Here is a 120,852-nt window from a genome sequence, read left to right as displayed (position 1 = left end):
GCCTGACACGGTGCGATCCACAGGACAAGTAGCAGGGCTGAGGGGGTGGTTTGGGTTCGAGGACGGGATCGAGGGGTCAGGTCGACAGAGTGGGTTGAAGAGAGGGACGCGAGGCCGTGGCTTGTGAGAGGAAGAGTCCTGGCCTGGAGAAGTTGGTGGTGATGGGTACGAAGAGGGCAGAGCAGAGACTCAGACAGTGGCGGGGTGGTGGTAATCGGACCAGGATTGCTGGGGGTCCGGGAGGATCTGAGGCGTGATATGACTGAAGAAGCAGGGAGGGCACCGTAAGAGTGGGTGGTACGGGATAAGGACGAGGGTGACCTGTGCCGTAAACCGTCTGGTTGTGTTTGCGAAGCTGGACGAGTGGGAAACCGAGTGCGTGGTCTGTGGTTTTGTGAGACGGGAAATGCAACGGGAGACGCGCAGGGACTGTTGAGGTCGTGGGAAACGTGGTAGTGGATGAGGGACGAGCGGCCTGGTTTCCTGTGGATTTCGGTTGATTCGGTGGTTCCTCGCTAGAGACGGAGACGTTGTTGCGAGTTCGAGTTCGCTTGTTGACGGTGACGGTGAGCAGCAGAGTTGTAGTGAACGATGCCAAGTTCAAGTCGAGAGGCGCCGAGGGCAGGGCGATGAGGGAGAAAAGGGCGGCTTGGCTGGTGGAGGGACGGGAAGCAATGGAGAGACTCTGCGAGGTAAGTCGAGGTAAGGTTAGCCGGGGAAGGCGAGGCTAGAGCCGTTTGGGGATAGCGTACCGTGTGTGAGGGAAGGAATAAGCATGGAAGGGGCGTTGTAACTTGTGGTGCCTGCCTTGCCCCTTTGGATCCCCCTTCCCCCTTCCTGGCATAGGGAAGTCGGCACACTTTCCCTACCTATCTTACAGGAACACATTGCTGGATACATAATACTGCGTACACCTATGCAATACGGCAATACACTACAGAGTATCCGCAATACTGATGGTTTATGAATGGCCACTGCAACTCTGCAGACCCAGACCACAAAAAGAGTACCTTACCTGATGGACTGGCCGCCAGATGGACACCACTGTCCCCCCTCCGTCCCCATCGACCAGTCAAAACAGTGCCACGGCCACCCTCCGCCGCAGAAAGGTTTGCCTGGCGTGCGCTGTGCCTGAGCCTCGTGAGCCTATCCCTTCAACCAGCCCATGGCATTGTCGGATCGACTGGCGATGGAACAAGCGTCGTTCGAGGAAGGGGCAGGGTCGGGCGCTGAAGCAGTTTCTGGCCGATGCCACCCTTTCATTGGATGGCCTCAGCCATCGAGTGGAGCCGCTGGGGTCTCATGTGTGGGGCATCCGATCAGGGGTGCCGGTACTTGTGCTTGTGCATAAACACTCACCAAAACACAAGTACCTGTGATGGTGCGCACACTCGCCGCAGCAGTCGCCCAGCACGCAAGAAACTGCCAACGGTCAGCCAAGGGATTGCTTCTCCAGAAATCCAACCACCCAGAAAAATCCATGAAAAAGAAAGCAGACAGTGACCCAGATCACCAAGTGGCCTCTCGACGAGATTCACCACGCTAAGGTAGTGTACCGCAAGGGAGGGGCTGCTCCTCGGCGCCAACAGCCACCGGTTTTAGGTTTCCAAGCCGCACTGCATATCCGATCCGCCAATGACGACGCACACAGGCGGATAGAGGCCTCAGCGGTGTGGCGACGGCGCCTACGAGTGTCTTTTTCTGTTCTCCTAGGAACAACTGCAATGGCGATGACTGAATCAGTGGTCATATCCGAACCTGACTTGCTGACCTCAGAAGCTAGAAAGGCAGCTCGAGAGATCAACCCACAACAGTCCGAGATGGCCGCATCATCGTCCCTTTCCTCCAGCCGTCAAAACTGACAAACCACCGGTAATCAATCACTCATCCTGATCCAGTGCCTCTCGCCGACGAGCCCTGCACTGCAGAGCTGAGAGAGGCTCACAGAATCAAACCTCTTGCTGCCGCGCGCGGCGCCTGCAGGCAGCGGCCCTTGTCTCAGGTGAAACGGAGGACCAGGGCGAACCAGGCAAGCCAGGCCTGCTGCTCCTCGTGTGAACGGGCCCATCTGCTGCTTAAGATGCCTGCTTGGGATGCCCGGACATCACTGCTGCAGATTGAGGACCCACTATAAACGCCCCGGCGCGCTGTGAGTGGACCATGACCAAAGAACAGCGTCTGGACTCGCGCCTCTTCCGAGGACCAAGGAGAAAGAGAAACGGTCGCACCAGCCACAGACGCCTCGGATTACCTCATCAGCACCATCTCACCAGCCACATTCCCTCCCGTTGGGTGCTTCCTCATCGACCCTCGTTCGGTTCTTCACGTTTCGCATCCTGACCGCCATCCCCTGCTTTTCCATTTTAACCTCCTGTCACCAAAAGCTTGGCCTCTTCTCGTCTGAACCCTGGCTTGCCCGGCTCGTCAATTTCGATTGTCCACGTCGCTGCGCCCATTGGGCCATTGGCGCATGCCCATGATGATATGGACCCCTGACCAGCAAGATGCAGCCAGCCCTGCCTGCGCAGCCTCAATAATGGGTTCGTGACATTGGGGTCCCAAAGTCGGGTCCCGAACGTCTGTGAATTTGAATCGGTCGATCGCACTTAATCAAAAACATTCATACCCCCCACGATCCGTCGACATCTGCCGGACGAACAGGCAAACACACAAACACTTTGCTCGACTTCAACGCCCACGAGAGACAGCGAGAGCGAAAACACCATCGCCAACACAAACACTGGGCCACCGCCAATGTCTGGCCCGCCCGCGAAACATCGTCACACAGCTGGGTCCGTTGGTGCGACCTGTTTCGGGATCCCGGCGCCGCCTCGCGAACTGCTCTCATCGCGGCTCCTGCTCCCACCTTCCGGCCTTCTCAGCGCTACAGCAACCCTGGCGATAGCGATAGTCGTCGCATTAAGGTGGCAGTACCGTCACCTGCCGGCGGTCCTCTGCACAGTTGCAACCGTCGCATCCTCGGTGCCTCACGGATCTACAATGACGCGGCCAGCAAGGGAACTGGCTGTCACGGCAAGCGCCGGTGACATTGTCACTTGTCACTTGCACGAGAACGGAGTTTGTTGAAGCTTCGTTAATCCATTCTGACTGATTGACCGCCAGGGGCTTATTCGCTAAAAAATGCAGACGCTGTCAAACATTCGCCAAACACCGGCACCAAGCCACAATCCTGCGATATGCTCAATCGCCCTATCTCACCGGAATGAACGCCACACCCTTTGCAACCCTTGAGTGTCCTCTATCATCATCTCCAATCATGACGTTGATTGCGCCGAGACTTGCGGCAGTTTGCTCTTGAACCACAGCATCGCCTCGGTGAAGGCAAGGTAGATGCCCGTGAGGCACCAGCAAATCATGACGACGGAGAAGCCGCCGGCCAGCTTGGCGTCCACTATCCTTCCCACGAGGACGTCTCGGAGGGCGCTGTTCATGAGCAGCCAGCTGTACATCGGAATCAGCTGGCTGATGGCGTTGGACGCCGAACGCTGGTGGACAAGTTGAGCCCGCTCCCGCTCCCGCTCCTGGATCGTGTCCGCCATCCGCCAGGCCACCTGGTTGTTGATCTTGGCCCAGGACGCCTGGCAGGCCATCTCCCGCGCCTCTGCCGCCATGGCCTGACGGCAGTCCCTGTCCTTGGCGAGGTGCATGACCTTCTCGACGAAGCCGTCGAGGTCGTCGGGAGGCACGAGGTATCCGCAGCGGCCGTGTTGGATGATGTCACTCGGACCGCCCTCATCTCTGGCCACCACGGGCACGCCCGATGCCATGGACTCAAGGACGACGAGGCCAAAGGTCTCGGTGACGGAGCAGTGGAGGAAGATGTCTCCGGAGGCATATGCGGTGGCGAGGTCGTCGCCGGTCTTGAACCCGGCGAAGATGACCTTGCCCTGCTCCCGCAGCGGGTCGAACATCTTGTGGACCTCGCGCTCGACGTCGGGGTTGCGGTTGCCGCCAACAACATACAGCTTGAACGCCAGACCGCGGGCGTCCAGCTCCTTGACGGTCTTGGCCAGGAAGCCGAACCCCTTTTCGCCGGCCACTCTGGATACGCAGATGAGAATGATCTCCCCATTGGGCGCAATCTCCCTGCGCAGGGCCTCGCTCCGCATCTCCGGCCGGAAGAGCTCCGTGTTGACGCCGCGCTGCAGGAGCTCCATCTTGGAGGCCTGCACCCCCTGCGCCTCGAGATACCTCTGCACGAAGCGCGAAGGGTAGAAGACGGTCTTGATGGACTCGTGCCTGAACAGGAAGGACTGCACCATAGAGAAGGCGAAGACGGCAAACGTGCTGAAGGGGTGAGGGAAGAGAATGGCGCAGTAGCCGGCCAGGTCGGTCTGAAAGTTGCAGATGACGGGCACGCGCTTCTCCCTCGGCTGTTGCTGGAGCTGTAGCATCACCTGGAAGCCCAGCGATGCGGGCGAGGCCAGGTATATCAGGTCGGGCGGGGTGTCTGAGCCGAAGGTCCGCGAGAAGAGGGCGGAGACGCGGACGGGGTAGACGACGGAGAGCTCGGGGTTGAAGGGCAGCGGGTAGCCCTGGAGGCGGACCTCAAGCTGAGTGTCTGCTGTTGTTGCTGTTGGTGAGAATGTGTTGTGCTTGGTGTGGTTGTGCGGCGCGACAACGGCGACGAGTGCGCCCTGGGAGCGCAGGTGCTCAACGAGCATCAGGGTTGTCCTGCTGACGCCGTTGACGGGGCCGAAGGACTCTGTGCAGAGCAAGATGCGCTTTCCGCGCAATGACGGCGGGAAGACGGCGTTATCGTGAGGCGGGTATCGTGGCATGATGCCGTGAGCTCGGGGGAGAAGGGGTTGTCGTTCCATGACGGCTGGTGAGAGCCTATACACTGTTGCAAAAGTCAGTCTTGGGTTGTGAGCTGCAATCCATTCTGAATGCTTACCAAAAGTTGTCTCAAGCCTTTCCCGCTGAAGATTCCTAGCCGTAAAGCGCCTGAAGGGTTCTCGTGAGAATCCGAAAGAGTTCACACAGTTTGGAGGCAGAACATGGATCGAGTGCTCCCAAGCGCGACGGCCACACGCCTTGGGCGCTTGGCTCCATGATATCTTCGCAACGAGACATGACAAACAGCAAAGGCTAGACTGCAATTGCAATGGAGGACTTGGGAAGAGTCCCCGTGATGTGCGGTGTCGGAGGGGCGCCACGAGGTTCGCAGATTTGCATTCCGCATTCCTCGACGGCGCACTTCAGCCTGTAAATGCAGCTTCTCAGGCCACATGGGGAGCTTCGATGGCCTGCAGTGACGCTGCTGCGGTGGTTGGGGCGGGGCACTCGCTGCGAGCGGCGTTGTCTTAGCGTGTCCAAGGTTGTGTCTGCAGGGTCCAGAAGCCAATTCCGGGCTGCAAGGTACCTGAGTGTGGATGAAAGCGGCCATCGATCATGACGAGCAACCAACCAAGCAATCTTTGTACACACTTCACGATGCCATGGACTACTTGATTCGCCTTTACGATGATCGATACATGGCGTTTCTGTTTGTGTTGATTGCCGCCTTTATTCACATGGAGCTGGCTCTTCACTCTGCCCACTCGTTGACAGAAACTGTACATACATCCATGTCTACGTCTCCCATCAGCATCATCATTATGTCGGGATATGCCGTGTCGCCTTCTCACAATCCCAGGCGCACCAAAAGAGTCATGCAGTCGATGAAGCACGGTAAATTCCCGCATCACGTTCCCTTCCATGCCCCAGGTTTCCTTCTGCATCAAAGTCACGAAAAGAGAAAAGAGAGGCCGGGACCACCCACGATGCCCAGGTCAGCAGCCAATGAGAGCGGCAGAAGCCGGCACATTGCGACTCCGCTGGACGAGAGCCAATCGATAAGACGACGGCCGCACAGGAACTTCCCAATGGCAAACAAAAAAAACTGCGTTTCGTGCCGCATGACCAGGTGGTTCTCGATTACCTACAGAGTGATGGGGGAAGCACGAATGGCGGCCCGCATCTGGATGCCCGTGGTCTCGCCGGTTGGGTACCGTTCGTTGAGGTGGCCCCGGCTGTCCACAAGATCGAGAGCGGACATTGGGTTTTTGAGTTGAATCCTCGACTGCGAATCATCACGAGCATGGGTGCTTATGTCGATACCCATGTGTTGGAGGGGTAGCGCAACGAGGGGCAATGTGACGGCAAAAGATACCGATTCTGACCGAAGACTGCGCACAGGGTGTGGTAGAGTATGCTCTTATTGAGTGTCGTCGCGAAGGGCGGCAGTACGACGATGCTGTCTGCATCATGGCTCTTGGTGACGCACCTAGTTTAGCATCCATCTGAGAGGTGATGACATCTACACAGGCGTCACATTGGCATCAAATATCGACCTGAACTGCCGCCTCTTGTTGTGAAGCACCGCGCTGAGCAGCCTCACCTCGCTCCAAGAACGCTCAGACAAGCATCGCCAACCAGTCTAACGCGTCCTCACCGCGACGCTCAAGAGCAACGTCATCGTCACGATACAGCAATTTAACAGCTTCTCCAACAATTCTGCAATCCTACTTCTTCTTCACCTCCCTGACTCGACCCTTCAAAAGTCGCTGCCATAAATACTGACCCTCCGCCCTCTCCCCCTTTCCTCGCCGCGATATCCGAAGCTTCAACGTCGGAACACGGCAAACACCCCCAATACCAAGAGAGTCCAATAGTGCTTGTTCATGCGCTTGCTTGGTGGTTTACGCGCGTCAAGCTACCCATAATCACACTTGTCCCACGTTTATCATCATCGGACGGACCAAAAGCCACGTCAGATCGCTCACCTACGAGAACCAGTTCGTTGCCGCACGGCCGTTGTCCAACGTCGACCTTTCCCGAAGCGGTTGGTGAAACGAACACCCTCATATCGGACGGTTTGATTGAAGCTCATCATCGTCGAGACCGTTTGCTCTACGTTCGGGCATTTCTTCAGTCCGCTTGGGTAGAAAAGGGATTGGCTTTCCTTGAACCTTTTGGTTTCTCGATTTTGGGTTTAGTTGTTACTGGACGGCAGCACCAACAACTTTCACGATGATGGCGGAAGGTTATGTCACGTTTGCCTCGGTGGATGAAGCAGCGGACGAGAGCGCTGGGTTCCGCGAACCTTCGACGGTGCCCACAACTCCGGATGGGAGCTGCACGTTTAGCCCCGTGCTCAGGTACGCACACGAGGCGGACTGCGATGAAAGCGTCGACGGGGAGAGGTTTACCGCGTTGGAGAACAAAGGGCTCGAAGGACGGCCGGGTCTAAGCAGCACCACACAGAACCCCGTCCGCAACATCTGCTGCGTGGGAGCGGGATACGTCGGTGAGAATATTTCAAACCCTTCACGATACAGAGTCATCACTAACAGCATGTCCCAGGCGGACCAACAGCCGCAGTCATCGCGTTCCAAAACCCGCACATCCGCGTCACCGTCGTCGACCGCGACGAACGGCGCATCCGCCGGTGGAACTCCAAACACCCGCCCATCTACGAGCCCGGGCTGCGCGACATTGTGAGAGTCGCCAGGGACGGCGCGAGGGAATGCGCCTTTGCCAGCGAGCCCACCGCCAAGAACACCACCACCGCCGCCTCGTCAGCGACGTCCGAGTGCGGGAGCCAGTGCGGCGGCGACGATGGCCCCCTCACCGTCGTCCCTGCGCGCGCGCCGAACCTCTTCTTCACGACGCGCGTCTCAGAGAGCATAGCGCAGGCGGACATCATCCTCGTGGCCGTGAACACGCCCACCAAGACCCGCGGCCACGGCGCGGGCAGCGCGACGGACATGACGGCGTTCGAGGCCGTCACCGCCGAGGTCGCGCGCCACGCGAGACCCGGCGCGATCGTGGTTGAGAAGTCGACCGTGCCGTGCCGCACCGCGCACCTCGTCCGCGAGACGCTCGCCGTCCACCGCCCCGGGGTGCACTTTGAGATCCTCTCCAACCCGGAGTTCCTCGCGGCCGGGACAGCCGTGAATGACCTCCTCCGGCCGGACCGCGTGCTCATCGGCTCCGAGACGACGCCCTCGGGCAAGCGCGCCGCGGCGGCGTTGGCGGGCGTCTACGCTGCCTGGGTGCCGCGCGCGCGCATCCTGACGACGAACGTGTGGTCATCCGAGCTGGCCAAGCTCGTGGCGAACTCGATGCTCGCGCAGCGCATTAGCAGCATCAACTCCATCAGCGCCATCTGCGAGCGCACCGGCGCGGACGTGGACGAAGTCGCGCGCTCGGTGGGCTGCGACCCGCGCATCGGCGACCGCTTCCTCAAGGCGGGCATCGGCTTCGGGGGCAGCTGCTTCAAGAAGGACATCCTGAGCCTGGTGTACCTCGCCGAGAGTTTGGATTTAGACGAGGTCGCGGAGTACTGGCTGCAGGTGGTCAAGATGAACGAGTACGCGCGGGAGCGGTTCACGCGGCGGGTGGTCAAGTGTCTGAACAACACGCTGGCGGGGAAGAAGATCACGGTGCTGGGGTACGCGTTCAAGAAGAACACGAGCGACACGCGGGAGGCGCCGGCGCTGGAGATCATACGCGCGCTGCTGGAGGAGGCACCGCGGGAGATTGCGGTGTTTGACCCGTGCTGCAACCCGCTGGTGATCAAGGAGGAGATCAGGCAGTTGTGCGGGGAGCTGAAGCCGCTCAGGGAGGATGGCGGGCCGTTGGCTATCTACGGGGACGCGTATGAGGCGTGTGAGGGGAGTATGGCGGTGCTCATCACGACGGAGTTTGACGAGTTCCGGAACAAGGCGCCGGCTCCGAGCACCGCGCCCCCGACAACCAACGTCCAGCAGCGGGTTGATGTTGACCCGCGGCCGTTCCAGAGCCTCGAGGTCGCGCAGTCCGACGTGCTGGCGCTGCACAGGTTCCTCAGCCGGCGGCAGTCTTCAGACGACCCGCTGGAGCGTTACGAAGCTGAGCCCGAGTGTGCGTCCGACTGCCCGGACTGCGAGGCGGAGGCGGCCAGCGAGGTGTCGGGGTTTGCCACGGGGATGGGCACGACGGAGGAGTACAGGACCAAGGAGAAGGTGGACTGGGCCAGGGTGGCGAGGGACATGCAGATCCCGAGGTGGGTGTTTGACGGGCGGGGGGTGATTGATGCTGGGGAGATGGCGAAGCTGGGCGTGAGGGTGGAGAGTGTTGGGCGACAGGGACGATCGTGAAGCTGATCGTGCTCTGTGACCGTGACTCTGGGACATTGTGATTTTCTCTTCTCGTCATTTTCTCATCATATACCATCGTCGTGCGGGATAATGGGCCACTCTGGGCCTGGTGGCGGAGGAGACGGGACGGACTTAGCATCGTAGAGTTTAGAGACAACTTCACAAACAAGAACTTGAGTCAAGACACAAAAGCCACGCCTGCCAGCGAGCAACAGGAAAGTGTGAGAGAAGAAAGAGAGAGTGCCGGGGGCGGATGTCGCCGCCGGCACATGGCGACTTGCATCCGCAGTCTGATGCATGCGATGCATCCATCCACTGCACACATTTTCATCCCGTCCCCCGGTACCTGTTTCACGCTACCACGACAGACTTCTCCGACCAAACGAAGGAACCAGTCATATCCGGGCCCCAGGTTCGTCTGAGGATGTGACCAGTTGGAATTGAGACCTCGGGGGGAGGGAAGAGGGAGGGGGGGTTAATATGTGTAGGGCTAGGCGGATCGGCGGCGGCGGTGATGATCAGTCTTTGAAGATCCAAGATATGTGTTCGGGATCATCACCGGCGTTGGGCGAGGTTGAAGTAGGAACCGGAGAATTAATACACCACACATATGATCTTGTCGTGGATTTTCTCCCCAGAATAAGATCGTTTCGCCCCATAGGAACAACCCAAAATCCTCCGCATATTTCGTCATCGCGGCAGGGACCCCGGAACGCCGCATGCTGCAGCAAGCAATGCATCAACCAACATCTCCACCTCCTATCAGCCGTTGAGACAGAACAGCGACCGTTGTTCTCGCGTAAGCCCAGTGCCGATACCAATCATGGGGATCCCCTCCGTCTACAGAGACTGTAGGCCAACGGCCGCGATGCAATGCGATTGGGGAGAGTCGGGGATCAGCGTTTGGTCTGTTCGCGCCGTTTCACGTTGCAATCAGCCAGCTGGCCGGCGACGCTAAGCCTCAGATTGTTTAAAGTGTGTGTGGGATCATGGTCTCTATGTATGTAATGTCGTGTGGTATGAGTAGTAAGGTAGGCAGTGAGTGGCAGACTTTACCGTCCCGCCGGCCAGGAACCCAGAACCGACTGATGGTGGTTTAAGTGCTGTTGGCCCCCCGTTCCGAGACGTGTAAGACGAATCGTTCGAACCGAATGTGGTATCTGGCTGTAAGGATGGGCTGGCTTAGCCGTGCTTCCGAGCTGGGAGGGTTTGGTCAGAAGTGACAGGCAGTGTGTGTGTTTCTGGCGCCCCCAATGGCGACCTGCCTCACACCTCCTTCACGCATTTGTCAGTTTGGGAGGCGACAGGAGGTTTGGCTTTCCGTCCAACCTTTTTAGCGTTCAAGGGGAGACTTCGTTTCATCTGCTCTGCCGTGCGGCGGGAGGACATGCAGCCCTGGGGCATGAGGACATGAGAGAGAGCATGAAGGAGGGGAGAGGACGAAAGCCTGCAGAGCTGTCTGATATAGGTCTCGTCTTGGTGTACGTCGTCCTTTCGTCGGGCATAGCGACCTTTCTCCCCTTTGGACCAGACGATGAGCGGATGATAATTCTGTTTTCCACGACGACGGTTTGTTGACGTTGGGCGATCGATACACTCTAGACCGAGTCCCTGGGGCGACTTGGACACCACATCACCGACCGAGTAATCTCACTAATACCGCCTTGCCGGCCTGTTGGATTTTGTGCCTTTGGGAAGAGCAGAAAGAATGAGGGGAACGGACGCCTCGATGCTGGTCCTCACGGGCCTGGCGGCCCTGGCCGGGGCGAAGGAGCTCCAGATCGACGACGTGCCGGTGGAATGCGCGACGATATGCGGGCCCATCGTCGAGCTGACCTTCAAGTGCGACGTCGACAACTCCTTCGACGAGCTGCGGCGGCTGAAGCGGCGCAAGGTCGACGGCCCCGAGGCGCAGAGGATACCGCCGCACGCGAAAGGGGGCGTCGCGCGACGACACCACCACCGCAACAGGCCGCCCGCGCAGAACGAGGCCGATGTCGCGGTAGCCACGCCGACGCAGCCGCAGGACGCGGTTCCGTCGGTTGGGGATGCGCAGGGTGTGCAGCAGCCGGCGCAAGACGCCCAGCCGCCTGCGCAGGAAGCGTCGCCGGTCTTCATCGCGACGCTGCCGTTTGCTGCGCCGGCGCCAGATCCGCAGTTCTCAACGTCTAATCCGCCACCGGAGCCCGCGCAGACGACGCCGTCGGTGGAGGCTACGCCACAGGCGACGCCTACGCCGTCTTCAGATCCGCCGCAGGCCTCGTCGACGTCTTCGTCAACCCCGGCGGCGCCTCCGCCTCCTCCTCCGCCGCCGCCGGTGATACCACCTCCGGCACCAGCACCGCCGCCGCCGCCTCCGAGAGTGACACAGCCGTTGATAGTGCCCGTATTTGTCCAGCCGACATCGACCGTCTTCCTGACGGTACCGGCCCCGTCACTACCCCCTATCCCTCAAGTGACCGTACCGGCACCCCTCATCCCCTCGCTACCCCCGATTCAGGTATCTATTCCGCCCCTCGTGGTGGCTCCTCCTCCCCAGCAACCGAGGCCACAGCAGCCTCCTCCAGCGCAACAGCCACCTCCGGCCCAGGCACCGCAGATCCCGTCGTCGCAGCAGTCGACACCCTCGGCGTCGATGAGCATGCCGTCCGCGATGCCCGCGACTGGCGAACCGGGCAAGAAGGAGCCCCGGCCGAACCCTGAGACGGACAAGGACACGGCCGAGAAGAACTGCATCTGCGGGAACAAGAGCTTCGACGTGAACTTGTTGGCGGGGATGTGTCAGAGCTGCATAAAGTGGTCGGGAAACCGGGCGAATGGTGAGCTACCTGCTTCCCTCATGATGAGGGTAGTAATACTAACGAGCTGTAGACATGGACTTCATCATGAACCAGTGCAACTTCACGCAGGCGACGTACACGCCCGACAAGGACAACTTGGCGTACAGCATTCGTGTTGTCGCGCAGAAGCCACTGTTGTCCCACAGTGCCAACGCCATGGGCGACGCTCCCAGGATCGGAGCTGCCTCCGCGTTGGCGGCGATCGGTGTTAGTTTTGTGGCAGGGATGGCGCTGTTGCTGTAAGCTTACAACGAAGGTTTGGCGGAGGTAATGAACTGGTGAAACGCGGGACGTAATGGGAGGAAGTAATAATAGCCGGTGGACACGTTGAGGTAATAATGAGGAGGAAGAGAATTTGGAGGCGAGCGATGAACTGGATAATTTAGCGGCTAGGCGGCGAATTGGAGTAGAAAAACCTAGATGATGGTTCTAGATGTTTGTTTTTAGTCTCAGATGGACTCGTTTAGCCCATCAGGCAAAGAACTACCCATTATTCATCCAACTGTCCCTTTGCTTCATCTTCAATCTGACATGTTCATGCCATCATCTTTATCTACGCTCTTGTCGTTGCTGTCACTTGCAGTCGCTCATGATGTGTAACAGACCTTCGAAGTGCATGATTTAGTTAGTTCAGGCGCCGGAAAGTAGAGCATAGGAGTGTTCATAAGACATCTTGTTTTATTACTGGGAATCTATCGCCGCATTCTAGCTGGCCCTTTATGATTCTATCCCCCTAACATGGTATAATATGCACGAAACTCTGAAATCATTAACTCGTCATTCTCTCGACCGTTTCTCAGTTTAGATGCGCTCAACCCAGGCATCAGTGTTCTTCTTCTCCTCCACGACAACGGTGCCGTCGACGTCTCTCTCAACAGGGGGATAGTCGGCCTCCTTAATGCGCATGACGTGGCGGCCGTGGCGGAGCCAGTGCATGGTGACATATCCCAGGACGTAGACGAAGCCGACGAGGGGCACGACGTAAGAGATGCGCGTGCTGGAGTGGTCGGCGATGGCGGCCTGGATGGGCGGGAAGACTGCACCTCCAGCAACACCCTGGACCATGATACCGGCGGCGCGGCGGGTGTGGCGGCCGAGGTTGGCCGTGCCGAGGGTGAAGAGGGTCGGGTACATGGGGGCCTCGAAGAAGAAGATGACGATGAGGACGGCGACGGCGGAGGTGCCGCGGCCGACGCAGCAGTACGCGGTCAGGGCGATGGCGCAGACGGTGTAGATGATCATGAGGAAGTCGGACTGGAAGACGGTGGCGAGGGCGGTGGCGATGAAGCGGCCGACGGTGAAGGTGATGAGGGCGTAGGACAGCATGTTGGCGGCCTGGGAGTCGGTGAAGCCGCCGTTCTCGTGGGCGTAGTTGATGAAGAGGGTGGCGATGGAGACCTGGCAGCCGACGTAGCAGAACTGCGCGAGGAAGGCGAAGATGAGGTTGTACTGCTTGTAGATGGGGCCCTGGCCGACGTCCTGGCCGGGCATGGCGTCGGCGGACGGGCCGGAGTCCTCGATGGTCTGCTCCGAGACCTCGGGCAGGCGGGCGAAGAAGAAGAGCACGGCGACGGCGGCGCCGGCGCAGGAGACGGCGAGGTAGACGTACTGGACGTTGGTCAGGGAGTTGGCGTTGGCGCCGGAGAAGAAGAACTTGGAGGCGATGAGCGGGCCGATGAAGGAGGCGACGCCGTTCCAGGACTGGCAGAACTGCAGGCGGGCGGAGGCGGACTCGGGCTTGCCGATGACGACGGCGTACGAGTTGGCGGCGGTCTCGAGGGTCGCGAGGCCGCAGGCGATGACGAGGGTGCAGGCGCAGAAGCCGCCGAAGACGGCGCGGGTGTTTGTGGTCTGCGTGGAGGCGTGGGCGACGGGCCAGAAGAGGATGGCGCCGAGGGAGTAGAGGCCGAGGCCCATGAGGATGGTCTGCTTGTAGCCGCGGCGCTTGAGGCACTCGGCCGCGATGGGGGAGAAGAGGAGGTAGCCGCCGCCAAAGTACATGACCTGCAGGCCCGTGGACTCGAGCTTGGAGATGCCGAGGACGGTCTGGAAGTGCTTGTTGAGGACATCGAGGAGGCCGTAGGAGAAGCCCCAGAGGAAGAAGAGGGAGATGATGAGGGAGAGAGGGAAGACGAGGGCGCGGCCGGTGAGGTAGCCGCCGGCCAGCTGGGGAGCGGCTGATGGGATGCCGCCGCCTGCCATTGTGATGATGGTCTTGGTGGTGGTGTTTGAAGGAAGCGAAGATTGAGATAGTAGGGTGTAAGTGCTTCCTGAGCTGAGATGGACCACCGAGATATGTCTGGAGATGCTTCCTGAGCTGCGGATGATGACGAGAAGCATAAACCCTAGATGTCCGGGGAAGAGACCCCCTTTTATCCAAAGTGCTCCATGGTGAACCGTGATGTTCATCCCCATGGAGAAGATGGACCGCCCCCGTTGAGCCCCAACCATCCACCCCCAGGTTCCCTCCCCATGGTCTGTGGCCGGTGGGCTTGGATCACCTCTAGATCCGGCGTCGCCCTTGGCGCGTCGATGTTTGACGTGGGAGGCCAGGACCAGGGCCGGGGCCGAGACATGGCACTAGATGAAAGCACCTGAACCGATGCCACGGAACGTGTTAATGGCGCTAGTCCTGCCCAGCCTGTCGAGCTCGCATGCCGTGAAGAGAGAAATAGCGCGGCAGGGGTGGTGAGGTTGACTGATGGGTTTAGCGAGAAAAGGAGACAAGTGCGCCGTCGGGTGTGAGTGCCACGCAGACGGGAAGAACGCCGTCTTAGACAGCCCGCCCACAATACGGCCGGGCGCGCATTTCCTCGCTGATTCTCGCGGCGACACCAACCCAAAACCCCATGGGCAACGAGAATGGAGAAGTGGTGCGGGGGAGCGAAAGGGGACAAGCGCTGAGCTTGGCCGTCGCTCTTTAGGACGGCTACGGGACCGCCAAGGGTGTCTTGATCCAATCATGCGAGTGGAAGAGATGTGCTGCCGGTGAAGCTATACTGATCAAAGTAAGCCGCTAGAAGCTTGTTGGAACGTGGCTGGAAAACTGCCCGTAGCAAGCCATCTCGGTGCGATCCCTGCTTGGCGCGCCGGTAGTTTGACCGAGTTGATCTCCTAGTCGTCTGTCGAGAATGCTTGGCTTCGCGATAGCGTCAGATGCGCGAGATATTGATCGATCGTTTGAGCGCGGCAGTCGTGCTGGGCAGCGGCCAAGACAGGACAGACGAGAGACCACGGCCGCGTCCTCTTTCTCTCGGATCGTGATTCTAGGTATGTTCCCCAGAGACTTGAGCGCCGTCGACAGTAGCCGCACTGGCGCGGCCCCTAGCATGATGCTTGTCCCGCCTCCCTGTTGACAGGTTTGGTTGAGCGTGCTCATCAGGAGCGCGCCTCCACAACTTCATCTCACCGACCCCATCGCACGGCTGGGGGAGCCCCATGGGCAGGACTTGGTCATGGTGGACAACCGACGCGAGGATGTTCAGATATCCCTCAAACCCTGGTCAGAGTCGGGCGTTCAAGCCAAGTGTTGTTGGTGCCACTCATTTCGTGCCATGCGTGAAGTGGCTTGATTAATCTAGCTACGAGCGCCGGGCGCGCCTGGCTACAAAGTGGTGTGGCCGATCCCTTACGTAAAGGCGGGATTCGGGCCGGGGTTCGGGTCTCGGGCCCGGGCCCGGCCGACTACCGTCTCGCATGCCAAGCTGATGAGCGTTGGATTACCAGAGGAGCCTGCTGGGGAGCCAAGACATTCGCCATTTGATAGACGCAAAACCCTATCAGACTGTCTAGGTTGATTATTTGATGCTCACATGACCGCCAGAGCTGAAGTCGCCGTCCGCGACCCTCAATGAAAAAGTCACGATCCACTGCAGAACCATCCGCAGCGACCCCGTATTCTGCTCCCCAGATTCAGTCTGGAGCCGTCTGGATCTCTTCTCCGCAACATTCAGCGTTTGGGGGCTCTCTTCCCCAGCCCGCCCCAGCTTCGTCGTTTAAAGTCGCCCCGCCAGAACGGGCCTGGCCATGGATGATGGAGGCGTCCAGACCAGCAGTCGCCGTTAGCGTTACAGAGGCGATCCACTTGATCGGGCCGTTACCAGGAGCCAAACCTCGCCAAGTTGGCGCTGGTTCAGTGTTTATTGGCCTGACTCGCGCTGGGATGCGGCCGCGTACGCGCCGCAGGCAGCTTCTGCTTGCTCACAGTGATCATGGTAATGGTGTTGTGAAGACTTCATGTTGGCAGATTGCTGTGCATCGTTGTTTGCCGTGTACGTCGGCTCAACACTTCTCGCCGTTCACAGCCGATGCAAGGGCCATCCCGTTCTCAGTACACAGAGTTGGGTTGAACTGGGCCGCCACGAATAGTGCGAGCTTCTCGCATCAGAGTTTTGGCCACGACGGCGGCTAGCTTGACCCGTTCTCCAAACAAGAGAGCGGCTTGCACCTGCTCAAATTGGCCTCCATCTTTCATGCCCGAGGCCACGTGAGCGCGTGCGGTGATTGTCCATGTCGGAGGTCGATGGTTGTCCCTTGCGCGTGACATGCCGGCGAGCCGTCCCCTGCATCGGAGAATGCAGCGTGCTACGTGAGCCGCAGAGCACACGTTGACGGCGCGCGAGGAGACGGCCCTTTCCTTGTTCTCTCGTCTGCGATGGTTCCAATAGTTTAATGATCCGAGGACTCGAGGACTCGGGACAAACCATGCGACGCACGTGTCTCAACTTGAGCAAGACGCCGCGCTAGCGAGGAACTCGCGAAAGCTAATTGAAGACATCGAGCAGTGTAAAACCGGCTTCGGTGGTGAGGCGACGTTGTTCTGGCGCTCCCCGCTGCTCTGAGTGTCATCCATCATCTGTGATGCTCACGATGGCGACACCGGTGTGGCTGGGCCGGATGCTGGCTTGGGCGTCCTTGATGGGACGTGTCATCAGAGCTGCCAAATCGGTCTGATTTGTAACTGCAGTTCTGAGCCTCACTGCCCGATTATAAGTTGCTCGTTGCCTACGCGTCGGCTCAATATGCATGTGACGAGATGGTCGAGAAGAATGTTGGATTGGGGGCCGACAGCGTACCTGAGCGACGCTTATGTGAGTCATCGGGGGCTGTCCCCTCCATCACTTGTCTCTGAGAAGAACTTCCTCTGATCGCTATTCAGCACATTCGGAACATCGCAGACTACAAGATTGTTCTCATCCCGAATTGCTGTCTGTGACGTCAACTTGGTCCTGCTGTGTACTTGAGGCAGTCAGTCAGTGAGCATGCTTCAGTTGCGACGTCAATAGTCAGCCAGTATTGCCCAGGGGCTTGCTGCGTGGCCCAAGCAGTGGTTCTCGTCGTCAGATTCGTGAAAGACAATCCATCGAATGATTGACCTCTATCGAACATCACCACCGAGAGGAAACATAAACACCTGTAACAGATGAGAATCTGAACATCAAATACGTCGGCAAAGTCAGTCTGACCGTCGGAAGAATTTGAGTCCGATCTATTGCTGTAGAAGAAGACGAAAAATCTGTTTTGAACATGCATGCTGCAGAGGGTCAGCAAATTCCGGTGTTAATCGGTGTTTACGGGAGGCTGCAAAGACGCGAAAGCATTCGGAAGCCTAGTGCGCTGAAAGAACGGCTTCGGGAGGCCTTTTGCCTGTCAGATTCCCGCTGAAGCGGGCGGCGCGGCCGCTGTGGCAGACATGGTGCTGACGCTCCTCTCTTCAGCCATGGGAATGAGAGCACAAGAGTGATGGGAATTCATCAGACATGTGAGTAAAAACACGTGAACTTGATCTGTGCCGGAGCCTGAGCCCGTTGATTGGAACAACAACCCGGAAGAGTCCTGCACAATGTATTGGCCCGGCTCCGGTGAGCAGCACCGCGTGAGAGCGGGCAAAGCCGGGGCTCTCAGTGGTGATACTGCTAACTCCGGCGCCGTTACGTCTACTGACGCCTGCGGCGGCTTACGGGTCGGCAGTGGGGACGAAATGCCCGCTCGTTGGTGAGCATTCTCCGCTGCGAGCGGACAATGCGGCCGCTCTTCGTTGCTGACGCCGGGTTTAAAAGACGTTCATTGACCCAGCTGTTTCGCGATTTCGGTCAATATTCGTGATTCAAGATCTCAAGAAACTCACACAGTAATACCGCCACCTCATCCTCCTCACAATGCATCTCATCCTCACCGGCGCAACTGGCCTGGTCGGCTCCTCCGTCCTGGACGCCATGATCAAGATGAAGGACGTCACCAAGATCTCCATCCTCAGCAGGAGGCCGATCCCGATGGCAGACGACGCCAAAGACCCCCGGATCAATGTCATCATTCACAGAGACTTTGACAAGTACGAGCCCGACGTGCTCGACAAGTTGAAGGGCGCGAACGGCGTCGTCTGGGCGCTGGGCATCAGCCAGAACAAGGTCACCAAGGAGTAAGCTGGCTCCTCCCCTGCATGTCAGAAAATCCTAGTTCTAAGACAGCATCCCTAGGGAATACGTCAAAATCACCAAGGACTACACACTAGCAGCGGCAAAGGCCTTCGCAACACTGCCGCCCAACAACGAGCCTTTTCGCTTCGTCTACGTCTCCGGCGAGGGTGCCACCCAGAAGCCCGGCATGTTCAGCGCCATCTTCGCCCGCGTCAAGGGCGAGACCGAGACCCTCCTCTCCGAGATGCGCGCCGCGAACCCCCGGCTGCAGGCCGAGGCCATCCGCCCGGCCTTCGTGGACGCCCAGAAGCACACGGCCATCAAGCAGTACATCCCGGACCCCGGCATGGTGTACAACGCCGCCAACGTGATGATTGGCCCGCTGACGAGGGCGCTGGTGCCGTCCTTTGTGAGCCCGACCGAGTACTTGGGCAAGTTCATGACGGAGATGGCGATGGGGAAGCATGATGCGAGTCTGGCGGCTGGAGGGCAGGGGATCATCACGCTGAACGGGGGGTTGAGGATTGTTGAGAACATCGGCTTCAGGAGGTTGGCGGGGCTGTCGCCTAAAGATACCCAGGGCGTCAAGGTGCCCGCTGCATAGACGCTCATCTGTGTTGTACGATTGTGTAAGGATAGATGGAATCATTTCAGCGAAATTTCAGCGGTTTACGATGCATGGTCTTCTTCGCCTTGAAAAGTCACAGGCTTTTGAGGTTCGTCATTTGAAGCTAGGCACCAGCATCCAGCGGGCAAAAGTGCGAGTGCTCAGCGCTAAGCTACATAATGATCAAAATTGGCCACCCTGCCAATCACGACGCATTCGGTCCCCTAGGGACTGCTCAGCCGACGTCGGCTCAATGGTCTAGTGGTATGATTCGCCCTTCGGGTCTCACAACCCTTGCGCATAGCGTGAAAATGGGCGAGGTCTCGGGTTCGATCCCCGATTGAGCCCCATCAGTCTCTTTTTGTCTCTGTATATCATATGCAAGAAAAATTCTTTTTACGCTGTTACTGCGAAAGATCATTCTCAGCTGCTTTAATATGATGCCTAGGCTGATAAGGAACGTCTCACTTTACTTAGATAAATAATTAGTTATTATATATAGATAAATTGCTCTAATGCACACCTCTTTCTAGATAAGAGCCTCTATAACCTCTCACTATGAAATCACATTATATAAATAGGTGATGCTGCTCTTCTCATACGTTAGTGTCTTCTCGCCTAAAGCCCTATAGTACTTCTCTCATTTAAATGCTTACCGCTTGCTGAAAATTCCACCGCCCACGTCCTGTCCACCGCAATGATTCACTCTAAGCTGATTATACTCCACTGGCCGGGCGTCTCCGTCGTGTCCCGAGAATCATCTCTTGCCTCGTTCTGTGTGTGGAGATCGTCCTGTCGAAGGAAGGTATGATACTCCGGCGGAGGACCGCCAAGCAACGGCGCCGCCTCGGGATCCAGGAGCGAGTACGCAGGCAGCGGCTCGAGAGACGAAAGCGACGAGAGCGACGATCTCGATGAGGCGACGGGGCGTAGCCCGTGGTATCTATGTCTGGCCTCCCATGAGTGCACGAGCATGGCGATGAAGATTTGCGTGACCACGAGAAATATGACTAACGCACAAACCACCACCAAGACCACCAGGAAGTCGTTCACGACCAGTTCTGGATTTTCGCTCTCGTTATGGCGGTGCTGTGGTGGGACTGGGATATACATGGTGTCTGTCGTTGTTGCTGTTGTTTTGTTGCCGTCGCCGTCCGTCGTCGTAGTTGCTATTGTTGTCCACAGTCCGTCTTCGTCGTAGTGTTTGCTATTGTACGTTGTGGTTGGCTCGTTTCTTGTAATACTTCGCTTGTTACGCGTTGTTGGGTTGACGGATAATGGCAGATGATGGTGAGCCGCTTTGGAAGCTGAAGATCCGTTCAATTGTATGTGTGTGCGAGGTTTCGGAGTTGTGTGGTGAGTAAATAGGTGCAGCAAGGTTGCACAGTCTTGCCAACGCGAAATCTTCTTCGCATGTCTAATTTGTACCTATCAAGTCTCTATTATTGAGTTTTATTGTTTCCTGGCCAGTCCCAGACATCACGGTCTATATATGAGTGCGGATGAACCTCTTTGGCAACCAGCGATGGCACTCGATTAGATTGCCAATCAATGTACGTTTATGAGACGTTCTCCAGCTACCTTCATCTTTATTGATCCTCGAGACTTTCCAAACCGGAAGGGTTACGTGAATTATCTTATCACTCACCCTCGCACCCGAAATTCTGCTGGCATCATGACTGACACGTTAGTCCAGTGGAAGTCTAGCAGGCAATTCTCTTTCAAGGTTCCTCAACTGTTAGGGTATCATGTCTGGAATCGAAACTCAGACCGATATTGATGATATGTTTGACGCGTACTTAATGTCCAGAAATACCACTTCATTCCAAACGAACCCAGTAGATAGAAAGAATACCCTGTTGTCTCTTTTGTGAACCCGAAGTTCTCACTCATTATGACTGTTCAAACAAATTGTTTTGTGGATAAATAGTTCCGTGAAGGTTGCAAAGTTCTTGTCTATGGTAACCTTTCCAGATCGAGCACAGCCGGCGGACTACTACATTGGCAAATGTGCTAAGGCATAACTTCGTTTAACTAAAGCTTTGTTCAGTCTACAACAATCAAGAAAATTGATGCACTGCTCTATCCGATATCAAATCTTGAGCTGTTCAGCTCTCAAAGACATGTCCGGTAGCGTGGTCCACCCGCAGCCTGCCGGTGGGATAGCCGTGCCGCTATGGTTGGTGACTACCGGCACTCGGCAGTCGGCAATCGAGGCACCACGATGAAAGTCCATCGCAAACTTCTCACCAACCAACCTTGTAATAATTTCACATGTGAAAGCTTGAGGACTTCTTTTTTTTATGACGGACGCATCGCAGTCGTATTAAAATCCGCAAATCTTCTTCTTGGCCTACTTTCACGTATAGCCCGTCTTACTGTACAGCATTGAAGACGCCCTGTGCTTGCTACTCCAGCATCGACTCTGGAAAACTCCACCAAACTCCAAGATGGGTAGCAAGTTGATCGAATTCATATCCACAGGCAAAGTGAGGATGCGAGAGCCGATGAGCGGCCAGCCCATCACCAACAAAAGCACCACTCTTCGCCTACTGCGTTGTTTCACGGGCGAGTGGACCCCCTGGCTCCCCATCGGCGTGTTCCTCGTCAGACATGCCGACGGCCCTATTCTCATCGACACGGGTGCCTCGCCCCAGTGCATGCAGGCGGGATATTTCCCTATGTTGAGCTACCTCACCACTGTGCTCAGCGAGCTCCAGTTGGTGCCAGAAGACGGCATCGTCAGCCAGCTTGCCAAGCTCGGCGTGAAGCCGACGGACCTGCAAGCCGTCGTTCTGACGCACCTGCACCACGACCACGCAGGCGGCCTGGAGGAAATCGTCGAAGCTGCCCCGGACGTGCCGGTGTACATCAGCGCGAGCCACTGGGATGCCTTCGGAAAGCACCCGACGTACGCAGCCGTCCAAGGCTGTGCGTCCAACCACTGGCCGAAGGATTTCAATCTGCGGCTGCTGAACTTTGATGGAAAGCCTCTCGGTCCTTGGACAAAGTCAGATTCCATCACAAAGGATGGGCAGGTCATGGCCGTGGAGACACCTGGACATGTCCCGGGACACATTTCTGTCATTATCAAAGATGGGAGCGGAGGCCCAGATACTCCCGACACGTACTTCATCACGGGCGACGCAACTTACAGTCTGGAACTTCTGGAAAGGGGAGAGCCCGATGGGATCAACCAGGATCCGATGACTGCGTTCGAGAGCCTACAGCTTATCAAGAGGTTCTCTGAGCAACAAAAGGTCGTTGTTCTGCCCAGCCATGACGTAAATACGTCGATGATTTTGGAAGAGAGGAGGCAATATCGGGCAAAGCAGTGATATCAAAATTGGTAGAGAGACGAGAAAAGTGTCTAATTGATCCGATGTAACTTTCAAATCTTGTCTGGTTCATCGAGATACCATGTCGGGTCTTCGTCTCCAAGCTCTTTGGTCGAGAAACCGTTCCCCAAGAACTGAAAACGATTTTGCTTATTGACCCGGATGTATTCCCAGTCTTCACCCCTGAAGCTCTCCAGCATGTGGAAGAAATGAATTCGGCTGCCAGGATGTAGTGCCGTCACCGGTCCGTCTATCGTCCCCCCTTTGAACCAAGAAATACAGCTTCCAGACCAGGCAGTACGAGGCATGAACCTCTGTGTGTGTTCAAAGAGTTCGTTGACAGCAGATTGCTGCGGTGCTATAGCATTGATGCCCTCAGTCTGACACTTCTTAATGATGCGTACGAGATACTTGGCTATGTGTTCGGTGATTGTGAAGACACTGCCATGCCCGATAGGCGCGTTGGGACCAAGGAACACTATGTACCATTAGTCCAATGCAAAGAAGCGGAGGTCGACTAAGTTGCGTGACGCACTGAAGTAATTGGGGAAGTCGGGGACTGCACACGACATGTACGATTTGGGAACTCCCTCAGTCCAAAGGTCCTGCAGATTGCCTCGTCTCCCAAGGATCGGGAATCGAGGGCGAAACGAGACATCGAACCCCGTGGCGCAAATAATGGCGTCCACTTCAATCAGTTCACCAGTCTCGGTTCGGAGACCCTTGGCCTCAATCCTAGAAATCGGATCTGTGACAACCCTCACGTTGGGCTTCCGGAGAGCCCAGAGGTAGTCCACCGCGGGCGTAAGCCGCCGGCATCCGAGAGGAAACTTGGGTATGATGGCATTGCACAGTCGCTCGTCCCCACCCAGCGCCTCCTTCATGTACTCGGCTGCCTTCTCCTGTACGCTGGCTGCGAAATCGGTGTCTTTGAGGGTCTTTTTGCGAGTTAATTCGGCGCCCTTGCTGGAGTGGAAATGGCCTGACTTACAATAGGAAAGTTTCCATTCACGACTTCTTCGACCGCCTTAACAAACTTCCTGTAAAAGATTGGATCTGTCTTGAAACGCTCGATTTGAGCCTCGGTGAAGTCTGCATTTTCTCTCATGCCAACCTCCCCGAGGATCCCACCAGCAGCGCCCTGAGCCAGGAGCTGAAGACGACCGGGGACAACCCAGGTGGGCTCTCTTACAAAGTGTACCAGTTTCTTCACGTCTGCGACCGGTGTCAGTCAAGTGTCGCTTCATATTTAAGTATAGTGATTTACCTGGTTGTATTTCTGGCAAGATTTGGACTCCGGAAGAGCCGTTGCCAATGACAGCGACTGTCAGACCGCTGTGGTCAAAGCCGGACGGCCAGTCGGCACTATGAATAAGGTGACCTTTGAACTTCTGCAGTCCCGGAATTTTGGGCCACTTCCAATGGCTATAGTGACCCTTGTCAGCAGTAGAAACATTCAATGACAAGTGGCTTACTTGAGAATCCCCGAAGAGTCCAACAGGAAGTGACAAGTGTCATCGAATTCGGAGTTGTCTTCCAGATTAAGAATCCTCAGCTTCCAAACACAGTTGCTTTCATCCCATTCAGCTCGGTTGACCTGGTGTCTCAATTTTATCACCTCTCGCATCCCCTCTTCCTCGCAGACTTGGCATAGATAGGATTGGATCTCTGTTGCTGTCGAGAAGAAGCCGGTCCATTCTGGATTCGGACGCCAGGAGAACTGGTAGTTGTGCGACGGAACGTCACACTTGCAGCCCGGGTACCGGTTTTCGAACCAGGTACCTCCTATCTCTGGGTTCTTTTCATAGACGACATGTTCAAAGTCGGTCAAGTGGAGACGCAAAGTCCGAATCATGTTGAGCCCACTCATACCGGCCCCGATGGTGACAATCCGGACATGTCTCATGACCCCCAGTGGCCGTTCTGAGACCTGGTAGGGTGCCGTTTTGGCGCCATTTGGAGTGTCTGAAAAATGGCCCGCAATCTGTCGTACTCTGTCAGACATGGTGGCGATGGATGATTGGATTTGGGCGTTGACTCATTTCACGCCTTTGACCGAAGGATATATATAAACTACTCCAGTAACATGCGACTGTTCAAAAGAACTCCCGTGCGATCATTTGTGAACTGCTGCCCCGTGTTTGTCCCTACACTCGCCCCTGAAACACAGGTATGCACTTTACCGATAGCCGGTGTCAACACGCGGGTATCAGGCTATTCAACGACCAGTAATGGACATAATGATGAATTCTTGAGTGACCAGCATTGTCAAGTCTCTTCGGAACCGCCGGAGTTCACCAAGTCGGCCGAGTCCGTCATGTCAGAGTTGACGCCAGTGCCGAATGCCGAGTGCCGACCGCCTCTTCCACGGGGGCGGGAAGGCCCGTCAAGCATTTCCAGGGGTCAGAGTGCCCTGCGTCATGTTTGTAGCGTGCTAGGGCTTGTCCCCCTGAGGCGAGGTTTCCGAGGTTTCCAGTGTTCTCCCAGCAGCTAAGCCTCGGTTCCCCGCAGCCTGGAGTGGTCTTAGTCTGCTTTATTTTGTTGCGCTGTTTCCACGGCCCCAGTGAAGACCTCTCCGAGTCTTTCTTCAGCACGTAAAATGGTTCAGTCTCGGCCCCTGAGAGACCGCGCGAATGTGGTCTGCGTGGATTGCCATGCCCGAAAGGTCTGACACTCCCGGAGACAGCCCATGCTTCTTCGTCAGCTGACGCTCTTCTAGGTCAAATGCGACCTGCAGGACAGGCCGGATAAGGTCTGCACCAATTGTCGTCGGCTCAACCACGACTGCATGTAGGTAGTCTTACCTCTGTCTGGTGCTGTACCTGCTTACTGACAAGCTGCGTATTTCAGCCGCCGCGATGGAGTTCGTAAACGGCGAAAAGGGCAACGGCTTGCGCAACCTCCTCGTGTGCCGAGGACCGACAGACAGCACCGCACTGGGCCCATAGCTGCTTCTTCCACGGATGACGCTTTGGGCGGAGCTATCGGTAGGCCGCCGTCATCGGATGTACCGAGACGCGGTGGTCGCAGCGATCCAACGGCAGACGTAGCCCCGCCGCCGATGGCGTTTATCTCTCCGTCGACAGTCATGTCGTACGATGCTACACATGGCGAGCCAGATATCAATCCTAGTAACTCGCGGACCTTAGACACTAAGTCGGCAATACTAGGGCTGACCCAAGCTGACGTACTGCCTCGACCTGCTTTGCTCAGAGCATTGATAGACTCCTACTTCGATCATGTCTACCCGCTCTATCCGGTTGTTGATAGAGAGGATGTGCTGGGGCCAGCCCCGTCTACTCTGCTACTACAGGCCGTCAGTATGGTCGGCTGCTTGATGCGGCGTGGATCTGAGAGCATGGAGCTTTGCCGTTCGCAGTATGAGAAGGTCAAAACCTTGATTCACCTGAATTACGAAGCCGATACCCTGGTCTTACTCAAGTCACTTTGTCTAATGACATGTTACAGCGTCATGTCCACGGACTTGGTGACTCTGGATGGTCCATGGCACTGGTTAGGTGTTGCATTACGGATGGCCCTGCAGATGGGTCTCCATCATCGTTCCACCCACGATCGGCACACCAATCCAGGTTGTCTGCGCCGGATTTTCTGGCAGCTTGTGGTTCGTACTGCTACCAGCTAACAAAGATTACTGCACGCTGACCACTTGTCAAGACTTCAGATCGACTTGCAGCCTCTTGCTGGGGGCGTCCGTTGTCCCTTCATCCTCAGGAATACGACATACCGCCCTTAGAAATCAGTGACTTTCCCACTACGGACTTGCATTCGTACGCTTTCTTGGAGGTTGTGAGATTAACAGAGATTATGAGCATCATTGCAGAAGCTGGCAATGGGCGATCAAACATCACTCAAGAAGAGGCTGCGACTCTCGTCCAGCGACCATGTGACTGGCTCCAAACCCTGCCTGACAGTCTACACCTCTACAACGCCTCTGGTATCAGAAGGCCGTTTTATCGTCCCGCAAGCGATCTGCATATCATATACTTTGTTACCATTATTCTCTTACAGCTTCTTGATGGGAAAGGGACGAGGCCGTCTATTGCAGCTTCATCACTCACCGCCGCATCGTGTATATCCCGTCTTTATGAGGAGATTCATTACAGGGAGGAGACAGCCCACCTCATTGCCATTCATGGCTACTTTCTTATGGTAGCAGCAGTTCCCTTGATTTGTTTCCCTCGCCAGTCACAAGAAGACGAAGTGACTCGAGATGAGGAGTTAAAGATTATTTGCGACGTGCTGAGCGAAATGCGATCCCGGTATGGCGGCTCGGACCTAGTGCTGCGGAAGATTAGGCAGCTGCAGAAGGACACTGATAGTCGCGGAGGCCAATCTGGCCACGATTGTCGGTCTGGCGTCCTGGGAGAGCAAGCTATGTGGGCGACGCGCAGTATTAACGAGCGGCTGAATGACCTCTTTGCTTTTCCCCCAAGCCTCTGTCCTCGAATAAATATTCCAGAGGCGGAGATGAACTCAACAGAAGGCGCTGGAAGAGACTGGCTGTCGCAGATAGAATATTTCCCCGATTTCCTGTCCGAAAATGGGTTGAATCTGACCGATATGCTGGCTTTGGATTACAACCTTCTGGAGATGCCCAATGACAGTAGCGTGGGTTTTTGAACTGGAAGATTGCACTTGTATCTGGAGTCATGACACCTTCTGGGGGTTGTCTTGCTAAGGAGTTGGGTAGTGTAACACGTCAAATCAACACTTTGCAATCGAGGACAATTCTGGTCTCTCTTTCTCTGATCAAGGGGACCTCGGCTCTCGGTATCAGCAGCACGTTCGGCACTGAGCACATTGCCGCACTCCATGCCGAACATGTTTGTTGTTGTGTCCACCCTATCCGGTGTGCCATTCATAGCGATCCCGGAGTATTAAAAACGCTGTTTCTCAGGGCGGCGTGTCCACCTCATCGTTTTTGATCGCATGCAGCCTTTGAACAACCTCTGCAACATAGACTGGGCATTGTTAGACCTCGCTGGAGATGGAGAACTTGACCGAAAAACAGCTGCTGGGGCTTAAGATGATGAACGAATTCTTTGGCGAGGACTTATTCAATGAGCTCAGGGAGGCTTCGGTGAGTCTTTTATCACCGCCGAGTGGGAGTCATCGCTGACTCCGCGGAAAAGCGAGATGATTTCCCAAGCAAGGTCGGGTCTGAATACATCGCCGAAACTTGCTTTTCATCATACGCTCGGCCAGGTCTCACCTTTCAGCAACGGTCTCTGATGAATTTAGGCATGCTCATCGCTCTCAACCGAGGCCCGGAATTGCGCATTCACATAAAGGCGGCCCTCAACAACGGGCTGTCAGAGGAGCAGATTACTGAGGCCTGTAGACATGCAATGGTTTACTGTGGGGTCCCTGCTGGAAGAGATGCACTGTCTGTTGCCAGTGAGATCTTCAACGAGAAAAAGACTAGCAAAAGGATGGAGAAGGCAAAGCTAACTTGAGTTTTTGGGACGACTCATGAGGATGTACGATCTTCATGGCTAAATAAGTTTGTTTGTAACCGCACTCAAAGTTCTAAATGCGACGTCTATTACAGAGTGGTGGTCTTGAGCGGAAGTGATCCACAGTCAGATCTATCAGGGTTGAACAGGCCCAAATCGGAGAGACGTGATCGTGGACTGTCCGAAGTTTACTGAACACTGCCTGAAGATTTTTAGAATTAACGTCATTCATCTTTGTTAGATCTGCAAAATTCTCATGACACATTTCTTGGGGGGGAAAAAAAACAAGGAAGCACTTGTGCGGGATGGGCGTGTTGGAAAGTTTTGAGGCCAAATGACCCACCAGGATCAATCGTGAATCACACACGATCCACAAGGTCTAAGCCCTATAATGCAAATTTGCTGCCTAATTCCCAACAACAACCTCATACAACAAAGCACAATAGCTCAGGGGTAGAGCGCTGGGCTCATAACCCAGAGGTCCCTGGATCGAAACCAGGTTGTGCTACATTTCTTTTGCATTTTTGTTCTCGTGTCTTTTTTTCTTGTTCTGTTTAGCAGGGAACCTGTAAGCGTTGACAACGACCCAGTCTCTGAACGGGGACAGTGCCCTCACGGTATCACTACTACTGCTCAACCACGAAATCTGAACCAGAGTTCTGCGCCCACAATAGTTGCATGATCTATCTTGACCTGTGCCTCCAGAGGAGCGCAGTGGCGAATGCCTCAGACTATTCCTAAGCTTTACTGACTACCGCCATCACCCGTTCCCACATTAAGCCGCCCAAGACGTCGAATGAAATTCCATCAGGGCATACCACTGGATGATACTACCAACCAGGAAGGCGGTACTGGCAATGAACGAGACCACGGCACTGCCGAACATCTCGTTGGTGAGAAGCATGACACCTGTGACGATGAAGCCGGCCGATGCCATGGTGTTCCAGGCAGCACCCTGCCAGTCAGATGCCCAAAACCTGGGTTTGAACCAGCGTTCCTGAGTCTGTATGAGCAGAGCGGTGTTGGCGAGGAAGAAAAGAGACCCGCCAATGACTTGCGGCATGAAGACGAAGGCTTGGAGAAGGAAAAGGTTAGTCGGGTCAAGGACGCCCGGGAACCCAGCAACAGCAGCCGTTGATAGAATGATTCCGCCGGACAACATGACCAACCCGGCCTGGAACGGAACTGTGCGGAGGAGGGCGGCGAAATCGGCCGCGGATGGTAGCCATACCCAAGCTTCGGATCCGACAAGGGCGGGACGGTAAATAGCAGGGGCATCACCATCTACAGACTTGGTGTCGCTCTTCTCCAGCGTTCCACGGTCGGCATTGAAGGCGGCAAAGATGCCAAGGATGCCTCCGGTCATGAACATGGAGGCACCAATCAGGATCGTACCCGGGATCGCGACGGTCGCCAGTGTTTCGAAGCCAAGACTTGGGTCGAGAAGCGGGAACAAGCCAAACCCTGCGTTGATGACGAAGGCGATACTGCCGACGACGAAGAGCATGGTGACTATCCAGTTCATATCTTTATACGGAAAGATTGTGAACATGCGGGCGACCTGTGACCGTCTCAATGTCTCGACCTCGATAGCGTCTTCGATGGTGTACTCTTTGATCGGGGATGGGAGAGATGCCTCCCTATCCATGTCGCATCGGACGCGGTATTCGAGATAGTCCAAGGTCTGCACAATGCGCCGCCTTTCGCCTGTGCCGACCTCGATGCCGGTTGTTCTCGACGGAAGAGCATGGTTGTTGAGTCTTGGAGGAGCCTGCACTGGTACCAGAATGGATGTTCGAATCCTAGACGCTCGTAGGTTGGCTGAGGCGTTCATTTTGGCGATTTTTACTTTCAAGATCCAATCTGATTAATGAAAGCGAGCTTTTTTGGCGTAGGTGACGATTCCAGCTCGCCGAAATTACGCAGGCAGAAATCCAAGGAAAATAGACAGCAGAGAGAACGAAGTCGAACAGAACACAGAAACGACAATAACAACAAAAGTAATACGTCGAATGAAGAACAGAATGGCGTGCCAGCACGCTGGAGAGAAGAGAAAAACATCTTCCCAGTCGAAGGTTGTAATGATGTTATGAGGCGATGGCATTGACAGAGTTCATCGCACTGACGTGGACAGTCGCGCCTTTCCATGGCTCTGGCAAGGACATGAGACAACTGGAATATCACCCAAGTGCCGGACCGGCGTTGACATGGTGTTTTGATCGCCGTAGCAGTCTGGAGAACTGGGGGACCAGCAGAGGACGTGCTGGGGAGGTTATAATAAGAAATACAGTTGACATAGCCGCTACCTTAAAGCCAATTAGCTGACATGTTTTTCCCTGACACGATGTGCTCCATGCTCCCGACAAATTTCACGGGGTCTCCCGGTGGGATCTCCCGTGTCCCGCGGTCTCCGGGTTGCCATCGGCACCGTCTCTGACCCGCCAAACTTTTGCCCGAATTGGGAACGCGCTGCCGGAGATCAGATCAGCCTGGACCAACAGTCCATTCGTCTCGTTTCAAGCTCGCAGTCGTTTCGCCTATTTCGGTTTAGTGCATCCTGTCCAGAAGCTCTACCCTGGTAAGTATTATGAAATCAAAATGCTTGATTGCGAACGTCTTCATTGCTGATGACACCTCCCTGGTGGGTTCTCGTGAGCTTGAATCAGTTTCGTGTTTCTACTCAACCTCAATATGCCTGAATTTGCCTAGAAACTTTCGCCTAGAATCGTGAACATGTTGTTTCCAAACGTTCTTATACGCCTGTCTGCGCGCCTCCTTTCTAAGGGCAAAGCGAGTACACAGTCAATTTCCTCGCATTTCCTTTGCCGTCTTCTGGTCCTCCTGAGCCAATATGGGTAATTCAGTAGTTGAAGCCGAGCAGGGGCGCAACTCATCCCCGGACAACCAAACAACCCTCGATGAAAAAGAACAAGAGCGATTGGGCCGTCAGCGGCCTGAGGTCTTCAGTAACACCTTGCAAGAAGTTGGATTCTGCGCGTCAGTGCTGCTGTCCAATATCATGGCAGTATGTCAAGCTATCAATCTGAGTTCCACGTACTGCTCTGCGGAGAGCTAAATATTCATCTACAGGAGTTCCTCATTAGCGGCTTCAACGTCCTTCTGCCTAATCTCATATCCGACCTTCACTTCTCTGCAAATGACAAGACTTGGCCGTCCAGTGTCTTCTCTCTAGTTGCGGGAGGGTTTCTTCTGCCCTTTGGACGACTCACAGACATGTATGGGGGCTTCCCTATGTTCTTTGCCGGTAATGCATGGATGGCTGCGTGGTCCCTCATTGGAGGCTTCAGCCGCAATTACATCATGCTGGTCGTTTGCCGCGCGCTTCAAGGCCTCGGCGCGGCTGCCTTCCTGCCTTCAGGTATCTCCCTGTTGGGCAGTGTCTACCGACCTGGCCGCCGGAAGAACATTGTCTTTAGCCTTTACGGTGGTTGTGCACCTTTTGGCTTCTTCTCGGGGATTTTTATCGCCGGTATCTCGGGCCAGTTCTTGAGCTGGAGCTGGTTCTTCTGGATTGGCTGCATACTCCTGACCTTTGTGTGTATCCTCACCTTTTTCTGTGTTCCCAGACAGATTCACCAGGCGCGCATGCCTATGGATTGGTGGGGATGCGCCACATCGATTCCGGGTTTGATGCTGTTGGTTTATGCCATCACCGATAGCCCTCATGTACCAAAGGGCTGGGCATCGCCACAGATCCTGGTGACATTCATTGCCGGCATCATATTTCTTGGAGCCTTTGTTTACGTACAAGGCTGGGTTTCAACAGCGCCGCTTCTTCCTCCCAAGCTGTTTGCCCCGAAGTACACAATCGCGTTATTCTGCTGCCTTTTTGCTGCTTTTGGGTCGTTTGGAATCTATCTTCTCTATGCCAGTTTCTAGTAAGTACTTAATCACTCCACTATCATCGACAGTCACGAACTTACCGGTTCAATCAGCATCGAGACCATCCTCCACATTCCCCCACTGTTGGCTGCCGCCTGGTTTGCACCTCTTGCGATTGGAGGTGTCATTATCGCCATCGTTGGCGGTGCGGTGTTGCACAAACTTTCAGGAACTATCCTGCTGCTTCTCTCCGTCACGGGGATGTTGGTATCAAGCCTTCTTTTCATCTTGATACCTGAAAACCCCAACTACTGGGCGTGGGTGTTTCCCGCCATGATCTGCGCGACGATCGGCATTGATATTATGTACAATGTCAGCAATATTTTCATCACCACTAGTGTACGCAGCGATCAACAGGGCATCGCCGGGGCATGCGTCAACGGCCTTCTTTTCTTGGGTATCAGCTTCTTCCTTGGTTGGGCCGATTTGGCCGCAGCGCAGGCATCACCAAACAACCTCAAGAAAGGATACAAGATTGCTTTCATCATGGGTGCTGCATGTGCAGGAGCGGCCATACTAATCATTGTGGTGGGGATAAGGATTGACAAAGCCAAGGGGGATCTGACCGCTGACGAGCGCGAGCAATTGCAAAGTGAAGCCGTTGGCAGCGCTCCCATGGCGAACCCAGGCAAAGCGTCATGATAACAACTGTTTTGACTTAGATAGTGTACGATTAATTATTACACAACCCGAAATATTCAGATCTTCTAATCGCTTTGCGCTTCACAAGATTTCATACACCATGGCCGTCAGAGCCGTCTCCACCAAGCCACACCGGCGCCGCAACCTTCACTGCCTGCTTTGGATCTTCAGACTTGAATACATCGTAGCAATGCTCAATGTGACTTTCCTTGTCATACCGCTTCTCTGTCATGAATCCTTTATCTCTCAGTCTATACTGTTTCCTCCAGTAGAAAGCACAATGTGCTACATGCCAGCCATTTGTGGTGTAGAAGTATGCCTGGTCGGAAGGCAAGTCGACTAAAAGAGAGATTTCGCCAATGTTTGTAGATACGTTGGCGGCATTATCTTTGTAGTACGGCCAAGACCCGTTGGGTCCAGGGCCAGCGCGCTCGAACTCAGCGGTAAGCTCGTCGTCACGACAGTGTGGCGGCAGCCAAGACACCGACAAGCTGTCGTATTTGCAGTCCAGTTTCTTCGCTTCGGCGAGAGAAGAGCCGCAGCTACATTCCAGTGGGTGGGGGGGACGAGGACTGTACTTCTGATCTCTCACATAAACCGCGGTAGAGAGAACACCCAGAGCAGCGACCAAGATGTTGAGGAGTAGTAACTGAGTATAGAAGGAGAGCCTTCTATGAGCGGCTCTCTGCGCGTTCGGAGGTTCTGGTTCGGCTTCATTCTCTTTCGATTCGGCGGCGTCTGTGGAGTTCGGCAGAGCAGAGTAGTCGGCCGGCATGTTCTGCAGAAGATTGCGTCGTACTTTGGGCTTTTGGGGATTTGTTAATTTATTGAATTGATTGATCGTATGCCAAGCAAAGAGCAGTTCTATTTTGGTGAAGGTTTCTTCTTCCTTGGATTTCCTTGGATTTCTGTCCGGCATAGATGGATATTGATGTTTGTCTGCACCTTGTTCGAAGTTCGGACTTTTACCTGGTCCAGTTCCTCATCTGATGAGGAACACATGGCCCAAACCCAACGTGTCAAGCACACCAGGATGAGCCCACCAGCTCCCTCTCCACACGCCAGAACCACGTTTTGCAAAGCTTCTTTCCTCGGAATTGGCCCTTTGCTCGACCTGCGCTATGGATCGAGCAAAATCTGACCATCGTAATGCGACTCAACGACCCCGTTTCAATCTGCTTGAACAAATATGATGCCAGCCAACAACTTCACTTTGAGCTATTAAATGGTGCGCGCAAGACTGCCTGACTCGTTCTTGATGGCGCAGATCATGCTTTCCTGAGTACCTAAATTTCTTTTGGCGTTGTAGAAAGCGTGACTGGGCTCAGAATCACCAACTGAGGTTTGCGCGCGCGGCGCAGAGAAGGCGTCTGTGACGAAGCACTTGCTCAATTTTGGGGTCCGGCCCATTCGTTTAATGCGTACGTAGAAACTGAGGTGCGTGGTGTCAACAGTATCGTTCTATCAGCACCTTATGTTTTAGTGGTAGGAAAAGAGCCCTGCTTTTGTTAACCGCCGCAGTCTGAATCCGGAATTCCGGGGTTTGTTATTTCTTTAATCCATTCCAGATCAGCTATCTTAATATGGTTAACAACTGAGGTTTGGGTGTGCCCTGGAATGCAGCTGAAGAAATCTATTCTCAGAAATTGCTGAAGGATCACAGGACTCTCCCGCCCTAGCTCATCTGATATTGCCAAGAAAACATCGCATTGAGCAGCCCTACCATGATTCCTTCTTAAAAGGACTCGATCCGTTGGGGTCGGGGTCAGAGAGAGCCGCTCGCCGACCTCTGTCATTCGCGGACTGAGAGTCGGCTGAGTCGAGCTGTCCTTGCCTCAACGTCTGCGGCTTCAGGCGAATCTGTCCGCCTTTGCCCCCGCTGAACGGTCTCTGTCGCTGTAGCCGCGCGTATCTTGGCAGATTCGGGGAAGAGATCACTCACTTCCGCCATCGGCACCCAGTGGCGGGAATTTTCGGGTACCAGGCGTCTTGTAACGCCTTCGTTACCAGTATAATGGGCCACGTCAAACTTGACACACGCACGTTTCTAAGCTGACTGTTTAGAAAGGCGGCAAGAAACACAAAAGATTCGCTTGCTTCATTCGTGCATCCAAGAACGCCGTTTTGATTCGATCCTCGGGCAGAATGTGAAATCCTCCAAACTCTCTTCTTCCTCCCTCAGCCTACATCCTCTCATACAGCCGCACGGTTGTTTTGGACTCGAATTCGCCAACCGCCACATGCGCCGACACGGAACAAGACAAGCAATAGGCACAGTGCCTAAGTGAAGAGTCCGTGGGGGTAAGACGGGCCAGGGGACCTAGCGGCGGGGAATAGGTGCAAGTTGCCGCTTGCCCGGGCCGAGCGTATTTTGTTTTTTTGAAGGAGGCGATGGACCTACTTCGACTTTTGACACGTATAAGCCACACTGCTCAGACCTTCAGCTGCCAAACGCAAGATACGCTTTGCTTACACAGAGCCAAGACACGGCCGAACACGGTCGCTGTCCTGAGCGAATCGACGCCGTTGTTTGGAGTCGAGGTATGGGATCCTTTGACAGATGTAGGCTGTTGCCACAATGAAATTAGGTCCTCAGGATTTGGCGGATTAGAGATTCTGGGGCAAGAAGGCTTGACATGCCAGCATACCCATGCATCACGGAGAGAGAATCAACGACATCTCCTCGGGCGCTTAAGAGAGCGCGCTTAACGGCGTTCATGAACGGGTACAGCACCGTACATATTCATGATTCATCATGCAACGGATGCTCCTTCTGCGAGATGAGCCACTGTGTGCCGATATAGCCATCATCACCGCGGAACCCTTACGAACCCGAAAGCCGCCCGAGGGTTGCATGGTGGCGTCCCTCTTTTCTTGCCGCATACAGCTTCATGCCCAGATTGCCTCGCGACCTGCAGGCTGGTCTGAACCTGCTCTGCCTTGCATGCTCAATTTGTCGGGTCCATGACACTACCCGACAAGGACAGGCGCATACTTGCCGCTCAGTCGGACCTGCGCGCTACACACAGCCAGGCAGAAAAGACATCTGACACTGGCACGTCGAACCGTTTACCAAGGCGGCGATCATGGCTCGGGACCGACTTGACAAGGCACCAACCGCAACTGCACCGCTCAATCCTCGCCATCAGACTGGCTGGAACACCATCTGATATCACTGCCGATCCGAATGTTGAAACAAGATATCCGGGCTCTTGGTATAAAGATCTCCTGCTGGTACGTGGGGTGTAAACAGGGCTCCTCTGAGCGGCGCAAAATCCACCGGTTCTTCGCAAAGGACGACAAAACAAGGCTAGACCGCGGGTCATTCCCGAACGACAAGACCGTGCTTTCGAGGTTAATCGCGTGTTGGCCACCGCCAAGGACCAGCTTCTGACCTTATCTACAGGTTGGATCGACCGTTGAAGTTGAGGATTCTGGAAGATCTCTCCGTGGCTTGCCTCCCTCTTTCTTCTTCTTTCGTTCATCGAAGATTGATCGGTCTGTAATTGGATCAGACGTTTGAGCAGCTTAGGGTAAGCAAACTTCACCTCTATCTTCTTCATGAGAACGTAGACGAAATCAGCTCACACTTCCAAGATACAGTGTCACGACCAGACGTCGAGTAAACATTCTCATATCACTGTTGCTTAATACGCCATCAATATGAGGTCCACGCTCTCGAAGGGCGTCGTGTTCCTTCTGTACGGCTTAGCCGCCGCGGCACCCCAGTCGTCCTCCGGTAATGGTGTCTCAAAGAGACAATCTTCGCCCTCTGTACCATCGGGCGCCCCGAATGCCCCGGCACCTAGCGCTCCTGCAGCCTCTAATACACCGGAACCGGTCAATAAGTCTTGCAACGCTCCCGATAGCAGAGGCTGCTGGATGGATGGGTTTGACATCAACACTGCCTATGAGGACAAGACTCCAGATACTGGAATAACTCGCCAAGTAGGCCGATCAAAAGTTTTAACTAGCCAGCGGCTGGTGTGCTAACAAGAATCTTCAGTACGAATTGGTGCTCACCGAGCACACTTCCTTCACGGGTGGAGATGGAATGAACAAGAACACCGCGATGCTCATCAACGGTGAGTCCTATAGCCGTTTAATTTGATGAAAGTTTGTTGCTAAATATTTTGAAGGTGCCTTCCCTGGCCCGACGATTGAAGCTGACTGGGGAGATCATGTTGAAGTGCGGGTTGTCAACAACCTGAGGACAAATGGGTACGCAGAAACCAGATTCTCATGTTGATCTGACAAAACTAACGCCGCGCAGTACTTCAATCCATTGGCACGGTCTCCGTATGTTCAACAACAACGTCAATGATGGTGTGAACGGCATTACGGAATGCCCCCTCGCGCCCGGCTCAAGCAAGACATACAAATGGAAGGCAGAGCAGTACGGATCTTCATGGTACCACTCTCATTTCTCTGACCAGTACGCCAACGGTATCGTCGGTGCCATTAAGATCAACGGCCCTACGTCGGCGAACTGGGATGAGGATTTGGGTGTCTATACCCTCACAGATTGGTACTACAAGGGAGCCGATGAGATTCGAGCTAGCTTCACCGCGCCTGCGGCTGTCCCTGCTAGTGACAACATCCTCTTCAACGGAACGAACGTCAACAAGAACGGTGGCGGCAACTACTCTCGGGTTACACTCAAGCCGGGCAAGACTCATAAGATCAGCCTTATCAACATGTCGGTCGACAACACTTTCTCCGTTCAACTTGTGGACCACAAGATGACGGTTGTCAACAACGATCTTGTACCTGTGAAGCCCTTCGAGACAGACTCGCTGTACCTGAGTGTCGGCCAGCGCTACGAGGTCATCATCAAGGCTGATCAGGACCCCGGAGCCTACTGGTTCAACGTGTCATTCCCGTCCAACAGGCTCTGCGGCACTTCAAACATGAACAAGCCTGCCTCGATCTTCCAGTATGAAGGTGCCAGCACCAAGGCGTTGCCCCGGGACGCCGGCAAGGCCATCACGGACGCTCAGTGTCAGGACAAGACGGACTTCGAGCCCATGTACAGTGTCGACGTAGACCAAAACGGCTTCCAGAAGACTGATGATGATACGCTTGACGTCACTGTCGACACCAGCAGAACCACCAGCAGTCAGCAGGTCTACTGGAAGGTCAATGGCCAGAACATGGACATCAATTGGGATACCCCAACGTTGCAGTATATCGCTCAAAACAAGACTGACTACCCCGCGGCTTACAACCTTTTCAAGGTTCCTGACGAAAACAAGGTGAGCAGTTCTCTATCAACGGATTCGTCGTGTGACTAACACTTCGCAGTGGACCTACTGGGTTATTGAGAATCTTTTCCCTGCTCCTCACCCAATGCATCTTCACGGCCATGACTTCTACATCCTTGGTCACTCTGAGCCTGCCTCCAGTGGCCGTGGTGATGGTGTCCGCTTCAACGCGCAGTCAGACACGTCCAAGCTCAACTTCAAGAACCCGACCCGTCGCGACGTTACACAGTTGCCCGGTCGTGGCTGGCTCGTTGTTGCCTTCAAGTCAGACAACCCGGGAGCCTGGCTCTTCCACTGTCACATTGCATGGCATGTCAGCCAGGGCCTGAGTGTTCAATTCCTCGAGCGCTCAAACGATATCGCCAGCACCATGAAGATTAGCGACATCGACCAGACCTGTGACTCATGGGGTGATTACTCGGCCAATGCTCCCTTCCAGCAAACTGACTCTGGCTTGCGTAAGCGTATTGCAGCCTAGGCATCGCATTGGAATCTACCGCATTTCATGGATTAGCATTGGCTAGGGGCTTGCAAATTTGTGCTTCTTCAAGGTCTGGATGCATGTGCAAATGAGGGAATTGGGTCTGGGCGACGGGCATGGCATGATCACGAACGAGAAAGCGGGCGCATCATAGATCGAAGAAAATTCCGCGTCTTTCTTAATTGAATTACTTTCCTTACTTTATGTATACTATGAGAGTCGAATGGATTTGAATTTGAGAAAATACACATGAGGTTGATACTTTGTGTACTTGTCATAGTGATAGGACGATAAATCAGCAAGACTGGTAGCGTCGCATGCGAATTCAAATTTGGCAATTACGTGTACACGAGGGAGATGGGTCAGGTTATAACGGAGCGTTCCGAACATCTTGTAGATTAAGGGTTTAACGATGGCTCATCAGACAGGGATGTCGTCTTACTTGCATGTAAGCCGGATGTTGTCCACCAATCATCGGTAGGTGATTACTTCAAAGTCCTCCGGTGAATCTCCATGTTGTCCTATAAAAGTCCCCGTTCCGGTAGGCTAAATAGATGAAATTTTGAACTCTCCATGGTTCCTCGCTCTTTCTCTGATTTTTATCCCCAATCGTAAGATCATGGATGACATTGAGATGTACTGGGGCTCTTGGTTCCTCAACGGGTGGACGTTCACAGCTTTTTCAATCCTCCTCGGATTTATCGCCATCCGCCGCGTCCTCCTACCCAAGCCTCTCGCTGGAATACCGTATAATGAGAAAGCAGCGAGCCATGTTTTCGGGGATATTCCCGAGATGATGGGATACGTCTTGCGAACCAAACGCATTTTCTGCTGGCTCACGTCCCTGACGACACGCCACAGAAGCCCAATTATCCAAGCATTCATCAAGCCTGGGTCACTTCCTTGGGTGGTTCTCACCGATCCCTTCGAGAGTCAAGACATCCTTCTTCGCAGAAAGGAGTTTGACCGAAGTAGCTTCTTTGGCGAACTCATCGGAGGGATTCTGCCGGAACAGCATATCCAGTTTCGGTCTGCCGATCCGAAATTCAAGAGGCCCCGTAACCTGATCAATCATTTGATGGCGCCCACATTCATCACTCAAGTCAGCGCCCCAGAGGTCTATAAATCAATCAGCACTTTGATCAAGGTGTGGCAAGTCAAGTGTGAGCAGGCTAAGGGACGACCGTTCTCGGCCCACCATGATATTACCCATGCGGCACTGGATTCCATCTTTGCGTCCTCGTTCGGACTTCCGGAATCGCAGAGTATTACTATGCAACAACTGAATGCAGTGGAACACTCAGCTCCGGAAATTCTCGGTGGCACGGATGAAGAGACTGTTTTTGCAGAAGGCACTATTCCCGACCTTTTCGCTGCCGTCCTCGCCTTGACCAACTCAGTTACTGACACGCAGCTGTCACCGGCACCAGTTCTCACATCCTGGGTTCTCCGCAAGTTCCCTTACATGAAAAAGGCTACAGCTGTCAAGGATGGCTACATTCGTGATAGAATCACCGAGTCGGTGCAACTCATTGAGGGCGGGAAAACGGAGCCTTGGAGCGCACTTCACTCAGTGCTCTTGCGGGAGAGAGAAGTCGCCGTCAAAGAGGATCGCCAGCCGGACTACTACAAGCGTTCCATCTTCGACGAGTTTTTCGGTTTCATGATGGCTGGTCATGATACATCAGCTACTGCCATGGCCTGGGGGGTAAAGTATTTGGCCGATAACCCAGCAAGTCAAGATCGTCTGCGGAATGCTCTGCGTGCCGCGCTCCCTGAAGCCGTCAAAGAGAAAAGGGCCCCTACATACCAAGAGCTCATCAAGGCTCACGTGCCGTACCTTGATGCCATGGTTGAAGAAGTCTTGCGTCATTCGGGACCAATTGCTTTTGTCGTTCGCGAAGCTTTGCAGGATACTACAGTGTTAGGCCGACATATTCCTAAGGGTACAAACGTCTTCCTCATGGCCAATGGTCCCGGATATCTTGAGCACAATATGCCTGTCGACGATAACTCCCGCAGCCCCGGTGCACGCCGCGACCAGAACAAGGCTCTGACCGGCGCATGGGCTGACGGAGATATTGCTGCTTTTAGGCCGGAGAGATGGCTCAAGAATGATGGGAATGCAAAAGACGAGAGTGATGGGGTGTTTGATCCTATGGCTGGCCCAACGCTAGCGTTTGGATTGGGCCCGCGCGGGTGCTTTGGCAAAAGGCTGGGCTTGCAAACACTGAAGATTGAATTTGCGCTCATCGTTTGGCACTTTCGACTCTTACCGCTACCAGCTGAATTGAACGGGTATGAGGGCATACAGAGATTTGCGAGGGAACCTACGCAGTGTTACGTGCGTCTGAAAAATGTTGAAATCTAGGAGCCTTGTGTGGGTTTAACATTGATCACACTTGAGAAAAAGGGATTCAACCAGTTGTTTGTTAACTCTGGAATTTGCAAGAAGGGTATCGGAATTAATAGGTTGCTGGTATCTAAGGCCCTGGCCTTGTACAACCGATTGTTGTCCACTTGTGGCCCTGTGCAGTGGCACGAGCATGATCCAATGATCCAAAACTATCGACAAGACAGATGGCCTTCTACCTTAAATGATGCCTGAACGCCTGTGAAAATGCGAAGACCCAGATCAACCGCTCTTCTCGTTGTAAACCACCTTAGCCATCTAATATTGTCGCATTAGTAGTGTTCAATATCAGCACGCAATGCTACTGGAAATTACTCACCAAGAAGGGGCCGACATATGTCAGCGGGATTCCGACGTCATCGCTGTAGTAGGGAGGAACTCCATAGCCTCTCATGTTAGGGCAGTTGGTGAACATCGGCGGGTTGACGCGGGCCCAGAGGGTCTCGTAGGGGTTGTAGTCAAAGTTGAACTCGCAGACGGGAAGATTGGACTGGGAGGATATTGCAATTAGCTAGTTTGTTTACAGCAGCCTGGAAAGGATATAGGCTACTCACCACACAGCTCAGCGTCATGTCCTGTGTGTCAAATGCCTCGGAGCCATTCTTTCCACGGCAAGACTGGGCGTCGATGTAGAGCTCAGCCGGGGTCGTCCAGTTCTTGGAAAATGCGGTATCAAGAATCTCTTGCATGCGGTCCATGCCAATGTCTTGATGCGGAGTTAGTCAAATCGCATTCACATGCATGTCGAGGGGTTTCAATGTACCGTTTGCCTTGGCCAGACCGTATGTGTCTTTTCCGTCGTGCCAAAGAGGACCGCAAGTGCCCTTGTCACCCAATTTGGAACAGTCGTACGCGCCGATGGGAATCTGTGTAGGGTCGACGGCAGGGCTACAGCAAGGTTAGTTTGACAGGAGCCGAATCAGGTCATCTTTTGTAACGTACTTCTTAACAGCAAAGTAGCCTGCTTGTTGCAGCGCCTGGTTAAATACCCACTTCTTCAGGCTGTGGTACATGAAATCGGTGTTCTGAGGGACATTGGTGTTGAGTCTCTGAAGTTAAATCGTCAGTAGGTGGTTTCAGAACTAATTGCATCGCTATCGAGTCTTACCTGGCTAAAACCACCGTTGTTGACGAGAGCGTAAAACGTGGTGAAGTCCGTTTGGATCTTCGTCAAGGCTTCTCCGACTTGCTTCTGGTAGTCATTGACATGAACTCCGAGGGCATCGGAGAGACCTTCCCAAGGGACGTCGTACTGCTGCTTTTGTGGGAACAAAACGTTGAACAAACCAGCTCCACCACCGAGGACACCCAGGAGGGAAGCAAAGATCATACTGGCGCCCACAAAATTTCCGAGAAGAGGGGCCAAGGCCTACCATGTCCATGAAAGTTAGTGACTGCTTGATTGGCGCTGACAAGTCTAATTGGCACTTACGGCGAATTGTCCGATACTGACAGCATAAATCGGAGCGAAGAGTGGCGTCTTGGGATTCTTCGTTGTTGGCGGTGCAACGGTCTTCACAATTTCGGCGACCGATCCGCTAATTCGACACGTAAGTTACTTAAAACAGATATGTCGAAGGCTTGGCGAGGAAACATACATAGCAGCAGCCTGTCCTTGCAGGAGAGACTGGTGGTAGTTGGTGAAAAAGAGGTTGATGGCTGATGCGCCGGGTTAGTAGGCCTGGCCAGGAAACATATCTCATCGATAGGACGATGACTAACCGTAAATGTTCCAGATAACCTAGATGACTGTTAGGACTTGTTAAACAGCCTTGATAATGTGAAGTACTCACGTAGAAGTCATGGTAAGAGGCGTAGCCTGCATCCTTGCCGCTGGGAGGCGGGGTGCATGCGTTGAGGGCCACAAAATCGCATTGCCATGTAATCAAGCCCTGCGATTCAAGTCAGATCGAGATAACAACATGCAACGTTGGCAGGGTCATAGATAGGGCTGTCCGTACGGCGTTATCCAAATAGCATTGCGCAAAGCCCTTGTTCTGAGCTTCGCATTTCGCCGAATGGTTGGACCACCAGTACTGATAAGCGGTTAGCACAGTCCCAAATGCGTTAAATATTTGCTGTTCGGCATACGTTGAGGTGGTTGTTCATTTCGAGAACTTGCCAGCATTCGGGCAGAATGCCGTCTGCAGAAAAGAAAGAGCACTGATCAACGGTAACATTCTGCGATCCCGCATCCTGCCGAGGTTCCAGCACCTCGATCTCCTGTGCAAATGGCATGGGTGAAGCAATTGCGCCTAGCGCAAGCAGCGCAACGATGTTGAAGAAAATCATGATGTCGACACTCGATAAAGACTGAATAGGCGTGACATTCGCGTGGATCAAAGATAAGAAGGAATGGAGATCCGCGATGTTGGGGTATTTGACAGAAGTGCTGGATGGGACAGAGAGGGTCTATAGTTGAGTTGCTAAGGCCGGCTCTGACACACTGCTCCGCGGGTGGTTCCTAAATCCGTCTGAAGTCGAGGCTGTGCCTGGTGCGCGCTCGATTCATGAACGGCGATCCCTACGCAACCATGTCTGGAGAAACTCTATTACAGCATCTAACCCTGTTTCCAGGCACACAATTTCATGCAGGGCGCGCTCCAATGCTAATAAGTCGAAATCAGATGATAATGGCATGTATCTGATAGATTAACAATGGACCAGGTCATGACTACGATTCCCTTGGGCAACTAATATAGAATTCATATAGGGCTGTCACTCGGGCTATCTGTGGATGTTTGTCAAAGATGGAATAAGGTTGCCTCTCACTTGGAGTGTCAGTCGGCGATTCTTCCAGCCCTTATCTGTCGGGCCCCTCCCCTCAACAATTGTTGCGATACCAACCACACTCACTTACAGAGAATTGCTGATCTGCGACCTCTCAAACAAACATACCACCACCACCACCATCACCACAGTCTTTACGGCCAAACATTTTCAGCGCCACCTCACGATGCATATCATTTCACTCATTCAAATTTTTATCACTTCCTCTTTGGTTGCCCTTGCGGCAGCTGACTGCTGCTGGGGTGACCACTGGGCCGACACAAATTGGTTGTGGCTCAAATGGGACGAAGCCGCAGGAGTTGTCCGATGCGGAATTGAGGGCAACTTGCAACCCGGAACCAAATGCAGCAGCGTAACCTACAAAGACGACAACGGCAACACCAACGGACTAGTCAACGTCACCTTCGGCAGTGACCCTCAGCCATTTAAGTTCCGCATCGGCATTCAACCAGGCAGCTGCGACCTTCTGCCAAACGAAAAGGTTATCTCTGGTTGGGAGGGTTGGGGAGCATACATGTGGGAGGGTCATGAGTTTAACGCGCAGAGGATGGAAGCCTGCACTCAGGCGAATTCTGCTTAAGACAAAATGAGATGAATCCATCTCGATACTCGTGAATGACCAACTTGGCTGGAGGTCAACCGTAGCTTGTTTAGTTGTCGTTTACGAAGCGCATACCCTCAGAATTGTTACATGTACATGTTAGACGGTCCTTGTGGACTTGAGAATCAAATGTTGGTGAATTCCGGAGTTACATCTCCGCGGACTCCAGAATCATATTTCGGTGGGTTGTAGAACTTGGGCTTGAGTCTCTTGGTGGCGATTGCAGCACAGTAAACTTTGGAAATCCAATTAATCCGTGAATCACCATCGCGCTTGGCGCGCGTCAAGCTTGGAAAGCAGTTCTTTTTTTGACACCCAAGAACCACAGAACCACAACTGCAATTACCCCTTCATCACCAGATGCCGTGCAATCCGTGGAAGAAAGTTCGCTCTAAACATCTGGAAATACGAATATCAGATATCAGATAGGCTCCTGTCATCCTAAAGTGAGGCTTGCGTGTTCGTCTACCCGCTCCCCCTCCATGCTGAGTCGAGACCCTTGGTCCGCGCATCCGATCGCGCAATTGAGTCAGGTACCCCCCGACTTCCAAGAACCTTTTTTAACTCTACCTTATTGCCATAACCACACGTGCCGCAATGCCAAATACGTCGTGCCCCGCAATAACAAGGCACCACCCTTTTCAACTCGAGACAGGGGCCTTTGCCACTCGACAAGACATCCTTGATACTATAATACGATAAACAGTAATCATAGTCAGGCTATCCGTGGCAAGTGCCGTAGTAATTAAACTCCGCCACGCTTATCAGCGCGAATAGTGGTCACACGCACGTCCTCTTGTCCTCGTGGGCTGCTTCCCAAGTCGTCGAGGTATATAGCAAACGCTCCCGTCGTCGTCCCATCTAGGTTCCAACCATCCATGATCAGCGCAACCTTCAGACAAAACACCATCACAATGTTTACCAACTCACTATGGAAGTTCATCACATTGGCATTGCTCATGATCTCAGGGTATGTGTTTCAAACCCCTTGGCACCCAAAAACACCGATCGACAGTCCTAATAAGTCACACAGAGTCCTTGCCAATGAGCACCGCAACTGCTATTGCAAAATCAACAATGTTCCCAACAACTGCCTGACACAAAAGGCATGTGAACACTACAAAGCAAACGAAAAGATCTTTGAGAAAGACAGCCCGGAATCCGTACAAGTCAAGATGATGTGGACAGTAAGTTGCTCACCGCCAGAAAAAAGACTGACTCGGCGCGGCTGCTAACCCTCACCCTCTAGATTTGCGCGACGATAGCACCGAAAGATGGAGGCCGCATGCAATTTGTCACTGGATTTGGCGGAAACGAGTTTGAGGATTCATGTAAAGCGGCCATCGCCTCAGGGCAGTGCCCGGGTTCGGATGGTGACCTGAAGTCGCAGTGCCCCGACTAAGGGAGTTGAGAGCGAGCGGTTCGGTTTGCTGTGCTTTCTCAGCCTTTCTCTGCGAATCTTTCACAGTTTTGATACCACTATGCGTCTGAGCCATTTCAGATACCCTCAATACTCTCATAATGATATCACACGGTCTCAATACAAACTTTTTTTTTATCCACACATTTGTCTTGCAGTGATGATCCGATCGTGTTCTGAGGTCATTATCCGATCGTCAGTGAGCTGGCGTTTTGGCTTGATGAATTGTTCCCCGCAATTGCCTCATGATTGAGCACATGGTCTAGACCTCACATCGCATCACGATTCACCTTGCTAGTCTGGACTCTGGAACCAGCTGAAAGCCCGCTATGACTAAGATCTATGAATACCTGGACGAAACGGGACTGTCGGCAGGAACACTCGGAAAAGCCAATCTACAGTATCATCAACCCCGTTGTGATGGATACGCAGTAAGCTCCCGCGGTGCCATAACAATGCACGCTCCGCCGGCAAAGTCGCCAAGCAACGTGAGAACGGATAAGTTCCGAGCACTTCACGTGCCTTGGCGTATTGCCTGCGTCAGGTTGAGCACCTCCAAGCGCCGCCAACGGCGCCAACGGCGCCATCCGGCGAACCAACGTCGGGATCCCCAGTGTTGTCACATCCCCGTGTTCCCCACCCTAATCGGACGGCCCGGAGGCATAGCCCTGCTTCGTGTTGTATGTTGAATATGTCAACCACAGTTGCGAGTAATTAGTCTAAATGAACAATTAACACAAACTGAATCGCACTTATGGACGTGCTTTGATACGGTCCATCGCCCTGATACGTCAGTAATTCACCCGATGATATTATCCGACGGTTCTCATCCGACTCATTACAGCCATGTGCACTCCTTGGCATGGGCTTCCCGGACGAAAGATAAGGCCGATGGCAGAGCGGCTGGAAATACCACGCAGCAACAACCCCACCGCAACTCCCCCACGGGGTATAGGACCTTTTGCGCGTGCTGGTCAGATGACCTGTGGACTCTCTCATTTGCAGATGCAATGTCATGACCCTTGCGCAGTCTACTATGTGGTATCTCTTCCACTCATGCCTGAACCCTTCTTCCTTAAAATGCTCTGACCCCAAGGAAATAAGACCGACAACGGGATACCCATGGCTTATCTAGTAGTCTATTACTAACTTTCATTTTTAGAGCAATATGCCAATTTCTGGAAACACCATCAGCTGGTCACATCCGCCGATATCCGCCCAAACGGCGAACGTCCGGCGAATGAGGCATTGGTGCTGATAGGGCACATATTGGGCAGACACACTGAAACAAGCCATTCTACGAAAAACATCAGATACAAAGCCGGGTATCGCATACAACATTACATGAGGTCCCAAGACCTGTCTCCGAGGTTTCCAAACAAAGAACCACCCCAAGCTCCTGTTCTAGACCTTTGCCCCCTTTGCCCCTTGATCCCCGACTCGGGAATACTAGTCCCTCCGTGGAACGCATGGAGCGGTTCATCTCAAGCGTCCGCCTCGATGCCCCCTGGAATACGAGCTAGACAAGCCAGCTTAGGGAAACATCATGTCAATGTTCCCAAAGTTCAAGGTCGAGATGAAACCACCATTATCCTGCCATTGTCAGCCCAGCCCATGCCCAGTAACGTGACACTTAACTTACCATGCTATCCCAATCCCACTCTCCCAACATGTCAGTCCCGACCTCGAAGTCCATGTCCAAATCGTGTATGTCAGGCGCCCCGATCCCCACCCCTTCTTCAGGGACATCATCCCCGACCAGCTCCTTTAACAAGTCATAGCACTCCGTGACTCTCTCCTCGCATGCCCTCTCAAAGTGCTTCTCGACCCGCTCGTCATCGACCCCGGCCTCGAGCACCTGCAGATGCGCCACGAGTAGCACACTCAGCGCGTGGCCCTTGATGTTGGTCTCGCCGGACTTGATCCGCGCCCTCGACCACCCAGCCACCGCGTCCAGGATCCCGCGAAACTCGGGCCCGGCAAAGGACATTGACGGCCCGTTCTTGATCTCGTCCTCCTTCTGGTGGATCAGCTCCAGCCCCACAGTCATGACGGCCTGGAACGGAACCGAGCGGTACGCCCCCGCCCCGTTGACCGTCAGCCAGAGGAAGTCCCGCTCCGAGGTGTCGGCGGGTCTCATCGCCCCGGCGCCGTCTTTTCCGGGAGTCAGGAGCGAGTTCTCGCAGAGGCGGAGGGCCGTGTCGACGGACACCTTACGGGAGAAGTAGTATATCGGGTTCCGCAGCGCGAGGGGTATGATCGGTTGGTGCAGCGCGAAGAAGAGGCGGTAGGTCATGAACTGCGCGTACCGCGACGCGAATTGTGATATTTCGGGGTGGCTTTTGAGCTGCTGCATCATCCTCTGGAGCGCGGAACTCAGCTCGCCGCTGTACCTCAACGTCTCCTCGTACACGGTGTCCGACCTGAAGTCGTTCACCCTCGCCGTGACCGCCAACCGCGCAGGCAACGTCGCGTGCAGCGCCAGCGGCACCGTCATCTGCGTGAAGGTCTTGGCGTCCTTGGGCACCGGGAACGCCGAGTCCATGTCCTCGACGAGCTGCGCGTCGTCCAGGTTCGCGGGCGGCTCGGTGTCGTAGTCGCGCGCCGAGATGAGCGGTGGTCCGCCCGCGTCGATGGCGCTCTGCAGCGCGATCTCGAGGATCGACGCCCACAACCGCCGGCGCATCTCTGCGCGGTACGGCGTCATCTTGACGAGTCCCTTGGGGTCGCGGTGCAGGCCCATGTAGATCGCCGTGCGGACGAGCGAGCCGGCCCCGATCCAAGAGAGGTCGCAGCCGATGTTGGCCGTGTGGCGGAGGTAGTGCATCAGGCAGCGGATCTGCAGCCCCGTCATGGTCATGCGAGACTTTTCGCACGGCATCATGAGCCAGAACATGCCCTCCCAGAACCACTGGATGGCGAGGTTCCTCAAGGTGAAGCGCTCGTCGTGGAAGGTTGCGCCGATGGCCATGCACAGCTGCATGAGCACGATGAAGGGCTCGTTCACGCCAGATGGGTCCTGCCAGTAGCGTTCGTACTCCGCCTTGAATGTCGGAATGTGGATAATGCGCTGGACGGATTCGAAGGTGCGGAGGTAGGCGTCGATGAGGGCATCTGCAACCTCGCGGCTGGGCATGTTTTTGCCGATGGATATGGTGGCAAAGGTAGGTGTGCGGCGGGCTTTGATTATGCGGCCTAGGTTTTTGCATTTTTCCAAGCCTTGGTAGAGGTAGGTTGTCTTTTCGTTTTCAAACTTCTTGGCGAAAGTGACTAGGCGGCAGAGCTAGATGTTGTTAGTTTAAGTTTCGAGGTTTGTGATGAGCAGAAAGGACTTGCAACGTTGTTGAAGATCTGTTGGCTCATCAGGACAGCTCAAGACACTCGTATCAACGGGAAATGATGAGACGGATGGGAAATAAATTATTTGGGTATAAGAAGAAAACACACAAAACAGAAGAGCTAAAGCAGAGATTTGGCCAAGTGAGCCAAGATGAGGAATGGGATACGTGAAGAGAAGGAGTGCTGATCAGGACAGCTCATAAGAGCTGCAGCAGCAGAAGGCAACAGTTCGGATGAAGAGAATGATGAGAAGATAGAAGAAGGATAAGAACAGAACATAAGAGGTAAGGATGAACGTTGGGGTGTCAAAAGAGCAAAGAGGGAGAATGACTGGAATGAAATGCCGGTGTAATTAGCGAAAAGACGAAAGACGTACCATATCAGCCGCATTCATCCAATGGCTCTGTCCAAAGAACCTCGTCTTGCTAACACACCCCCGGCTGTACCTCAACCCCTCCCTCATCACCGTACTCTCCACAGCCGTCGTCTCATCCCGGTCATCGCCCCTCACCATCAAATCAGACAACTGCTGCTCAAGCTGCTTCACCCTGTCCACGAGCGAGTTCACAGTCGACGACGAGCCATGGTTACTATTGCTCCCGGGCGTCGACGCCGTGTCCCTCGCACTCCCGCCGGGCACAGCAGCAACCGGAGCAGGCCGCGGCTGGATCACAGGCTGCCACAGCCCAAAATCCGCCGGGCCAGAGTGCTCCCCGGCGCTGGCGGTCAGCACGGGGATATGGATCGGCGATGGGTCGTCCGAGTCCGCGGCCCGCGTCGACGACGGGGCCGAGTGGCGCGGAGTGGGCAGGGGTTGGTACAGGATGGGCTCGGGGAGGGCCAAGGCTGCGGCGCCGGATTGGGGGAACCCGTGCTTCGGGCTTTCGTCCCGGTGTTTCCGCCCCAGGGTTGAGGTGTTGGTATTGGTCGCGGCCTGGGTTGTGTATGTGCATAGAGCGTTCTTGGAGCGCACGCAGGTGCCGCAGGGCAAGTTCCTGTCGCAGCGCACTTTGCGCCGGCGGCAGGCTTCGCAGGCCAAGGCGGGTCTGCGACGCTTCTTCTGCGCCGATGCCGAGATGGGTAGGGTAGGGGGTTCCATTATCCCGCGATGCCAAGTCGTAAAGATCTCTCCGAAGGTGGACAGTAAAAAAAAAGCTTGGTGGTGATGTGAGATGGGGGATAACAGAGAAGGGGGGCCGGCGGCGTGGGTTGCTCGGCCTTTTGTCTTTGAGCCCCGAAGGGAGAGGGCGGGATTAGAAGGATTGCTGTTGCCTGGGCGTGTGGGCCGCTGTCAATGGAGCATGAAAAACGCTTGAAGCATAGTTTTATCAGATGATCAGATAACGACGCGTCGTTGACGAGGAAAAGTCGGGCTTTAGGGTGTTGAAGATGGGTGATGCTAGTGCTTATCCCCGAGATGTCGTCGGGATTTCTGCGTCTGTGGTGTGTTCCGCCCGCCATACACCGAGCTTTGGAGGTCTCCAATTGGTCGAATGGGCGGTCCTCGAAAATGCCGAGGGCAATTTGCCGACTTACACGGTTGACCGAGAAGGATTCGCATGCCTGAGACTAGTGGATTTGTAGAGATATTCGCATTTTCTTTGTGTTAATGGGAACTTCGCAATGGCATGTCGAGATCTGTAAGGCTGGATGAATAGAAAATTGGTTTGTATATAACGGAGGCTTTCCTCACGATGAAAATGTTTTTGTTCTTGGGGTATTACAACAATCCAAATATTACGATACAAACAACACTGCTTTCAGAAAAGACAACAACATGAGCATCTCAAGTCAAACTTCAATCTCACTACCCAAGGGAGACCCTGAAAAGGCACCCGCGGCCACCGAAACTATCCCAGCCAAGTCTCAAGATGACATCGAGTTCCCCGAGGGAGGTCTGCAGGCATGGCTCGTGGCGATAGGAAATGCCTGCATCTTGTTCTGCACATCAGGCTACTCCAACACTTTTGGCGTCTTCCAAGCATACTACACCCTCCACCAGTTCTCCGACAAGTCTGCGGATGCCGTCTCCTGGATCGGATCTACGCAGGTGTTTCTGGGTTTGTTCGCGGCGATACTCGGAGGTCCGCTGTTTGACCGATATGGTGCCTGGGTAAGTTCATCCTCACGAATGAGATGGCGAAAACTAACACAGGCTAGGTCATCCGTCCCACGGCGGTGGTCTACCTCTTCGCCATCATGATGACGTCCCTCTGCACGAAATACTGGCAATTCATGCTCGCCCAGGGCATCCTCCACGGCACAGCCTCCGGCATCCTCATGTTCTCCGCCATGGCCTCAACCCCTCAATACTTCCGCAAGCGCCGCGGCGTCGCCATGGGCCTCGCTATGACCGGCTCCTCCATCGGCGCCATCATCTACCCCATCGTCCTCTCCAAACTCCTCAACGACTCGTCCCTCGGCTTCGGCTGGTCCGTCCGCATCACGGGCTTCATCATGGTCCCCGCGCTGCTCTTCGCCTCCCTCACCGTGAAAGCGCGCCTGCCCCCGCGCCGCACCAGCCTCCTCCTCCCGGCGGCCTTCAAGGACAAGCTGTACGTCACGCTCGTCGCATCCATGTTCTTCCTCTTCATCGGCATGTTCGTGCCGCTCTTCTACCTGCCGACGTACGGCATCCTACACGGCATAACGGAGGCGCTGGCGTCGTACCTCATCGCCATGATCAACGGCGCCTCCGTCTTCGGGCGCGTCATCCCGGGTATCATGGGTGACAAGGTCGGCCAGCTCAACGCGCTGCTCTTCGCGGGCGCGTCGACGGGCGTGATGATCTTCTGCTGGCCCGCGGCGACGACGCAGAGCGGGATCATCGGGTTTGCGGTGGTTTTTGGATTTTGCTCGGGGGCGATTATATCGGGTGGCGCCGTGGCGATGACGCTTTGCCCGAAGGATGTGAGAGATATGGGCACGTATATCGGGATGGGCACGGGGCTGGCGTCATTTGCGGCGCTGATGGGGCCGCCGGTGAATGGGGCTCTGTTGGATCGGTACGGGGGATTTGAGCAGGTGTCTATTTTCAGCGGTGTCATGTGTATGACTGGCGCTCTGTTGGTGTTGCTTGCGAAGGCGTTTACTCCTCAAGGGATGCTTGGAAAGGTCTAAGGTGGAGGACTTTGGTTTGGACTTATATATAGACAGAAGTGCTCTAGAGGTAATGTCTTGAAGTTACATGTAGTAAATAGGTGCTCTCATAGAATAGAAATTGTTGTGGGGTCACATGTGTTTTTTCAACTTGATATTCGCTGCTGAAAATCTTGGAATATGGTGCTGAGAATGAAGAAGTCAAGAGGCATTTCGCTGGTGTCTATCATACGTGCATGGGCATTGGACGGCTGACATCCCAAAAAGATCAAGTTAATTGCACACCGCAATGCTCATCCAAACAGCTCATCTTCCTTCAGGGTGTCGTCTTGCTCCCCCGACTGCGCATCCCACGTGCCAAATCTGTTATCACCGCGACAAGTTCATCCGATCTCTGGCCGGTTGCGGTTAGCCCACATTCCCCTCGACGCCTGGTTCGTCACAAATCTGGCACCACAGACACAAAAGCGGAACATTCCGATGGGGTTTAGCTCAAAGGTAACTGCTTGATTTCTAGGTAAATAGGAAAAGGAGACCAAATGTACAAGACAGAAACCTCTTCCGCACCCGAGATGCAGCATTAGTCAGGAGATCATTGTACACGGGAAGTAGGTTGTGGTAGGTCGTCGTTCCGTTGCCGAGGTCCCTGACACGTATGCAGGGGTATTCTCGACCGTCTTTCACTGCACCCTCCGCTTCTTCCTCCCTTTCGCAAACCACAGGTCGTATCCTGTCCTCGGCCTGAACGTCTATAATTCCCACGCCGGATACGCCTCAAAACTCATCAAGCCTCCGCCACGATCACGCAACTCAGTTTGTCGTCATCCATTTACAGAAGGAGCTCGAGGGGGTTCTCGAGGACCTTCTTGAGCTCCTTGAGGAACTCGGCGCCGACGGCACCGTCGACGACCTTGTGGTCGAAGCTGCCGGTGATGGTGATCTGGTCGTCCCACTCGACGCCGGTGCCCTCCTCGGTGATGGCGGGGACGGCGACCTTCTTGGTGGTGCCGATGGCGAGAATGGTGGCCTGGGGAGGGTTGATGACGGCGGTGAAGTTGTCGACGGCGTCGTTCATGCCCATGTTGGAGATGGAGATGGAGCCGCCCTGGTACTGCTCAGGCTTGAGCTTGCCGTCGCGGGCGAGCTTGGCGAGCTTCTTGACCTCGGTGGAGATGCCCTCCAGGCCACGGCCCTCGACAGCGGTGACGATGGGGGTGATGAGGCCGGTGGGGGTGGAGACGGCGACAGAGACGTCGACGGTGTTGTGCTGGCGGATGACATCGCCGCGCCAGCTGGAGTTGGCCTGGGGGACCTTCTTGGAAGCAACGCCGATGGCCTTGATCAGGAAGTCGTTGACGGACAGCTTGTACTTGCCGTCGGCGGTGCTGTTCAGAGCCTGGCGCAGCTTGAGGAGCTTGCTAACGGAGATGCTGCTGGAGACGTAGAAGTGAGGGTTGTTCTGGGTAGACTCCTGGAGGCGGGAGGCGATAACCTTGCGCATGCCGGAGATGGGGATGTCCTCGTAGGAGGCGACGGGGCCAGCGGCGGCGACGGGAGAGGAAGCGGCCTTCTTGACGTCCTCCTCCGTGATCTTGCCGCCCTTGCCGGAGCCCTTGACGTCCTTGATGTTGATGCCCTTCTCCTTGGCGAGGGTGATGGCGCCGAAGGAAGCGTTAGGGAAGCGGTCGAGCGCGGACTCGAGCTTGCCGGAGGGGCTGTTGTCCTCTGGGGCGGACTCGGGTTCGGGGGCAGGGGTGGGAGCGGACTTGGATTCCTCCTTGGCCTCCTCCTTGGGCGCGGGCTTAGCGGCGTCACCACCGGCGTCGGCGGCTGTGAAGCCCTCGAAAGCGGCAACGTCGGTGCCCTCATCGACGAGAATGGCAATGGGCTGTGCGGAAAGACATGGCGATCAGCTTGGTGTGCAGACATTTGGAGACAGTGGCAGCGAAAGTGGCGGCGACGAGGGCGACGGAGGACAGCAAACATGGAGCACCGTTGGGGTTGGACCTACGTTACCGACGGCGACATCCTTCTCGCCAGCGTCCTTGAGGATCTTGGCAATGACACCCTCCTCCTGGAACTCAAAGTCCATCTGGGCCTTGTCGGTCTCGATCTCGACGAGGACATCACCGGGGGCGATGCTGTCACCGGGCTTCTTCTGCCAGGCTCCGATATTTCCCGCCGTCATGGTGGGCGACAGAGCAGGCATCTTGATGACCTGGTGCGGGGGGTATGAGGCGTAACATCTCAGGATCTGGGTGCTGCGGACGAGAGTGTTGGGCAGCACGCGCCTTCTGAGGACCGTGGAGATCATTTTGGATGAAATAGCTTCCGCGGGCGCGAAAGCAGGGAGACTGGACGGAGGTGGGTTTAGATATCGAGGGGTATTCGACTCCAAAAAGACTCGTGGAGGAAACCGTCAGACGTCGGACAATTGACTTTTGCGTTCAATTGCTGGACGGGTTGAAGCAGACTCGACGGGGACTCGAGGGGGGGAGGGAAGGAAAAAGGGAAGAGGCGACGGGACGCGGGATTATTTTTGGGACGACGAGGTTTGATGCTCGAGATTGTCGGACGGGAATCTTTCCTTGGGGCTGGAGTTTTTTGCGTTGAGCTCCGTCGCTGGATGGAGCTTGAGACGCTAGGCCCGATTGGGTCTTAGCGCGTCCCTACAAAATACGCCGCAGGGAGGGCCGTTAGCTGCGACAGATTTTTTAAGGGTGCACCGAGCACCTTCACTGAGTGTTCACTGACTGACTGACAATTTTTAGTGAGTCGGGTGGTCAGTGCGCCGACATTCAAGGGACGGGACTGGACCGTTGGTCGCTAAAAGAGTCCAGCGGTTCAGTGGGCGGTAGTGGCCAGGTTTCGCCGATAATTGTGGCCTGTGGCCGGTGACCGGTGCATCGAACGACGAACTGCGAGTGAGTCCAGCCAACCGGGTCCGCAGTCGCAGTCGCCGTTGGTTGGTTGCACCCAGGCGGTGTTGTTAATGACCGAGTGACAGCGAGAAGTGACCTCCAATGACAGTGGTTGCGCTGAGGAAGTTCTCGGACTTGGGTGGGAATAAGAACGGGAAAACAAGGGACGAGCGCCTAACGCCGAAGGGCTGCAAGCCAATGAGAGGCCCGAATTGTCCACAGCGTGGGGGCTCATCAAGGTCTCCATTAATTGGCTCCCGTCGCCTTCGCTGGCCGCTTCTAAGCGCAACCGCGAGCAGCAGACGCGATGTCGGAAGACTGCCAGTTCTGCCAGTTGCTGCCACAGTGGTCTGTTGGTTGCCTTACCTAATGAAGTGGGTCATGCTTCGGAGTGGACGCTTACCTCAGCGCTTCATAAAAGCATGGACCATCAGGCCCCATGTCTACCTACCTTAGGTAGCGAGAGAGCTGACATAATGACGCAGCACGCACTGCATCCTCCCTGGCTCAGTCCGCCACGTAAACCACATGCTGCACCGGCGCGACTGGCTCCAGCTTGCAGCAGCTACATTAAAGATGGAGACTATCTACAGTAACAATTGATGTTCAATACAGTGTTTGAAGAGGGCCGATATCCCAAGCTTCTGCTGCGTACTAAGCACAGTGCAGCTCCCTCTCCGTGCGTCAGGAAATCTGGTATCTTATCCCCAGAACCAAGCTACGTACCTTGTTGGTGTCCTCTCGCTGGACAGCGGCAGCAGCAGCACCTAGCAAGCAGTATCCGTACGCCAGCAAGAGCCAGGGGTCCCTCCATTCAAAGAAATTTGGACCGTCACTGCCCCGTGCTGGCCATTTCGATTTGGATTTCGATTTGGAAGACCCCTTCGATACGGAGAGCCGCTCTCTTCATTTCACAACGACCGTCATCTAACACCCTCCGCCCGACGACGACGACGGAAGCTCCCCTTGTGCCGCCGCGACGACCTTCCCGTCCTTCACTCCTCAAGGACGCCGTCGCCTCCGAACGACACGTATCTCGCATCGCCGGGCTCTCCACGAATTACCTACCTTAATACCTACCCCCTGCCCGCCCTGCATATGCGCCTGCGCCCCTCGATGACCGGCCCAGCTCAAGCTTACCTTCGACTGCATCTGCTGGAGTAGATCAACCTCCGACTTCCTCTCCTGATCACGAACTCGTCCGCCTCGAAACGCGAATGGCACTTTGGCCTTCCATTGCTCCCCCATGAGCTCCCTCAAATTCCTCACCTCCTCCCTGGAGGCCATCGCGGCTTCCAAGGAGGCCCAGAGGAACAAGCAACTCACCGAATCCCTCCAAAAGACCCTCGCCGCCATCAAGGAGAGCGAGCCCAATTTCCCGGACCCAGAGATTGTCTTTGCTCCGTTGCAGCTGGCAACAAGGACAGGCAACGTCCAGCTCGCCACCAGTGCACTCGACTGCATCGGCAAACTCATATCATATTCCTACTTCACCGTCCCGAGCGCACCCGACGGCCAGCAAGATGCTCCAGCCGACCGAGCTCCCCTCATTGAGCGCGCCATCGATACCATCTGCGATTGTTTCCAAGGCGAGACGACCGCCGTCGAGGTCCAGCTGCAGATCGTCAAGTCGCTGTTGGCCGCCGTCCTCAATGACAAGATTGTCGTGCACGGCGCCGGTCTCCTGAAGGCCGTTCGTCAAGTATACAATGTCTTCCTGCTCTCGCGGAGCACTGCGAACCAGCAGATGGCGCAGGGCACCCTCACCCAGATGGTTGGCACCGTGTTTGAGCGCGTTAAGACCCGCTTACACATGAAGGAGGCCCGCCTCAACCTGGACAAGCTGAAGCACAGCTCGAGCAACGTCACCTTTGAGCAGACCGAATTCGCCAATGGCGCAGCCGTTGCTGGTGAGGGCGACGAAGAGAGAGAGGACTCCCCGGCCCCAGACGGTGCTGAGCAAGAGCCCGCCAGCAACGCAGAGAATGGCAATGGGAAGCTGACCCTGAAGGACCTCGAGCACCGCAAGAGCTTCGACGATTCCCACTTGGGCGACGGTCCCACCATGGTCACAGAGATCAAGCCCGGAAGGAAAGCAGCCCGATCCGTGTCCGAGCAGTCCTCTCCTGAATCGACCGTTGACGACAACGCCGACGACCTGGATGCGGAGGACGAGGTGTACATCAAAGACGCGTACCTGGTCTTCAGATCATTCTGCAATCTCTCAACCAAGGTCTTGCCGCCCGACCAGCTATACGATCCTCGCGGCCAACCGATGCGCTCAAAGCTCATTTCCCTCCACCTTATTCACACACTGCTCAATAACAACATTGCCGTCTTCACTTCTCCAATCTGTACCATTACCAACTCCAAGAGCAACGAGCCTACGACCTTTCTTCAAGCGATCAAGTTCTATTTGTGCCTCAGTATAACGCGGAACGGAGCCAGTTCTGTCGACAGAGTGTTTGACGTGTGCTGCGAGATCTTCTGGCTCATGCTAAAGTACATGCGGGAGTCTTTCAAGGTGTGTACTGCAGCAGTTGTCTCGTGGAAATGTCATGCTAATACATCGCACAGCTGGAAATTGCAGTCTTCCTCAACGAGATCTACTTGGCATTGCTGGCCAGGAGGACAGCTCCAATTACCCAGAAGGTGTACGTGGTGAACGTTTTAAACAGATTCTGCGCAGATTCACGGGCCCTGGTTGAGACATACCTGAACTACGATTGCGAGAGGAGCGTGGACAACATCTTCCAGACCATTATCGAGGACTTGTCCAAGTTCTCAACAGCTGCAGTGCCGGTGACACCCGCCCAGGAGCAACAGTATGAGGAGAAGAGCTCAAAGAACGCGAACGGAGGTGATTGGCAACTGCGGCCCATCCTGCCACCACCGCTCTCGGTTGCGCAAATCGCACCTCAAACCGAACCCGAACCTGAGATTCCCAAGGAGTATGTGATGAAGCGGGTCGCCTTGGATGCTCTCGTGGACTCGCTGAGGTCAATGGTCGACTGGTCTGCTGCGGTACGACCTGATGCGAATGGGGTCAGGCCGGATGGTGATACCAGAAACTCCGAAGATCTGCGGCCCTCAATTGACCCTAGCATGAGCGACAACCCGTCGCGCTTCGAAACACCCCTACCGTCAACACCTGTCTTGGAAGACGACCCTGCATTCCTGGAGAAGGCGAAAGCGCGGAAGACAGCCATGAACAACGCGATCAAGCAGTTCAACTTCAAGCCCAAGAGAGGAGTGAAGCTCCTTGTTCAAGATGGCTTTATCCCAAGCGACAACCCGGCGGATATTGCCAAATTCCTGCTCACCGAGGACCGCCTCGACAAGGCTCAGATCGGTGAGTTCTTGGGTGAGGGTGATCCCAAGAATATTGAGATCATGCACGCCTTCGTCGACTCCATGGACTTTACTAAGAAACGATTCGTCGACGCACTACGTACCTTTCTCCAGTCATTCCGCCTGCCAGGAGAGGCACAGAAGATTGATCGCTTCATGCTGAAGTTTGCCGAACGTTACGTGATGGGTAACCCCAACGCGTTCGCCAACGCCGACACCGCCTATGTTTTGGCGTACTCTGTGATCATGCTCAACACCGACTTGCACAGCAGCAAGATCGCTAAGCGCATGAGCAAGGAGGAGTTCATCAAGAACAACCGCGGCATCAACGACAACGCGGACTTGCCCGATGAGTACCTCCTAGGAATCTATGACGAAATCGCCAGCAATGAAATCGTGTTGAAGAGTGAGCGCGAAGCTGCTGCGGCCGCTGGAGCTGTCCCGCCACCATCTACCGGCATCGCTGCTGGTCTTGGTCAGGCGCTTTCCAACATGGGCCGCGACCTCCAGAGAGAGGCCTATCTGCAACAGTCTGAGGAGATTGCGCTCCGATCAGAGCAGCTGTTCAAGACTCTCTACAAGAACCAACGCAAGAATGCGCAACGATCGGGTGTCAAGTTCATACCCGCTACCTCTTTTCAACACATCGGGCCCATGTTTGATGTCACATGGATGTCGTACTTTTCTGCACTGTCAAGCCAGATGCAGAAGACCCAGAACCTTGAGATCAACAAGCTATGCCTGGAGGGCATGAAGTTGGCAACCAAGATTGCCTGCGTTTTTGACCTGTCGACCCCCCGGGAAGCATTCGTATCCGCATTGAAGAACACTACGAACCTCAACAACCCGCAGGAGATGTTGGCCAAGAACGTGGAGGCACTCAAAGTCATCCTGGAACTAGGCCAGACGGAGGGCAATGTGCTACGTTCGTCTTGGAAGGATGTTCTCATGTGCATTAGTCAGCTGGACCGACTGCAGCTCATCACCGGTGGTGTCGACGAGAGTGTTGTCCCTGATGTGTCCAAGGCACGCTTTATGCCGCCTCAGAGAGAGAACACCAGCGACTCTCGCTCATCGACACAATCCAAACGCCGAAGGAGCCAGCCACGACCGGGAGCTGGACCCCAAGGCTTCTCTAGCGAGATTGCATTGGAGAGTCGATCCGACGAAGTCATCAAGGCAGTTGACAGGATATTCACAAACACGGGCAACCTCAACGGAGAGGCCATCGTCCACTTCGCTCGGGCTTTGACGGAAGTCAGCTGGGATGAAATCAAGGTGTCTGGGTCGAACGACTCCCCACGTACCTACAGCCTGCAGAAGATTGTCGAGATCGCCTACTACAACATGACGCGTGTGCGTTTCGAGTGGAGCAATATCTGGGATGTTATGGGCGACCACTTCAACCGTGTTGGTTGCCACAACAACATCACCATCGTATTCTTCGCCTTGGACTCTCTCCGCCAACTCTCCATGCGTTTCATGGAACTCGAGGAGCTGGCTGGTTTCAAATTCCAAAAGGACTTTTTGAAACCATTCGAACATGTTCTAGCCAACTCCACAAACATTGCTGTCAAGGATATGGTGCTGAGATGCTTGATCCAAATGATTCAAGCCAGGGGCGATAACATCCGCTCGGGCTGGAGAACAATGTTTGGTGTGTTCACCGTGGCTGCCCGTGAGACCAACGAAAGCATTGTGAGCCTTGCCTATGAGAATGTCACACAGGTTTACAGGACCAAGTTTGGAGTGGTCATTTCACAAGGAGCCTTCACCGACTTGATCGTTTGTCTCACCGAGTTCTCAAAGAACATGAAGTTCCAAAAGAAGAGTCTCCAAGCGCTGGAGTCGCTCAAGTCCATTATACCTCGCATGCTTAAAACACCAGAATGTCCTTTGTCTCAAAAAGGACAGTCAGCAACCGGCGATATCCACACTTCAGCAGCAGACACACTGCAAAGATCCCAGAACCGCACGTCAGTGGAAGAAGGCTATTGGTTCCCAGTCCTGTTTGCCTTCCATGACGTGTTGATGACTGGCGAGGATCTCGAGGTCCGATCCAACGCCCTCGAGTACTTCTTCGACGCCTTGCTGAAATATGGAGGCGAGTTCCCACCCGATTTCTGGGACATTCTCTGGCGCCAGCAGCTGTACCCCATCTTCATGGTGCTGCGGTCCAGGCCTGACCTCAACAACGCGCTGAACCATGAGGAGCTATCTGTTTGGCTTTCCACCACCATGATCCAAGCCCTCCGAAACATGATCACGTTGTTCACACACTACTTTGAAGCGTTGGAGTACATGCTGGACCGGTTCCTGGAGTTGCTAGCTCTTTGTATTTGCCAAGAGAACGACACCATCTCCAGAATTGGCAGCAACTGCTTGCAGCAGCTCATCCTGAAGAACGTCGCGAAATTTTCGCATGAGCACTGGACGAAGATTGTTGGTGCCTTCTGCGAACTATTCGCTCGTACGACAGCTCATCAGCTCTTCTCCGCCACTACCATCAACTCAACAGCTTCAATCGATCTGCCCCCGAACGGCCTCGAGTTCGCCGGTCCTCTCAGCCCCACCGCTGATACCACCCCGGTCGACGAGGAGTCATTGAAGATTAACGGCTCTGAGAAGAACGGCGACGACGCTGACACGAACTCAGTGACAGCGCAGGTCGGCACGGTAGAAGAAGACGACCTCAAGACCCCGACAGCAGCGGCTCCACCCCAAGCCCAAGCGCCATTGGAGGAGTTCAAGCCCTCATCAAACCTTCAGCAACAGCCCGTGGTCGTTACAGCCGCCCGCCGGCGCTACTTCAATCGTATCATCTCACGATGCGTTCTTCAGCTGCTGATGATCGAGACGGTGAACGAGCTCTTCAGCAATGACACCGTCTACTCCCAGATCCCCACGGCGGAACTCCTCAAGCTCATGGGACTGCTTAAGAAGTCTTACCTGTTTGCCAGGAAGTTCAACGCCGACAAGGAGCTGCGGATGCGCCTCTGGCGCGAGGGTTTCATGAAGCAAGCCCCGAATCTGCTCAAGCAGGAGAGTGGTGCCGCCGCTACTTACGTCGCCATCCTCTTTCGCATGTATGCAGACGACAGCGACGAGCGCGCTTCGGCGCGCGATGCGATCGAGCAGGCCCTGATTCCCCTGTGCAAGAGCATCATCAAGGACTTTGTCGCGCTCGAGGAAGACAGCCAGCACCGCAATATCGTCGCCTGGCGCCCTGTCGTTGTCGACGTTCTTGAGGGGTACGCCGCCTTCCCCGTGACCTCGTTTTCTAAGAACATTAAGGAGTTCTACCCGATGGTCGTGGAGCTTCTCGGCAAGGACCTCACGTCGGACCTGCGCACCGCGCTGCTCCTGGTGCTCCGCCGCGTCGGCGAGGTCGGTTTGGGTATTGAGGGGATGACCAAGGTGGACGTGGACCGCAGGGACAGCATCCTGAGCCACGCGACGGACGTGGACGGGCCCGAGGGAGACGCGTCGGCCAGGATGAGGCGTTGAGTTGGAGGTCCAGCATACAAAAACCAGGTGTAGCACAGGAAGAGGCGTAATGGATAGATTGAGGGGGAATCATTTCATGTAAAATTATTGTACCCGGCTCGGATTGCCGAGGCCTTTCGCAGTTCGTGTCCATATTGAAGACATCCATCTATGCTTGTCCCAGACCAGTGCCATGCTTCCTAAACGCCTTGCCATGTTTTGTACGGTTACGCCCCTCAGCCGCGTGCAGACATGATGTCCCGAATAAACGTCCTCAACTGCTCCGACTCCTCAGGCACAGTCCGATCCGGCAGACTCCTCAACGCCTCCTTCAGCATCTGATCGTCCTTACTCGCCTCCCTCACCAGGTCCCGCAGGATCCCCAGTGTCCGGTGCGACTGCTCCGCCACCCTCATAACACTCACCAGCGTCTCGAAGAAGTCGATCAGGCTCAGGTGCATCAGCGTATCCTCCATATCAACCATCTTCAGCGCCGCGAGCTGCAGCAGCCCGACGTCGTTGGACCCCGTCAGCTCGGGGAACTGCGACGTGCCGACCTCGACGATGTTCAGGCTCGCGAGCCGCGGGAGGACGCGCAGGATGCGGCCCTGGGCGAGGGACAGCTGGTGCTCGGACAGCTTCACGTCTTCAGAGGGGTCTTCGCCGCGAGCGAGGGCGAGCACGAGGCCGAGGGGCTCGCGGTCGTGGAAGAGGCGGCGCCACATGCGGCCCTGGCCTGGCGCGCGGCGGCGGACGAGGTCGGTGCCTGCGAGGCTCGGGAGGGCGGCGGGCGGGGGCAGTTCGCAGTCTGTCTCGAGGAGGTCGCCGATGACGCGGGAGGCCTTCTCGCCGACCTCGACGTGCGGGGAGGAGAGCCAGCGGCGGAGGAGCTCGAGGACGACTTTGGGCATGAGGGAGAGGATGGCGGCGTCGGAGGGGGTGGCGGCGGCCTTTTCGAGGATGGCGAGGGCGAGGAGGTTGGCGGAGGGGGCGGGGGAGCGCAGGGCGGAGATGAGGGAGGATTCGTCGGCGAGCTGGAGGGTTTGGGTGAAGGGGACGGGGGAGAGGAGTTTTATTGTGAGGGAGACGATGGGGGCGGGGTCGTGGGGGGTTGTTTTGAGGATTGTTGTGAGTTTTGGGAGGAGGGTTGGAAGGAGGGGCGGGATGTTTGATTCTGTGGCGTTGTTAGTATTTCGAACAGAGGTAACAAGGGAAGGAGAGAGGTGGAATGACTGACCTGTGAGTTGGAGCTCAATGTCGTCGACGATCTTTGGTTGGAGGGGGGTTTCGGGGGAGGCGACGAGGTCGTCGAGGTGGGCTGTGAGCTCGTCGAGCCCAGTTATGGGGATTGTGTCGGTTGCCATCTTGGGGACGACGGGGTCTGACATAGAAATTTCTGGTGGCGGTGGTGCGGCTAGGTCGAGGCGAGAAGCGGAAATGAAGTTAGTGATGCCTGTAAGTTGGAGGAGCTGTTGGAGGTTTGCGGATGGCGGGGGGAGCTGGAAGCTTCCTGCTCGGTTTAAGGGTCCCCGGACGCTAAGATAAGATAAGGCAGCCGCAAGCTGCGTGTGCTGGGTGCGTAGCGCTTGGGTGCCTTACAGGGGTGGCGGTAGCGGGGCAGCGGCTTTCAGTGGGAAGGGTGACGACCCCGCTACGTGCCTACTGGTCCAGCTGTAAGTGACGGTGGCATCATGGCTTTTAACTCAAATATTCTCTTTTTTTGCTTGTCTTCTGTCAAGTAAAGATGTGCCCTAGTAATTATGGGATGAGAGGCTTCAACGGGTGTGGCATTGAACTTCCATAAGCATGCCGACTCTCGTCCAAATAAAAATCTGAATGTAGCGGCAGCTACTACACTAGATAGCTGAACTTATTCCAACTCGGAGATTTCTGCCGTCGCTCTTGGCCAGTATCCCTACTGCCTGGTTAGTTCTCATTGAAGTAATGTCGCTCCTTGACCAAGCATAATGGAGGCTTTCGCCACGTTGAGCAGGTGGTCGTTTATAATTGCAATGAGTTTACTATTCTACAAATACTATGGAATGATGAAACTCTGGTAGTATTATCAAAGATGCAATGTGTTTTCCGGCATCATTCTTTCTTGATAGCTGCTTACACAGATTGTTGTCTTCGGTGAACAGACACGGGGAAGCCACACCAGCCACCTCAGCCAATCACAAGCCACCATTACCCCAATTGACCCCGCTAAAAAATCAAGACGTCCAACTCCAGGTCGGCGCCAACCATGACTGCATCTCCGACTTTGACTCCTTTTCGTTCGACTCATAGAACAACCTTGCTGCACTACGCCAAACGACTCTTGACAACTCGTTGCAAATTCCGATCTAGTCACACCACTTTCCTGCGATAAGAGAGACATAAACGGTACGTTAATCTCATAACTGAACCGGCCGGGCCCAACCGTCAACCGCGGCACGCGAGCGAAGCGAGGCCAAACCGCCAACCACCCTGCTGCAATCCAAGCAGACAACCTCTACACCATACAATCGCTAACAACCACCCACACAGAACCCTCAAGAAAGCACACATAAGAAACGAGCGAGGACCATGTCGCGCGGAGGACGAGGCGGAGGACGGGGTGGCCGCGGCGGCAAGACGGGCCCCCAGCTGTCCTGGGACAACGGCGAACACGCACCCGACACCCGCCCCTCAGAGCTCTTTCCCGTACGTCCCCTCCTCCCTCTCCCGTAGCTCCAACCCAATCTAACATTCCCGGTACAGCAATACGCCGTCCCGACAGCGAAGCCCCTCTCCGCCCTCGAACAAGCCAACGTAAACGCCTTCCTCCTCTTCCGCCGCCAGGTCCAGGACGGACCGCTATACACCCGCAAGCGCACCTGGGGCATGGACCCGTCCAACACGCGCAAGCTCTACGGGCAGGACCAGGTGAACGCAAAGTACGGCGTGCGCACGCGCGCCACCGCGGACCCCTTCACGGGCGTGCCGACGTACTCGCAAAAGTTCGCCCGCCCGGAGCGCGCGCTGCCCGAGTTCGGCTCGCGGCCGTTCTGCAAGGAGTTCTTCCCCGCGGAGCTGCACGCGACGCTCGACGGCGACGACGTCGCCCCCGGCGAGAAGCGCCGCGGCGGCGAGGCGAAGCGGTTGCGGCTGTCGCGCATCACGGCGCTGCCGACGGCCGAGGACGTGTTCCAGGTCGAGGAACCCGCGGCAGGGCCTGACGGGGCGAAGAAGACGCTCGAGGCGCTGGAGAGGATGCCGGATGCCGAGGGCGCAGAGGGCGAGGAGGAGTGGGAGGAGGGCGGCGAGGAGGAGGAGCAGGATGTGGAGTACGACGACGAGGATGCGGGTGACTACGACGCGGAGAATTACTTTGACGACGGGGAGTTTGGGGACGACGATGGTGGGGATGACGACCACGGCGGCCGCGAGGGGTCGTATTGATCGTGGCGAGAAAGCGACGGCGTCATTTTTTGAAGGAACGGAGGGGGTAGCGAAGGCGGAAGGATCTGCAGAGACTTTGCCTACCTCACGAGGAATGAGGATTAGCATATCAGGCGTTGGGCGGATGAACGGCTTTGCTGAGCGGAACAGCTCCCAGATACCCATCATATACAACAGACACACGAGCATTGAATTTCACACATCGAGACTGGACAGATTGGTGAGTCAGGGGTATCTGACATTGGGTATCAACGACCTGTGCCGCCGTGCTCTATGTACTTTACAACGCGACTCCCCACGCCTGTGACGAAGCGCTCTTCTGGCGCCATAGCCGCGACATTGCGTATTTCGAGGCTCCAATCTTGACGGCGTTCTGGGCGAGGAAATGCCACCGCAACTTGAATGCCGCGTGAGCCGACGTCAGCGGTAGCTCGGAGCCGGATTTTGTGCACGAAGCTCGCTCGATTCTGCTATGTTGCCGGTGTATACTTTTTAGCCATCCTGAACGCCAAATGCTTCCCGCAACCCTTGTGCCAAGCGTCACGTCCCCGGAGCCAAGCCTCATCATTACTTTAGTCCAACATTCACAAATCTCCTCACTTGGTGGGGTACTGGCGCTGAAGCTGGGTCAGCTTCTCGCGTACATCCACAATGCCACCCGCCGCCTCGTAAATCTTGTCACCCATCATCTTGATCGTCTCCAAAAGGTCGAGGACCATGCTGAACGCGGGAACCTGCGTCTGGTCGCGCAGGGCGCGCACCCGCTCGTAGAGGCCGTGCTCGACACCTGGCATGTGCTGCTCCATCTCCTTGATCTTCTGCACCTGAAACTGATGCAGCTCCTTCAGCCTGTCGGCCTCGTTCGAGAAGAGGGTGAGTACATCCTCCAGATTGCGGTCCTGGTTGCCGTTCGGCGCGTTACTGCCGGTTCCACCGCGGGTGAGCCACGTCTGGTGGTAGTGTGCAGGGAGCTTAAGCTGATCGGCGCCAGCAAATGCCATCTTTGCGATGTCCGCATCCGACTTGACAAGATCCTTCAGGTGTGCCAGGGTGACAATATCCTCGTCCAGGGTCGTCTTGACGCCCTCGTACTTGCGCTGCAGCCAGGTGACGTCGTTGGTGAGCTGAGCAAGATCGCCGCCATGGGCCGCCATGAAACCCCTGATCTCGGACGCGTGGTTCATGAAGCGCTGGATCATGGTGTCGCAGTTCTCCATCTCGGTCTGCAGGGACTGCTCGAGGTCGTTGAAGCGGGTCGTGCCCTTGACGTTCGAAAGGTCCACCCTTACACCGGGAACGGTTTGCTGCGTCGTCGACTGACCCATAGTCAGGCCGGGAGCTGTGTTGTTCTGTTGCTGGGTAGAAGCGCCGCCGCCACTTTGAGATGTTAGCAGGAGCCACGGAGAGATTGACAAAATCACTCACAAAAGACCACCAGGCTTGGCTTGGCTGGGGGCAAGACTCGAGCCGAAGAGGCCGCCGCCACCTTGTTGCGGTGTCTGCTGCGCTTGTGTGTTTGTGTTTCCGCCACCGAATAGTCCCGACGGTTGCTGCTGAGTCGTTGCTAGCGACTGGCCAAAGAGGCCACCTGCCGCTGGCTTCTGCTGGGCCGCTCCGAACAGTCCTCCGCTCTGTTGAGGTTGCTGCTGGCCCGTCTGCTGCGCCGGTGTCTGGTTTCCAAACAGTCCTCCCCCCGTGGTGCCTGTCTGGGCTGTGGTGTTCGCCGCCTGGCCGAAAAGCCCTCCCGCTTGCTGGGGCTGGGCCTGAGGTGTTGATGTTGTCGCTCCGCCGAAGAGACCACCGGCCTGTTGCTGGGGCTGAGAAGCTGTGGTAGATGCACCAAACAGGCCGCCAGTCGCGGGTGTTGATGGCTTATTACCGAACAGTCCTCCACTTGCAGCTCCAGTCTGGGTTCCGCCAAAGAGACCGCCGCTCGTAGCAGGTTGTGCCGTGGCCGCTGCGTTTCCAAAGAGTCCTCCACCAGCTGCGGGAGTCGACGAAGGGCCGGCGCTGTATTGATACAGTGTTAGCAAGATGTCGAGGCACAGCCCAAGGGCAAGACTCGGGTTTGGCAATGCAGTGACCTGAAAGAGGGCAAAACATACGCAGCATTGGCAGCACCAGTGTTGATGCTCAAGCCACCGCCAGTTTTCGCACCGAACAGCGACATGTTGGCGGTCGAGTTCTCTGGTGCAGTAGGGCCAGTGGTATTATCGTTTGCGATCGAGATGAAAGGCGAGGCCGAGGTCGTGTTCGAGGTGAAAGCCGGGGTAGGGTGAGGCTGATGGCCGTGGACTTGAGCTCCTGGATTGTTTGTTGCTGCTTCTTGGCCGGGCTGCTGTTGCTGCTGCTGCTGTCGCTGCGCGGTCAACGCGAAAGAATTGGCGGCAGGGACTTGAGGGCACGGGCCACCCGCAGCTTTCTGAGCTGCTGCTGCCTTTGCCAGCGTGGATTGCGATCGCCTGGGATTGGCTATTCGGCGTTCTGAGATGCCGCCTCCGGGGTTCCACACCGAAGCCGCCAGACCGGGGCGCTGATTGGGCAATGCTGACTGCACCTGCTGCTGCTGCTGCTGCTGCTGCTGTTGATGGCCCGTGCCTTCCATCTGGATGTCCTGGGAAGCTGCTGCCGCTGCTGTTGCTCCTGCTGCGAAAGGCGTCGTTGTGAAGCCTCGACCAAAAACACCACCACCACCACCACTGCTTCCACCACCAGTTCCAAACGTAGAGCCGTTCATCGAAGTCGCAAAATGGATATCGACGAGGATGATGATTTTTACGCGCCCGAGGAGCCGACTGTTCCTGCGCCTGCGCCTGCGACCGAAAATGCTGCTGCACCCAAGGCGCCGTCGCCAAAAGTAGAGTCCAAGAATGACGAGTTGGAGGAGGGTGAGGAAGAGGATGAGGGCGGAGCCATGGACGAAGACGATGATGAAGACTCCGTAAGCTTCTGCCTGCACCTCAGATCGCTCTGCGTATCTGTAGGCCGCCCGTGTATAAGCCAGTGACTGACTGTTCTGGCGCTTTCCTCAGGATATCGACATCATCACCGAGCGCAAAGACGGCACAAAGGCTGCACCCCCAACGTACGTCTCAACAACCACTCACCAGCACAAAGTTAAAGACCTCTTTGAAGCTCATGAAACCACAGACAATCGCGATACAGCGACATCAGAAACATTCCTCAAAGGTCCGCCTCCAACGACATGCCTGTCAAGGCCGCACCTGCCAAGGAGGAATCGCCAGCTGCCTCCGACCTCCCTCTGGGTGTCCCTAGTGCCGACAAGGCTGCCGCTGCCGCTTCCAAGTCCACATTCGACGTCAACGCGAACCCTCCCTACCCTCCTGCGGGCAAGCCCATCACCGCCGTCAACATTGACGAGGGTAAGCACGACCCGTCCCGCGCTTCGCAACCCAGCTAACCTGGTTAGACCTCCCCGAAAACGAGAAGCCCTGGCGCAAGCCCGGTACGGATATCAGTGATTATTTCAACTACGGCTTCGACGAGTTCACCTGGGCCCTATACGCCGCCAAGCAAGAAGCTGTCCGCGGAGAGTACAACGCCGACGCTATCGCCGCCGGCAACAAGAAGATGATGGAGGACTTTGGCATGATGATGATGGGCGGCATGAACATGCCCGGTGGAGGAGCTGGCGCCCAGCAGGCCCAGGCAGCTGGTATGGGAGGTATGCCTGGTGGCGGCATGGATGGCATGCCCCCCGAGATGCAGGCCATGATGCAGCAGATGATGGGCCAGGGCATGGACCCCGGCCAGATGGACCCCGCCACCATGTCTGCCATGTTTTCCCAAGGCGCCAACGCCGGAGGCCAAGCGGGCCAGCAACAGAACTTTGGCCAAGGCGGCTTTGGAGGAAACCAGGGCCAGTACGGCGGCTACGACCAGTCGGGCATGGGTGGCAACCGCGGTGGCTTCGGCGGCAGGGGCCGTGGTGGACGTCGCCAATGGTAAAACATCAAAAAAGCTTGCTCTTCGTATGTGCTGGCGGTTGTCCGGCCCGGCTGGCGTTCTCGGGATAATGGTGAGGTCGCAAAATGGTTTGCTTTAGGGTTTCTGGATTGGCCACGGAATTGGCTCAAGCAGGCATAGAGATACCCTGACAATTGATCTGGCATTTCTACCACAGGCAAGCTGTTTTGCTACATCTCAGTGACGTACAGGCGGATTGGGCTGTTGGTGGGGCAAATGCTTATTGCTGCTTCCCGTTACTTGTCCCAACATTTTCGTTTCGTTTCTCGCGGAAGCTTGCATGGCGGCCCAAACGCGTTTTCGTCACGAGATTTTCTCATTTGCGTTTGCCGTGTTTCCCATCACTGCATTCCCTCTATCTCCTGCCACCTTGTGATCTCCTACCCAAACATCTCTCCATGATGCTGTGCCCGCCGTTGACCATGCCAACGAATGGCTTAAAAAGCCGCCCATCTTTCTCTGTCGTCGTCTCCAGATCAATCGCCTTCATCATCGTATCTTCCACTACCGGGGCTGAGGCATGGGCCTCTTTACCGTATCCCCGGGCCCTCCCCCGCGTCCCCGCATGCAAGTCCTCATAGGCCATGCCGACAAAAGGCTTTAGAGTCTTCTCATTCAAATCAACCAACTTCGTCATCGTATCTTCTGCTACCGAGGCGGAGAAATGAGCCTCTTCACCAGATCCTCGGGCCCTCAGCCATGCAGCCTGCAGGTACTCATTGATGATACCCAGGCTACGTGTGGATGAGCAAACGCATCGCTGTGCGGGGCCGTTATTCTAGTATCATTGTGTCCTTTGGGTGTTTGGTCGGAGACATCGAGCCATTGTGTTGGCGTTCCGCCAGAGGATACCAAGTGTAATCTTCGTACCTTGGTCTACCATGGGCCCTCGCACTTCTGGCGGGTGCCAATTCCAGCTCGAATTACATCGTCTGTGAGACAGATGCCTCCCGGACATTGGCGCCCTGCTCGAAGATCAGATGACTGAGAGAGGACTGATCGTATTCCCAAGCGGAAGAAAAGTCGAACCCAATAGAGTTCGTCACTACTGCCGCGCTCTTAGAAGCAATCTCCCTCGACTTGGTCCTTCGGTGTTGGCCGCAGACGGTCACTCCGAGTTGCACAGACAACAATAGTTATAAGGCCTCTGACGCTGACTCTGGGAAAGGAGCCTCAGTTCCCGACTGAGACGTTGGTGTACACTGGGGGTTGGGTTGGGGGTTTTTGTAGTACAGCCTCCCCAACGCCTTTGGAGTTGTCCCCGAAAGCACGCAGTCTATACGCAGGGACAGGAAGATTGAGACCATTCCAAGGAAATCGACCGTCAGCGACGGAGAGTCGAGGGAGAATATAGAAGCCAAAGTCGACCGTCTAGGGCAACGCCTAAGTGGAAGCGATTACTAGTACCGCCTGCTACGGATACTTCAGCTTGATCATTTTCAAACCGAACTGAGTACAGTTCATTGAAATTTCTGCATCCACTCACATGGCGGCTTCTACCATGATCGATCAACATGGGTTCTCCAATCCGAACGGAACCGGATATGGTTTTGTTCCGAAGGCCCATTGCCTTTAAGGAAACTCGAGGGGAAGCTTGCTATTACCTTCCTTGTTCCGCCTCACCATCATGAGATACCACGGGCCCTTGAACTAGAAACACTCGCCCAAAAAGGTCATCAGATTGGTCGATGAAACCAACACGCCAGATACGGAATCTACAGTGTCAACACACGTCTCGAGTACGTGTAGACTGTCAACAAGAAGCAGTTTACTTGTCTCTACTCAAGACAGCACACGACACGATCGTTCGTTGGGAGACGTCGTCACATACGGGCAAGAACGAGGAGTCGAATCCTACCTAAGGAATAAGCGATATTGCGGAAGGAGCAAACGCTTCCGGCTGTTAGACGTAAGAACCTAAACCGACGTTATCGCAGTTCGTCGATATTGCTGCCGCTTTCCACAGCGATCACTATTACTACCTTGTATTGCTACGCCACGGGCCCTTGGCACAGATACGCTTCATCAGAAGCACGAGTATATTTTCCCAGCACTGTAGGCTGGAAGGCAGTTGCCACGCAAGCTTTGGCGTTCCGCCGAGATTCGTCATGGAAGGCAGATGGGCCGCCGGCCATGCGACACTCGGCACGCCAGGTCGGTCTCGCTAGAGCTAAAGAGCTCCCTACATCCCTCCTGGGAATGGCAAAGATCAGGACGAATCCATCTCCTCAGGGATGGAGGGTATCGGCATTCCTTCGACGGCTCCCAACTGCATGGCAAACGTCTGCCGTCCTGGGGCCATGGGAAAAGTGTGGATGAAACGGAGGAGGGCGGCTACACCAACATGTTCTTCAAAATAGTTCTTGCAGGCATGTAGCTTACAAGCGAAAACGCGGAGCACGACAGTCAAAATGCATTACCACCTCCGGCCGCGAGGAAACGAGACCTGGAGGCTAGAGGTACGCGGTGGACAAGCCAACGGACTCAGCCGGCGAGGTGATCGACCACCGCCTGCTGCCGGTGCTTTGTTTAGAACAACACCGGTGTTCCAGGATCTGTTACAGTTGCCCGCCTTCTAAATCGTCTTCATCTTCTTTGCGAAGAGCTGACCTAAAAGCCCCTGCGCGTCTCACACGTCAAATACAGAAAAGAACACTTTCTTTTCCCAGAAAACAGCACAAACAACTTCAGAATAAAACATCAGACTCGCGAGAGCTTTTGTAGAGCCGTCTTCCAGATGGTTTGCATGGTGTCCTACACAATGAAGCGGGAATAAGCGGACTACCGCGATGCACACATCCCCCAGGCCCAGCTTCGCTCTTCGTTGCGATCTAAAGCTCAGCTTTTTGCGCCCCGAGTAAATTAAGCATCTACGGCAATTTGCCAGATGAGGTATTCAGAGGCTTTGTCTCACGTCTGGTAGCCGTGGCAAGAACATTGGAAGAGTACTGAGGCATCAAATCCGGGCCCGTTGGGGGCCAACCATAGTGTCGATGAAGCCAACCTGGGAGCATGACGTCCCCGATTAGCCTCGTTAGAAAACACAATTGGGCGGCAGTTGCCCAAGCTCCAGCATTATTCCCGTGTCCATAACTACCCGCAAGCTTAAGGGGCAGAAGGTCAATAAGCTCTTGTTTGCGGAGGTTATGGGAGAAGGCTGGCCTCACTGTATCACAGCCCCATCATGGGAAGGTTACCAGGAGCCATATAAGATCCGTAGCTCCGACCTGATTTTCCTACCTTGGCGCAACCTTCAAAAACAACGTCGGACCAAAACATCAGACTCATGAGAGCTTTTGTTGAACCATATTTGAGATGGCTCGCTGGTGTCCCACACGGTGAAGCGGGGCAAAACAAATGTCCGCATAGGGCTCGTCTCGCGGCTTCAACTGGGATGCGACCTGAAAATGTACTCTTTGCGTCGCGTACACATACGACGTATCTACAGCAGCCTTCTGGAAGCAGTCGACAGAACCTCCATCTCATGCCTGGTATTCCTTGTACCACGAGTATGGGCGTGGTGGATGTTGAGTCCGGGCCCTTCGATAATCAGGCATAGAACAACGACAAAGAAAAGATCACACGAGAACATCTTGGTCGGCGGAAATCCATGGCTATCACTCCATGTTGTCTCTGTTCTGAAAAAACGGAATGGCATTATAAGATTATTGGAACCCTTGGTACCAAAGAGCTAAGAGGGTGTATGCACATTCACACCATTGTTTCCCGTGAGAGATGGTTTCCGCCGTGGACTACGGGGACCGCTTCTCTTTGTGGATCAGACGGGAGCTGATATAGGAGCGAGCATTAGAAATGATGACAACCCCTCCAACTGCGAAGATTGAGGTCGAAGTCAATGTCGCGCTTCTGTTCATGATTGGCATACTTGTAGTTGTATTTGTGACCTACTAGGTTTTCAGGTCCAGCATCTTCTATCAGATTGAATCGGCGGATTGTCATGAACCCCTGGTCATGGTATAATCTGACCAATGATGCGGATAAACCATCTACCTCTGCCGAAATTTGGGCTATCAAACAAGGACTGGGGAGTCCTGTGCCAGAGGCATTGGATGCGGACTTCGCCGGGTTTCCCATATCCCCTTCTCCAGCTCTCGTATCAGTAGCACAGGAGAACCAGTCTTCGATCTCAAAAGTTCTGCAACCTTTCGAACCAGCCTGGGGCCCCGGTCGCAATACGATGCGGTAATATCTTGTCACCCACGGGAGGGGGCCAAGACAGTTGATCGAAGAAGTTTGGTCCAGACCAAAAGACACGAAGCGCCTCGAAGCCTAGAAACAATGGCGTTGTGTCCGCCTGAGTCATATGCTGCTCTACATTGTCCGTTCCGAACGTCTTCTGCACCATCCACAGAGGCCTTTCACTAATAACAATGGACCAACTGTCTTAGAGGGCCTATTTGCGCTGATCATCGACTAGAATCCTTTAAGCAAAGCTGCACAAGGACAATAAAACGACGGACGGAGCCACTCGAAATGCTGGAACACGGGTCATTGTCTTTGAGATACGACGTCGAGCTCGCTATTGCCGTTCTACTCGTGCGACTCGACTAATGAGGGGTACGACTATGAAACAATATGTTATACTCCCTTTAGAATACAAACGACACAACACCTTCACTCCTGAGAAGTTGAAAACGTTCATCATCCTCGGGGCAAAAATTACACCGTCCTCGTCGACTTCTCCTGCTTTCATGACCACCATGCGGAAAAAGCTTAAGATACATATAATTCATGTGTGCTGACACGGCGTTTGTCGCTGTGTTGGGATTCCGAAGGCACGGTACCTTACACAGGCACCGCCAAGTGTCTTGGTCGGGCCACTCGATCAACACTTCCTTCAACAACGCAAAGAACAACAACTCAATATCTACATGTGGCATAGCTAGCGATACTCATGCATTCCAGCCTACAAGATGTAGGCGGCAGACCAAAGACGAAAGATCTGCATTACAACTACCACGGTCGACGAAGACAAAAGATACTGGCCTCGCCTTAACCGTCAGTCTCCTCGGCATTGGGGATGTCGTCCTTTGGAGCAAACTGAACCTGGGTTTATCGTAATTGTAAACAACCTGTTATTTTGTTTGGCACAATCTTTTGCCATATAACAATCGCCAAGCTCTCATGTGTAACTAATTCCGGAGTATTTTCATGAGTTCGCCCCATTGCGCCGAGCCCGGGGCCCTCGCCTATTTTGACGGCGGCAGCTTGGAGTAACTGGACAGGTACCTCCCAGTATTCATCTAGCGCTCGAGTGCGAAAGAAAATGTCGCGATGGGCAGCCGACTATCGATATAAGCCCGATTGATACGTATGCGAAAATAAACCCACGCAAGGAGATGAACGCAGCGAAGGAAGCAGCGAAGGAAGGCACGAAGCACTGGTCGTGCCACAACGTTTCACTGCACTTTGCACATCTACGTTGCATTTTCCTCGGGGGCTATCGTCTTTGAGATTGAATACTTAGACTGGAGCTCAAGCACAGCCGGCTCGAGCTACGAAGGCTGAAAAGAAGAGCCAAAGTTTCAGTTTGATATGGCACGCCTAGCACGCGGTACAGAGTAACGAATATGCGAATATTTCGCAATGCTGCGAATACTTCGGGAGTTTGGCACCGTTAACCACGCCGTGGATAATAGAGAGATACGTCAGGGCGGATCATTCTTTTGCCCGAAATGAGACGAATATCGTAACTCAGGCGCAAGGTGGGTAAACCAGCCGCTGGATTCAGAGGCTATCTCATCAAGGCCCCCTCCAGTGACTATGGTTTACCTGGTGATGTTCGGTCACTTCGCGCCCTGCTGGAACGGCGGGAAAGTATCAGTCAACAAATTACCAACAGCACGATAAGCTTCCTGAAGACAGTCTCCAGCTCATAAGCACGAACGGCGGCCGTTAACCTCCTATTCATGCTCCCCTCCTCTAGCATGACCAAAGGCGACAGTCAAAAACGCAATGGACCCGAAACAAGCTAGGCATTTAGCGGTAACGTCGACGAAGAAAACAAATGATAGCATCCTCACAGTGGGAAACCACCTCGTTAGTCTCATGACTGGGGATGACTGTCCGACGTACAAATACCTTTGAAGCTTACCTGATAGCTTACCGGGCGACTGCCTTTTCTGTTTGCACGATGCCACAGTATCTCACATATTCCTCCACTTATGTATGTAAAGCCGGGTCCGTCGACTGCAGAGGGTACCAAGCAGTACCTTGATGCGGGATATAAGTCGGACTTGCCATGTCACTTCGCGCCGTCCGATGTATGTGGACACCACGGCAGCCAACATCTTGGCAATAGACTCTCCAGATGTCCTTTCCGCGATTCTCAGACATTGGGGTAAGAAACAAGTATCGGGGGCTCGATTCACGATGAGTTACTTGCTGCGTGATGGAACAGCACGTGAATTGCCGGGTGAGGATAACCCGGACGCCTACCACTTCACCATTTATATGGATGACATTGAGGATAGTTGGGACGAATGCCCGGCGATCTACCAGGAAGGCGGAAGGGGTTTCCGGAGCGACGATAATCCCGACAAAAAAGGAATTTCTTGGAAGATCTAAAGAACTACTTTTTGGGCACAACGTGCGCAATGGAAAATAGGGTCCTCGACGGGACGTCGAAACCTGTTCACTACCACGCGGCATTGGCATTGGGACGAAGCCGGTGGCGATACCCAACCCGACAATGTAGCGAGCCCAATCATGGATGGCGGCTAGGCACGCCAGTGCTTTATACAATGTATCGGGGCAACCGGATTAGGGTTCGGCGAGAGCGGCGAAAGAGAATTCAACTGAGACTTTGAACTCATTGCCAAAGAGGAGATACCAGGTGCTTCACCCCGGGCCATTTGTCCAAGGACATTGGAAAATGCGACAGGACATTCAAGAATCACCAAATTGACACTCAAGCAACCGGTCATCAGAAAGTTCGCTCCACATTGCATATCTGGTGTCGAGGCAAATGCATCGGGGACGTCTAATACAATATCGACACTGATTGTGTCATGTATTGCTTGCTTCAGGAAGTGATCTTTTGAGAACGATGGTAAGATATCCCTGCTACGCTGAACTCTGCTTTCTCTAATCATATTCACATAGAGTACAATGATTTCATTTGGTTGGTTTGGATCGATTACCTACGCCGCGAACGTGACAACGTGGACGTGATGACACTGGTGAGTCTCTAGCCAGGACAATATCCCGATTGTCCTCGCCTTTTTCGCGCCCCATGGTAAACTGACCATGAGAATAGAATGGTTGGTCTTACCCGGGACAACCAGATTGTCCCAAACGTCACATCATCATTTATCCCGAGGAAGTAGTGCCAAACGCCCACTTCATCAACATGGGCATGCCGGAGGTACAGAACGAGGTCCGCCACCTCATGCACATACCGGCCGGTCGGCGAGGTGGTACTCTTGGAGGCCTCTACTTTGGAGGCGCGGCCCAGTCGTAGAAAGTAGCAACACCGATGTGCTCGTTCAGCTGATCTTACGAAGGTATTGAACTGGGTTTCTAGGGCTGTCGTTGCCGCCCAAGACGTCGGCGAGAACGTCGCCAAAAAAGGCGGTCTCAATGCTGCCTTTATCTTGGAGACCACTTGTTCATTTCCTATCCTTCTGCTACCAATTCCACGCGACTCCTGACGCGTCTCGCATGCTTTCTCTTGGCGACTGGGAAATTCTATCCACGACGATCTTGAGCGCTTGGTAACAGTAATGGTCCAAGGTACGCGGAAAGTACTGTGAGAGGTGCCAGGGGCCCTTAATCGACCAGCGCGCGAGCGGCAACGATCAAAGCCATATACGAGATCGCATTCATACCCGAGCTATTTCTGTTTCTCTCTCAGGGAACTCTTTTTGAACAGCCTTATTCTCAGTGTCTCATCGGAAATTAAAGCCAACCAACTTCGATGTCATTTCGTACAAATGCTATTCCCCATAGTCGACAAGGGATATTCTCCGAGCGGCCAGGGTCCTCGCAGTCAGCGCGACGACAATCCAAGCGGCAGTCATTGAACACGTACGAAATGCGACTACGAAGCGGAAGCAAATCCTTGAAATCTACAAGCACCTTAGCTGGGCCGACAACGTCGCTCGCAAAGCCTCTGGCGATACTGTTCATGAAGCCCCAATACACGCAGCTCTTCTCGTAATAGCCTGTGGCCACGAACGCGAATCTTGAAAAGGACGGTCCCTTTGCAATCATATCACACGCCCATGGTTGGGTAACGTTTCTAATTTCACTCGCAAGTTCTCCAGAACGTTAAATGTCTTGGGACAAAGCACGGATGACTTGGAGATTCGTGCAACAAAGGGCCGAGCCATCGTCAAAAGATCTCAGATGGGAGACAGAATTGGAGGCAGGCAGACAGTTCTGGGACATAATAACAGAGCCGGTGGCTCTACGCCAATTAAGTTTGGTGATGGTTGATCCTGGGGCAATTTGTTCGCTTGTGCTTGGGCCATCACTGCACGTTTACCCGGAGATGAGGAGTTAGATGTTTCTGATTCATGGTAATCTTCTCGCGGCTGACTTCTCTACAATCAGCAGACTGCTCTCTATGGTCAGATTTCGTTGGATTCCGTAGGATCTACTTGAAGGGAGAAACGGCACGCGATCCTTCGCAGCGACGGGGTTCATTCCAATATCTTGCCCTGGGGACAATTTCTTTGGGAGCAACGGCTCTTGAATCACTCGATCGTGCTCCTCATCACACAGAAAGATCATGGCAATGTGAACAAGTCGACATGTTTGTACAGACGAATCGAATTCTTGGGATTGGCAGCGTGAGTCGTCCACACAAGGCGCGACGTAAGGACCTCGTCGGGCTACTCAAGGCGCGTATTGAATGTATCCAATTCATCTCAGGATGGAATCCTGCCGCTTCTATATACGTCTACGTTGCGAGATCTGCGAAGCTCAAAACCGAGAGGCTCAATCGAAGGCGAGCTTCGCCGAATCAACTGGAGAGAAGATTACCTGCACCGGCACATCTCATCAGATAATATTGCACGCACGTAGAATAGGCATCATTTCTGATTAATGGCACACCTTGTGGTCTGCAGAGTGTGCTTGGAGGGCATCTGGCTTCACCTTCGTTATGTTACTTACTGACAGGTTTCTCACCTGCGACCCCGTGATGCCCCTTTTCTATCAGATGAAGGACGTGGACGGCATGGGAAGCTGTTAATTCTCACCTTTCAGAGGTCTTGTAGACGCATCTGAAGGTTTTTCGACGCGTCGAGCTCGCCTATTCCCCTTTTGGGAAGTCGTCTGAGGTTGGCGATGGCGGCTGGGGATTCACTCAGCTCACCTTGACCTCAATCACTGCGGCGACCTCAGGCTCACCTGGGAACTTTCTCTTTAGCATAAATCTCCCACCTTCGTCTTCCAGGTCGGGTCCTGTCCACAACAAAATTTTCCACGATCAAACTCAACCTCCCTCACCTCCAACCTACCTACTTGTCCTTCACACCTCCACACTCTCAAACCCCCTCCGCGATCCCTGATTCTTCTATACAATCACTTCCTACTACGATCGCGCACAACATGGACGCCACGTTCCAGATTGATCTGGACATTCTTCAGGACCCTCTCGTTCCCTCGACCGAGAAAGAATGGATGCTGGACGTCATTCTTTGTATGCCAGAGCCCCTACCCACTAAGAATAGAATGCTGATCGTAACGCAGCCCAGATCGTTCCCTATCGATTCCACCAGGAACCTCGCCTCTTTCCAGAGCTTAGCTTCTATGGCATTTTGCTCAATAATCGAGAGGACTTCATGAAGATTTGGGCCTTTGTTACACGCTTCCACAGCTGGATTTATGGTCTTGCGTCCTCCAGTCCTGCAATGGCAGACGAAGCAATCGAGAGCTTGCGTCAAATGAAACGCGACCTTGGTATCGATCTCGGTCTCGGAATCGGCGGCGACCTCGCACTCGACAACAACCTCGGACTAGGCATTGACTTTGGAGCGCTGGCCCCCATCGATTTGCCACTGCCTGAGTACCCTTCGCCTCCCGGGACTTCGGTTGAGAAAAGCGTACCAACAACGCCGCAGCCGAAGCCGCAGACTTACCGCACCAGGGCCCCGAAAGAGACGACGAGCCGTGTCCCTGACCATCCTCTCTTGGCAGCAGAGCTGCAGAGACCCGCCACCCCTGCCTACGAAGGAGTAATCCGGGACCTGAGCCACTTCCAGGAACTCGACGAGGCCTACAATCGGCACGTGAAGCGGCCCCCTGGCACGGCTCCTGAACAAGACCCCTCTTGGCCATCGACCACAGAGAAGCGCGTTGAATACGTCCGGGAGATGTACCTGGCCATTGTCAAGACCGACGACTTCTTTGAGCTGCGCAAGGCCAGGGAGCGCATGTCAAAGGCAATGGCAAAGGTCTCGAATGGCGCCGCGCAACAAGAAAAGGGGTCAAGCGACAATGACAGCAGGAAGCGCAAGACAACTGCGACGAACAGCAACGCATCCGAAAGACCCAAGGGCCTGAGTAAGGCCGATTGGGAGTTGTTGAGCGAGACAAACTCATCTATGGATCGTCTGAATGCTGTCATCCACCACAAGATCGTTAACGTGGAGCTTGAGATCGCCTGCTGGAGGCTTTTGGTATGTATACCTCTTCTGGTTGTTCAAATATCCTCAGGTACACTCCGCTAACACTCTTTCTAGCTGGCTGCTGAGGATGCCCAACTGGGTTTCACAATGAAACCAATGTGGTCAGGCCATCGCACTGTCTCAACGTGGGACCAGTTCAATACGTTTGGCGAGAGGTGGTCAGCGATGTGCGGAGAGCTCTTGGTATATCCTTTCGCCTGACTATAACTGTGATATGAGTTAATATTCTCGGTCGCAGGACTGCAAGATTCTCGTGCATTCACTTCTCCGAGCAGACTGGTTCTCAAAGTTTGCTAGCGCGCCGAACAAGGAACGGGCGGTAAGTGCTGGCCTCTTGTGCTACATTCATTGTGAGCTTGACACATTTCTAATGCTTTGTCCAGGCCAAGCTTAGTAACGACCTTCTCAATGGCCGTCGCGACGTCCAAAACCAGGTTGGACGCGACGTGATCCGCGAGAGAACAGCCAACGAGGAGTGGCAGGCATCAGAGGATTTTGAAATCCGCACAAGAGAGGGGAGCCTGGTGCACCAAGGCAACCAAATCAGCGACAGGACTCGAAGACAGCTTGCAAAGCGGCAAAAAGTGTAGAATCATGTTGGCGTATGGCGTTTGCTGCTGCTTGCATAGACTAGGGGCTTTTTGTACCATGGGGCTTGGTTCTGTTGCTTTTGCATTTGCTGGCCTTTCCCATTTGCAACTTGGATTCATTCCGCGTTATGACTTATGACAGCTGGAGGCTTTGTTTAGTTCTGGCAATTCGTTTTCTTATTCTACCAAGACTTGCTTTTCTTAATAAAACGGCTTCTTCTATTGGCCATCTGAATACTGAGTCAAGCACAACACATGGCGGTTTGTGGATTGGATGCAGTCTGGGTTCATATGTCATCAGAAACAACATAATCAGCATTATCGCCTTTCGACCATAGCATAAAACCTTAATCTTTTAACCTCCCAATCATTCTTACTGTCCATGATGAATGGGTCTGTCTTTGCGAGCAATGGCAGAGCCATAACGAAAGCCAGGACCACAGTGCAGCGGAGTGGTCACCACCTTTTGTATCATCATAAGAGACACTAATTTCTCTAAATGTTTATTGAATATCCGCCTCATCTTCATGGGCTATTCATCATTGCCAGTGGGAACGAAGGCTGCCAGCGTCAAGCCTTCAAAAACAGCATCCCCTTGGTCCTCATGCACAGCCCACGTGAAGTTATTAGGCCGCTTGCTACAGTAAGCAGCAACCGAGGGTGAAGACGAAAACGCAGAAAAACAAAGAACAGCGCCCTCCACCTTGGCACCAGTACTGATATCTCTTATAAGTTACAATGTACTCCATAATGACGGCTGATGGTGCGTCGGCGCCATAAAGGCCTCCATCGGTCTGATGGTGTCTGGTGATCAAAAGAACCAAACCTAGGGTATCTAGTGGTCTTTCATGCCGCGGCTAGTACTGCTAGCACCGCCGCCTGCCCTCTGCAGCGCCGTAAAACACAGACACGCGAGTCGGTACTGAATTCATCATTCCCAACCCAGCATCTAGGATTCTTCTCCCTCTAATATTTATCCGTAAACTACCATAGTCGCTCTAATCTACGCGCTTCGATAGGTCATGAGCCGAGGGCCCATCACGAAGGCCTGGGAATAGCCTCAATCCTCACAATCGGGCCCATAGTTCTTTGTGGTAGCACCTGCCCACAGGCGAACAGGGATATACCCGGGGACTGATCGAGATGCTGAAATCTTTGAAAGCTCGTCAGACCTGGGCGTTTCGGCTCGATACCAGATTTCTGGGATTTTCACACCTTTGTACCCACCTTTAGCAGAAGATGCTGGCAGGCTATGGGGCATGAGGGGCGGTGTGGCGGCACCTGGCCTCGCTATCACGGCATTCTGTGCGTTCTGGGCTGCTCGCACTTCCTCAGGTTATGAGCCCATCGCTCAAAATCGCGAGTCAATACAGCCCCAAAATTGAGCGTTTTCCCTTCTAAAGCCTCTACTTACTCAACTGCTCTCGACTTTTCGTCGTCCTCTGCGCGGTTTTCGCGATCCAAGCGCCGCTTTCACCCACGTTACGTGCTTCCTATCCGTGATGAGAATCAGATACTGCTGGAATTTGAGCGTCGATGGATGCATACTTGCCAGTGCTTGTCGAAATAAACAGCGCAGCCAAGAAGAAGGAGGGGAAAAACGCGCAAAACTCCAGAGATGGAGCATCGATTCTGATCGATAAAAAAGGTGTCAAAGCCGGGCCCACGATGGAGCACAGAAGACCTTCCGTGAAGCGCAACAAGCATGCGTTTTGAACACTACAAGAAGGACAAAGCTTTCGTCAGAATGTTCCTGATGATACCTGAATCCGGGCTCCGGGTGCATGTATTCAACCCGCCGGCCATCCGGCACGCAGTCACCCGCCCAGACAATATCTATAGGGACCGTGGTCAAGTCCCCTACACCTCCCAGGATGCACTGCAGACTTGTTTGAAGGAGCATGCCAAAGTTGATAGTGGCATAATCTAGGACCTGCAGGTATCTCACTCTCGCTATAACTGAGGCCGGTGTTGAAACATGAAGTCATTGATTTGCCTGGAGGCTTGCCTCAATGTGCTCGCCCGCTCCCTGAGAGCGTCGGCTCCCTTATTAGTGTACCTGCTTATAACAAGAGAAAGGCGGTTATAAAGAGCCTGACACTCTCAGAGGTGATGGGAGAGCACTGGTCTCGACATATTACAGGCGCCATCGTGGAGGCCTATGAGTTGGATCGTTCCGACTCGGATGAATCTGACGTCGATGTGACGCAGGCCTCCCAGCTAGAGCTGGATGGTTCTGACGAGGAGTAAGAGATAAGCGGCGGCGAATAGATGCCGAATAGGATATGCTGCGTATGGCTGATCAATATGGTCTGTTGGGTCTGGGTTCAAGTGTGGCCGGAGCGGAGAGGCCAGCGAGGCCAGCTACGCATTCGGGGCATTCGTGCAAAAAGCCAGGCACTCCGTGGAGATGATACTTCTTTGGAGCAACTGATCTCGTTTCTCGAACTGCTCAGCTAAAACGAAACTACTTCGTATCTCAAGGACCGGCCCTTCATACCCTGGACCCTATTCGCGAGTAGGAGAGCAGGGGGTGGGATGGGGGCGCGAGAAGGTTGCCTGACGTGGAATGGAAGAGAGACCTGATTGGGCGCCACGAAGGCGACCTCACCCCAAGTGGGTCCCACCTCCAAGGTCTCTCACCTTCCTCATCGCGTGTCTTCTGAGGCTCAACGCGTTTTTCTCCATCCTGATTACCGCCTCTCAATCCCCTGTTGTCCTGATCACCGCGTATTCCGTCGAAAAAAATTCGTCACCGGCTCTCTCAGCAGTGAAGTATCACTTGCATTGCAGAACAATCGCGAGCAACTTACAACTCGGAAAGCATATCTGCTTTTCGCATACCACGACGGATATAAGTAAACGACGGCCAGTGGAATCCAGGACCTGAGGGGCTACCTGAGCGCTATGTGGGATGCTGCCTTTAGGTACGAGACCGCGGAAGCCCTTGATCCCGGCGTCCTGGAGATCATTTACAGCGACGAGTACGTTGCAGCCTTTCAGAGCCACGATAAGACGACCATAGCGCAGCTCGGCGTGCCCTTTGAGAGCCTGATGGGCATGTCTGAGGCGGCGGAGGCCCAGGCACGGGCGGCCAAGACGATTGCGCCCAAGCTTATCACGACGCAAGAGGACAGACGGCAGGAGTACCGCACCGCCATGGAAAGCGGTGTGTGCGGGCTTGCCCCTTGTCAGACCCACGAAGAGTTGGAACACGGATTGATTCTGCTTGAGATTAACACCAGTACTATCGTTGCAAGCTTGTGAGCACTCTCTCCATTGGCAAATAGTGAAACTGTAGACTGACCAAGACTATAACTAGTCATGAACCCTATCGTAATCTCGACGCCTTAGATGACCAAGCGTTCACGCTCTACTGGTCTTTTCAGGAACTCAGCATCCCGTATTGGTCACCCAGAGCGTCCACGACTTCGAGAACGACATCGGCCGCGATTGGGACGCGAAGACTTGAGCGAGTCGAAATGTGCAGTATGATGGACACGATTCGTGGTAGGACTTTGCTCTCTCTGGTGATTGAAAACACGATGGCTGACCTTTCACGTAACAGAAGCAGTCAAGCACCGCTTCCGGGATAGATCCCGCAAGCGCCTTTCTGAGATGTTTCATCATGTTCTTCTACACAATGAGAATGGCCGGAAGATTACAGTCCTTTTGAGGATCTTTTACGCTGCGAATTTCCAAATAATACCTGGCAATATCGTTGATAAGCATTTACTGTTGCCCCGGGCCCGACGCCTGTCAGACCGTATACGATGCCACCAGCCACATCGTGGGGAGATGGAGGACAGCCCAGAATGGTGTATCTATAAATATGGCCTTGTCTGAGACGAGGAGTGCGCATTGTTGAGCGACGCTTAGAGATCTCAGAGAATCTTTACTCGGCGGTATTGATATCCTTGGACATGGACGTCGATGTGAAGGGCGCTCAGTCTGGCCGATTGCCGAGCTAGACTTCGGGGAAGAAAGAAACAAATGGCGGCCTCGCCGCCCTGGGCCGCCGTTTCGGATATTAGTGAGAACGATCTTTCAAACTGGGGCATTATGTTGTTTCTCTGGAATGCCATTCGCTTTCAGCGGGCGAACGGAGAACCGGATTCGAAAACCTGGTGCGGGCGGTCTACCCAACCTACACATGGGAGATCAACGGCTAGCGACAACGCCGTCCTGAATGTGACGTGACCATGGAGCCAAAGAAACGGGTGAATGGAACGATAAACAGCGTGGGTTAATCCCTTGTTCAAAGATTGGGTATTCGGTTTTCTAACCTATGGCGCAGTGAGCGAATAGGGCTCGTAACGTTCTACGTACGCGTTAGCTGTCAGGACGTTGTGCAGAAGAGCCTGCGTATTACTGAGATAGCATATGGTGCGTTTTGAATTGTGACTGACCAGAACAGTTCGCTGACTTACAAAACACAGATATCGCCGTTGCCGTACCATGACGCGCCTTTGAATACGTCGTTGCGGCGGGTGCGGCGCGAGGATCGCCCAAGACGAATTCGAAAATCAAAAAGGCGCGCCCCTCTTCGATCTGCAGATCGTGCAGATAACCGGCCTAAAGAAGTTGGGCATATCCAAACCTGACTCAAAGCGTATTTTCCCGCAGAAATACTCCGCAAGACTGTTTTCATTGAAATCTATTACACATCGAATACAATCTCCGGGGTTTCGCCCATGGCACCAAACCGGCAAAGCCCAATGTATGGAAGAATAATTACCGTCGGCTCAAAGTAGTGCGAATGCCCTTCGCTGTGATTTTGTTGGGTGGCGAGTCTGCACAGGATCAAGACAAAGTGACCCCGGGCCGGCAACCAAATGCTTCCAGGCTTGGAACAAAGGCTTCGAGAACCGCAAGTTTGATTGTCTCTTGGGTTTGAAAGTTTATACAAAGCGATTCGGCCAGGGCACAGAACAGCTCAGTTTGTTTGGGATTCGGAGCCGATAAGAATACCAAGCAGTATGAACGACTCGATAGGACTCGATCATGGTCACTCCGCACGACCAGGTTGGCCTGACCAGCATCCCACCGAGATTTCTCCGGAGTCCTTGAGAGAATGCGCGACGAACTGCTTCAGTCGACAACGCCAGTAGTCTAGAAGATGCATTGAGAAAGATGTTACGCATATTCGCTAAGAGACAATGATCTCTTGGTGGTGTCAGTCGAATTGGATCCAGACGGGGACGCGCAACGCGGGGCCTCCATGCGGTACCTCAACGGCGATATTTTAGCAAAGACGCCAATAGAAGGCATAACTTATGAAATGACCATTGTCGAAGCCATTGACCTGCGTTTTCCGCGAGCTTCCAAGGGCGTGGCCGCCGGCGGTTATTATCTTCTGTATCGCGCAACCTATAATTCTGACCACAGCTTAGATATACTTTACACACCTCCTTTTAGAAATAGAACACCGACACTATACGACATGCTCCGCGCCATAACCCGCCGTCCCGGCGACAAACTTCACTCCCACCAGGAAGAGGTATTGAGGAAACAGGATGTCGTTTACGTAGCAGGCACTGGCTCGGACGAATCGACCGCGTTCAATTATCCGGCGTACGTCTCCCTCGGTGGCACTACCATCATCCTGACGCAGTTCATCGCGCCACGGGACCAGATTGCCTCCCAGTTCAAGCAAACCCGCATCGCGGTCGCGTCATAGGACGGCGCGATGGTGCCTTTGGTCTAGAACATCAAACGTTGGGGGCCACGGGCCCTTTGGATCAAGGGACATATCACACTGGAGTCACACAGCATGACTTTGCGAGTTGCCGTTTTTGTTTTAACATGAGAGCGTCGCACGGGCAGCGACCTAGTCTAGAATGAACTTGGATCCCTTTATGATGTATCCAAACGTTTCTGATCAAATTACCCCGTCTGTCAACTTGCACTGCCCATACATTAGTCTCTCTACAGTCATTAGTTGTCAAGGGTCCTTCCATCCTGGATACACCCGGAATAAGACCAATCATGTCTGACGTTGTGTCGTCTACCCTCTGACTACAACCGGCACCCGTCCCCCACGAGATTGGAATAGATGGACCGTAATCAGCGTGGCGAAATTCAGGATAAAGCGTGGAGTAGATATCAAGGCCACCCATAAAGCCGAGAGCAAAGTGTGACTTGACCACCGGAGAGTCTGCCTGAAGACGCCATCGAGCATGCCTGGCCCGGCCACAGTAGTTGATGCCTCAAGCGTCTACTCGCCCCTACCGTACGAGCCGCTCGTGGTCTCCTAGACAACGTCACCTCCCACGCGCTATCTTCTTCCAGCCGTCGCCTTCTCGCAACTACTCCTTTCCCCACGTCTTCACGCAAATACGTATCCATTTAAGCGTCGTTTGCGCGACCACCTTTCTTGCTGTTTCCCCATCTACCACCGCGTCTGATTTCGACAACTCCTGACCCCCCGAGAATCATTCCCTTTAGACGCATCCTGTTCAGGTATATACCATAACAATCATGCCTGACCTTGTATGGTCTCATTCGACGGTAGACCCGGCGCTCCTCGCGTGCGATACGGGACTAGGAGATGCAGCTTCTCCCCACCAGCAGGAAATCCCGAACGGAGACTTCTCTGGGTGAGTTCGCCCAGCCTGCTTGTGAGAATCTGAGGGCAGTCCTCTAATGAGATCGTCGACAGTAACAATGCAGAGAGGCGTGCGGACGAGTGCGCCACTGTACAATGGGCCGAAATTGACCATGAAGCACCCAGCTTCTACACGTACGACCATCCTCGAGAGGAAGGCGTTACAATTCACGACCAGAACTGCCAAGATCTGCAAGATCTATTCGGATTGCACATATTCAACCCTGTTTCCGCCGTTGAACACGAGATGATAGACCCAGAGGAGCTTCAAGGAGCCCCGCAGCGCGAAGATCAGAGGTGTCTTGAGAGCATCGACGAGAAGGGCCCCGAGCCCGCTTTCATTCAAGATATGGAGGCTCTCCAAAGTCCTGACACCAGCTTCGAATGGAAGGAAAGGGCACTTGCCGTCATTTTCAGTATGTTTAATTCGTAATACATCGCACTGATCTGCCTGGCAAAGACTGATGAACATCACAGACAATATCCTGAAGTACCGCTATTGCGACGGTGATCGTGCTTTCCCGCCTGTGGAGTTTTACATCCACTTGACGCACAACGAGGAGGACAGCAATGAGATACAGCCTCTGGTGCGTCGCTGTGCCGGGTACTTTCACCTGGCATCGCAGAAGGCAGCAGACGACACTATCGAGACGCTTAGGGTGCTGCGACAGACCATTGTATCTCCAATCCCTCAGCCCGGACTGGAGCCCGAGGCACAGAATGACGGAACCAGGCAGACTCAGAGCGGTCATCTTCAGGCTTCAGAAGCGCAGTCAACTTCGAGCCAGGCCACAAAGACGTCCAAGAAGGCGTCGAAGACGAGCAAGACCTCTGCGAGGGTCATCGATCATCATATTCCCCCATTGATGCGAGAGGTTAATAAGGAATGCTCTTTCAAATACCGAGGTCTCATTAGGGACTCCAGTCTATTCCTTCAGACTGAGCGAGAATACATGAGGATTCTTCGCCAGGAGTCGAAGAAAACTACCGAAGACCAAACCTGGCCCGCTGACGCTAAACACGATCGGAGATATATCCGGCAGCTTGTGGAGGCAATCGTCGATCTATCCGACTTCGAGGAGAAGCGCGTTGCTCTTGCAAAGAAGCAAGCCCTAGACGAATACGATGCCGTGGAAGGATCTGGCAAGAGGAAGAGGGGTGGCACCGCCCATACAAAGCCTCCCGCGCCGAACAAATCCGAGGCAGTCTACCTCAACCCGGAGAAAACCAGTTCCGAGAAATTGGAAGCTGCCGTGGGCCGTAAGCTGTCTGATGTTGAGATCGAAATCCAGGGCTAGGAGCTTTTGGTAGGGTATCCCTCCTATCTGCAGGGAAGGGGTTCTAACAAAGTTCCAGGTATCGGCCATGAACGCTCAGCAGGGCTGGGAGATGCAGCCATTGTGGGCTGGCAGCAGTACTCCAGCTTGGGAGCGGTATGAAACCTTCGCTGACCGTTGGTCCCAATTGTGCTACAATATGAAGATCAGTCAGGTCCTGGCAATTTATCGATACCCGACCTTGAGCGGTGCTGACGTATTTACCTGGCAGCATCACAAGATTATGGTTCGCTCAATGTTGGCCGCCGAGTGGACTACACGTCTGGTAGGTGCACCCATTGGCGAGCGCAAGGTAAGCGTCCCACCTTGCTGAGCCCAGCTCTTTTCTCCAACTGCGGACTTCAGCTCAAGATGTGCAACAAGTCCGTGAACACGAAGCGAGACATCCAGAACAAGGTTGGCAGAGATGTGCTCAACAAAGCGAACGCCAAGCTGCAGAGTGGCACATTGACGCAGGGAGAGGGCGACCAAAGCAAATCCTCGGACGTTGCGTGATAGCAGAGAAACATTGAAATTGGTTGGAGACATTGCGTTTGATTCGCTTCAACATTCTGGCAGGTGCCTTTTCTACATCATCTGTTTGGAAGATGCTGAGAGATTGCTTGGGGTCACTGTGTCCATTAGGCGCCCCAAATGATTGACCACAATACTGGGTTTGCCGACGACGCAGCTGCAGGCACCTGACCCCCGACTACGGTTCAATTGTTTTGGATTGGGGTTTTGGTGTGGTGTTTGTCCGATTAGGAGTCGCGCAAGATCCGCTGTAGATGTACCAAAGTCACACCCCCTGGCCGAGATGATCTTGAAGGCGCCGATTAAAACAGTGCTAACGTAGGGATGAAGTCCCTAACGGCGAGGTGGACGTCATTCAAGTGAACAACGACCCGCCTTTTCTTTCATTGTAGCTTTCTCAGCAGGAAAAGGGGGCCATGTAAGCCATCTCATAGCTTTACTGCTTGGCGTTGGCGGTTGAGAGTTGTGGGCGCATGAAGGGATGGCCGGGGCACCAACGTTTGCTTGAGAATGAATATAAAAGCCTTTTTCATCAATCAAATCCTTTAGAATAACGTATCGGTATTCATGGACTCTCCTCCTTACCTTGAAGAATTGTTCTATGGAATAGCGTAAATATCATAGGAAACACATGATCTGGGGACCGGAACAGCCTTCCAATACAAGTGCTACCGATTTCTGGCAAGCGGCGTTGTACAAGAACTCGCGTCTTGCAAGTTCGGATATATACTCCGAGGAAACGATCCTCGAGGATACATCTTGCTGGCCTGGGAAGAGCTGAGGTCATTGATTTGCCTCCCAGCCGCTAGGATCTCAACAGCATGAACCCAAGCAGCCTGCGTAAGGACATCAGCGGCTCGTCATACTGGCAGCACGTCGCGCCGCAACCGCTGATAAAATGCAGAATACAGCTTGGACCTGAGGCAGAAATGATCATGGAGTTGCGGATGAATCGCGGAAAGCCTAAGCATCGCACTGACTGGCTTCCCCAAAACAAGGACCCTGAGCGACACTGCGCAGAAATATTCAAACTGGCCGGCCAGCATACGAAGTGCTCGCTCTGGCATGACTGTAGAAAGTACTGATGCGAAGTCCTAAAAGCTATCAGCAGATGGGCTTGGGGCTTCCCTATCCATGATAATAACTTGGGATCAACCGCCGATTTGGCGTTCGACTCGATCTTGCTGGGAAGGCTGATGGCCAGATCGCAAGAGGATGAACCTGCGGACTCCTCAAAAAGGCATGAAAGCACCGCAGCCTAACTGTGATACATCCTTTGCCTCTTGATGTATTCTTGGAAGCCAATATCAGGGCGCGATGTGGCTGAGCGGTGGTTCCGCCACCCGACACTTCTCGCCTCCCACAGTGCCTGAGGCTGTGTTCACACCCACACTTCGTCGCTCTGGGAAACCCCAGCAACCATCCTCCCCTTCTCAACTTCCCAACCTCTTTCCACAACGCGGACTGGGATCAAAATTCTGGTCATCTTTTACACTAAGCCGTCTCAGGTCTTATTTTGAACTCTTCTTGATCATCGCCTCCACGCCCCAAAGACATCGCGAGAACAAAATGCCGCGGCAGATCAGCCACGAAGTTCTGAATGCATCCTCGCTGGCCGTCCATTTCTCATCGATCCCGGACGAAGGTTGTTACAAAGGTGCAACTCTGAATGCAGTGGATGCCTCAGATTTGTGAGTTTGATACATGATTTCGTCCACAATCGCATCCAAAACCGACTGACGAGTCTGCAGTGGAGAAGGCCTTCTCGCCGATAATTACGTTCAAGGGCTCCTCGACTTGGACAACCACCAGGCTATAGACGGCGAGGGAGCCTATCAAGACCCAAACACGCCTGAGAGGGTCCAGTTATTCCCCCGGTTCTCCTTCCCGTTCGCTGATGCGGGCCAGGCTCGCAGAGCCGAAGTGGCACCCGAGCTTACTACTCGAGAGTCGCATGACTTACCCCTTTTTGACCTACACGATGGCCCTGGTGGTCTGCAAGATCAGAATGGCAGTTGTGCAGAGTTAGAAGCTTTCTCTCGTCGATTGGAACAGCTGCAGAGCGATCAGACCTCTTTAGAGACGAAGAAGTTGATGTTCTCTGTGATTGTTGGTATGTTCGACGCGAGATTGACGCGTACAGTGGACACCATCTGACATGTAAACAGACAAAATCCTCCCATATCGATATGGCGACGGTGCAAGTTCTTTCCCCTGTGTAGCGTTCTACGAAACGCTCCTTTACAACGAGGCGAGCAGTGACGTCAAGAAGTTCGGTGCAGAGTGTGCCGCCTGGTTTGGCCAACTGACAGTGGAGGAGGCCGACCACTACGCGGCAACGATCACTGAATATCACCAATCACTGCGCTCGGCCGTCTCTACCTGCCAGCAGAAGGTTCCAGCGAGCGAGAAGAAGAAGACGCGGAAGTCAGCCAAGACCTCTCGTATCACTGACCATCAGAATCAGTTGCTCAAAACCGAACTTGAGAGGCCCTTGACAGTTGGGTACGATGCACTGATCGACGACCTCGAGGAGGCTTCGATTTTGGATAGGGCCTATTTGCAGCATTTGCGCCAAACCTTCACGGCCCACGTTGAGGATCCTTCTTGGCCCTCGACAAGGGAAAAGCGCCGCGCATATGTGAAGCAGATGTGCGAGGCTATTTTCGACATGCGAGACTTCCAGGAGAAGAAGTACGCGTTGGAAAGGTTGGCGAAGCTGGAGACCAAGCGCGGCATCACTACTGAAGCCGATGCCAGAGACGAGGCTGGTTCCTCACGAAAGTGAAAGCTGGGCCAAGAGATGCCGAAGAGGATCCCAGGGCTTAGCACATTCGATGCTGTGTACGTGGATCCGAGAAGTACTCCAACTCACCTACTCCGAACGGTAACCCGATGTGACATCAAGAACATCGAGGTAGAGCTGCTGAGCTAGAAACTCCTGGTAAGCACATATCCTTATTGTTTATAACAAGATTGTGCTAACAGACGACAGCGTACCGCGATATCTTGCCAGGATGGATGGGAACTGAAGCTTCGCTGGAGTGGGGATGGCTGCCCAGGATGGGAACAGTACGACACCTTTGAGGAGCGATGGGATCAAATCTGCTTTAACATGCGGGTAAGTTGGCTCTCCCCTTTCCTTCCCTCGCTTTCATGCCACAGTTAAGGCCGACTTCCGCAAAGCATCATAAGGTCACCATTCACTCTGCTTTACGGGGAGATTGGTTGAGCAGACTCGCAGCTGGCCCTGTTGGGGAGCGAAAGGTATGTGACTTTCTATTTCTTATTGCTTTACTGTGTCTGATCCTTCCAGATGAAACTGGGAAACAAGTCCGTCAATAGCACCCGCGATGTGCAAAATGAGCTTGGTCGCGCGGAGCTGAAGCGTCAGAAGACCGGTGCAAGACCTCAGTCCAAGACCAATTGATCCATGCGAAGGCATGACGAGACATTTGCACCTGGCATAACTGATATGAACTGCGTTTTCTTCGGGGTTTCTACATTGTTCAGGGGCTATGGGGTTGTCTCAGCATTAGGGTTCTGGTAGCTTTCGACACTACAGTCATGGGAAAGGCTTTTTCGCCACACCTCCAATCACAACGATCTAGAAAACGAGAGCAAACTCACTGGGAAACAAATGAGTATCCACCTGCAAGGTCAGGCGACGCGTAACGCACTCAACGGGATACGCGAGGTAGAAAGATTCAATATGGGGTTTCACAGAGCACAAGGACGATAGTTATACGAGTAGTTAATAATATGCGTTCTTGAACCCGATCAGATCACTCGCATCATTTTTCTTCTCAGGAGGATTCGAGCTGGATTTATCCATTCCTAAAAACTATTCAGTAAGGAAAACGGACCAAGGACAACAGTTACCCAACCTTCGGGTAAGCCTTTCCGCTCAGTCCCGTTGTCTAATTTGTAGTTGCTGATACATCTTTGTTCTCGGCATCACAAGGCGATTGTTCACTCTTCGTTGCGCCAGAACTGCGGAGATCGATTGACGGCTGCTCCAGCTGGCAAAAGAAAGGTAAGGCGTTTCCATCGCTTTGGTTATGGTAAATACCTATGCTGACCGCGCTTCTCCAACAGCTTAAACTCGGCAACAAGGCCATCAATGCCAAGCGCAATGTACAGAATCGCATTGGCCGCGAGACGCTTCGCCGCGAAGAGCAAACCTCTTAGGCAAGCAAGACAGACATGGAAAACGGGAGATGGCGTTTGATGGGAAATTCTTGGCATGTGTTAACAGCTTAGAAAGATGGCAAGCCAAAAGGTTGACAGGTCGGACACGCCCGGTCGCGGTGCCAGTCGCGTTTTGGGCCCTCATAAGCTTGGAAAAGGGGGCGCGCCTGGTTGGTAACATTCTTGACTTTGATAATTGAAATTCGGGGGAAAATTGATTTAGTTATTGCCGATACCACCATCTCTTGCCAGTGGATCATACTTTGGTTTGCCTCTCAGGCTCTGGTGACGAGTCCCATAGATGCGTTAGTCTTGTGCATTGGGCCCGTGAACTTGTAAACAATTCGATCGTGGCTCTCGATCAGGTCGTTGTTCTTGTCTCCCACACATATATCAGCACCTTGTATATTCCGTTTCTTCTGATATGATCATATCTCGTGCATAGACTACGTGCCCCTCGTCTGGCGGAGACGCCCCTTCAAGAGCCTGATCCGGGCAACAAAAAGGGGGTCCCTTGACAGCCAACCGACCTCCTGATGGGCCGGCTCTTGTGTCTACCGTGGATACATCCGCGGTAGGCCAAGTAAACACTTGGAGATAGTATTCCGGGAGACTGTAGAAGTGGTCTCAAGGTGAAGCGACGCGGCTCATGATGGGAGTTATCTGGACATTAATATTCAGCATGCTGCGATGTAGCGCCGGGAGTTGACTTTTGCATCGTGACTTGCTACCATTATTCGGTTTGGGAATATAGGTACTTAAGTAACGTAAACAGTTGTGATGAGCGGTTTGCACATACGAACCATCCGAGGATATTCCTTTACCCGTCATGGAAGCAGGGCGCGACGTCCAGCACTGTTCTCACACAGTGCCTGAGGCTCAACCCCAACTCCCAAATAAACATCGCCACACCCTCCGTAGCAACGCCTGAGGAGATACATCCACACTTCGTGAGCGCACCTTCTAACTTTCCGACTTTCAAAATTGCGTCGGGTGCCCAATCTTCTTACTCTTCACATCAGATTCTCGCCCCCCTCAACCTACTTTTCTCCCTTCTGCGTATACAACCCCTATCCTCATCCGCGTCAGACGCCCCGAGAACTTTAACAAAACTCCCGAAAGCACACCTCGCCATTAATTGTCAGTACTAAAATCACAAGATGTCGCTCCAGTCGACGTGGGAATCCCATCCTCTTGGGGATATGGATCATGAAGCCCAGTTCGACTGGCCGTGGATTTTCCAAGATCAAGTTGCCGACCCAAACACCGACCCCTTTCTTTTGGGTCTTGTACCTACCGAGTGAGATAATGAAGCTCCTGCACGACGTTTCGCGCGATTACTGATACATCAATAGGAATGGAGGCGCGTGGATTGCTAATGGTCTACCGCTGTTCCTCGATCAACGCGCTGGCGCAGACACGCAAGTCGCGTCAGTGTGCACTAGGAACAACAATCTCGAGCCCTCGGACTCGAGCCAACATGATTCGTCGCGTCAGCCGACTGGTAGCGCTCTACATCCAGCTTCGATTCCTGCGAGCGCGGCTCCGTTGCCGACCGATGGCGTTGGCCGCAACAGCTATGTCGCCGAAGAACTGCACGACGGATCAAGCGAGAATGCAGAAGACCCATTGCTCATCTTCCTGGATGAAGTCATGGACGAGCAGACTTCTTTGGAAGTGAGGAAGGTCGTCTTCGGCGTAATTGTCGGTATGTAAACATCATGGCCAAGAAATACTACTTATGTCCCTCTAACAAGCCCCCAGATAAGGTAATCCCTTACCGCTTCAACGACGGCTCGCGGGCCTTTCCATCCGTGGACTTCTACGATACACTTCTCCATAATGAACCCAACCCAGACATCCGCCGGATTGGCAGAGATGTTGCCTTTTGGCTAAGCAACATGTCCGCCGGTATCGTGGATCATTACGTGAAAATCATCACCGCATACAACAACACATTGAAGGCGACATCCTCAGAGGATCCGCAGCAGCCCGAGCCTATCAAGCCAACAAAGCGCTCTGGCAAAGCTAAGCAGATCACCGACCACCAAGATGTGCTTCTCAAGAATGAACTTCGAACCGCACTCACATTCGCGTACCGCGGTATAATTGACGACACCAACCAGGCGGTGGCGCTGGGGAAAGCTTACGAGCATCACTTCCGTCAGGAGTCAAAGCCCCGCGAAGATGACCCGACTTGGCCCACCACCAAAGAGAAACGGAGAGCGTATGTGAAGCAGATGTACGAAGCAATCGTCGATACCAGCTGCTTCCAAGAAAAGACCGACGCATTGCGCAAGAAGGTCCAATTGGTCTCGAAGCAAGACAGCTCGGACGTTGTCGGTAGCACCGCCGGCGAAGCCGTCAACAAGCCGGGCCCGTCCTTGAAGCGCAAGCGTGGACAGGACAACATCAGAAAGATTCCCGGTATATCTCACACAGACTCCGTCTATGTTAACCCCGACAGCACACCGGCTGATCTCCTCCGAGCCGCTGCTCGCTGTGACCTCTCGGATGTCGAGGTGGAGCTCATCTGTTAGAAGCTTTTGGTAAGTGCTGACTACTACTTCGTGCTGGTAGCGAAATCTAACGTATGAAACAGAACTCTGCCATGCACTGTCAGGAGGGATGGGAGCTGAGGCTCCGCTGGACCGGGGACAGCTGCCCTAAATGGGAGCGATACGAAAGCTTTGCGGATCGCTGGGAGAAAATGTGCTCCAATATGCAGGTGAGCAAAATGGCATAACATTGCCTGATTCCTGAACGTCAATTGAGGGAAGACTACTAACGCACGAATCTGATGAACAGAACCACAAGGTCATGCTGCACTCTGCGCTTCGAGGCGATTGGACACATAGACTAGCTGCTGGCCCCGCCGCCGAGCGAAAGGTAAGTCGTGCTCCCATGGATCTGTGATTCCTTGACTGACTGACCCTACAGCTCAAAATCAACAACAAGCAACTGAATGCTACCCGCGATATACAAAACCAAGCCGGGCGAGAGAGTATCAAGCGCAGGAAGCTTGCGGAGAAAGCTCCTGACCACGTTGAAGAATGAACGGCAGTCAGGATTGTACCAGATGCGCGTAGCCACTTACGCAACGGTTCTTTGGCTTGACGCAAGCGAAAGCGTTTGGAGGCGCCTTGGTAAATCATCTGCTCCAATTGAGACAATTGGGTCTGTCACGTCGGCATACGGCACAATAGCGATAGACGTTGGAGAAAGGGAACGGGGCAAGAATCGGCATTTGGATGAGGTGCTGGAAGGGCCTACCTTATTTCTTTGGTTCTTGTTAAATGGCATTGGTATGTAACGTATGTTTCATGCGAGGAGCATACAGTAGGGCTCGTATATGGACGAGGACTGGTTCTGTGGTGATGCGCGATGAGAGCGGGGTATCACCTTCTGGGAGTGGTCTTGCAAATACAAGATTGACTAATACTGAAGTGTTCTTCCTATTGATTGCTAGCAGTCCTAGAAGACCAGTCCCTTTGTTTGAGTCATCTTCTTGAGGTTATAGTTCTTGATCATGAACATTGCCACAAATCCAAAGATCATGACCGACGTGCCGGCAGCCAGCATTCTTGTTTGCGCATACCCATACGCGTTTTGGATCGCGATGCGCTCATCGCTGCCGACGGGATAGCTGAGTTGAGTGTCGAGATCCCCGTAAATGTCAGCCACACTGTCCAGGGCAGATGCAGGGAGGTACCGTTCCAAGGCACTCTCAAAGGTGTTTGTCCAGATTGCAGCCGAAACAGTGTTACCTACGGAACCACCAATGTTGCCGCACACACTTAGGAGAGCAAGGGCGGCAGCAACATGCTGGTGGTCGACGGCAGCAAGGATAGCGACCTGCATGCACAGGATGAACACGCTTCCGCCAATAGAGGTGAAGATCTGGCACATGACGAGATATCCGACGCTCTGGCCAGGTCGGCGGAAGTAGATCATCAAACCCTGGCCGAAGGTGTACAGCGGGACCGCCACGAAGAGGAGCCACCTGAATCGGCCGGTCTTGGAGATGGAGAATCCCACGATGAAGAGCAAGACGCCCGAGACGACGTCGAAGGTGTTGCTGATGTATCCTGCCTCTGAAACGGAGACGTCGTTCACGACCTGGAGGAAGGAGGTGAAGTAGCTGTTCCAGCAGTAGTAAGCGACTTGATAGGTGATGTCGAGGACGCAGGCACCCATAACTGTTCGATCGGCGAAGAACTTAAACTTCAAGAAGGGTACTGGGGCGAGGAAAAGCTCGTTGAGAAGGAAGAGTCCGAGAACGACGAAACCGGTGACGATCATCGCGATGATATACCCGGAGGACCAGCCGTCAGGGGCAGTGCTGGCAAGAGAGAACGGGAGAAGGAAAGTGACGAGGCCACAGGCAAACAAAACGACTCCGAGGACTAAAGAGTGGCAAGTTAGTCCGGTGTAGCACTGACGCGTAATCCTTGATACATACCATCAAATTCCACAAGCGCCCACCAGATGTTCTGCAAGAACGACCGGCCACTCGGTTCACGGACCAAGACACCTCTTTTCTTGGCCTTGTGGATGTTCCACTTGAGAATGCCATACAGAGGAGCGGCAACGACGGGCAAAACGATGGAGAAGCAGCCAAAGCCCCAGCGCCAGTTGACGTTATCAAGGAAGCCTTCGGCGGATTTCGGTCCAGCGAAAGCAGTGATGATGTAAGGAGACGAGGTGAATGCGAAGGCAAGCCCTCGGTTCTTCAGGTTCGTGGAGTCGGCTGTGATGACATCGATGCTATAGGTAAGGCCGGACCAGCCAAGTTGCCAAAATACCTGTGATCACATTAACATCGTTGTCAACCTTCGATGGTTGAATCTTACGGTGGCTGCGCAGTAGGTCGCCAGGTTCTGGCTGCCAGCCAGCAGAATCATTCCCAACGTAGCGAAGATGACCATGAGGAGAAAACCCTCCGCCCTACCCCAAAGATCCAAGATCTTGGCCAAAGGGATGTAGACCGAGGCCGTCATTGCGCTTGATACGATATCGATAACCGGGAGCAGGGAGTGCGACTCGAAATCGCTGGCTGCATACGGCGTCAAGCTGTTGAGGACCGAGCTCTGGAATCCATTGGTGAGGTAGAGCAACCACATGCTAGAATGTGTGTCAGACTATCGCCCAGATGTGAGCAAGGGTGCTTCAGGACTCCTACAAGATGAAGATGGCAATCAGCGACTCTTTACCCCAGGTCAGAGACAAAGCTTGCGCCAGCTTGACACCATGCTGCACATTCTCGCTGGGGAGATCTTCAACGATCTTTTCGTCAGGGATATCAGCGGCTTCCCTGACAGCGGCATCGTCCACTGGCTCCGAAGCCGCGACAATCTCGTCTTCGGTATTGGCAGGCTTGCGGCCGAGGGCCTCCTGGAGTTTCGAGAACACTGCCATTGTTGCGCGGATGGACGGCCAACAGGGAACAACGAACCATGTGTCTCAAAGGGAGCGGGCAAGTCAGATATAATAAGTGAGCGGCGGGCAGACGAAGAACTTTCGCGCCACCGTCTCTCAACCCACCTCGGGACGCCAACCATGCATCTTGAGCCTAGCGCTTTACGTAAAGGGCCGTCGACCCACGCGTATTCCTTCAACACCACGAATGATGAGGGGACGCCATCCGAACATCGCGGTCGAGAAGCACCGAAATCGTTTAGTGCTTGGCGCGACCCGAGGACACGGGAAGGGAAGACGATCCTTCGGGTCGGGTAGGGGCCATTTTGCGGGTCCTGAACATGCTTGGCGATGCCTCCGATGCCGGGTTGCCGACTTCAGAAGGGTGGATGGTGGGAGCATCGTGAAGCGAGCACCAATCACAGAAGATGGCATCATCTGATTAGATTGATTGATAAGGGATGGTGAACGCGCAGACTTTGACACGCGTTGCCAATCCTGGTATCGCGGCCGGGAAGACTACCACGTTTGCAGTTAGCTTGGGGCGCGACTGAGCGCTTGCTTTGGTCTGGATGTCTTGATGGAAAGCTTTCTGCGCTATTGAATTCCATTTCGCGTCCGGCCGTCCTATTGAGCGGGTTTTTTGTCTCCATAATTGTTCGCTAAACATGCTGGCTGCGGTCGTATGATTCGTGGACATTGTCGGACTTTCGGCTGGGAATAGGCTGGTGTGATGCTGGAAACACAAGACAAGCTTCCGGAGCAGTGTTCCGACTTGCGTGATATGAAGTCCCCGCGGAGGTGCTGCATGTCAAGGGCACAACAGTCTTGGCCATCAGCCCTATATGCACGAGAACATAACACATGAATATCTTCGCGACTTCATGGGATCGACCGAAAGGATGAGATGGGGTTGCGGAAGAACTCATGTTAGCGTATGGAACCAGGTGGGCCAGCTTCTTGACGCACGCGAGTTAACGGAATGAAACCACATACAAAGCTAACGGAGGCTAATTGAAAGAAAGGAATGATGGGATTGGCCATATTGTGGCCCCTAGATGTGAGCTAGTAGCTATTTTACATGTCTACCACCTTCAGACGGATGTTCTCGTCAACTAAAACCATTTGGGACGGCTCAACCAGGTCCCACTCATCTTGGTTGAGGGTGCTGGGCTCGCTGGCCACGATGGCATGGCGGCCATGATCATCCTTCGCGTAAAGATCCCTCTCTTCGTCAAGACTACCATCACCCTTGGTGTCGTCCGGATGCCCAGTGTACTTTCTGTTCATGGTGGACCCTGCCTTCATAGAATAGTATAGACTCGGAGCCTCTACACCGGCTGGGCTGGCGTATCTCAGAGCAACCATCTCAGAGCCAGAATTGATGACTAGATTCAGGGTGTTTTCGACCTTTGAGTTTCCCGCAAACTCTTTCTGCATATTCTCGACCATAACGATTGTTTTCCTCATCGCTTCCGCCAATTGATGGACGCCATACAGTGACGTCCAGTCCCCTTCTTCCCCGCAGAGCATGAACATGTACAGGGCCCCCAAATGCTCAGCATCCGTGGTGCCAAGAATCGCCGTTTGGTACCTCAGTGGGAGATACTGAAGAAGCGGCGTTCGGATCGAGGCAAAAGCGCCTACGATGCCGTTGTGCGCGAAGAGATGCCGTCCGAAGGTGAACGGGTGGCAGTTCGTCTGCACCACGGGCGTTAGCCCCGGTGCGGCTCGGACATGGGCAATGATCGCTGTCGTGCTGGTGCCGCGGGCAATACTCTGGAGAACGAGATCGTTCATGGGCGGACGGATGTTGGTGTACACGATAGGCCGAAGCAACTCTTTCCCACGGCCATGTTCTCCTGTCGCGAATTCTTGCTCGACGGTTGAGAACCATCCTACTCCGAATCCATCCATGTTGCTGAACGCATTCGGAGAGCCAGTGTCACTGGCAGCGGATACGGCCATTGACTTTTGTGGATCGAAAGAAGTATGACCGGATGGCAAGAAATGCTCATCGACTTAGCTTGTTAACATGTTGTCTGGCCCCCAATCTGCAGGCTGAACTCACCTTGCTTCACAACGGCATGACGGGGTCTGAGGATTAGATCCTCAAGGAGCTGAGGCTCATCTCCCAAATACGCGAACCAGCGACACATGTTAACACTCGACGAAGCTGTTCTCTGTCACTCGACGGATAAAGTAATTCAAAAGAGTTTCTGTTGTTGTGTATTCGATTACAGTCAGAAATTGCGCTGCTATTGCCTTAGGAAACTGAGGGTGAGCCTCTAGACCGCCCCTCTCTCTCCTATGTCATTCACGCTCGGGCTTGAGGCTTGTCTCACTAGCCATGCGAGGAGACACTGACGTCACGCACGTTAAAGTTCGAGTACCGCCTGTCACTTACTCACATAGATCTGACTCCAAATTCTGATCATTCAGCGTCGGTGTTCGTTCGCCGACTTTGCCCGAGACTACGAATGATTGAAAGACGACATGTTGTGAGATGTAATTTCGTCAAGTGGTAGTGCAAGAACCTAACAAATTGGGGGACGAATCGATTTGCGACGTTTCCAGGGCAACACGCAGGGCTGAAAACAATGCGAAAGATGAGATGGAATTAAAAGCAAATCGAGTAGTAAGAACGACCTTTGTCGTTTCCTCCAGGCGGAGTATGATGGCTTCTCGCGTCGCATGCTGACTCTGGCCCCGCCCCGGTCCGGAGCTCTGATCCTTCCGATACACGGCGGAGCCGAAGCTTTGACAGCTGGGAAAGCCCGCGTCGCGCTTAGCGACCGTACTTTGAAGGATTTCAAGACGCTTGAACAGAGAAAGACAACACCAGGTATTGCGGCGGCTAAGCGCCAACCTCGCCCCCAGGTTGCAAGTTGTTGCCCTGCGGACAACATCCGATGCTGACTGGCGCGGGACCATTCGCTAAGGGCAGCCACAAAGGCTTAGCTAAGGGCCGGAGCCTGTTGTCATGGTGGTTTGTTTCAAAGCGCGCATTACCACATACTCAAGCTAAGAGTCCTTTCATAAGTATGCCTTGGTGGCTGACCGTTTGTTTGGTGCGGAGTTGAGCAAGTGAGGATGAATGGCCTTGTCCGTACAAAGGGACTTCGGCGAGGTCCATGACGTAGGAGATCCATGATGACGGACACCCATTTGAATCGGAGACGCAGAAGCACAGCGGAATTGATAGCTACGTCCTCAGGCAGTCACGGAGTCTTGTAGACGAAGATTCCAGACTCTCTCGGCCTCAACATTGAGTGATGGGACGATGCCATCTCTCACTCGGGCGGCCGCTAAATGTTGCGGACTTGTCCTCGCACATGGAGTGAGCAGGGTTGTTTTGCCTCATTCGGACGCTGTCACGGATCAAAGCCTTATTGTGGGGATCAAGAAACCAGCTGAAAACCATTTCAAAGCAAGAGCATAAGGGAAGGATCACCAGAACTTGAACGGCCCAAGAATCTACCCATTATTTGGTACTTTTGTAGAGAGTGTCGGTGGAAGACTGGCACAATTCATCCTGCAGACGGCCGGCACTGGCCTAAAACAAACTGAGGGGAGAATCGGTTGGCCACTGCTGAAATTGGGGGGCGTTTGAGGCAGCACAATTATGGTTACTCGTGAAGCTTACTTTGCCCCAAAAAGCGCTAGGCTCGGCCAAGGGTCCGGATCCTTCGCGCCCAAAAGCAGCCCATCTTTGGCGCCGATCTCATCCCACAGAGCTCGTCCATTGGACCTTGAGGTCACTTCGGCGGCTGAGTCTCTTCCAGGGGCAGTGCCTTGCTTTGCCCTCATTGCTTGCCCTCTCTCCGAATATTGCAGTTTCTGCTGCCAGCACCCGATGCTATTCCAAGATGGTACCGTTATTACGTCGTGAGACTAGGTAGGCCCCGGCCAGCCTCCCACCTCTTTGCCGCCAGCCCTACCGGCCCAGACGGTGGATGGAACGAACTGGCGTCCATATTGTGTCCTAGACTTGTGTAGCTTAGCTAGTACATCTACTGCTTACAGCCCCCTCGCGACCCCCTGATCCGCGCGATGGCACGTCTTGTCAATCCTTCAAGTCACTCTCTCCTGCTCTCCCGCCGTCTCTTCTGCCCTTTTTCTTTGTCAATCCCTCTCCGGTCTACAAGCACCTCAAACATTTCTGCCTGCTCTTCCTTGTCACTGTCAACCCACCCCGGACTACCCGGGTGAATCACCCTTCAATTTAAGCATCTCCCTTCCCACTCCGATTCTCAGACGACCGCCCTTCTCTTGTGTTTGAGATGGCATCTCTGCATCCGCACGACCACTTTTACTCAGGTAGAACAAGCGGTTACAGCAGCCACTCCGTGTCGCCCGAAGCCGAAAAGATGCTCAAGAACCCGAACGGCTCTCCGGGCCCCGAGTCCGGTGCCATTCCCGACGGACTGGAAGTGAATCAGGGCATGGATTTCAACAACGCGCCCCAGCCGTATTATCCCCAGTCGCAGCACCAACCCGCACCGTACTATGACCACCATGCGACGTCGCCACAAACGCAGTACACGCAAACAACCTACACGAATAACCACACCCCCGTCGGCGTGCCACCGGCAGGGGAGAAGGGCGACCCGCGTGATGGGAGGATATGCGGCCTTCGCAAACCTACCTTCTTCTTGATGCTTGTGTCCCTCTTCCTCCTCTGCGCCTTGATCGCGGTCGCCGGTGCGCTTGGAGCTGTGGTAGCACAGAAGAACTCAGAGCTAGCAAAGTACGTCTCGTCGGCTTTCCTCCATTTATTACAGGAACTAACGTTGTCGCAGAGCCACGGCATCTGCCGCTGCCGCATCATCCAGCACATCGACACCCTCCGGAACAGCCAACGCCGTTCTCGACCTCAGTAAACCCGCCCCAACTGACACGGCTGTCAAGAAGGGGGAATGTGGCACCAGCTCAAGCAAGCCGACATGGGAAGTCCCAGGAACGAATCTTACCTTCGAAAAGGATTGCGGCAGCGACTACATCTACAACGACATTGGCAAGGTGCCGACCACAAACATCGAGGAATGCATCCGACTCTGTGCTGTCTTCAACGTTAATAAGCAAACTGAGCTCGGTCGCTGCGCCGGTATTGTTTATCTCTACAAGGATGACCAGGGCAACGATGACCCATATTGCTGGTTGAAGTACACCAAGAACACCAACCAGATCTTGTCAAAGGACTACACGGAGTCAGCATGGATTGTATAGCGAAGACGCCTGCTCATGAGATGATGACGATGTTTCTAGACTGTATTATACCCTTTTGCATCAGCGAACGAAGAATTGAAGATGATCTGTATGCCCCGCCTGCCTCGTTCATTCACAATATCCATGACGACGATCGCCAGCACTTGACCCCAGGCTTGTCCCGCGATGCTTGCGCACCTCAATTCGACCCTCCCCCGAGAAAGAGGACACGCTTGAATGCAAACATGTTTTCAAATGTGCAGAATTCCGGCGCACCCAACTCAAAATTCCTGGGCATCTCCTCAAGATGACTGAGTAGGAGAGCCTCAAGCTCTTGGTTCTGCTCGCTTGTCAGGTGTCGGAGCAGGTATGCAACGCTGAGGTGAAAGCCATATCCATCGTGTATCGGGTGCCGGATTTTCAGCTTGTCTGCGAGTCTGTTCCTCAAGGATCTGAGTCGCTCCGTCTCGGCCGGCGTGCGCCCGTCAAGCCGGACGCCGATGCCGATTTCGAGTGGGTCAAACCCCCTCACCGTCATTTTGTACGGGGGCGCATGCTCATCTTCGAGATCAAATGCACCCAGAGCTTTCTCAAATCTAGAATTGGACTCCTCAAGAGGGGCTTCGAGGGGTAGATCAGATGGCCAGTATCCAGGTTTCCGAATTTGATCACACACGCCTTCGAACATTGTCATGTGGACGCTCGTCGCTGGTAGGAGGGTGATCAAAGAGGCGAACTTGCTGGCTGCGAGCTTGTCGCTGAGCTTCTGCATTGAGACGTAGAGAGGATCGGACGGGGAAAGGTGACAGACGATGGTGTTTCCTGGGAAGGCCTGAACCGCCCCGTCGGGAGCGAACTTGCTGGGAACCCCGGCCGGGTACAGGGGACGTTCGACGTGGGGTTGCAGGTGAGCCATGATGTGGCCGTAGCTTTTGTACGTTTGTTCGCAACAATATGGTGCTTTGATATTGCAAAGTCGAGATAATTGCCTAGCTGAGAAACTGAGGGGAGGCAATGTCTGAGCCGGGCTTGTTGTTGCATCCTCCGATTGATGGGCAGCTACCCACGTGGGCAAATCATACGCGCATCACACGCTGTGGCTGCTGCATGTGGCTGGAACAGTACCAAGGAAGCTTGTGTGGCCTCAGTCTTTACTGACACCACCGTCTCTCGGGGTCCAGCTGTCAAGATCCCTCCGGGCCCCGATGGGAGGCCGGCACCGGTTGAAGGGGAACGATGGCGGGTGGTTCCTAATTAACTTAGGAATTGTGTGGTCCATGAGGTGCTTTTCTGCACAGGGGCTGATAAGCAACGTTGCGTGCTGACTACCTTATCGCCTACAGCGGCACTTTTGTATGAAGAGTCATTTGATGACACATATTAAACCACAAGTAGTCCTCCGCAGAATGACTGTTCTCTCGCGTCTTTTAAGAAAAAACGTCGACCAAGTTCATTGACATTGTGCAAAGACAATTACTTTTGGGCTCACGACAACTCACCTCAGGGCGAAGATTTCGGTCGCGTCGACTTGGCATGCAACATGGCGTCCTCATCTGATCTGCCCACGCCTATTCTCACCCTCTCAAAAAGCATTCTCCGACCCTACCACCCTTCGGATGCACCATCCGTGGCCAAAGCAGCAAACTCCAAGGCCGTCGTCGTTCATCTCCGCAACCAGTTTCCGCACCCATACACCCTCGCCGACGCCGAGAGTTGGATCTCAATGAACCAGACACCTCCGTACCGCAGCTGGGTCATCATTTGCCCCACATCGGGCCGAGCCATGGGTAGCATCGGTATCATCCCCGGCAAAGACGTGTATTTACGGGGTTACGAGTTGGGATACTGGCTGGGCGAGGAATTTTGGGGGCAAAAAGTCATGAGCGAGTTGGTTCCTGCGTTCGTGAAGTGGATGTTCGACGGAATGGGTGAGGAAAAGGCCGAGGTAGAGAGGCTGTGGGCTGGTGTGTTCTCTGAGAACAAGGCGAGCCAGGCTCTGCTGAAGAAGAGCGGGTTTCAGCTTGAGGGCAGGCTTAGAAACGCGGTGTTCAAGAACGGTGTCTTTATGGACGAGATGGTGTATGCCGTAGTCAGGGATGACCTGGCCGCCCCTGGTTCATCATGAGATGAAGAAACATCGCCTCTAGCGATCGTGATGTGGAGCGGCACAATTTGATTGTAACACCAACTCGACTGTGTACGGGAACAGTAGGCTGTCTGCAGCTAAAAGATCTCCGCCCTTGGGAATTGTCTACTCATATGTACAGCCAATCCATGCTGTCAATGTCTTGTATGTTCCCACCTAGCATTCTTGAGTAATAGGGTAGAAGTCAGAGATCTTCTTTTGAAAGTCTTTTGAAAGTTCTGTCCTCTCCAAGAATAGCAAATTTGTGTATGTTGTCTTCGGAAACCCGGCAGCACACCTGGTCCTGATTCCAATTGGGTTTAAAATATCCGTGGGCCTCATGGCAGGCCCGTCGCTTCTCGGGTCACGCGGCTCACAATGTCAATATCAGCTAGGGAATCATGGGCCGGAAGGCACGAGAGCCTACAATTCGCACCCACTGTCAAGTTTATCGAGTCATTAGAGAGGTCACAAAACTAATTTCTCTTCAACTGTTCACGAGGGCTTCGACATTGACACTCGAACCGAGTCAGGAAATGACAGCGAGGAGGCCATTATTCCTACTACTGGAGATAATAGAGTCATCGTGAAGTCCGAAGTTCAGCAGCAGGTTGGGGGAAAATGAGATGACTCTTCTGATCGTCGGGGACACGTGCAATGTTTACATTGGAGTCAGAACAGCAACAGTCCCCGACCTCTCTCGAACATTTATGTATGATTCGGTACCTTTCATTAGAACGTCTTCACGCTCGCAGCATTGTGGATAGAGAGTGATTTTGTAAAGCAATGATACGAATCCGACAGGCCAGTTATCGCTTCATATGGCGCTCCTACAATTTGGGGCTTTCTGAGCTTTTGCCTAGGTAGAGAACCAACCAGTGACGGCTTTAGCAGTTGGCTTCTTCTCGAACACGCTCCAGTCGTACCGCTTAAGCGACTCCTCGACACTCAGAAGTTCCTTCTTGTCCTCGTCAGTTAAGAGATCCATTCCTTCCACCACCGTAATCCCTTCCCATTTTGGGGGATAATTGTCGTGGAGCCATTGGAAGAATTTCCATTGAGAAAGCTGCTCTTGCGCCATCGAACCCCAAAGCTCAACGTAGCTTTCGGGAGAAATCTGCACGGCAGCAGTCGACCCATCTTCCGGAGCGAGGCCGGTAGCTCGCCCCCAGGCGGCGAGGTAAGACTCCATGGTCAGAGTTTCCACGTTGCATCGAACAAAGGAGCCCGGAGGCGGTGGGCTCTTCACTAGTCGTCGAACGAAGATGCCCCCGTTGATTGCAGGATCCCCAACGCATGGGTATGGTGTACTGGGAGGCGTTGGATACAAGGTGACATACTTCTTGGCGCTTGGCTTCAGGTCGGTCAGCACATGTCTTGATGACATCAAGCGGTGAAGGTCAATCCACTTACCACGTAGATAGGCTTGAAAATGTCGTAGAGCAATGCGTTGTTGGCGAAGACGGTGAAAACAGCGAATGTTGTCTTGGCGGCAAGGTCTGGCATTTCCTGCGTGACATACGTGACAATGCGCCCCTTTCCTTCAAGATGAGGACAGATCGCCTCTCCATTGGTAATCATGCTTGTGTGAGGCCCAGAACTAAACACGAGTCTTTGAAGCGACTGGTTCTTGGCTGCTGCACGTGCAATCCTCTGGCCCTGGGCAAACTCCAGCTCCAGAGACTTCTCATCTCCCAATTCGAAGAACGTCTCGTAGTAGTCGGTGAATGCAAAAATTGCCGTAGCGCCTTGAAAAGCCTTCTCGAGACTTTCTTCGTCATTGAGATTTGCAGAAACGACTTCGACGCCTTTCGCGGAGAGTGCCTTTGCCTTTTCGCTTGAGGTGTTTCTTGTGGTACCTCTCACCTTCCACCCTGCTTCGTTGAGAAAGGCGTTGACAACTCCTCCACCCTGACCACCGGTTGCGCCAATGACCACAATGAGATTAGACATGTTTGTAAATTGTTAAGATGACATGAAATAGGTGCTCAGTTTATTCATGCGTAGGCTGATGGGTTCTGTGAGTCATATATCTTCTGGCATCGCGTCCCCTTTATATGTATGGGGAGCTGCAATTAGTTGGCGGTTCTAAAGGGAGTTAGCTCTACGTTTAGTTTAAAACATATTAGTTTATATTGCAATACCCTCAATCTGAGCTACAGCCTCACTACCTGTCATATAACGTGTAGTATTATATAAGCTATATATATAGATATTAACCTATAATATAGACTACCTTTCTAAATAGTTACTCCTATAATATACCTTTATTCCTAATAACCTATATACCTATAATTTATAAGAGTTATAAACCTAGCTCTATTAATAGTTTAAATTACCTTTCTACTATAAGTTATATATAGGAAACCTATTCCTATCCTTTTTATTAATTCTTTTATTATCTTTATCTATTATATCCTCTATTAATAATAAAATTCCCCTTATAAGAGATATTCTTATATTAAGAAGTAATTAACCTATATAGTATACCTATTTTAAGTTTTATATATACTTAAGAAGCTTTTAGGACTATATTAACTTAGATATAAATAATTATACTAACTTTTTATAAGTAATTATAGTTCTAAAGATCTCTAAATTTATTACTAAGTATTAAACCTTTTTAAATATAAAATACTAAGAGGAATATAATAAGTAAATAAAGTAATATTTAGAAGAGGTTAAATATCTAATAGAGGTTACTAAGAATATACTAGAGAATACCTATTTAATTATAGAGATCTAAGGAAGTGAGGAAGAAATAAATATTATTCTTAATAAGTTAAGAGGATTATCCTCCCTCTTAAAATCTCTATAAATACCTTAAACTACTATTTATAAGGATATTAAGTTAGAATATAATATAGTAGTTAAGGATTATATAGTAACCTCTTTAGATTAATAAACCCTCTTAATATATTACTTTAACCTCTAAATATAAATTAATAAAATAGTTTTAAACCTTATTCTAATTAATACTAAATTAATTATTTTAAATAATAAAATTTAATTAGAAGTAACTTTATAAGTATTTATATATAAAATTAAAAGATAACTTATATTTATTATACTTATAGTTATTAATATAATCTATAAGAACTATCTTTATTTATTTAAGAAAGCTAATTTAAATATTAACCTCTCTATTTAATATATAGAGTAGTATTATTACTATATAGAAGTAAAGAGACTTAATATCTTAGAGATCTAAAGAGAATTTATATTATAAACCTTCTTTAAAATAGTTAGATATTAACTTATTTTAGATTAAGTTTATATTAAATTTATATAGTTTATTATAAATATTAGTTTAGGGTTTCTAATATATACTTTAAAGTAATATAAGATTATTTTCTTAGTTTTAGCTTATAAGTACTTACTTATTAAGAGGTTTTAGAGATTAAATATATTATTTATTACTTTAAGAGGGAGGTTTAATAACCTCTCTAATATATATCTTAATAGCTACTTATATAGAGAAGAGTATCCTTAAACTTTTAAGATTTATAGATACTTAGAATATATTTATAAGGGGTTCTATAAGTTCTATTAGATCTCTATAGATAATAATAAAACTTAGAAAATCTTTTTTAGACTTAATTAAAGTAAGTAGATAAATATTAAAGCTATAATTATATATAAAGGATAGATTTTAAACTAAATAAGTAATACTAATTATAGAAGAGGTAGCTTATATAGTAGAAAGAACTAATAGTATAAAAACTATAAGGGAAGAAGTAATTAGAATAGTAAATCTAATTAGAGGTTAAATACTAAAGTCCTATCTAATATTATAACTATAGTAATTAATTTATAAAGTCTTCCTAAAGTATTTATATTAAGGATATATTTACTTAATACCTCTACTTTACTATATATCTTCTTATATAATATAGTTTATAATAACTATAATACTATATATTTAATTAATAATAAATTACTATTACTAAATAACTTCTATATAGAGTTTAGTTTAGAAGATATTATAGAAGTAAGTATAACTTAGATTTTAGTTTTAGACTAGGGAACTTATATTCTTAAAGGGATTTTTAAAAACTAAGATAAATAAGTATTAAGTAACCTTATACTTAAGGATATTACTTATATTAAAGGTTTTTATATTAATATTATATCTAAAAGTTAACTTAATATATAGAAGATCTAGTTTTATAGACTTAACTATATTTTATATATAGGAAACCTTATTTAAAGTATAGTTATTATTATATTAATCTAAAAGTATAATTTAGTCTTCTTTAAATATAACCTCTTTTCTTTATACCTTCTTAAAAGTATATTAGTAAGTTTTATATATATTATTACTATAACTTAACTAATAAAAGCCCCTTATAGATAAGATATATATAACTATTATAGAGATTAGTTAGATAATATATACTTATAGTATTTTCGTTCTAGCTATTTAGACCTTAAGGCTCTTAAATATATAGTTAAAAATATTTAGAGGGTAAAGATATATAGCTTAATATAGATATAATATAAAATATATACTAGAACTTATATAAAGAAGGTTATCTTATATTTAAAATTAGAAAATAAAGTGATTTATCTATATTATTATATCTTCTAAGATATCTTTTATTACTTTTTTAAAGTGATCTTAGGAGCTTTTTATATCTTAATTATTAAGGATAAATACTTAAGTAAGTTATAGGGGTTCTTTTTAATATACTACTTATTTAAAGAAGTCTTTATAGTACTCTTCTACTTTAAATAATAGATTAAAAAGTAATATAGATTAGTGATTTATATTATCTATTAGGATAATAAAATAGCTATAATTACTATTAATAATAGTATATATTATTAATACTAAGTAAAAAATAATAGAATTATATTTAAGATACTTTTAGTAGATATAAAGGAGCTAGTAAGTAGTTTAGAGCGTACTAACTAAGAGGTAATCCTAAGAAGTATTAAGATATAAGAAGGGGCTAATCTTCCCTTAGAAATATAGCTAGAATTAACTCTTATAAGGATTTATCTTTTTAACTAATCCTTATAGTAAAAGATTAATTAGAAGTTACTAAATTAAATTAAAGAAGAATAGTATACTTAATACTTCTAGTAGTAAGTCCCTTTCTATATATCTATAATTAGGAGAGATTTTTAACTATACTAAAGATAGATATATATATATAGTTATTATATATACCTACTTAAAAAGGAATAAGAAAAAGGATAAAGAAGAAAGTATTATAAGGTATATCTATAGGGATATATTAGATACCTAGTTAGGTATATTAATAATATATATAACTTATATAGGATCTAAATACTTATACTTAAGAGAGTAATTATAATATATAATATATAGTTTAATAAGTTAAAGTTCTATTTAAAAGAGAATAAATATATAGTAATACTAGTTAAGATTATATATTATATTATTAAATAAGAACTAAAGTTTAAGTTATTTTTAAACTTAGTACTTAAGCTTTTAGGTATATAAGAATAAGCTAATAATATAATAGAAGATACTCTTAAAAAGTAAGAGACTTTAATTATATAGTTATAAGATATTATAATATATAAAGAGACCTAAAAAGAGTTTCTAAGAGATCTTCTTACTCCTAAATAAACTCTAAAACCTTAAGTTATAATTAGGAGCTAAAGAGGGGAAACTAATATACTAAATATATCTAATAATAAATCTTATAAATAAACTAAAGAAATTAAAAATATTTTAGAGGGGGATAATAATATTTATATTACTCTTAATAAAAATTAGAGTGAAAATAGTAGACCTTAAATTTAATTTAGAATATTAATACTAAATATAGATAAAGAAAAAAAAGTATTAATACCTCCTAAAGACCTTTCTAAATTAAAAGATAGAATATATAGAATTATAAACTAAGTATATAAAGTAAAAAGTTTAGAAGAGGCTCTAAAGAGAGCTTATAATTAAAAAGATTATAGAAAAGTAAGCTATTTAAGCTAATATAATTAATAATCTCTAGAGTAATTTAGAGACTTTATTTTATTTATTAATAATATCTTAAAGACCTATTCTAATATAACTAATAAGAAAAATAAATTAGAATAGCTATTCTCTAAAATTAAATACTAAGAAAAAGTCCTCCTTATTAAGAATTAATATACTTAGGAGGCCTTCTTTATAATATTTATATTAAATATAAAGAAAATAGTAGAAAAAAGTTCTTTTAAATATATAATACTTTACTTATATATATAAAGTTATATTAGAAGTTAGAAATAGGAGTATAATAATAAGGATTTAGAGTAAGATATATATATATTTAAGTTTTAATTACCTCTTTAAAACTAAAAAGAACTTCTAATACTCCTAAAATATCTATATAAATACTTTATAGAGGTAGTAAAACTTAAAATTAAAAAACTATAAGAAAAAGGAATATAGTAAAAAATTAATTAATAATCTATATAATTAAAACCTCTACTTTTAAAATAGGTTTTTATATATAAAGTTAATATAAATAGTAATCTAAAGTATTTTAAAACTAAGATCTATATATAAAGAGACCTCTAGAAAAAGAGTATTTTAGAAAATATATATATAGTAACTCTTATTATAAAAACATTTTATATTATAATAGCTCTAACTACTTAGTTTAATCTTAAAGTATAGTAATTTAATATAAATAATATTTTCCTAAATATAGAGAGGGATCTAAATAAACCTCTAATTTATTATTAACTTCTAAAGGGTTTTAAATATAAAGGAAAGTATATAAAGCTTAATAAAGCTTTATATAGTTTTAGAGATATACCTCTCCTTTAGTATAAATATTTCTTAGTAACTCTAAAGAAGCTAAGACTTACCTTAAACTTAGAATAGGTATATTTCTTTTAGGATCCTAAATATTAAGTTTTAGTTTTATTTTATATAGATAATATTCTTATTTTATAGATTACTCCTCTAAAATAAAATAAATTATTAATAAACTAAAAGCTAAATATAAACTTAAGGACTAAGGAGCTATTAAGTATTATTTTAAGATCTAAATAATTAGAAATTATATAGCTTAGAAGGTTTATTTAGTATATAATTTATATATTAAGAAAGTTACTAAGTATTTTAATCTTTAAGAGGGAATATATCTTATAACTTTATTACCCTTTAGGGAACTTAAAAAGAACTAGGAATAAACTCTTCTATATATATAAAAGAGTATTAAGAGAAAGTTAGTTCTATACTTTATTTAGTAATAATAATATATCTAGATATAGCTTTTATAGCTATATATCTCTTATAGTTCCTTATAAATCCTTTATTAGCTTATATAATAGTAGTTAATTAGATAATCTAATACCTCTATATAATATATTTCCTTATTCTTTATTTTAGAGATATAAGAGGTATATAAGTTCTCTAAATTATAGGTAATACCTTATTTATTAATAATAAAGAAATATAAAGATTAGTTTAAAAATATATTATATTCCTCTTTAAAAGTATAATATATTAGAAAGCTATATATTAAAATACTATTATAATATTTATAATAGAAGTAAGGCTTCTAAGCTTTAAGAATACTATAAAAAAAATAATAGTACTTAAAAGATTTTTCTAAAATATAGTATTAAATATAAGAAAAAATACTTAGAAGATTAACTATAATAATTAATAAATAATATAACTTATAGTTAGTAATAGAGAATATATTATAATATATCTCTACTATATAGATATTTAGAACATATAGTTATAATAGGAGTTCTAAAAGGGTAGTTTTAATATAGCTTATATACCTATAAACTTAATATCTACTAATAGTTTTATAAAGAACTTTTCTAGAAGTAAGTTTAAATACTTTTATATACTACTAAACCTAGTAGATATATATATATTTATTATAAGGGATATAAAGTAGGAATAGTAAGAAATAAAGTAGTATAGTAACTAGAAAGTCTATATTTAACCTTATAACTAGGAAGCTTAATTTAGTTTATAAGAACCTAAAAGTAAGTTTAAAAAGCTTAAAAGTAAATATTATTTTAAGCTAAAGTTTTAAATATATATAAAAACCTCTAAATTTAATAATAAAGCTTAGCTCTAATAAGTATAAGAGGTAGTAGTAAATATATCTAACTAGCTTTATTAGTATTAAGCTAAAGTAGCTATAAGGAGTCTACTAACTATAATAAGGTTAAAGGGGACTTTTTATTTACTATTAGGTAGAGAGAAGATAATAAGTATAATATTAAGGGTAGTAGATATAATAGGAGGGGTAGTAAATATAATAAGTATAATAGGAACTAGAGGAGGAGTAAGTATAAGAATAGGGGTAACTAGAGGTATAAGAATAAGTATAGTAAGGGTAAAGGCCTTAGTAATATTACTTTAAATAAAGGTAAGGGTATATTAAATATTAGCTCTCTAGTAATTAAGATCCTATATTTAAAGTTAGTAATAGATTAAAAAGGGCTTCTAAAACTTAAAAACTACTTCTAAAGTTAAGAGATATTTCTAAAAGGGTATTATATTTATAGCTTAGTTAGTAGAGTTAGACTTTATAACTTCTTAGAGGTAATAAGTAAAAAGTATTATAATAAGTATTAGAGGGATATAAGGGTAGCTATAAGAGGTAGAGGTATATAATATATATTAATTCTTCTTATAGTACTTTATACTAGAGGTATTAGTAACTATAGGTATAAGGTTATAATAATAACTTTAGGTCTTACCTATAAGGGTAAACTTAAGGTACTCCTTATAAGGAACCTTATAGTAGAGAGGTCTTTAGGGAGCTATTTCTAAATAATTAGTATAATACTTCTAATAACTAAAATACTTTAGATAGTATATATATAGGGTATTATACTTACCTTTATTTTTAATTTCCTTAATAATAGGATAGGGGGGATAGGGGGGGGGAGGTATAAGGGGGCTAGGAGGTATAATAAGTTCTTTATTATTATTATTATTATTAGAGATAGGGGGGAGGCTATTAGTAATAATAGTAGTAATATTAGTAGTAGCTTTCTTATACTTATATACTTTATATATATAGGTAGTAGTTTTCTTCTTAGAGATAGGTATTATAAATTCTATTTATTAAATAGTTAGTAAAAGTTCTAATAATTATATTAATTAATCTAATAATTATTTTAATAATATATAAGTATTATAATAAGTAATTTAAGATTTTTAAAAACTTACTTTTATAAACTATAGGTAGTCTAAGGAAGAAAAATTTAATTATAAGAGGGTATAAGAGGTTTTATTTACCTCTACTACTTATACTTAATAGTTTATACTAACTATATTAGGAAATTTTATTAATTCTAAATATATTTATAACTTACTTTAATAACTAAGTAACCTTATTAAGTACTCTTATATTCTATAAATATAACTATAAATATTAATTTTATTTATCTATTTACTTTATTACTTTAAAAGTTATTTTTATATATTTTATATAATAAATTTAGATAGGTTTTAGGTATATAGTAGTGAGGAATAGGTTTTTTAGCTATCTATAATATTTAAGGGGGTATATTATAATACCCTTAATCTAAGCTATAGCTTTACTACTTATTATATAATATATAGTATTATATAAGCTACGCGTATAGATATTAGCCTGTGATATAGACCACCTTTCTGAATAGTTACTCCTATAATATACCTTTATTCCTGATAACCTGCGCGCCTGTAACTCGCAAGAGTTTGAAAACCAACTGGTACATCAAATTCGCCACTCGGCTAACTAAGATGGTTCAGAGTTCGAGAAAATACTATAGGATTCATTGGTTTGCCGCATGAACTCCCTCGGCACGCCGGTATATTCTCAAAGAATTTGTAGCTTAGTTAGTACTAGGAAAAGACTGTTAATCACGTACAATTCGACTGTACTTGATAGCCGTGACTTTCGGCAGATGTGGCGGTGGTTATCGGCACTCGGCAACCATCACATAACCGAGGCGAATTGGCAGGGGACGGGGCTCACTGGGCCAAAGTCCGTCATTCAAACGCTGCCGACTAATTTGTCATATTCATGTTGTGACACTAACTCAGTCGATGCTATAATCAACCATCGTCATCTTCTAAGTTACTGAGGAAACTGTGCATGATCATTACAAAGAACGAAGCAACGAGCTATCCACCTCCCATTGCCTCACGCAGCCTTTTGATCCCAAAAAGTTAAAGGTGAGGCATGAATTTCATTGGACACACCAGATTTGAAACGCCCTGAATCTTTAAATATCTGGACATTATGGCAGTGCACCTATATGCAGCCATTCATGGTTTCAAAGACATCGAAATCCATTTCCAGAATGTCCATCAACGAAAACCCGGAGTCTGACATTTGCTCAAAAGGCATCGAATCCGCGGCTCCTGCTGCATGAACTGACAGATCGTCCGACTGTATTTCCGCTAGACCCAAAATGACCATATTCTCGCAAAGGCTACGCGGAAAGGGAAACAGGTCATCAACATGTTTGCTGACAGCCCTTGCTACCCACGGGGCGCATGACGCAGGGCCATCGTTCTGGTGGTAATTGGCGGGAGGCTCCCTACCCTCAGCATTCAATTGAAGCCCCTGAACCCTTTTGAGCACTGATCTCGGCCCGCCATACTTGGTACACATGGTGCGTAGCACGGAACAAATGCTATCGACGCCATTGTTGCGAATGACCTCTTTCTCTGGCGACTGCGGGCGCTGGAAAACCAACACAATTGCTGCAACTAAAGCCAAGAATCCATTGATACTGAGCAGATGAACGGCTTGTTCTCTGCAGTGTATTTCTTCGTACAGATGAGCAACGCAAGACGCTGCCACAATAGAGGCGGGGGAAGTCCGCCACGGGGAATGGCGGTCTTTGCTGAGCATCTGAATGAGTATGATCGTCGTCAAATAGTGGATATGTAACTCCGAAGTGAGACGGTGAAATGGTCTTCGGGTTCCGTTTTGGTTGTGAAGTCGCAACTCCTCTGGCAGACCTCGATACCAATTACATAGCGATGCTATTATTCCTTCAACTTCATGCTCAGAGGGGACCCCCTTTTTGGTGTTCAATTCTGCAACAATACGAACAACGTTCATCAGTCTCGTGAAATGAAGAGAAACCATGGCAGATACACCTTCAGCGGCGAAGTCTGAAGCCGCGAGGGGCTGCACGTCACAATCCTCCAGCTTCAGAGAACGCGGGCGGCCCCAACAGGCAACCATAAGTGTTTCAGTATTCTGTGGGAGATCAGTGAAAAGTCTCAGTTAGATGGAAAAAAGTGCTTCGTTTGAACTTGGATTGTAGAAAGAGATGTTAAAGGTGACCGTCGGGTCTTCGTTCCAAAACAAACAAGTGACACAAAACAGAAGCCAGACTCATTAAGTAAGAGTAAAAGGGAAGGATGCACGCACGTTCAAGTACCAGAAGATCCGTCGAAGACATCCGGCGTTTTCGTTTTCTGCGCAACTTGACTGCGTATGCACGCCCATTTGCGTCGCTAACCGCACTGCCATCCCTGTCCAATGCCACGGCCCATGAAGCGTAACCCGATACGGAGAGGCTGGAGCCCAGCATGACAGAAGGCAGAACGTCTTCAGCAGGGTCATATTATCATTTTCGAAATCGATGTAAAGTAGAGCTTGAATCTTTTCGTAAAGGGAATAACTCAGTTGCAGGCTGCTGGAATCATGACGCATGAGGCTGCCGACGAGACACACCGCTAACTGAAGCAGGATCGACGAGTTCTCGTCCGCGAGGTCTTTGCAATCAACGACGGGACAGTAAGGAAGGACATTTTCAATGAAGCTGTCCGTCAAAGCTTTTCTCAGCGATGGAGCTGGGAGGATATTCGCCTGTGTCGCGCCCAAAATGATATCTCTAGCCTGGAGAATCCGTGGCTGAAGGCCATCATGCATGGCCATTGGCTGGGTGATTGAGTCGTATGACAGGACGGAGCTGTGGGAAATGAATCCTTCCGACTGGTAGGTCCGAGTGCTGGAGTCGGAAGACGGCGTTGGGATGATCATCTGCGCCCCAATCTCATTCTCTATACTGACACTGCCGAGGCCGGAGGGAGGCAGTGGCACAATCGGCACAGTCGGCGATGTCGGTAGTAGTGCCTGACCGTGCCGTGTGATGATCTTCCGTCTCTTTCTAACGCCATCGCGTCGACTGTAACAGCCGCGCGGTCAGCATTTCTCCGTGGAGCAACTCTGAGAGAATGGGGCAATCTTGCATGCATTGGACACCAGAGCGGCGACAGTTTCGGCATTTATCATCTGGACTGCTTTGGAGATCGCATTTGACCTGGCCATACGGTGGTCAGACAACGGTTTCTCGCAGATATTAAAGTATACGTTGGGGACGACACACCTTTCTAGAATGACATTCAACGCACACGACGTTGGCACGCTCTCGCACCGTTCTAGCCGTTCTAGAATCCATGTTAGAGTTCGAGCCGACGATGATGAAATGTAGGGATGTCCAAGTGCCGAGCCCGCAGGAATCAGACTGCTATTTCAACCTTACCCACCAATGCTAGCGTGGGAGCCGGCGTGGGAGCCGAAGCTACTAAAGGCGCCCTGTTTCCATTCAGTCAATTTGCCCGACGGATTGACAGCAATCCCGCCTCCGTTCTTTAGTTTCTATGATTGAGATTCATTCGTGGAGCCTTTCATCTGACAAGTCTTTGTTGCGACTTCCTTGGTGGTTTCAACCCAGATGTTTCTACTCGAATGAGGACATGACCCAAACACTTTGGCTAGACAATAATTGCGTTCAACCGTAAAAAGTCCAACTCGGACCAACTTGCCAAGGACCTGGGAAGCCGCACAAGCTCCGCATTCCACAGCGGCTGCGAGTACGAAGCCTGCCATTCATCGAAACAGCCGATTGGTCCACGAGCCGAGAATGTCAACTCCAGAAGAGGTGTCCACACATGAAGGAAGAGACGTCAACCTCGGACTACAACAATGTTTAATAATCCTTCCCAAAGATTTTCAGGTTGGTTGTGTATAAAACGGGGTCGGTGATGGTTACGCTGCAACATAGGAGGAAGACAAGAAATGGTTGTACTATTTACTTCTTATTCGTGGCAGTAAATCACACATACTAACACAAGCAGTCATGTATGATGACGTCGCTCCCACAGTCAGGCATACTGCTGGAAGCGGAAGAATTCCAAGACTATGGTGGCTGGATCCTGGGCATCTGGGACAGAAATTCTGACAATAGACTCTAGCAAGGATTTTGATCTCAGCGATCATTCATTTCAGATCCATTCTGGTAGCTTCTTTCATTCACTTAAATCACTCTGCATCTTGGTATTGATTGAAAGTGCGACGAGCCATGGCAGTCTGCAGCATCACATCAAATCCATCGTTAAGGTGTCCAATGGTTATTTGGATATCTTTTTATTTGAATCGATCTTTTTAAATCTCTTTCTATTCTACTCTATGTCAAGTTGTGTGAAGAAGAACTGCAAAACCTCTGTGTCCGCATCGAGTTTACGGCTCTTCGTTCTGACCCACATCAACCGCATCCTTGAAATCACTCAAGAATAACCATCTACTCTGCCGAGCCCAATCTTGTCGCAAGAAGTCATTCGCATACTCCGGAAATGTCTTAATAACGTCCTTCAAGTGGCTGTCATGCGCGATCACAACAAGAGTGTTGCCGCTTCCATCAGCTTCAATGATCCGGTCGACAGTCTCTTCGGCGGCATCTGGGTCGCCGAAGAGCATACCAGGTCGATGAACGCCATAAAACGGCTTAGTCGTGTCTTCTTCCTGGAGGATAGGCTTGAAAAGTGCGCCAGGACAAGGCATCTGACTCCCCCGAAGAAACGGATGTGGCGATATCTCGTCGGGCAGAGGATGATATTTGGACGGTCTCATCTCGGCACTGTGGTGGCAAGTGTCCGCGCCCATGAGGATGAAGCTATCTGGATTGGTAGTCACCCGCGCAAGAGCGTTGACATGACCAACGGTATGGCCTGGCGCGTCTAGGACGTAGAAGCTTCCGTCGCCAAAATAGTCAATGGCGGGGAATTCGCCGACTCTGATGGCGGATTCGGCGAAGCTTAGTTCACGAAGTTCGCGGCCGGCGAAGTCGGAATCCAAGAGAGGTGCGCCCGGGTTGGTAGGGTAGCCCGGTGTTAGGATCTTCTTGAAACCCGGTCCTACTATCAAGGCGGTGCTTTTCGGGAATCTGCTTGGGTCCCCGATGTGATCCCAGTGCCAGTGGCTCCAGATAATGCCTTCGATTTCGTCTGCTTGAATCCCACCTTCCTCGAGTATATCTCTAACGTCTTTGTCGACGCTGCAAGTTGTGCCGCTCTCTTTGAACCATTGCTGAATGGGCGGGGCTAGGTTTTCGAAGTCCTTGCGTACTCCGAGATCGAAAAGAAGCTTGCGACCAGAAGACGGGTGTTCCACCAGAAAGACATAGGCGGGACATTGAAGCCAGGTGTGACCTTTGATGGTATGCGATACCATGCCTTCGATGCTGCAGCTAACCTGGGATGTCGAGTCAATCACTCGGACATTGACGGTCGAGATGGACGGTGGTACGTGAAACTTTGATAAAGGCATTTTGGCTAATTCCCACGATAAAACAAATGTCGCAAGTATCGCGGCTACAGCAGACAAAGTAAAGCATGGATAGTAATCTACTGGTTTTTTTTTTTTTTTTCAAAGCCCAGTAATATATCCTCTACGGCGTTCTTTCTGCAAGATAATCTTGGTCCACACCGCCCGTCGTCCTGTTCCAGCAGTGGGTATCCGGCATTCGGTACTCGGCATACAGTATCCCTACCGGCCTGATTGGCGATCGGTCAACGAAACCGACCGCTCATGCAAAGAGGAGAATTTGTTAACATAAAAGGGGTGTGCTACATCTGGCTACTGGCGATGAAGATGGGGACTAATCCATAAGGGGGAAATATGAATGATTAGGAAAAAGATAGTGACGAGTTTTTAAACGTTATAGTGAAATAGTTATAGGCCTAGTAGCTGAGAGCTATACAACGTAGCAGCGTATATACGCCTAAGGGTATATAGAGCTACTATAGCTATATAACTCTATAGTTTTAAAGTTTATAATCTTAAAAGAAAAAGGAAAGGACTTCTTATTTATTTTATAGATCTAAAATAAAAAGAATAGGATTAAAAGTTTAAAAATCTACTAAAAAATAAATAAATTCTACTTCTAATTTATAAAGATTAATAATAATATCTAAATTAATTTCTTATTTCTTAAAAGGGGTTAGTAATTTAACTTCTAAATATTAAAAATATT

General features: G+C 51.7%; 41 protein-coding genes across 41 annotated transcripts; 24 read left to right on the top strand and 17 right to left on the bottom strand.

Annotated features, from left to right (window-relative positions):
* Positions 1 to 3,275: 3,275 nt before the first annotated feature.
* Positions 3,276 to 4,802, bottom strand: GCG54_00014076 (GDP-mannose-dependent alpha-mannosyltransferase; the record flags this gene model as incomplete). The annotated part of the gene is made up of 1 exon (XM_045413918.1): positions 3,276 to 4,802. The coding sequence occupies one exon, from the start codon at positions 4,800 to 4,802 to the stop codon at positions 3,276 to 3,278; it is 1,527 nt and encodes a 508-aa protein (XP_045269022.1).
* Positions 4,803 to 7,035: 2,233 nt separating this feature from the next.
* GCG54_00014075 (UDP-glucose 6-dehydrogenase 2) lies at positions 7,036 to 9,146 on the top strand (the record flags this gene model as incomplete). Its single annotated transcript, XM_045413917.1, has 2 exons — positions 7,036 to 7,312; positions 7,369 to 9,146. 2 exons carry the CDS (start codon positions 7,036 to 7,038, stop codon positions 9,144 to 9,146), a joined length of 2,055 nt encoding a protein of 684 aa, XP_045269021.1.
* A 1,708-nt stretch (positions 9,147 to 10,854) lies between these two features.
* Positions 10,855 to 12,229, top strand: GCG54_00014074 (uncharacterized protein; the record flags this gene model as incomplete). The annotated part of the gene is made up of 2 exons (XM_045413916.1): positions 10,855 to 11,965; positions 12,018 to 12,229. The coding sequence occupies 2 exons, from the start codon at positions 10,855 to 10,857 to the stop codon at positions 12,227 to 12,229; spliced, it is 1,323 nt and encodes a 440-aa protein (XP_045269020.1).
* A 558-nt stretch (positions 12,230 to 12,787) lies between these two features.
* Positions 12,788 to 14,188, bottom strand: GCG54_00014073 (uncharacterized protein; the record flags this gene model as incomplete). Its single annotated transcript, XM_045413915.1, has 1 exon — positions 12,788 to 14,188. One exon carries the CDS (start codon positions 14,186 to 14,188, stop codon positions 12,788 to 12,790), a length of 1,401 nt encoding a protein of 466 aa, XP_045269019.1.
* A 3,956-nt stretch (positions 14,189 to 18,144) lies between these two features.
* GCG54_00014072 (uncharacterized protein) lies at positions 18,145 to 19,006 on the top strand (the record flags this gene model as incomplete). Its single annotated transcript, XM_045413914.1, has 2 exons — positions 18,145 to 18,404; positions 18,463 to 19,006. 2 exons carry the CDS (start codon positions 18,145 to 18,147, stop codon positions 19,004 to 19,006), a joined length of 804 nt encoding a protein of 267 aa, XP_045269018.1.
* Positions 19,007 to 19,711: 705 nt separating this feature from the next.
* GCG54_00014071 (uncharacterized protein) lies at positions 19,712 to 20,122 on the bottom strand (the record flags this gene model as incomplete). The annotated part of the gene is made up of 1 exon (XM_045413913.1): positions 19,712 to 20,122. The coding sequence occupies one exon, from the start codon at positions 20,120 to 20,122 to the stop codon at positions 19,712 to 19,714; it is 411 nt and encodes a 136-aa protein (XP_045269017.1).
* Positions 20,123 to 21,459: 1,337 nt separating this feature from the next.
* GCG54_00014070 (N-acyl homoserine lactonase) lies at positions 21,460 to 22,347 on the top strand (the record flags this gene model as incomplete). Its single annotated transcript, XM_045413912.1, has 1 exon — positions 21,460 to 22,347. One exon carries the CDS (start codon positions 21,460 to 21,462, stop codon positions 22,345 to 22,347), a length of 888 nt encoding a protein of 295 aa, XP_045269016.1.
* A 53-nt stretch (positions 22,348 to 22,400) lies between these two features.
* On the bottom strand, positions 22,401 to 24,352 carry GCG54_00014069 (putative sterigmatocystin biosynthesis monooxygenase stcW; the record flags this gene model as incomplete). The annotated part of the gene is made up of 5 exons (XM_045413911.1): positions 22,401 to 22,825; positions 22,883 to 23,285; positions 23,339 to 23,562; positions 23,615 to 23,772; positions 23,823 to 24,352. The coding sequence occupies 5 exons, from the start codon at positions 24,350 to 24,352 to the stop codon at positions 22,401 to 22,403; spliced, it is 1,740 nt and encodes a 579-aa protein (XP_045269015.1).
* Positions 24,353 to 25,435: 1,083 nt separating this feature from the next.
* Positions 25,436 to 26,988, top strand: GCG54_00014068 (Acetamidase regulatory protein; the record flags this gene model as incomplete). Its single annotated transcript, XM_045413910.1, has 2 exons — positions 25,436 to 25,969; positions 26,023 to 26,988. 2 exons carry the CDS (start codon positions 25,436 to 25,438, stop codon positions 26,986 to 26,988), a joined length of 1,500 nt encoding a protein of 499 aa, XP_045269014.1.
* Positions 26,989 to 27,355: 367 nt separating this feature from the next.
* Positions 27,356 to 27,824, top strand: GCG54_00014067 (4-carboxymuconolactone decarboxylase; the record flags this gene model as incomplete). The annotated part of the gene is made up of 2 exons (XM_045413909.1): positions 27,356 to 27,448; positions 27,501 to 27,824. The coding sequence occupies 2 exons, from the start codon at positions 27,356 to 27,358 to the stop codon at positions 27,822 to 27,824; spliced, it is 417 nt and encodes a 138-aa protein (XP_045269013.1).
* A 775-nt stretch (positions 27,825 to 28,599) lies between these two features.
* Positions 28,600 to 29,658, bottom strand: GCG54_00014066 (uncharacterized protein; the record flags this gene model as incomplete). The annotated part of the gene is made up of 1 exon (XM_045413908.1): positions 28,600 to 29,658. The coding sequence occupies one exon, from the start codon at positions 29,656 to 29,658 to the stop codon at positions 28,600 to 28,602; it is 1,059 nt and encodes a 352-aa protein (XP_045269012.1).
* A 1,017-nt stretch (positions 29,659 to 30,675) lies between these two features.
* GCG54_00014065 (Drug resistance protein) lies at positions 30,676 to 32,369 on the top strand (the record flags this gene model as incomplete). Its single annotated transcript, XM_045413907.1, has 3 exons — positions 30,676 to 30,849; positions 30,915 to 31,723; positions 31,781 to 32,369. The coding sequence occupies 3 exons, from the start codon at positions 30,676 to 30,678 to the stop codon at positions 32,367 to 32,369; spliced, it is 1,572 nt and encodes a 523-aa protein (XP_045269011.1).
* Positions 32,370 to 32,460: 91 nt separating this feature from the next.
* Positions 32,461 to 33,144, bottom strand: GCG54_00014064 (uncharacterized protein; the record flags this gene model as incomplete). The annotated part of the gene is made up of 1 exon (XM_045413906.1): positions 32,461 to 33,144. One exon carries the CDS (start codon positions 33,142 to 33,144, stop codon positions 32,461 to 32,463), a length of 684 nt encoding a protein of 227 aa, XP_045269010.1.
* Positions 33,145 to 36,032: 2,888 nt separating this feature from the next.
* Positions 36,033 to 38,111, top strand: GCG54_00014063 (Laccase-1; the record flags this gene model as incomplete). Its single annotated transcript, XM_045413905.1, has 5 exons — positions 36,033 to 36,317; positions 36,376 to 36,454; positions 36,509 to 36,590; positions 36,643 to 37,624; positions 37,674 to 38,111. 5 exons carry the CDS (start codon positions 36,033 to 36,035, stop codon positions 38,109 to 38,111), a joined length of 1,866 nt encoding a protein of 621 aa, XP_045269009.1.
* Positions 38,112 to 38,733: 622 nt separating this feature from the next.
* On the top strand, positions 38,734 to 40,485 carry GCG54_00014062 (Cytochrome P450 1A1; the record flags this gene model as incomplete). Its single annotated transcript, XM_045413904.1, has 1 exon — positions 38,734 to 40,485. The coding sequence occupies one exon, from the start codon at positions 38,734 to 38,736 to the stop codon at positions 40,483 to 40,485; it is 1,752 nt and encodes a 583-aa protein (XP_045269008.1).
* A 264-nt stretch (positions 40,486 to 40,749) lies between these two features.
* On the bottom strand, positions 40,750 to 42,819 carry GCG54_00014061 (uncharacterized protein; the record flags this gene model as incomplete). The annotated part of the gene is made up of 12 exons (XM_045413903.1): positions 40,750 to 40,785; positions 40,847 to 41,017; positions 41,082 to 41,233; positions 41,291 to 41,415; positions 41,470 to 41,576; positions 41,636 to 41,896; positions 41,960 to 42,065; positions 42,126 to 42,186; positions 42,250 to 42,268; positions 42,321 to 42,419; positions 42,489 to 42,563; positions 42,619 to 42,819. 12 exons carry the CDS (start codon positions 42,817 to 42,819, stop codon positions 40,750 to 40,752), a joined length of 1,413 nt encoding a protein of 470 aa, XP_045269007.1.
* A 664-nt stretch (positions 42,820 to 43,483) lies between these two features.
* GCG54_00014060 (uncharacterized protein) lies at positions 43,484 to 43,897 on the top strand (the record flags this gene model as incomplete). Its single annotated transcript, XM_045413902.1, has 1 exon — positions 43,484 to 43,897. One exon carries the CDS (start codon positions 43,484 to 43,486, stop codon positions 43,895 to 43,897), a length of 414 nt encoding a protein of 137 aa, XP_045269006.1.
* A 935-nt stretch (positions 43,898 to 44,832) lies between these two features.
* On the top strand, positions 44,833 to 45,320 carry GCG54_00014059 (uncharacterized protein; the record flags this gene model as incomplete). Its single annotated transcript, XM_045413901.1, has 3 exons — positions 44,833 to 44,888; positions 44,952 to 45,105; positions 45,168 to 45,320. The coding sequence occupies 3 exons, from the start codon at positions 44,833 to 44,835 to the stop codon at positions 45,318 to 45,320; spliced, it is 363 nt and encodes a 120-aa protein (XP_045269005.1).
* Positions 45,321 to 46,871: 1,551 nt separating this feature from the next.
* On the bottom strand, positions 46,872 to 49,776 carry GCG54_00014058 (Transcription factor lepE; the record flags this gene model as incomplete). The annotated part of the gene is made up of 3 exons (XM_045413900.1): positions 46,872 to 46,931; positions 46,981 to 48,621; positions 49,054 to 49,776. 3 exons carry the CDS (start codon positions 49,774 to 49,776, stop codon positions 46,872 to 46,874), a joined length of 2,424 nt encoding a protein of 807 aa, XP_045269004.1.
* Positions 49,777 to 50,454: 678 nt separating this feature from the next.
* Positions 50,455 to 51,797, top strand: GCG54_00014057 (Aspyridones efflux protein apdF; the record flags this gene model as incomplete). Its single annotated transcript, XM_045413899.1, has 2 exons — positions 50,455 to 50,790; positions 50,838 to 51,797. 2 exons carry the CDS (start codon positions 50,455 to 50,457, stop codon positions 51,795 to 51,797), a joined length of 1,296 nt encoding a protein of 431 aa, XP_045269003.1.
* Positions 51,798 to 52,605: 808 nt separating this feature from the next.
* Positions 52,606 to 54,090, bottom strand: GCG54_00014056 (Dihydrolipoyllysine-residue acetyltransferase; the record flags this gene model as incomplete). The annotated part of the gene is made up of 2 exons (XM_045413898.1): positions 52,606 to 53,664; positions 53,788 to 54,090. 2 exons carry the CDS (start codon positions 54,088 to 54,090, stop codon positions 52,606 to 52,608), a joined length of 1,362 nt encoding a protein of 453 aa, XP_045269002.1.
* Positions 54,091 to 55,943: 1,853 nt separating this feature from the next.
* GCG54_00014055 (Protein transport protein SEC7) lies at positions 55,944 to 61,555 on the top strand (the record flags this gene model as incomplete). The annotated part of the gene is made up of 2 exons (XM_045413897.1): positions 55,944 to 57,221; positions 57,275 to 61,555. The coding sequence occupies 2 exons, from the start codon at positions 55,944 to 55,946 to the stop codon at positions 61,553 to 61,555; spliced, it is 5,559 nt and encodes a 1,852-aa protein (XP_045269001.1).
* A 215-nt stretch (positions 61,556 to 61,770) lies between these two features.
* GCG54_00014054 (uncharacterized protein) lies at positions 61,771 to 62,898 on the bottom strand (the record flags this gene model as incomplete). Its single annotated transcript, XM_045413896.1, has 2 exons — positions 61,771 to 62,708; positions 62,772 to 62,898. 2 exons carry the CDS (start codon positions 62,896 to 62,898, stop codon positions 61,771 to 61,773), a joined length of 1,065 nt encoding a protein of 354 aa, XP_045269000.1.
* A 1,165-nt stretch (positions 62,899 to 64,063) lies between these two features.
* GCG54_00014053 (uncharacterized protein) lies at positions 64,064 to 64,957 on the top strand (the record flags this gene model as incomplete). Its single annotated transcript, XM_045413895.1, has 2 exons — positions 64,064 to 64,219; positions 64,277 to 64,957. Coding segments are annotated over 2 exons (837 nt in total), but the record flags the coding sequence as incomplete, so codon positions are not given.
* Positions 64,958 to 65,553: 596 nt separating this feature from the next.
* Positions 65,554 to 67,562, bottom strand: GCG54_00014052 (Nucleoporin NUP49; the record flags this gene model as incomplete). Its single annotated transcript, XM_045413894.1, has 3 exons — positions 65,554 to 66,334; positions 66,383 to 66,967; positions 67,063 to 67,562. The coding sequence occupies 3 exons, from the start codon at positions 67,560 to 67,562 to the stop codon at positions 65,554 to 65,556; spliced, it is 1,866 nt and encodes a 621-aa protein (XP_045268998.1).
* A 144-nt stretch (positions 67,563 to 67,706) lies between these two features.
* GCG54_00014051 (Pre-mRNA polyadenylation factor FIP1) lies at positions 67,707 to 68,926 on the top strand (the record flags this gene model as incomplete). The annotated part of the gene is made up of 4 exons (XM_045413893.1): positions 67,707 to 67,898; positions 67,990 to 68,042; positions 68,108 to 68,340; positions 68,388 to 68,926. 4 exons carry the CDS (start codon positions 67,707 to 67,709, stop codon positions 68,924 to 68,926), a joined length of 1,017 nt encoding a protein of 338 aa, XP_045268997.1.
* Positions 68,927 to 78,523: 9,597 nt separating this feature from the next.
* GCG54_00014050 (uncharacterized protein) lies at positions 78,524 to 80,192 on the top strand (the record flags this gene model as incomplete). Its single annotated transcript, XM_045413892.1, has 5 exons — positions 78,524 to 78,614; positions 78,665 to 79,593; positions 79,657 to 79,785; positions 79,841 to 79,921; positions 79,986 to 80,192. The coding sequence occupies 5 exons, from the start codon at positions 78,524 to 78,526 to the stop codon at positions 80,190 to 80,192; spliced, it is 1,437 nt and encodes a 478-aa protein (XP_045268996.1).
* Positions 80,193 to 86,672: 6,480 nt separating this feature from the next.
* Positions 86,673 to 88,097, top strand: GCG54_00014049 (uncharacterized protein; the record flags this gene model as incomplete). The annotated part of the gene is made up of 3 exons (XM_045413891.1): positions 86,673 to 86,791; positions 86,854 to 87,215; positions 87,277 to 88,097. 3 exons carry the CDS (start codon positions 86,673 to 86,675, stop codon positions 88,095 to 88,097), a joined length of 1,302 nt encoding a protein of 433 aa, XP_045268995.1.
* Positions 88,098 to 88,164: 67 nt separating this feature from the next.
* On the top strand, positions 88,165 to 88,631 carry GCG54_00014048 (uncharacterized protein; the record flags this gene model as incomplete). Its single annotated transcript, XM_045413890.1, has 2 exons — positions 88,165 to 88,428; positions 88,482 to 88,631. 2 exons carry the CDS (start codon positions 88,165 to 88,167, stop codon positions 88,629 to 88,631), a joined length of 414 nt encoding a protein of 137 aa, XP_045268994.1.
* Positions 88,632 to 90,218: 1,587 nt separating this feature from the next.
* Positions 90,219 to 91,437, top strand: GCG54_00014047 (uncharacterized protein; the record flags this gene model as incomplete). Its single annotated transcript, XM_045413889.1, has 3 exons — positions 90,219 to 90,340; positions 90,401 to 90,762; positions 90,818 to 91,437. The coding sequence occupies 3 exons, from the start codon at positions 90,219 to 90,221 to the stop codon at positions 91,435 to 91,437; spliced, it is 1,104 nt and encodes a 367-aa protein (XP_045268993.1).
* A 15-nt stretch (positions 91,438 to 91,452) lies between these two features.
* On the top strand, positions 91,453 to 92,079 carry GCG54_00014046 (uncharacterized protein; the record flags this gene model as incomplete). The annotated part of the gene is made up of 4 exons (XM_045413888.1): positions 91,453 to 91,566; positions 91,645 to 91,770; positions 91,815 to 91,916; positions 91,966 to 92,079. The coding sequence occupies 4 exons, from the start codon at positions 91,453 to 91,455 to the stop codon at positions 92,077 to 92,079; spliced, it is 456 nt and encodes a 151-aa protein (XP_045268992.1).
* Positions 92,080 to 92,411: 332 nt separating this feature from the next.
* On the top strand, positions 92,412 to 92,840 carry GCG54_00014045 (uncharacterized protein; the record flags this gene model as incomplete). Its single annotated transcript, XM_045413887.1, has 4 exons — positions 92,412 to 92,415; positions 92,502 to 92,542; positions 92,614 to 92,685; positions 92,748 to 92,840. 4 exons carry the CDS (start codon positions 92,412 to 92,414, stop codon positions 92,838 to 92,840), a joined length of 210 nt encoding a protein of 69 aa, XP_045268991.1.
* Positions 92,841 to 94,000: 1,160 nt separating this feature from the next.
* GCG54_00014044 (uncharacterized protein) lies at positions 94,001 to 95,897 on the top strand (the record flags this gene model as incomplete). The annotated part of the gene is made up of 6 exons (XM_045413886.1): positions 94,001 to 94,140; positions 94,196 to 94,548; positions 94,605 to 95,362; positions 95,443 to 95,568; positions 95,649 to 95,729; positions 95,781 to 95,897. The coding sequence occupies 6 exons, from the start codon at positions 94,001 to 94,003 to the stop codon at positions 95,895 to 95,897; spliced, it is 1,575 nt and encodes a 524-aa protein (XP_045268990.1).
* Positions 95,898 to 96,314: 417 nt separating this feature from the next.
* GCG54_00014043 (Siderophore iron transporter mirB) lies at positions 96,315 to 98,258 on the bottom strand (the record flags this gene model as incomplete). Its single annotated transcript, XM_045413885.1, has 4 exons — positions 96,315 to 97,246; positions 97,303 to 97,645; positions 97,694 to 97,964; positions 98,023 to 98,258. 4 exons carry the CDS (start codon positions 98,256 to 98,258, stop codon positions 96,315 to 96,317), a joined length of 1,782 nt encoding a protein of 593 aa, XP_045268989.1.
* A 1,077-nt stretch (positions 98,259 to 99,335) lies between these two features.
* GCG54_00014042 (uncharacterized protein) lies at positions 99,336 to 100,175 on the bottom strand (the record flags this gene model as incomplete). The annotated part of the gene is made up of 1 exon (XM_045413884.1): positions 99,336 to 100,175. One exon carries the CDS (start codon positions 100,173 to 100,175, stop codon positions 99,336 to 99,338), a length of 840 nt encoding a protein of 279 aa, XP_045268988.1.
* Positions 100,176 to 102,541: 2,366 nt separating this feature from the next.
* GCG54_00014041 (uncharacterized protein) lies at positions 102,542 to 103,487 on the top strand (the record flags this gene model as incomplete). The annotated part of the gene is made up of 2 exons (XM_045413883.1): positions 102,542 to 103,008; positions 103,061 to 103,487. 2 exons carry the CDS (start codon positions 102,542 to 102,544, stop codon positions 103,485 to 103,487), a joined length of 894 nt encoding a protein of 297 aa, XP_045268987.1.
* A 178-nt stretch (positions 103,488 to 103,665) lies between these two features.
* Positions 103,666 to 104,382, bottom strand: GCG54_00014040 (uncharacterized protein; the record flags this gene model as incomplete). Its single annotated transcript, XM_045413882.1, has 1 exon — positions 103,666 to 104,382. The coding sequence occupies one exon, from the start codon at positions 104,380 to 104,382 to the stop codon at positions 103,666 to 103,668; it is 717 nt and encodes a 238-aa protein (XP_045268986.1).
* Positions 104,383 to 105,006: 624 nt separating this feature from the next.
* Positions 105,007 to 105,591, top strand: GCG54_00014039 (uncharacterized protein; the record flags this gene model as incomplete). Its single annotated transcript, XM_045413881.1, has 1 exon — positions 105,007 to 105,591. One exon carries the CDS (start codon positions 105,007 to 105,009, stop codon positions 105,589 to 105,591), a length of 585 nt encoding a protein of 194 aa, XP_045268985.1.
* An 859-nt stretch (positions 105,592 to 106,450) lies between these two features.
* GCG54_00014038 (uncharacterized protein) lies at positions 106,451 to 107,544 on the bottom strand (the record flags this gene model as incomplete). Its single annotated transcript, XM_045413880.1, has 2 exons — positions 106,451 to 106,945; positions 107,005 to 107,544. 2 exons carry the CDS (start codon positions 107,542 to 107,544, stop codon positions 106,451 to 106,453), a joined length of 1,035 nt encoding a protein of 344 aa, XP_045268984.1.
* An 8,288-nt stretch (positions 107,545 to 115,832) lies between these two features.
* Positions 115,833 to 117,999, bottom strand: GCG54_00014037 (uncharacterized protein; the record flags this gene model as incomplete). Its single annotated transcript, XM_045413879.1, has 3 exons — positions 115,833 to 116,792; positions 117,063 to 117,726; positions 117,953 to 117,999. 3 exons carry the CDS (start codon positions 117,997 to 117,999, stop codon positions 115,833 to 115,835), a joined length of 1,671 nt encoding a protein of 556 aa, XP_045268983.1.
* Positions 118,000 to 119,060: 1,061 nt separating this feature from the next.
* On the bottom strand, positions 119,061 to 120,146 carry GCG54_00014036 (Cytochrome P450 monooxygenase mpaDE; the record flags this gene model as incomplete). Its single annotated transcript, XM_045413878.1, has 1 exon — positions 119,061 to 120,146. One exon carries the CDS (start codon positions 120,144 to 120,146, stop codon positions 119,061 to 119,063), a length of 1,086 nt encoding a protein of 361 aa, XP_045268982.1.
* Between the last annotated feature and the right edge of the window lie 706 nt (positions 120,147 to 120,852).

The sequence above is a fragment of the Colletotrichum gloeosporioides genome (genome assembly GCF_011800055.1).
Source record: "Colletotrichum gloeosporioides strain Lc1 chromosome Unknown consensus_14, whole genome shotgun sequence".
Lineage (NCBI taxonomy): Eukaryota > Fungi > Ascomycota > Sordariomycetes > Glomerellales > Glomerellaceae > Colletotrichum > Colletotrichum gloeosporioides.
The sequence above is the reverse complement of the archived record's forward strand: the minus strand, read 5'-3'. Positions and strand labels throughout refer to the sequence as shown.